Source organism: Arvicola amphibius, chromosome 8, assembly GCF_903992535.2.
Source record: "Arvicola amphibius chromosome 8, mArvAmp1.2, whole genome shotgun sequence".
Taxonomy (NCBI): Eukaryota; Metazoa; Chordata; class Mammalia; order Rodentia; family Cricetidae; genus Arvicola; species Arvicola amphibius.
Window position 1 is genome coordinate 84,143,064 of NC_052054.1, and position 127,528 is coordinate 84,270,591.

The following is a 127,528-nucleotide window of genomic DNA, read 5'->3' on the forward strand; positions in this document are numbered from 1 at the left end:
GATGTTAAAGGGCCCAGCGTGACCCACATGCAGCATGGATTACCTCATCCACGTATGACTCAGCTAAGCCCTCGCGTGCATGCGTGAGCCTTGTCATCTGTGTATGACATAGCCATGTCAACCCCTGTGTTAGGCAGCTTTTAAAAGCTGGACACGCCATCTTCATCTCTCTCTTTCTCTGCACACTGACTTCCCAGGCCTGTACATGACCCCTCTAATAAACTCCTAAGCGGGTTTGTTGAGTGTTCCATGTTTCCTTCTCACTGTGTCAGGTAATTTCACCCTCACCATAACCAATCAGGTTAAATTGACCTTAAGGATTTCTTGAAGGCCTACTGCCTCCCAGTACAGCCACTCTGGGGTGCCATGCCTTGACTACATGAAGCCACGTATACAGACCATCCAAACACAGCAAAAAGCATAGGGACCAGGGCAGCTTGGTCACACTGCCGCCATGACAAGCTTACTAAAAACCAGTTTACTAGCAGGCAGCACCCATGTGAGAGGGAGGGGGCATGCTTGTTCGTCCCGGGTGCCCGAGTAGCTTACCTCCGAAATAACCACACAAAAGCTGGATTAATTAAAACACTGCTTAGCCATTAGCTCTAACTTCTTATTGGCTAACTCTTACATTTCAGTTTAACCCATCTCTATTAATCTGTGTATCGCCACATGGCAGGGGCTTACCAGGAAAGATTCTAACCAGCGTCCATCTCAGGCAGAGGAGCCATGGCCTCTCTCTGACTCTCCTTTCTTCCTCCCAGAATTCAGTACTGTCTTCTTGCCTACCTAAGTTCTGCCCTATCAACTAAGCCAAGGCAGTTTCTTTATTAATTAACCAATGAAAGCAACACACAAACAGAAAGAACTCCTACACCACACCTAGATCCAGAAAATGCCATAAGCTGACACCACCCAGGGATGGGCTAGCATCTAAGGGGAATTACCTGGCATTCCAAACATTCCAACCATTAGATAAGATTAGATAAGATCTAAGGACACACACGCCTATTCCCTTACACCAACACACCCTTAGGTAAATGTCAGCCAATCAGGGGTCTTGAACCTTGGAAACCCCAATACCTACTATGATAAAAACCCCACCCCAACTGAGCTCAGTGTCTCTGTTCTCACCCCTGTGTTGGACAGATGGAGGGTCCAAGCTTGAGCTTGAATAAAGCCTCTTTGCTTTCACATATGAGTGCGAACTTGGGTTGTTTTGGGGGACACCGTGGTCTGGGCATAACAAAAGCACCTTCAAGAATTTGCTGGAGAGCCAAGTCTCAGCAGGTCTCAAATCCTTCTGTCACTTGACAATGAGGAACCTGCCTGACTCCATTTTGAAGGCAGAGGCTACTGTATTGTTAAAAATAAGTTTCCATTTACTGTTAGAACTGAGTTTCTATTTCCTGGAACCTGACCTGCCCCATGACCTTCACTTGTTTTCTTAGTGGCCCAGCTAGGAGCATCTCAGAGCCAGCCTTGGGAGCAGTGTGACCAGAGGCTGTGATCTCATTGAAAATGTAGGAAGCACATCATTAAGAGCAATGTGGTGTAACTGTAGGCTTCTCTCCTGCCCACCAGTTCCTGAATAAATACTCAGAGGCTTAATATTACTCAATGCTTGGCCCATGACAATGGCAATGGCTTATCACTAGCTCGTTCTTATATTTAAATTAACCCATTTCTATTAATCTATGTATTGCCATGTGGCCATGGTGTTACTGGCTTGCTGGCATCTTGCTTCTCCTGCTGCTGGCATCCCCTCAACTCAGAGCTCCTTCTCCCTGTACCTCCGTCTGGCTTTCCCTCCTAGGTATATTCTGCCTGGCTATAGGCCAATTAAGCTTTACTTATCAACCAATGAGAGCAACACATATTCACAGCATACAGGAAGATATCTCACATCAATATAGAGAGGTGTGTGACAGGGCATTCCTGTAATCCCAGCACTGAGGAGGGTAAGCATTATTATTTTACTGACCTTCCCTATCACCTGGGTACCCTGCCCCTTTAAGAGACATGCTCCACCCACTCCCATCCCCACCTCCTACACCCTCCACCTCTCCAGCCTGCTCTCACTTTTTCAGTCCCTCTTCCAAAGTGGTAACTACTGTCCCCCCTTCTTCTCCTTTCCCCTTCCCTCCTCCCTTTCCCCTCCATAACCCACCAGATAAACTATACCCAAACTCTCTCTCTCTGCATGGAGTATCTGTCTATCTCTCACCCACCGCCGGTCTCCCGCCTGCCAAGGGGACCCACTGAGGCCTGGGGGACCCGCCTCTGCCCATCTGAGGCCTTGGGTGTCCCACCGCTGCCCCTCCTGGGACTGCTGCCCCTCATAGGACTGGTCCCCCCACCACCATATCTTTATAAAGAATAACAGTAAGGCATGAAGATCAAGCGTTCAAGGCCTGCCTGGGCTGCACGGTGAGACCCTGACTCAGAACTCAGAACTCAGTGGACTCCAGAACCCGTGCTGGGGTGTAGCCCAGTGGCAGCCTGCTGCCTCACCTGTATAGACCCCTGGGATCATACCTGACACTTTTTAAAAAAGAAAAATGAATTAAAGCCGAAAAGAAACATGGACAAGCATGCGGTGCCTGGGCCGGTTTATTTCTCTTCCCTGTGTCACTCAGTGGCTTCCTCTGGCTTCCTCGCCACACGGGCTCTCCTGAGGAGAGGAGCCACCCACCGTGAGCTTGGGGTAAGTCCACCTCAGACAAGGAGGTCTAGGCCACAGACTCCCCCAGACTCTGGCGGGCAATGGTAGCAGCAGGCTGCACGTCACCGTAGCTGAAATCGTGGCCGATCAGCAGGTCTTCCTGAGCGATGCCACTGAAGCAAGCGTCCTCACGAGCTCTGGTGCGCTGTGGGCTGCCCCTCTCCAGCGTGGCCTGGAGAAGGCCTCGCATCCTTCTGTTTTCCTTGGCAGTGGACTCCAGAACCATTTCAAGCTCACCTTCCATTTCTCTGGAGAAGAAAAAAAGAAGGAAAAGGTGGGTTGAAAACAGCGCAACTGAGAAGGAAGTCGGGGGCTGGGAGTCGCCTCAGTCAGTCAAGGACCTGAGTGCGGATCCTTGGGATCCTTGGTCTTGCTGGTCCACCAGTCTAGCCAGATGGAGAGACTGGGTCTAGAGAAGAAAGAGGGGGGAGAGTGGCTGTGGAAGACTTTGATGTCAACTTCTAAGGTCTCCACGCACATATGTAAACACAGACAGACAGACAAACAGACGAACGGATGGACACACGCACATCTTTTGAAAAAGAAAAGAAATTCCAATAGCGCATCTGAGCCTTGAAGCAGTAAGACCTCCGGTGACAGATGCTTCCAGTCCAAGAGCCAGGGAGGATTTTGAAGGTTTCGCCACAAAGAAACAGCAGTGAATGCAGAACTAAGATAGGAAGGACCAATTCTTAGGTACTGATTTATTTAGTGATTTAACTAAAGCATTGGCTTGTTCTGTGTCAGGGACCATTTTCCTAAGGATAGATTTGACAGGGACCATTGTCCTTACAGGGATAGCAGAGGTCATTGTCCTAAGGATGTTTACAGAGAACCCACCCCTCATCCCATTATCTTGAGAGCTATCCGTTAACGGAACCCACCCCTTACTCCAATGCTAATGGATCACATCTGTTAAGGGAACCCACCCCTTACTCCAATGTTAATGAATCACATGCTTCGGCTTACTCCAGGTGCTGGCTGATGACCTTCAGTTACCCCGGCAGAGTTCCTGCCTGCCCCTACCTCCACCCCATTCAAGGGTATATAAGCTGTAACTTTCACCCCAATAAACGGAGACCTTGACAATAGAATCTTGCTTGGTCTCCTTCCTCTTTTACAGCTCATGTCTTGCAGGTTAGCGCCCCTTCAGAGGACCCTGAATAGCTGACCCTGCCAAGCGGGGGTTACAGTGGCGCCTGAACAGGGACCCTGAAGTACGGCCAACTAATCGGACGACGAGGCGCAGTCCCGGGACGAAGGAAAATAAGGTCCTGACCAGCTGTGATACTCAGACAGGTCTGCAGGACGGAGGTAGGCGCAGGTTCGTTGTCGTCTATAGGACATGGGACAATCGCTTTCAAAGGAAGAGAAATTCATATGGGAATTTCAACAGTCACTTAGGGAAAGAGGAGTAAGAGTTAAAAAGAGAGATTTAGCTGAATTCTTTTGTTTTATAGATGAAAAATGCCCTTGGTTAGTTTTAACAGGCCCAGAGATACATCCCAAAATTTGGGACAAGGTGGGCAAAGATCTTAGTAAGATGATTAGAGGAGGTGATTCTGTGCCAGAAATTGTTTTTAGTTACTGGTCCCTGATCAGGGACGTCATAAATAGTCCAGAAAAAGGAGGGGATGGTTCCCATCTCCTAACGATAGTCACTGAATTCTTAGAGGCATCCCGCCCGCCATCTTGTAAAAATGAAGAGGGTGGGTGTTCTTCCCCCTGTCCTTTGGTTGTTATTAGTATCCCCGAGGACTCCTCCCCAGGACCTATTAAATCTATAACAGCTCCCCAAAAAGAGACCGTGCCCGCTGAAGATGAGATCCAAAAGCCGCCTAAAAGCATTTATCCATCGCTGGTCGCTTTTAAAAATGAAATCAAACCCGGCCTGCAGGACTCGGATCGCTGGATTCAAAGTCCAGAGGAGCCTTTGGATTCAGGGTCCGAAAATGAGTTAGAGGTAGAAGCGGCTAGTTATGAGAAAGGAAGGTATGGTAGAGGGGATAAAGCCCCCCCCCGCGTCTTTCTTAGTCAGCCAAAAAGGACTCCGCGGCCACCGCCTTATGTTCTGACTGCCCCCGATAGCATGCCTTTGCCCACTCCCTTGATTCAGGAATTACTTAATACAAAAGCTGCCCTTAAGGCGCAAATAGGAGGTCTCAAACAAGTGCTTGCATTACAACATGAGCTCTCAGACCTTTCTGTTCAGATTCAGGATTTACAGTTTACTATGGGAAAGGGCACGACTTTAGACAAACGGGCAAACTCTAAACTTAATCGTAAAATGGCTTATCCAGTCCTGACCCGGTCACGAGCCAGACAAGTGGAAGAGGCTGCTGAGTCTCAGCCTGATACCACAGAAACCCCCCCAGGGCTAGAGCCAAGGCAAGAGGGCAATTATGAGCAAGATCAGATGGCCTCTGATTCGGAGGAAGAGCCTGAACAAAATGAATATGAAACTTTCCGGCCCATATATAAAAAATTAAAAATTAAACATATTAAAGATCTTCACTCTGCTGTTAAAAATTATGGGATGAATGCACCTTTTACTTTTTCTATATTGGAGGGATTGGCAGGAGAAGGATTTATGCTGCCCATAGAATGGAGCAGGGTGGTCCAGTCAGTATTGAATAGAGGACAATACCTGACTTGGAAGTCTGAGTTTCTCGATAGGGCTGAAGCCCTTGCAAACGAAAATAGAAGGAACCCATTAAGTCAGACTGCCTCCTGGACAGTTGATAAAATTGCTGGTAAAGGCAAGTTTGCAGATGAAGACAAGCAAAAAGGACTGTCCACTGGGATACTTTCCCAGACGGCACAGGCTGCTTTGGCAGCTTGGAGGGCAGTTCCCTCCACTGGCGCCACTACCACCCCGCTCACTAAAATCATCCAGGGACCTCAGGAACCATATGCTCAGTTTATGGGTCGGCTCCAAGAAACAGCAGAAAGAATCTTGGGGCCAGAGGAAATGGAAGGGACCCTGGTCAAACAGCTGGCCTTTGAGAATGCCAATACTGCATGTAAAGCTGCATTAAGGGGAAAAATGAGGAACATTGATGTTTCTGGTATGATTAAGGTGTGCAATGAGGTAGACAATTTTGGTCACCAGCTATCAAAGTCAATCAGCCTGGCCATCGGCGCAGTATTTCAGGGACAAAGGGGACACTCTCGCCCCGGAGGGAAGACATGTTTCACCTGTGGTCAACTGGGACACTTTGCGAGAGAATGCCCCTCTCGATCAATAGTTGAGAATAACCAAAATTGTCCTGAGGATAGAGGGGGTGGCCCTCCAGGACCCTGCCCCCGATGTAGGCGGGGCAAACATTGGGCAAGGTATTGCAAATCCAAGACTGATAATATGGGCAACTCCCTAACCCCTGTCTCAGCTACTGCGGTTCAGGGAAACAGGAGAGGGGCCCCGATCGGGGGCCCTTACTCACCAATTCTGTACCAGCCAGCTCATGCAAGGGAACCCCTTTACAGGGCCACCCCAGGGAGCGCAGGATTGGACTTGTGCCCCTCCTCCACCCGGATTATAACCCCTGAGGATGGGACCACAATTGTAGAGACTGGGCTGTATGGCCCTCCTCCTCCTGGCATGTTCTATCTTATTATAGGGCGAGCTTCATGCTCCCTAAAGGGGCTTTCTGTTACTCCCTCTGTGGTTGATGCTGATTATGAAGGAGAAATTAAATTGCTTGCCACTGCTACTGAAGGCCCCTTAACTCTTAGAGCTGGACATCGCATAGCACAAGCCCTGCCATTACCTATGATGGGACAATTCCCCTGCCAAGGAAACAAACGTGGTGCCTCGAGCCCCGGCTCTTCTGACATATATTGGGTACAACAGCTTTCTGATACCCGACCTATGATGACTTTATGGCTAGATAATAAACAATTCCAGGGTCTTTTAGACACAGGTGCGGATGCCACTGTACTATCATCCAGGTACTGGCCTAAAGCATGGCCTGTAGATTCCACTGCCACCCACTTACAAGGTATAGGACAAACCCAGAATACTTTAAAAAGTTCTAAGTTATTAACCTGGAAAGACAAAGAGGGTAATTCAGGCACCATTCAGCCTTTTATAGTCCCAGGCCTCCCAGTTAACCTCTGGGGAAGGGACATCTTAAAACAAATGGGAGTTATTATGCTTAGTCCTAATGAAATTGTCACTAAACAGATGCTTAAAATGGGATTCCTCCCTGGTAAAGGATTAGGAAAGAAAGAACAAGGACTTACAGACCCTATTGCTACTGGCCAACACCAAGGTAGGTTAGGCTTAGGCGTGGACCTTTTTTCCTAAGGGCCACTGATCCTCCTGCACTCCAGGCTGATAAGATATCTTGGAGGTCTAATGACCCAGTCTGGATAGACCAGTGGTCCATGCCTCAGGAAAAGGTTCAGGCTGCCCTGCAGTTGGTGCAGGAACAATTAGAGCAGGGACATCTTGAGCCCTCCACATCCCCATGGAACACCCCTATATTTGTCATTAAAAAGAAAAATGGGGACTGGAGACTGTTACAGGACTTAAGGGAAGTTAATAAGACCATGCTACCCATGGGAGCTTTACAGCCTGGCCTGCCATCACCAGTTGCTATTCCCAAAGATTTTCACAAGATTGTTATCGACATAAAAAACTGCTTTTTTTCTATACCCCTTCACCCGGCAGATTGTAAGCGATTTGCGTTTTCCATCCCAATTACTAATCATGTTGGCCCAAACCCTCAGTTTCAGTGGCGAGTCTTACCACAGGGCATGGCCAACTCGCCCACCCTATGCCAGCGTTTTGTGGCACAATCTGTGGATCCCATAAGGTTACTTTACCCCTCTGCGTACCTCATCCACTACATGGATGACTTGTTAATAGCTGCAGACAAGGCTGATATGGCACAAAAAATAGCTCAGGATTTAGTCTTGGCTTTACAATATAGGGGCTTTATTATATCCCCAGAAAAAATTCAGACTTGCTATCCCTTTTTGTTTTTGGGGTTTCAATTGGAACCAACCTTAATTCGCACCTCAAAAATCCATATAAAAAGAACGAGTTTACGTTGCCTGAATGATTTTCAAAAACTTTTAGGTGATATTAATTGGTTACGCCCTTATTTGCGACTCACAACAGGAGATTTAAAACCTTTATTTAATATATTACAAGGAGATCCTGACCCTAGTTCCCCTAGGAGCCTTACATTAGAGGCAGAAGCCGCACTTATAAGGGTAGAAGAAGCTATCTCCCAGCAAGGCTCAGGATATTTTGACCCTGAAAAAATCCTTTATCTATTGACATTTGCCACTGATTATATGCCATCAGGGCTCCTGTGGCAAGAGGAGCAGCCGCTTCTTTGGATACATGCGCCTGCTACCTCATCCAAGGTTTTGCCCTCCTATCCTTTTTTAGTGAATCAGGTTCTGTTCTCAGGTATCAAGACTGCAGTTCGATACTTTGGCCGTGACCCAGATGTTATTGTTACCCCATATTCGGGAGATCAGATAGCCTGGCTACAACAAAGACATGATGAATGGGCTGTGCTACTTGCTGGGTTTCGGGGAAAGTTTGATACCCACATGCCAGGAAACAGGCTTATCCAATTTCTTAATATTACACCTTTTACATTTTTAAAGAATACACGCTTGCAGCCCATTCCAAATGCCTTACTTGTGTTTATAGATGGCTCAAAAAATGGAAAAGCTTCATATGTTATTAATGATAAGGCCTACTCTATTGATACCCCATACAGATCTGCCCAGATGGTAGAATTATATGCAGCTTTAACCATATTCCAATTGATCCGCCACCAAGAATTTAATTTGTTCTCTGATAGCCAATATGTTGTGAGGGCTATTCAGGTTCTCGAAATGGTTCCTACCATTCAGCCTTCAACACCAACGTTTCAATTGTTCTCCAAAATTCAAAGATTAATTAGAGACCGTTCATATTTGTTTTTTGTGGGCCATATTCGAGCACATTCTGGTTTGCCTGGACCTTTGACACGAGGAAATGAATTGGCGGACAAGAGCACTCGTTTAGTTGCCTCGGTCTCTGTACAGGATCCTGTACAGGAGGCTCAGGCTGCTCACTTACTCCATCATCTTAATGCCTCAACCTTGCGTCTTAGATTTGGTATAACTAGAGAACAAGCCAGACAAATTGTTAAAAATTGCAAGAATTGTGTGACCTTTTTACCTGAACCTCATCTGGGAGTCAACCCTCGGGGCCTGATCCCAGGGGAACTATGGCAAATGGATGTTACTCATGTCCCCTCCTTTGGTAAACTTAAATATGTTCATGTTACTATTGATACTTATAGTGGCTTCCTGTATGCATCTGCTCAGACGGGGGAAGCAACTAAACAGGTCATTGCTCACTTATTTCTTGCATTTTCTGCTATGGGACATCCCCAAATGCTTAAGACTGACAATGGACCTGGCTATACTAGCCAAAAATTTAAACAATTCTGTGCCCAGTTAAATATAAAACATCGTACTGGTATTCCCTACAATCCACAAGGCCAGGGCATTGTTGAACGTGCCAATCAGACTCTTAAGCATACCATCTCTAAGTTAATGACACAAGAGACTCTTTACCCCATAAAAGGCAATGCCAAGACAATATTGGCTCATGCTCTCTTTGTGCTCAATTTTCTAACTTTGGACAATCAAGGGCAGTCCGCTGCGGACAGATTGTGGCACCCTTCTACCCAATCTACTTATGCACAAGCCCTATGGAAGGACCCCCTGTTGGGAGTCTGGGCTGGCCCTGACCCTGTGCTTATTTGGGGAAAAGGCCATGCATGTATTTATGATACCAAGGCTCAAAATGCCAGGTGGCTCCCTGAGCGTTTGATAAAATTGTATAATCCAACCAGGGAAAGTAAACCCTGAGAAAATTTCCTCTTGCTGGCAGAAATCTTGAAACCACCTTGTCTATGGCTCCTTCTAATTTGGACCAACCATATCGGAGTGACGACACTCCTGTATCAACTTTTCAATTTTACCTGGCAGGTCATAAATGAAGCAGGTGACACTGCTAACTCCTCCTCCACCATAGCCGCAACTCCTGATTGGGGCCCTCTAGAGGTAGATCTCTGCAAACTGGCTCTGGGAGGCCATACAGATTGGGGAGTGGCCGATAAGTTTCTCCCTTTAACTCAGGCTCCAGAAGATTCATGTCATACCACGGAGCCTGGCTGTGCCAACAAACTTAGTAGGACCTCCCTTGCCCTTACACCAATATATGTTTGCCCTGGGGCCTCCCACAGAAATCGCTCCCTGGCCTCCAAATGTGGATATAGCTCTGATTATTTCTGTGCCTCATGGGGCTGTGAAACTACTGGGGATACATATTGGAATCCCTCTTCTTCCTGGGATTATATTCAAGTAAAGAGAAAAGATCCAGCCCCAAAACTATCTGCTCAATGTGTATCTGACAGCCAATCTAGGGGCTGGTGTAACCCCTTGGTAATTTCCTTTACAGAAGCAGGAAAAAAATTTGACTGGGCCAGCTCTAGAGGGGTAGAATGGGGGCTCCGTCTCTATAAGGCCGGAAGGGATTTGGGGGTGACTTTTAAAATAAAGTTACTAAGAACAGTCCCCCAATCCTCCGTTACCGCAGTAGGCCCCAATAAGGCATTACATTCTCTGGCTAGTGGGCAACCTAGTCGTCCATCTCACAAACAACCCCCAACCAATGGTTCCTCTGTAACAGCCCCTCCTTTTCAACCCACCTTACCCCAAGGACTTCCCTCTTCTGCTGATCTTATTCTATCTATGGTCAATGCTTCTATAACTGCTTTACATGCCATTAATAATTCCCTATATGAGGAATGCTGGGTTTGCTTTTCACCAAAGCCCCCCTTTTATGAAGGTGTGGCTGCCTTTGGCTCCCCCCATCTAACTAATGATACAAAGCATTTAAGGTGGCATCCTGTCGACGGTGAAGGTATTACGATAGGCCAGGTCTCTGGCATAGGACTATGCCTTAGGGGACCAGCTTTACGCTTTCCCCAACCATTGCAGTATACCTGCAATCAGACATTTATTGTTAATATCTCTTTTTCTTATATTTCTGCACCTGAAGAATTTTATTTTGCTTGTGCCTCGGGCCTCACCACTTATATAATTACCAATAACTTTTTGATCAATAGAGATTATTGTGTGCTTGTGCGGCTGGTGCCTAGTCTGACGATACATGAGTCAGAGGATCTCCTCCACTTTTGGGAACAGGGCACTACTATGCCCCGAAACAAGAGAGAACCTATTACAGCCATCACTTTAGCTATTATTTTGGGATTAGGAGCCACAGGTGCAGGAACAGGGATAGCCTCTCTTATCACCTCCCAACAGCAATATGCCCAACTCAGTTTGGCGGTGGACAGAGACATCCAGGAATTACAAAAGGGCCTGGAGAACCTAAAGGACTCATTAGTCTCTCTGTCAGAGGTGGTTCTGCAGAATAGACGAGGCCTTGATCTTGTTTTTCTTAAAGAAGGGGGACTTTGTGTCGCCCTTAAAGAAGAATGTTGCTTTTATTCAGATAAAACAGGACTAGTACAGGATAGCATACAAAAGGTAAAAATCAGTTTAGAAGAAAGAAAAAGAAACAGAGAAAAACAGGAATCTTGGTATCAAAACTGGTTTTCTACCTCCCCCTGGCTATCCACACTCTTGCCCAGTTTGTTGGGCCCTCTTTTGGGACTATTATTGCTTTTATCCTTTGGCCCATGGGCCTTTTCAAAACTAACCCGCTTTATTAAGACCCAGGTTGACGAAATAACAAAAGATTCCGTTGCTGTTCATTATCATCGCCTAAATACTCGTGGCTCCACGGAGGACCTCAGAACTTCGGAGACAGAACGACCTGCAGCTGCTCTTCAATTTTCTACCCTTGTTACAGACCCCAAACCCGTTAGACCTTGGGATCCCTGGAAAAAATTTTTGGCAAGCAGCACTCGTAATCTTATATTGGAGTAGGCACTTAGGAAGGAGTTTATACCATAGGCCAGACTAAAAGGTGAATACTGGGTTTGGAAGGTACCCTTTCTTCTTGTCCAGAGATGGAGTCGTTAGTGTCCAAATTACATCTTTTATACCTTTTGGTTTAGAAGCTCCTCGCAGTCTTTTCATTAATATCCACGCAGAGGCCCAATGACGGGAATATTGTGGAGCCCTCCCCTGAACAGCACATCATACAGAGGCCGTACAGGCCGGCTCAACATGGCATGATGTCAGGGGATGAGGATTGCCCTCCACATAGCCTAAGACAGGGACCCTGCAGTCAAAGACCTGCTTACTTTGGTCTTGCTAGATACCTTTTTGAGGAGCTTCAAGGACGGGCATCTGATGGCGGGACCGCCCCCAACCTAAGACAGGGCCCTGGGAACCCTATGACGGGTAATGGGGAGAAAAACCTGGTCCCCACTCGACCTAAGATGAGCCCTCATCACAGGCCATCATTAAGGGCCAAAAAATAATTAATACTACCCATAAGACACCCCTCTGTTCCCAGGAGAGGATAGGAGACTCCACTCAAGAGAAGGGTCCTCCTTGCCCCAGTCCCTTCTCCTATAGGTCTGACAATGTGGTTAGATTCTGACCAGTGCTCTCCACTTATTAGCTGCCTTCCTTAATAAAAGGAAGGGGGATTTGTCAGGGACCATTTTCCTAAGGATAGATTTGACAGGGACCATTGTCCTTACAGGGATAGCAGAGGTCATTGTCCTAAGGATGTTTACAGAGAACCCACCCCTCATCCCATTATCTTGAGAGCTATCCGTTAACGGAACCCACCCCTTACTCCAATGCTAATGGATCACATCTGTTAAGGGAACCCGCCCCTTACTCCAATGTTAATGAATCACATGCTTCGGCTTACTCCAGGTGCTGGCTGATGACCTTCAGTTACCCCGGCAGAGTTCCTGCCTGCCCCTACCTCCACCCCATTCAAGGGTATATAAGCTGTAACTTTCACCCCAATAAACGGAGACCTTGACAATAGAATCTTGCTTGGTCTCCTTCCTCTTTTACAGCTCATGTCTTGCAGGTTAGCGCCCCTTCAGAGGACCCTGAATAGCTGACCCTGCCAAGCGGGGGTTACAGTTCTGCCTGTCGTCACGTAGGACTTCACTTGCTACCTGGAGCAGAAAGACCTGGGAAGTTCGCTGAGACAACTTAACAGCCTTAACAACCTGACTGCCCCGTATGCTCCTGTAAAATACTGCTTGTCTGCTGCACCTTGTGGTTCTAGAATATAGAATGAGAAGGCAGACTGGACCCAGGACCCGAGCCTTTCAGGAGCTGGCCTGGCTTTGGTCCCCTGGTGGCATCCCTTATTTGAGAAGGATTCCTACAATGGGTGCAGTGACAGATGCGCTGGCCACACTGAACCGAGCTCACAGCACGTGTACTCGAGTTAACACAGCCCCCTGCATCACCAGTTTGTACACCTAGGTAATGCACACTCCACTGGTCAGTTGCCGTGAGCTCTTAGGGCTCATGGAGACACTGGCTCTGGGTGGCTGCTTCCCCTTTCAGACCAACCACACTGTGTCCTCCAGCGTCTCCTGTCTGGGGTGGGCTGGCCCTTGACTATGGGAGGGAAGAGCCCAAGGTTCCTTGAGAACAGCTAGAAGGTGAGCCATTTCTAAGGGCTATGACTATGTCCACGCCATGATAGACAAGCCGTGGAGAGAGAGGTCATGAACTACAGCTAGCTCAACTTCCCTAGCTAGTTTCTACTGGATGGTGCAAACATGCAATCTGATGCTATTGTTTCTATCGTTGCTGTTTGTTCTTTTACTTGGAAGCCTCACGTGGGACTCTGCTCTGCCCGGGACTCCAGCTGGCTGCCTTACTCATTTCTGCGGTGCGTTATTTGCTGTCTGTCTATCTGGTATGCACCTACCTACCTACCTACCACGAGTAACTTGTTTGGCTTGCTATACGCTTAATTTACTCATTAATTCAAAACTGGAAGTATGGCTGTGGGACATCACTCCCTGGACCACACAGAACAAACACACAATTATGTTGATTAAAAACAACAACCAAAAGGCAATAAAGTAAAAAGAGATTCTATCCACATTCTTAGGACTGAACTATCATATGGAGAACATAAAACTAGGAATTGAATAGTAAGAGAAATAAAAAATGTATTTATTGGTATTTGCAAATACCAAGAACTTGCTTGAAATACGACGAGGCAGATTTACCAAGGCTCCAACATAACAACTGCAAATGTCATCTCCACCTCTGGCCGAGATGTGCTTGCCTCATGTGCCTGCCTCATATGCCTGCCTCACGTGCCTGCCTCACGTGCCTGCCTCACGTGCCTGCCTAGAGATGGTGGCAAAGCAAGTGGTGCTTATCTCCCCAAAATAACAGTCATGTCTCATGGCTCCTTAAAGATTACCTATGCATAGATTTTTAACTATCACGTCTCTGTTATGAGTTTTAAGTTAACTTTTTTCACAGATATTACAGATTACAGTCATGCTCAATAAACTTACAAATCTTGAGGCACAGAATGGCCACATAAATCAAACCTAACTTTTTGGCCGTTCTGCTTTCTTTTTTTGCCTGGTCACAGCATCGGGTAGCTCGACTGACACAGGATGCAGAGGAAACTCTGAAATATGCTTGGGACCAGAGAGTGGAGAGCGGTAGCCAGCTCTACAGCCAGCCTAAACAACTCCAGTGTCAACCACACCCAAAGACATCTCAACTCCTGCTAACCCAGATCCACTGACCAGAGAGCTCAAAAGCAGCCATGGCACGGTGGTGGCTGGCAGCAGCAGAGAGAGCAAACAGACCCATCCACACACTGAAAACGGGCAGACAAAACTTTCCAACCAACCAGAACCAGGCAGGTGAGCAACATCCCACAATTTGCCCTGGATGGGAGAATATTAAAGTCCAGTGGAACACACCCCCCCCATGTCCCAGACTGGGGTCCTACGGAATAGAGCAGACCATGACTGAGCGGAGGCTCTTGCTGTTTTTCTCAGCACAGCAGTTCACCCTGATAGTCCGAGCATCTGCCTCCTGAGGTGGCCCCTCAGCCCTGGAGTTTCAGAGTGAAGGTCCAGCGTTAGACTTAGGTGAGTGGTCTGAATCTCGCTGGGGGAGGGAGGGCCTCCAGAAATGTTAATCCCATCAGTCAAGAATAAGACCACTACCACAATTTAAAGCCAAATCTGAAGCAAGTTTTAATTAAATACAGGGCAGGTGGATGGACTCTGGCCAGGTCCATACCCGGGTTCCCAGGAAATGGACATGAGTCATGTTTCCCAGGGGTTTAAAAAGGCAAAACCCATAATTCACCACATCTCCCATCAGGTCCAATCAGGGACAGGCATATATCCTGAAATATGTCCTCTCCATGCACCTCCCAGCCACCTGTGATCAAGTGTATCTGTTGCTGATGGGTCAAATAAACATTGGACTGAAATGAAGACCAGCCTGGGCTACAGAGCATCTAAAAACAAGCAAACACTACACAAACCACACACACACACACACACACATATACACACCACACACACACCACACACACCACACACACATACACACCACACACACATACCCACACCATACATACTCACATACACACACCACAATACACACACACACACACACACAGAAAGAACAAAAATGGGAACAGGGGCTGGAGAGAGAGCTGGCTCAGTGATTCTGGGCTGTGGCATCACTTGCTGTGGAATCGTAAGGCCAGGTGTTTGGATCCCAGCCTCCAGTAAGAAGGCAGGCACCCAAAACGCACATGTAAGTCTAGCTCTCAGGGTGGCAAAGGACAGTGGATTATGGGGCTGGCTGGCTTCCAGTCTAGCTGAGAAAATGCAAGCACCAGGATCCCAGAGAGACCCTGCCTCAAAGGAGCAGTGCGAGAGGAGGGCACCCGAGGCGCCCTTCTGGCTGCTGCTTGCTCATGTGCACAGACTCACAACCTACCGTTTCTGCTGCAGTGCCTCATCCAGGACCTCTTGCTTTTCCCGCAGCATCTGCTGCAGGTGCCGCATCTCCTTCTGGTACTGAGCTGTTTTGCCGGCAAAGTCCTCCTGTTGTTCCATCAGGCGGTGATGGATGTCCCCCAGCTTCAGCGCAGCCTGTTTCTTGTACCCCTGCAGGGAAGGAATTCAGTGAGCAAGCCGGGCTGGGTGTGCCTCAGACAACACTGAGCTGGAAGGCAAGCCTAGATTTTAAAAGGACCGAATGACCATGCACAGCTGCAGCTTGGGTAGAGTGCCCGCCTGGCATTCACACAAAGCCCTAGACTCGGTCCCCAGCAATGTGTGAAACTGGGTAATCCCAGCACTCGGAGGCAGAGGCAGAAATGAGTCTGCGGTCACCTGGGTTACATAGTGAGACTCTGACTCCAGAAAACAAAATAAAAATGATACAAAAGAATTTCAGGTAAAGTCCTGAGAGATGGCTCGGTGGTTAAGAGTGCTTACATACTTACAGAGGAACCATGTTCAGTTCCCAGCATTCCTGTGGGCTGTTCAAAACCACCTGTAACTCCAGCCCCAGAGGATCCGACGCCCTCTTCTGGCTTCCAAGGGCACCTACACTCATGTGCTCACTTCCACATACAGGCACACACACAATTAAAAACAAAATAAAATCTAAGGAAAACCAAATTTCTAATCTGTATTATATCTGATTTTTGTGGGATTAATATATTAAAAAAGAAAATGAAACATAAAATATCTGTATCGCAGAACTAATTGGATGTTTTCACAAATTAATCTACTTCTGCAATTTTTTTTTAAAATATTTATTTATTATGCATACAGTATTCTGTCTGTGTGTATGTCTGCAGGCCAGAAGAGGGCACCAGACCTCATTACAGATGGTTGTGAGCCACCATGTGGTTGCTGGGAATTGAACTCAGGACCTTTGGAAGAGCAGGCAATGCTCTTAACCTCTGAGCCATCTCTCCAGCCCCCTACTTCTGCAATTTTTATTTGTTTGTTTTGTTTTTGAGGCAGGGCTTTGAGCAGCCCAGGCTGGCTTCAAATTCTATAAATAGTTGAAGGTGACCATGACCTCGGGATCCTTCTGGTTCCACCTCCAGACAGGCACCGTCCCATCCAGCTTTAGGCAGTGCTGAGGATCAAACTCAGGGACTCGTGCGTGCTGGGAAGCTCCACCCCGTGAGCTGCGTGCCTAGCGCCTACGCCTCCATTTTTCATGGACAAGCCTTCCATCACCTGTCAGCTTAAGAAAGGATGCCCATTAATGCTGTTCTGCTTTACCAAAGATGTCTCATACAGGAACTCAGCCAGGGTTGGGGTGCAGCTCAGTGGCATGGTGCTTGCCTGGCACACAAATGGTTCTGGGTACTAGCCCTACTAGAAACACAACAAAAGGATAAAAAGTTGGCTTGTCACCTCCCGTTCCATGTAACTCAGGTCCTCAAGCATCCCTTACGCCTTTTAAGTAATATTTATGGTTCTAACCACTGAGCCATCTCTCCAGTCCCTCCAGCCATCTCTTAAGGCAGCGTGAATATGAAAACTGACCATCAGGCGTATGTTAGGATAGCAGTGCTATGGGAGTCATGTATCTAAATCTCTGACACCAGTTTAAGAAGTGCTCAGAGGGGCTGGCGAGGCGACGCAGTGGGAAGGATGCTTGTTGCCTGACGACGCCTGAAGCCCTGAGTCTGATCCCAGCAAACCTGCCTAAAGCTGGAAGGAGAAAAATAACTCCACAAAGTTGTCTTACACCACCCATGCATGCTGCATGCAGCCAAGGCACACATGCATCACGCACAGACACTGAATACAAAAAAGTTTTAAAATTAAATCTTGGGGCTGGAGAGGTGGCTCAGCAGTTAAGAGCTCTGTCTGCCTTTGCAGAGGACCCGAGTTCAATTCCTACCACCCACAAGTGGTTAACAACCATTCTTAACTCCAGTTTCAGAGATAAGACACCCCCATACGCAGAAAAGATACACAAAACAAAAGTGAATAAATATTAAAAAAAATTAGCCAGAATGTGGTGGTGCATGGCTTTAATCTCAGCACTCAGGAGGCAGAGGCAGGTAGATCTCTGAGTTCAAGTCCAGCCTGGCCAAAGAGATAGTTCCAGGACAGCCAGGGCTACACAGAGAAGCCATGTCTCAAAACAAAAAAAAAAGAAACAACCAACAACAACAAAATAAAAATAATAAAAAATACATCTAGGAGGCTGGAGAGATGGCTCAGTACTAAGAGCATGGGTCCTGAGGACCCAGGTTTGGCTCACAACCCTCTCTAAACCCAGAGCTCGGAGATCTGCTGTCTTCTGACGTCTGCGGGCACCAGGATGCTCATGGTGTACATACACTCAAGCAAACCCTCACACACATAAAATAAAAGTAAAGTCTCCTTAAAAAAGAACTGGGGCTGGGTGGTGATGGCACATGCCTTTAAGCAGATCTCTGTGAGTTCAAGGCCAGCCTGGTCTACAAAGTGAGTTTCAGGACAACTAGGGCTGCAATACAGAGAAACCCTGTCTCGAAAAACAAAACAAAACAAAAAGAACTGTGTACAGCTTTTACATTTTCAGGTTTAAAGAAAACTTTTTTAAAAAACATAATTTTTAGGTTGGAGAGGTGGTTCAGCGGTTCAGAGTATTGGCTGCTCTTCCAGAGATCCCGTGTTCAATTCCCAGCAACCACATGGTGGCTCACAACCATCTATAAAGAGATCTGGTGCCCTCTTCTGGCCTGCAGTGCAGGCATACATGCCGACAGAACACTGTATACATAATAAACAAATCTTTAAAACAAAAATACTTTTGTAGTGATATCACTTAACCACAGAGTCAGCAGACTTCCCTGTATTTTTTTAAACAAATAATTGCATGGTGTTTCATTATGCAGCAAACCACAGCTTACCTGAGAAGGGACAAGGTGCTGTCTGCCAGCAAAGTCCAGCATAGTTTTTCTTCTTGTATGAGACACACAGACCCCCTCGGAAGCCCCTTTCCCACGGGGAGACACGCACTGACGGCTGCTTACCTTCACCCTCTCCTCCAGCTTCCCCAGGCGAATGTTGCCTTTCAGGATTTTGTTGAGGACTCCGTGCTTCTCGCTTTCTAAACACTGAGCCTGCGGAGAGGGTAGAAACAGAAGCATTACCTTAGCTTACACAGCAAGTCCTGTGAACTGCTCTGGGTCTTACCCCACTGGGATACCACCTGCCCAGCATCCGTGAGGCCCCAGGTCCAATCCCTAGCGCCCCCCTCCCCCTGCACACACTACAGAGAACATCGCCAATCACAAACAAGCTCACTACCTGAGAGAGGGCTGTGGGCAGAGCTGGGCGAGGACTAAGGACCAACAAGGATGGGGACCACACTGAGCATCTCTCCTCGGTACAAAAGGAGGAGCTGGGGTCCCTCAGACTAGGCCTTTAAGGGCTTCAGAACACATCGCTATGCTAGTGGCCACAGCATTCCTGTAGTGGTCTGAATGAGGTATGTCTCCCACAGGCCCTCAGTGGCTGGCCTTGTTTGGGAAGTATGGAACCTTGAGGAGGTGGAGCCTTGCTGGAGGAAGTCCATTACTGGGGGTGAGCCCTGAGAGTTGCTAGCCTCGCCCCACCTCCAGTGCATCCTCTGCTTCCTGTGTGTGGCTGAGATGGGACCTCCCAGCTTCCTGCCCTGGCTGCCTGCTGTTATGGACTCTTCCTCCGGAACCACAAGCCAGAAGAAACTCTCCCTTCCCTAAGCAGCTTCTGGCCGTGGTTCCTTCAGCAGTATTCAAGGAATAAGTGTTGGGGTCACTTGTCTCATGTAATCACAACAGAATATAAGGGAGTGACAGAAACAATACAAACACCTGACGCTCTTCTCAGACCAGCATGGCAGACAGCATATCCAAGAGGGACACCGTCTGAAGCCAAGCAGTTGGCACTGCTCCCCAGATGGGAGACAAGCTCCCACACACCACTAAGGGTCCCAGCTGCTAGAATGAAGGAGAAACATCTGTGGTACCTCCTCCTAAGGCATCTAGTGGTGGCTGCTGGCCTCCGAGGAGGAAGGAAAGAAAGCTAATGACGTGCGCCAGCCCACAGGAAGAAGTGTCCAGCGGCAGTTCCCATGACTACTCCCCAGACCACTGTGTTTCCCTCAGAAAGGTATATCAGAAGTAGGTGAAACCAAACGGGGCACTGCAAGTTCCATGTGACCCCTGGCCATCAGTAGACACTGCCCAGAACAGAGGAGGTCTTTCCTAAAGACTGCGGGGGGGGGTGGGGGGGGGAGGTGGTCAAGAGACACTGGAGTGCGGGAGGGATGTGACCAGTGGGGAAGCCAATGTAGCCCTGGTCTGGGTGATACAGGACTCCAAGTGCCCTGCCAGCTCCGCAAGTTGTCACAGGGCCTTGGTATATCAGATGTCCTGGTGATGAGTAGAACCAGGCGCAGGGCAGCACCTCTGCCCACATCCAGTTCTGATTCAGTGACCTGGCTTTCAGGCCATTTCAAGATCAAGTTAGCTAAATTTACAACTTCTAAATCTTTATATACAGAGTGTGTGGCTTCCACTATATTTCCACACCTGGTCCATAAGGCTGAGGTGTGGGTCTGAAGTGGCTACTTGAAGTTGGAAAGTATCTTGGGCTGTACCACAAAAGACTGTGCCACTCTATGGCCCACACAGGAGGTGAGTTCATTTGCTAGGGATGGGGGTCCCTGTGTGTCCTGCCATGGGATAAGATGGCTTTCTATTTACTGCGACACTGTAAGGCAGGCAGGTGCTCAGGAAGGTACTCCAGGTGAGCAGTTTTGCTTGGCACCTTCCAACAAGCTTTTGCTGGCCCTCTCAAGAGCCCAGTGGGCATGTGGCAGGAAGGGGCGCTAGGTGCTGTGACAGAAAACACCACACATTCAGCACTGTGGCCAGGAACTTTTCAGAAGAAGCCCCAGGCAGAAGATCTGATGGCTTCAAGGTTCCTACCATGCTGGATCAGAGCCAGGAAGGATTTATTCATTGCCGGTAAGGGGGCCTGAGAGATGACGCAGTGGACACGCAGTGGATGCCCAATGGAAGACAAGGCTGTCTTCTGTCATGCGCAGTGATGCTGTGACGCTCACTCCTCACAATAATAAACAATTATAGCTTGAAAATTGCCAGTAATGTACAATGAGACTTACTGGAGCCCTGCCAGCCACTGTCACATTGTGAGCAATGCCTTGTAACACTAAGTACAGAAAATACCAAGACACATCCAATTAGCATGTTTTTGTTTTGTTTTGTTTTGTTTTGTTTTGTTTTTATCAAAAATAAGTAGCAACATCCCCTCAAGCTCCCTGCTATTTCTACTTCTTCCTCTATAAGCAAGGGCTAAAGCCTCTGCCCACTGCCCTGGGGAGGACCTTCCTAACACCTGCGATAGCCCCACCCCTCTTCTCTGACACTCATGATGTCCCCTTGATCTCTCATCAAGACACTCATTAACATGACATGCTAGCAGCTATGATGTGGAAAAACCATGCACGCTTATATGCAGGGAAGTGCTATGTGTCCAAAACACACAGAAGAGAAAATTCAAGTAAGTAAGAAGGCTTATAAAACGTCACCTGGAAGTCCGCCCCTGGGAGGAGCTTGGGGAATCTATGAGAACTTTCTGAGTGCACATGGCTTGACACAGAGAGTAGCTGTCTTCTTCGACCACACAATCTGCTGCAGACATCTTTTTGAATCAGTGTGGGAATGTCTAGAACTGTGCCAGGTTCTTGCTGGCTGTGCGTTGCTCCAGCATCTAGGACACCAATAATTGACTTAATTCCCTTTCCTGTAGGGGACCTCTATCTGACTCCAGGAGTCCAGTTCTCGCTCCCTCCCTCAGAGCTGGGAGTCAAGCCCAGGGCCTTGCACACACGGGGCACGCACACAACTGCCGAGCTGCCCCTCCAGCCCTGTGCCTGTGATCTTCAGGACTCATCTGCTGGTGGGAGCTGTTCAGGCCATGGGTAAAGAGGTACACAGATGCACCCACTGCTGTGTGATGGGCACGGCACCACCATACCCGGCCCCACAGTTCACCTTCTAGAATAACATTTGCTGTTATTTAGAAGTTCTGGCTAATTTTCTTTAAAACCTATTTTGGTTGAAGGATAATCTCAGTCCTTGGGAAGCAGGAGAATCTCAAGTCTGAGGCTATGCAGCAATACCTTGTCTCAAAAAAAAGTTTTGCCCATGGTTAAAAGATAAAATTTTGGAGAATTTGGAAGTATGGTTAAAATACTAAAATAAGATTTTTATAGATTTGCTTAAAAATAGTATTAAAGTCACATTTACAATAAAACTTAAATTCACAGAACATAACTTTGAGAAGACTCACCAAATACTTAAGACTGTCTCGTTCTTTGGTGACATTCTCTGCCAAGCCCACCAGGTTTGCCAAGTACTGGTGGGCAGACATCTCCTTCCCCATGGCTTTTTCCACTTGCTTTCTGAGGCCATCGATTTTCTTTTGGTATCGCCTGCAGAGGTCCCCAGTGGTGGAAAATGAAAACAAGTGAGCCCGTGTGCAGCTTGGGTGGAGTGAATATATGTATACAGATATATATTTAAAAACCATTATGTCTCTCTCTCTCTCTCTCTCTCTCTCTCTCTCTCTCTCTCTCTCTCTCTCTGTGTGTGTGTGTGTGTGTGTGTGTATAGTTTTTTTGAGATAGTCTCCCTATATAGTCCTAGCTGTCCTGGAACTCACTGTGTAGACCATGTTGGTTTCAAACTCACAGAGATTGCCTGTTGGAATTAAAGGCATGTACCACCATACCATTTAATACCTAAATACTACACTCAGGGATGGGGCATGGATTAGTGACAGACTGCTTGGCTAGTATGTACAAGGCCCTGGGTCCCAACCCGTAACACAGCAAAATTAACTAATTAAGTGCTATTGTCCAGCAACATACATCTTCTTTTAAGTTTTGAGAAGTAAATGAATCTAGTTTGAAGTCAGGTGTCAGGGCTGAGTCACGATCCAGTTAACAAGACTCGAAAGCCAACAGTATGGGCATGCTATCATCTCAGCCAGCAGCGTGCGCATGCTACCATCTCAGCCAGAGGCGCAGTGCGGGCATGCTACCATCTCAGCCAGCGGTGCAGACATGTTACCATCTCAGCCTATGGTGCGGGCATGCTACCATCTCGGCCAGCAGCACGGGCATGATACCATCCCCACATTTGGGAGGCTGATCTGGGAAGACCGCTAGCGCTCCAGGCCAGCCTGCCCTACCATGTGGGCCCTATCACAACAAACAACTAAACAGCACTCACAGAATAGCAATGAATTAGCTAATTAAAAGTTAGGAGACTACTCCTAACTTTTGATTCATTTTAAAAGATATTTTTGAAAATGGGATCCCATATTAAGGTGGGAAGAGGATATACTGCTCTGTTGTATATGTGTGTGTGTGTGTGTGTGTGCATGTGTGTATGAGCACAGTGTGTGAGGTATATGTATGTGTGTGGTGTGTGGGTAGGTAGGTGTAGTGTGTGTGTGTGTGTGTGTGTGTAGGTGGGGAAGGGAGAGGTAGGGGGAGATGATCAAGATCCAAAATATACATACATGTATAATACAGTCAAAGAATAAAAGATATTTCAAAAACAATAAATAAATGTAAAAGTATTAAAAACAAAGAAAAAAGAAAGAAAACTGGGATGTAGTAGTGAAAAAACAGGCTTTGGGGAGGTGGTTAGGAGACCGTCTAGAGCCCAGGGTTGCCTTGTGGTTATCAATATCTGAAGCACATTCTTGAGAACTATAGAACCACAGAAAGGCTTTTGTTACACTCATACTCTGATATCCGTCCCTTTTGTTATTATTTTCCATTTTATTGTCCTTATCAGAGAAAGAAAAAAGGAATAAAGTGAAGATAAAAAGGAAATGAAATGCTTCTGCACATGCGTGAGCACACACACAAATGAAATGCTTCTGCACATGCGCGTGCACCACACACAGACACCCCAGGGTACCTGTTTGTCTTGCGCATGCGCTCCAGCTCAGCCTCTAGTGCTCTGTTTCTGCTGGTCCAGCTGTTCTTCTCCAGAAGCAGGCTCTTCTTCTGCACCTGGAGGGCTGTCAGCTTCCCCAGCAGCTCCTCCATCTCAGCGCTGTCTTTCTCTTCTTCCTTTTGCAACTGGCTGAAGGACAAGAAATGGCAGACACGTATGTACAGTGACACTCAGTACACAGTGTACAGTGCGCCGTCTGCACAGTGCATTGTGGGTAGGGCACACCCCGTGTACAGTGCGCCCTCTGCACAGTGCATTGTGGGTAGGGCACACCCTGTGTAAAGTGCATCCTCTGTACAGTACATTGTGGGTAGGGCACACCTGTGTACAGTGCGCCCTCTGCACAGTGCTTTGTGGGTAGGGCACACCCCGTGTACAGGGTCATAAAATCAAGTGAGGTTAAAAGGAAGCAGATGGCTGGGAGCCAGATTCCAGGCCCTAGTGAACACCCAAAAAACAAAAATGAAACAAAAACTGAGCAGCCTCTGTCTATTCTATGCTTCACAAAGGGCTCAGGCAACCTCTTTTGTTGAGGCGAGGCGCTCACCTTTTCAGCTCATTGACAATCGATGTATGAACGTCCATGGCGATCTTGCTGTCCAGCTGTGCTTTGAGTTCTTGGCATCTGGCCTGTAAGCTCCCCAGCTGCCCCTGGCTCTCCGCCAGCTGCTGTTCCTGCTCCTGGGTCTTTGCCTCCAGGAGCATGAGTTGTTTCGTCAGCTTAGAAACTGGAAGGGACAAGATCAAGCGGTGGCACAGAAGACTGACTAAGGCCTGCGTGTTAGCCAGGCATGGTGGTGCACGGGGCCTGAGGCAGGAAGATCCCGAGCTCTGGCTAGGCTAGGCCACATAGTGAGATCCTATCTCAAAAATTTATCTTCAAAAAAGTAGGGAGGTAGGTGGGCAGTGGCGGCGTGTGCCTTTAATCCTAGCATTCAAGAGGCAGAGGCAGGAAGATCTCTGTGAGTTCAAGGCCACCCGGGTCTACAAAGAGAGTTCCAGGATGGCCAGGGCTATATAGAGAAACCCTGTCTCAGAAAACAAACAAAAACGGCACCAGAGGGAGACAGGGACGTGGCTCAGTGGCATGCCGTTTGCGTAGCTTGCATCAGGTCTTAGGCTAATTCCTAAAAACCAGTTATCTTACAAAAATGACCTTTTAAGGCTTGGGGTGAGCTCAGCTGGTAAAGCGCTTGTTTTGCATGCATGGAGTCCTGGGTTCAATTCCCAGTACTGCATACAAGAGAAAACAAAGCAGACTTGGTGGAACTTGCCTGCTATCTCAGCGATTGGGAGGCAAAGGCAGGAGGATCAGAAGCTCAAGGTCATGCTTGACCTTGAGTGACCCTGAGGCCAGCCTGGACCCGAAGTTTGGTAGCTACAGCTGCAACACACGCTGGCAGTGAGCTCTTGGTGGCTTTCGTTGTCATTGTTTTGATTTTATTTAAGATTTATTTTTACTTTATGTGCATTGATGTTTTGCCTGCATGTATATCTGTGTGAGGGTGTCTGATCCCCTGGAACTGGAGTTACAGACAGTTGTGAGCTGTTATGTGGGTGCTGGGAATTGGACCCAGGTCCTCTGGTAGAGCAGCCAGTGTTCTTAACCGCTGAGCCATCTCTCCAGCCCTCTGAGGGAGTTGTAACATGAGCAGGGACAGAGCAAAGAGTGGCGCTCACTGTAATCAGGCGAGGCACGCTGTTTCAGACTCCTGGTCTGTGACCCCTCTCTTCAGGGAGCATAGGAGGAGGTGCCACTATTTGGGGGGCTCCTATTTGGATTTGGTCAAAGGGAAACAACTCTCAACTTGACTCCCTTTGAAGAGCACTGTCTTCAGCTATGGTGGCTCTAGGAACAGGGAGGACGCATGGGAGAAGGGGTACTCCTGGGAAGTCCTGGAGAACCAGACGTTTAACCTATGATGCCCTCAGCCCTGACAGAAGAAAGAATCAACCGTTCACCCACAAGTGGTGGCACACTCCTGTTCTCTTGCACTGGGATAGAGGTGGGAGGGCTGTGATTTCAAAGGCACCCTGGACTCTGGCAAATTCTGGGCCAACCTGGACTACACAGCAGACCCTGTCTCAAAACCTAGGGTTAGGGATGTGTGGTGATTTGAATACAAATGGCCCCCATTGGCTCACAGATTTGAATGCTTAGTCACCAGGAAGTGGCACCTTTTGAAAGGATTAGGATTAGCAGGTGTGGCCTTGTTGGAGGAGGTGTGTCACTGGGGGTGGGCTTTGAAGTTTCTAAATCCCATGCCAGGCCCAGTCTCAGGCTCTCTCTGTGCCCACGAAAGCCCTCAGCTTCTTCTCCAGCACCATGTGTGTGCCACCAAGCTCCCCACCATGATGGGGAGCTCTGAAACTGCAGACAAGCCTCCAGTGAGATGCTGTTTTTTATAGGGGTTGCCCTGATCGTGATGTCTCTCACAGCAATACAGCGCTTACTAAGATGGGCTGTAACTCAACGTGAACGTGCTACTTTGCATATATGGGGTGGGGAGAGAAGGGGAAGGGGGCACAGCAAAGTTCTACTTTTTGTCCACTCAATAAATATCTGAGAAAACGGTCTTGGGTTGTTTCAAGTGCTTCATTTTGTAACTTTTCCAATTTCCTAGATGCTATCCTTCCCACAGCCGTTTCAGCTGACCTTACTGGGGATCAGAAAACACACGGGCTGACTGCAGACCCAACACTGAGAATGTGCGGAGCATGACACCTTACAATTCTGGAAAGTGTGATTCCCCGCCCCGGCCCCGTCTTCTAGGACCCCCCCCTCCTCCCCGTCACTCACCTTCTTGGAGGTGCTCCTGGTGGGCGTCCCTGGCTTTGGTTTGCTGAATCTCCAACTGCTCTATCAACAGCTTGTTTTCATCTAGAACCAGCTCTGCGTGAGCCTGGAGCTGCCTCCTAGGATTGATTCAAGAGACCAAACACTGTGCTCAGGTGCTGACAGACCGCGGGAATGCGCCACAGTGCATGCTTTCACGTCGACCACGCCATTTTCCCAGCAAATGCCGTCATGTGCGGTGAGTGGGGGAAAGGGCAGCAGTCATGCCTGAGTGATGGCTGCGGCAGCAACAGCAAGAGGTAGTGACAAGTCCCGTCCGTGCAAAGGCAGAGGACAGAGGACTGCGCGTGCACGGCACTCAGGGGAGAGTCACAAACGGACAGCTGGGTCTCCTACACTGGAGCATCTAATCCTGCACCCATATAACTGACATTGTTGGATGCTGGAAGGTCCCATTTTACTCTGAAACCATCCACTCATAATCAGTAGCAGCTGCTCATGGCAGCCACACTTCCAAAGTCCCAAGCATTCCAGAGGCTGAAGCAGGGGGACTGCTTGAGTCCGGGACTTGAGGGCAGGCCTAGACAACAGGCAAGACTTTAATTTCCCAAACAGTAAAAATAAAACGCTAGCGAGAAGGCTCATAGGTCGAGAGAGAGCACTGGCTTCTCTTCCAGAAGACCTGGGCTTGATAACCAGCACCCACGTGGCAGCTCACCCACGTGGTAACTGTTATTCCTTTGGTCCCCGCCCCTTTCCACGCCCACGCCCAGCGACCTCTGGTCTCTTGGAGTCATCCTGAATCTTTTTCTCTTCCCCCTCTCTCTTTTCACTGCCCCCCCTTTGCGTGTGCACACGCGACCCCCCCCCTCTCTCTCTCTCTCTCTCTCTCTGTTTCTCTCTCTCTCCCTTTCTCCTTTAATAAAGCTTTATGTCTATTTTCTGTGTCTGTGCCGTTAACCCGCCGCTGCACCACCTGTTCACCCGCCGCCCTGGTCACACAGGTGTTCCGCAGGACTCCGCGCAGCTACGCGCAGCTGCCCAGCTACTAAGTCTTTAAGAATAAAAGTAACTCCAGTTCCAGAGCATCGGATGCCCTCTTGGGGCCTGCAAGGACACCAGGCACACCCACGGTTCATAGACAAGATACCCACACACATTTAAAATTTTTTTTTACTCTTTAAAAAACAAATAAAGAAACCCAGGTGTGTGTTACAAGCCTGGAACCTCAGCACTTGGGAAGCTGAGGCAGGAAGAGCTCTGTGGAGGCCTGATTGAACTGCCATGAAACTGCTAAACAAAAAAAGTTTGGTTGTTATCACTTAGAACCCTGCTTTTTTCTAATGAGAGATAGACAGAAAGGGAGTGGGTTAAAAACAAGAAAAATGTCAGTAATATTAAGAATAAATCAGGAAAAAAAACCAACTTATTAGATGGCTTTGAAATAGTGTCTTAAAACAATACAAATACACCCAGCCTTGATCTCCCCATTTATGCAATGCACTGTAAATCAATCCCATATCAGTTCAACTTTCATAACTGAAAATTCCAGCTAGAACGAGCTGAAGGACCTTAGTACCTTAAGAAAGGCAAGTGGAAGACAAGACAATGGTGGTGGACCCAGGCTAGGGCAACAGTGACTGAGCACGCTGCCATCCCCGAGGTCGCTGCCATCCCCGAGGTCGGCTGCCCAGGAGGCTCTGAGCCAGCCTCCTCACCCCACCTCACAGGGCTCCACCTCACACGGGTCTCTGTCATTCTTTCCTTTTACGTCTTTTCCCAGCTTCCTTCACCCTTTGTTGCTTCCTGCTTTCCTTCTGAGACAAGGTGTCACTCTAAGTTCAGGTTGTCCTGAAATTCATGATCCCCCTGCCTCATGCTCCCAAATACTTAGATGCCAGCAGGTGTCACCATGCCTGGCTCTCTTCCTTCTCTTTTTAAAGGGACCCTTTGTTCTGATTTTTAAAATCCTCCTGAGGAAGGTAACCTAAACCCAGGAAGACAAATATGTACTACTCACTTAGAAGTGGAGATTAGCTGTTAAGTCAATGAAAACCACACTACAATCCACGGACCCAGAGGGGGGGGGGGTGAAGAGGAGGCTCTGGAGGGGCGCTTGGAGCTCTCTGGGAAGGGGAGATGGGGTAAATTTTGAGGGTAGACTGGGGGAGGGTGGGGATGGGAGCAGGAAGGATGCGGGGTGGAGGAATCGGGGAGCACTTGGAGTGTGTGTAGAAACCCAGCGCAGGGGAAGCGTCCTGGGATCTGAGGGGGATTCTGGTGAGGACTCCTAGTAACGGAGGACACGGGGTCTAAACTGGCCATCTTTTACAGGCAGGCAAGGCTTGCAGTAGAGGGACTGGGTTACACTTGGTTGAGCTGTTAGTTGTTGGTCAAGGAGGTTCCGTGGAAATCCCTAAACAACCCAGGGCAATGCTTGGACAGAAGGTAACGTTCTGAAAACTGACAGCAGGGCCCCACTGCTGAGGACAACTTCCACACAGATCATGAACATAGAGGCCAAATCGGTGTGGGCTTGGAGCCTTCACCTGTACATTCTAGTCTCTTTGGCATGGGAAGGTACTCTGCAGGCTATGGAGAGAGAAACCTGGACACTAACCAGACACAAAACTTTTTACCTACAGTCTGTTCTGCCTGCAAGATATGCTGGGCAATGGTGGTGCAGAACTTACAGGAGCGGCCAACCAATGTTTGGTTTAACTGAGGCCCATGCCACAAGAGGTAGCCCATGCCTGATACTGACTGGATGGCCAGGAACCAGAGACTGACGAGCCCAGAGACCTGGGGTAGAACCAAATGACTGGAAAAAGAAAATCAACGAAATGATTCCTAACGATAGCCTGCTATATCTATAGACCAATGTCTGCTATATCTATAGACCATTGTCTGCTATATCTATAGACCAATGTCTTGACCAGTCATCATCACAGAGACTTCCTGCAGCAGAGGCGGAGAGTCTAAATTGGAGGTCTCCATCAGGGCCCTCCCCTCAGAGATCAGGGAACCCCACAGAAGAGGGGAAGGAAAGTTTACATGAGTCAGAGAGGATGGAGGACACCAGGAGAACACAGCCCACTTAATCAGCTAAGCAGGGCTCATTTGGGCTCATAGAGACAGAAGCCACAAGCACAGGGCCTGCATGGGCCTGCATGGGTCTGCACTGGGTTCTCTGCATATCTGTTATGGCTGTTAGCTTGATGCTTTTGTGAGATCCTAACAGTGGGAGCGGGTGTGTCTCCAAGTCTTTTGTCTGCTCTTGGGACTCTTTCCCTCCCTATTAGGTTGCCTTCTCCAGCCTCTCAATGAGAGATTTTGCCTTGTCTTATTCTATCTTGCTTTGTCCTTTTTGGCTGTCATCACTTGGAGGCCTGCTCTTTTCTGAGGAGAAATGGAGCAGGGCAACTAAGTGTGGGAACGGCCCTAAGGAAGGCGCTGCTTCAGAATATGAGCACAAACAGGCAGAGCAAATGAGCTTCTGGTTGAGACCCTATTTAGAAAATGTATTTCTTTATTTGCTTACTCATTTAGTTTTAGTTTTTTGCAGTGCTATGGACTGAACCCAAGGCCTGGGTTGAGAACAAGGAGCTCTACCACTGAGGTATAGGCCCAGGGTCCTGTTTAAATGTTTTTCCTTGTTTTGTTTGTTTGGAGACAGGGCCTCACTATGCAGCCTTGGCTGACCTGGAACTCCCTAAGTAGACCAGGCTGGCCTCCAGCTCACAGAAATCCTCCTGCCTCTGTTTGAGTACTGGTATTAAAGGTTGTACCATCACACACCTGGCCAAAGGAATAATAGTAGTAGTAATAATAATAACTATCACTAAAATACTAATTTAGAGCTAGGTGTGACTGCCAGCCAAGCACTTGGAAAGACTGCAGAGTTCAAGGCTATTCTGAGCTCCCTGTGTGACCTCTCTTCCGAAGCTGAAGGCCAGGGGTAAGACTCAGTGGTAGAACACCTACCTGCCCAACACAACCTGAGGCCCTGGGTTTCATCCTCAGCACTTCAAAAAATAAAAACAAAAATTTTAAAGTCCAACTTAGAAGAGTTTACTGGGGTTGTATCTTATGTCTAAGAAATTCTTCCTTTAAAAAAAATGTATAAACTTTATTATTTGAAAGCCTTGGGTGAGACCAAAGATTTAATTAAGCCTTAATTTTACAGGGATTCCATTTTCCCTAAAGGCCTCCTGGTATATAACTGAGCCTTGACCCTGGCTTCAGAAATGTGTTGCCATAGCATAAATCTGAACAGATACCCTGAAATTAGCCAGTTAAGAAGATAGGGAGCAGGGCCACAATGAGGTCGATGCTCCTAGGAGGCATCCTATCCTTGAAGATACCTTGTCAGTTATTAACGGCTCTTTGCTAGGGTTTTCGCGCCCCAAAACTGACCAATGATTTCAGAAACTTCCTTATCCTATGTACTCCTCACCCAATCCCAAGACAACAGGACTCAACTCCCCTGATTGCGGCGTTTCCCCTTCAAAAGTCTGCCCCTTCCCTGGGTTCGGGGCTGCACTTCCCTTACCCACTGCATTGGTGGAGCTGTGGTCCAAACTGAATACTATTAAATACCCTCATGTAATCTGCATCGGAAATCCAGCTCCATGAATTCATTTGGGGACCAGAAACTTGGGCATAACAGTTGTAAACAAATAAAAACATCACACACCATAACATAACACAACCTGACTGTGGATGCATGCAGTGGACATGAATTACCAAAGAGATTTTAAAGTCATGGTTTTTCTTGTTCTAATCCTGTCATGGACTTTCTGGCTTTGGAGGGTGGACACCTGCATAAAATACACTGGATCCGGAAAGGGTAAACCTGTAACTGTGTAGCTACAAGTGTCCATCCCGAATGTCTATTCTAACTGTACAGAGGCTCACTGAGTTGTATGGGCTTTGGGTAAAGCGCTTAATTTTTTAAAAACAAAGTGCATTTATACATTCAGTGACATCACAAAGCCTGTTCCTACTGTGTTGTAAGTTAGCAAATACCACTTGCCATTCCTCGCTGGTAACGGGGCTACTCTTATTTAACTGCTGATGCAATCCTTCATTTTCCTTCACCACTTCTTGGACTCGCATCCTAAAGGTTTTCATTTCCTCCTGAAATGAAACGCATGGAAACCGTCACCCACATGAACACATTCAGTACCGGCTGGGATGCTGCTGCTTGGGGAAATCAAATGTGACGGCCACTGCAATGGCCGAGTCCTGCTCTAGCACCAGGCTTAGCCTCCAGGTTCCAGAGCCCTCCGTGGGCTCAGGAGCACAGCCTACTGGGAGAACAGCTAAGTCACGGACGCACAGGGCAGAACTTGGGTGTTAAGGGTCGACCACTAACCTGATGCCACTTTGCTGTAACCGACAAACAACTGCAGACTTTAAAGGAAGGGGTCAGAAGAAAACAAAACAACCAGAGACTGAAAGGTTTTCTTTGTTTAGACTTTAGAGGGTAAGTTGGAGCTTTTGTTTTGGTTTGGTTTGGTTTTTGGTTTTTCGACACCGGGTTTCTCTATGTAGTCCTGGCTGTCCTAGAACTCACTCTGTAGGAAATTGAGTTTTTATACAAAAGGAACTTTCGGTCTTAGATGAAAGCCTGTGTAAGCAGGTAAGGGTGTTAGTGCAGAGGTTTCCTAACCTTGACCTGTCCAGAGCACAGACAGCCCCCAACTCAGAGGGAGCAGTTTGCTCAGCCTGACACCCCGACATAGGCAGCATGGGCAGATTTGGGTTCCTGACCTGGGACTCACTGTGGTGTCCCAGCTGACATGCGGTGTCTTGGGTGTTGGGGACCTTGGGTGTTGTGAAATAGTCTCTTGACCCTATGATACTGAAAGAACCCAGGGCTCTGTATAGGCAGGGGCTACAATGCTGCAATGCTCCCTCCTCTCACCTTCAGCCAGAACACACTCATCTGTGGCTGGCAGTCCACATGGCTTTTTTTAAAAAAAATATTTATTTATTTATTTATTTATTTATTTATTATGTATACAATACTCTGTCTGTGTGTATGTCTGCAGGCTGGAAGAGGACACCAGACCTCATTACAGATGGTTGTGAGCCACCATGTGGTTGCCAGGAATTGAACTCAGGACCTTTGGAAGAGCAGGCAATGCTCTTAACCACTGAGCCATCTCTCCAGCCCCTCCACACGGCTCTTTATGTATATGCTGTAGTGTCTTGTCAGACTGAAGCCATCAGGTCAGTTGTTAGTTTTTACTGAGTTTTATGAGAACACAGTCCCACCCGTCATTGGCATGTCATCCATGGCTGCTGTCATGCTACAAAAGCAGATTGAGCATATGTAGACAGAAATTGCATGGCCCACAAAGCCGGCAATATTTATGAATTGGGTCTTTATAGAAAATATGAGATGACCCCTTATTTAAAAAGAGCACCTAAATGGAAATTTTATGATTGATTCTTGGTTAGTGAACAAAAAAAAGATAATTAATGCTCTTAAAACTCCAACGTTCAATAGTATGTCATGGGTATTCATGGGATGGGGCGGGTAATGGCAGGCATGACTGAAGACCAGGCTGTTGGGCTCTTAAGGGACCTGTCCCATTTGGGACTCCTTAGAGACCAACTCTTCTCTCCCCGGATCCTTCCAATACTTGGCCTCATAGTGAAGACCTCAGAACTGTGAAGCACAGAAAGGTGATGATGCCCAGGCCTGGTTTCCTTACAGTTGGAATGGCTGCTATTCTCAGGAAATTGTGAGCAAACAGAAATAGACAAATTCTTGTTTTTAATACTGCCAGCAACTCGATCGCAATGCGCCTCTGGGGTTGGTGCTTCCTGTGACCCGGGAGTGTTAGGATTCCCTAAAACACCCTGAGTATGGTCTCCCTTTGCCCAGCATCTGCTTTGGCACTGGCGTCCATAAACTCAGAATCACGGGTGATGTACCACCTGCTCCTCCTCTGCCTCCTAGGATCTCCACGCGCAGGAGACTGCCTGTCCTCGGACCACAGCTTCCCAAAGCCACTGCATCCCGCCATCTTCCCCAGTGCCACCCACCCCTCACGCTCTGCCAAACACGCCTTCCTTCCTTCTCTGCCTCTTTCCTTCCAGACAGCCTACCACGCTCCTCCCATCAACAGACACCGGAGTACACACCACACTAGGCACGTTTACCTTCGAGCTGTTTCTGCAGTCTGGATGGTTCTACCGGAGACACCCCCCGACCTACCTCCAGGGTAGTGATGAGTTCATCCTTCTCTTTCATTCTGTCTTCATAAGCCAGCAACAGCGGTGAGAGGTACCTTATATCCAGCTGTGGACAGAGGAATGGAGTAAAGGGTGATTGGCATTATTTCTTACACTGCAATACACCATTTGGTTGTACTGTTTTGGTTCTTTTGTTTGTTATTTTGAGATAGGGTTTCTCTGTGTAGCCCTAGCTGTGCTGGATTTTTTTCCCTGTGATCCAGGCTGGCCTTGAACTCAGAAATACACCTGCCTCTGCCTCTCAAGTGTGCGACACTACCACCCGGCTCATCATGGATTTATTTTTTTTTTATTTTTTTATTTTTTTTTTTTTTGGTTTTTCAAGACAGGGCTTCACCGAAGCAATGGAGCCAGTCCTGGAATTCATTCTGCAGACCAGGCGGAACTTACAGAGATCTGCCTACCTTTGCCTCCCAAGTGCTGGGATGCAAGGCATGCGCCACCACCACCCGGCTTCATCATGTTTTTAGAATAGGAAGAAAACACTAACTCTGAAATGGTTCTTAGTAGAGCCAGAGACTATGGGCCTGAGAGTAAATAACTTTCACTTACCAACCAGGGGGGTGTGGGGCCCTTCGATGGGAGGCCTTCGATGCGGGAACTCTGAGAACAAAGCATACATGGAAGACATGGTCAAGCTGTTCCTGAAGTCACGTGGTAGATAGACATTCTTGGTCTAGAATAAACACCATCCATTTCTTCTTATGCGCATGTGTGTGCATACACACAGGAAGTGTTTGAGAGCAACACCCTCGTCCCCTAAATACAGCAACACGTTACCTAAGAACATAACATTCATTTAGTTAACAGTACTACATAAAAATTAGGAACTAACACAGACACACAATACTTTTTCAACATTCAGACTATCTCTAGATTTCAAGTTTCCACATGAAGAGAAAGAAAGGATAGGAAGAAGAAAGAAGGGAGGAAGGAAGGACAAAGGAAAAGAGGAGGGGGGAAAGGGAGGAAGGGAAGGAGGGGGAAGGGAGAAAGGGGGGAAGGAGGGAGAGAGGGGGGAGGGAGGGAGAGAAGAGGGAGGGAGGGAGGGGGAAGGGAGAGAGGGGGGAGGGAGGGAGAGAGGAGGGAGGGAGGGAGGGGGAAGGGAGAGAGGGGGCAGGGAAGGAAGGAGGGGGGAGGGAGGGAGGGTGGGAAAAGACACATTCTTCTTTGGCTTCTTCATGTGTACCCATGCATGAGTACCTACCTATAAACACACATGCACACGCGTGTGCACACACAGACACACACACACACACATGACTGTGCACATGTTCCCCTTTCCCATAATAAGCAAAAGGGAGCTCACATCTGGAGAGAGGGACTAGGAACAATGCCATAGAAAATGTGGCCTTTGCATAGGTCACACAGAAGTGTATGGAGTGGGGGATGCAAGGGGCAACAACAGGAGTGGCAACGAGCTGTCCCTGGGCCCACTGGCTCTGCCCCCACCCACAGCCTACAGAAGACATGGTAAGGCGATGTGTTTTGGATCATGTGAACTCCCCCAGCTTAACTTTGTTATTAAAATGGTCACACTTGGAGCTGGTGTGATGGCGCATGCCTGTAATCCCAGCACTTGGGAACTAAGGTAGGAGGCTCCTGCTGCAACTGAGGCTAACCTGAGCTACATAGTGAGTCCCTGCCTGGGCTGCAGCCTGAGACCCTTCCTTAGAAAGAAATAACACTGGAGTTAGTAGAGTGCCTGCCTAACACGCACAAGAACCAGGGTTCAATTACCAGCAGCACTAAAAAGGAGACATTAATATCATGCAAAATGAAAGAAATCAGTCACAACAAAAGGCTACGAATAATGCAATTTGCATCTCTGTGAACTGTTCAAAACAGGCAAATCCCCAGAATCAGGATGTAAACCAGTGAAGGAGAGGGAATGGCCTCGTGCTTTGGGTTCCTGCTGTCTGTGGTTTGAGTCTGGACTGCTGCCACAGCTCATGCCTGAGTACTTGGTTGCAACCTGACGAAGCTGTTTGTGGAGGCTGAAGAACTGTGGTTTCCTGATCTGCAGGGATGTAACAAGTCTCGCTGTGCTTCCGCAACAGCCTCCCCTGCCACGGGCTGCAGCCCCTGAACCATGAGACAGTATAGACCTGTGCCCCCTTGAGTTGTTCCTATCAGATACCCACTGTAGCCATGAGGGAGAAACTAATACTTTGTGGTGTTTTTGATGGAATAGCTAATTATGCCCCCAGCGGCAGGTGGATCTCTATGAGTTCAAAGCCAGCCTGGTCGATAGAACAAGTTCCAGGACAGCCAGGGCTACACAGAGAAAGCCTGTCTCAAACAAAAAAAAAAAAAAAACAAGCCAACGAAAATGTTTTTCTTTAAAGCTTACTTTTATTTTAAATTACGTGTGCCCATGTATATGTGCGCGTGAGTGTAGTGCTCTCAAGAGGCCCAAAGAGGCTGTCGAAACCTACAGCTGGAGTCACAGGCTGCTGTGAACTGCCCGAAGTGGGTGCTGGGAACTGAACCACAACGCCAGCAAGTGTTCTTAACTGTGAGCCATCTCTCCAGACCCCTCTTTTCTTTTTCTTTTTTTTAAATATTTATTTATTATGTATACAATATTCTGACTGCATGTGTGCCTGCAGGCCAGAAGAGGGCGCCAGACCTCATTACAGATGGTTGTTAGCCACCATGTAGTTGCTGGGAATTGAACTCAGGACCTTTGGAATAGCAGGCAATGCTTTTAACCACTGAGCCAACTCTCCAGCCCCCTCTTTTCTTTTTCTTAAAGGCAACATCTCAATGTGTAGTTCAGACAACCCTTGAACTCGGTATGTAGCCCCAGGGCTGGCCTCAAGCTCCAGAATCAATGGGTGACAAGCTGTGTTGTGTGTGTGTGCGCGTGTGTGTGTTTGTGTGTGTGTGTGTGTGTGTGTGTGAATGCACACGCGCGTGCATGTGTGCAGGCACTCTTAAATAAGTTTTCTTTTTTTCCAAGACAGAGTTTTTCTGTGTAGCCCTGGCTGTCCTGGAACTCTCTCTGTAGATCAGGCTGGCCTCAAACTCACTGACATCCACCGGCCTCTGTGTCCCATGTGCTGGAATTAAAGGCGTGATTCCCAAGAAGCTCTCAAGAACCAGAGATCCATTCAACAGTAAAGGCTAAAGTCAAACAAACATTACCTCCTCCTCAGACAAATGCCTGAATTTTGTTTGGTAGCGGCTGAGCTCTACGTTCAAACGATGAACGATCATCTTCAAGCCCTCATTTTCATCTGCCAGGTCTTGGCCTTGCTTCCTTAGGCAAAGTAATTCAGGTGTGACCACTGAAAAACATCAACTTCATATCACACTAGAGCCAATCATATCAAAGTCACCAAGACTTTATATAAACCACTAGTGGGCCTTTTTGTTCCCTGGTAATGAACTGTACATATATATATATATATATATATATATATATATATATATATATATATAAGCTACAGCAGATAAAATCAAAATTCAATAATCATAAGGGTACTAATGAAGGGTCTTAAATATTACAACATAAATATCCATGCATATCGATATACAACAGGAAGTAGATTCTCAGATTGCCGGTCCCCTAGCAAGGACGTCCCGGGCCGCACCTTCCTGAGAGGATGCCTTTTCTGCCTCTTTCAGCCTCCTGTTGTCTTTCTCCACCCTCTTCAGCCTCAGCTCTAGGTCCTTCATTGCTTGTCTCGTTGCACTCAGTTCGAGGCTGAGAGACTGGTTTGCGGCGTGTAGATGCATAGTTTCTTCTTTTAATTCCTCAAACTTTTCTTTGGTTAGTTCTGTGTATCTCTGATGTACTCTAGTGGCTACACCTGCAGGGTAAACAAACATAATGAAAGTGACCACTGCACATTAAAACACTTGACACTTTATTCCAAAGCCACGTAAGCAACTAGGTCACATTAGGCCTGGGGCCCTATCCCTGGTGTGGGAAAAGTCTGGGTGCCCAGGGGAAGGTACAGAGGGCAGCAGGAAGGGAGGAGGCGGGGCCGGAGGAGGCAGGGAGGAGCCTCTACCCTGCAGGCTTAGCATCCTTTGGACTATCAGGTAATCCTCTGGGCAGTGACTAGTGACGCACTGGCCTGCACCACTTCAAAGACCAATGGTGCTTTCAGACAGCATCTGGGCCAATGGCAGAGGTTTCCTGGCTCTGCCGCCAGCCCACCTGCTCAGAGCATCTGGTAAAGGCCTTGATTTATGGCAGCGCTCAGTGACGTTCATATAACTGCTTCCCTGCTGGAGAATGTCAACCCATGTTCTCAGGCCCAAGTCACTCATGACTCAGAATAAATTACCTCTTATCCCCTGTGAGAAGAGAGCTCAGTTTCCTTAGACCTGCAGGTCCTGTGTGTTGTGCATCAGTCAAAGGCCCACTACAAGAGATAGTTTCTGCTTGGTAGGGGAGGCGCCTGACGCTAAAGAGACCACGTGCCCCGAACTTTGGCTATTAGACCATGCAAGCAATGGACCCCAGTGCCTGGGAAATCCCAGCAGGAATCTCATGCTGGGGGAAGGACAAGGCTGAAGGGTAGTGCAGCCAGAGAAGGAGCCAGACTTTTCCCACGCAGCTGGAGATCACTAACTCTGGCCTCTACCTAAAACCCAGCTTTGCGTCAGGACCCTGAAGCTGGGCTTGTGTTTTGCAGGGTTGCCACTGGAATTCTTTGTCCCTTCCCCTAAAGTGGCCATACTGAATACGTCTTTTTCTTCATTTCCCTGAATTTGGCTCTTGTTAATTTTATAATTATGGCGTGTACATGATGCGTGTATGCTCAGTGTGAACACACAGTGCCAGTGTGCACGTGGAGGTTTGAGGATCCTACTCAGAACATCTCCCAAATCTGTGTGATAGACAGCCGAAATCCAGATGGCTGTGCAAAGGACCACTCGCAGTGGAGAAAGAGCCTATGAGCTGGAAGTCAGGGAGCCAGTATTGTCTCAGAACACAACCAAAGTCCCCAAGAAAGAGCAATAATGTAGTCAATCCAAGTAAGACAAAACAGTGCTTTTAGATGAGTGATGGGAGACAGAACAGCCCCAGACTAAAATCTACTCTGCAAGCAACTGCTTCCCCGACTGCACAGGAGGTCAGCCTCCCTCAAGCAGAACCCTTGTTTGTACATACCAACAGTCAGACCTCCAGCATACCCTACAGGTCACCCTCACCCCAGGTCCTGAGCTCTCCCCACAGGCCCACCCTGTGCCCAACTAATATTCAGTGACTAACATCTTCCTCGAACCTAACCACAGGGGATGCCAGAGCCCAGGGGAGTTGCAAACTTTCCTCAGATGAGACCATCCTGGGTACCCTGCAGACACTAAGCATGGCCCCTTGCAGTGAACTCCAAAAAGCCAGTACCTGGAGAGGGAGGAGGTTTTTCACGCAATGGCGCTTTCTCATCCTAAGGAAGAAAGGGCAGAGGATGAGACGGTGTGAGCATCTCCCACAGTGGACTGGCGCTGAGTGAGGCTGAACATTCAGGGGCAGCCTCTCCCAGTGGGCTGTCTTCTGTCTTGGTGCATGTACTCAATGACAGCTTCTTCACAGTCTGACGTGCTGTGAGTGTAGGGCCCTGGCGGGGAACCACTGACTACAGCACAGCCGAGCTCTGACTGCTGGGAAAACAGTCACACTTGCCTCTCAATCTGGAAACTTAGAAGCAAGAGAAGGCTGCCAGTAGCTTCCCCACTACATATGGAGGCAGTGCTGAGATTTTAGTTCCCGCTGGAAAGCAGGCAAGGTTGTAAGTCTGAGAATCGTAGCGTGGGCTTTTGTGTTGTTTTCTAAGACAGGAGCTGCGCTTTAGCTTGTGACCCATGAACTCATGATGCTCCTGCTGGGATGAAGCCCAGCTACTGGGGTTACAGTATGACCCACATCCGGTGAAAAAGGATGAACTTTTACGTCCCTAGATCTAGAGACTTCAGCGGGGACTTATTTCTATGCTTCCCACATGGTTATTAAATTGCCAACCATTGTAGAAATTACAGATGCGATTTCTTACTCTTCCTAAGTCATCTCCATTCCTAGACTTTGGAAGAGGGGCAGTCCCTCCTGTTTAAAGCGTATCAGGTAATGGCCAAGTGTCAGGTCCAAAGGAACCTCCACTTCCCCAAATTCTGGTGGTTAGACTAAAGCCAGCATTCCTCAGAACTCAGAGCATCCCCTCTACCGGGAGTCAGAGGGGACACGTGGCTATCTGTGGTGCCTATTAGCATACCAAAACGCATGCCTGGCTGCAAGCACCCTCAGTACCACAGGACCTAGCTCTTCTCACCTCCTCTTCTACCGTAAACTTCCTCCAGCTCAGGGGCTCCCCTCCCCCCAGCTGCTCACCTCTCCTTATTTCAGCTAGGCCTGTCTGGGTCTCATGCTCAGTCTCCCTCTCTCTCTTGCTCTTCTCTTTGTCTCTATCTCCTGTTCTCCCCCCACTTTTCTCTCCCTCACTTCTCTCATGGCCAAGTCCAGTCTGCTGGCCATGTTTAGTCCACCGCTTTCTCTCCTGGTCTGGACTCTTCCAGATGCCTCTGGCTATTTTTTCCCTCCTGTCTACGATAAAAGCTTTCCCCTTAGCCACGCCATGGGGCAGTCACGTCGAAGGTTTATCCACTAGGGATGTAGCTCACCCATAATACACTTGCCTACCAAGCACAGGGCACTCGGTTCAAGCTCAAGTACCTCAAAATATCAGTGTGCCCGAGTGTGTGTGTGTTTGCGCAAGATGTGATGTTAAAATCCAGGCTCCGCACAGCCAGCTCTCACGCATACTAACAGGCACCCTACAGAGACGCTGTCTACCCAAGTCCCTAGCAGCATCCTGGGGCCAGGATTTCTCACCTGGGAAGTGAGTTTACATCCAAGTGGGTATGACCACATATCCTGCTCCCTACTCCGTTCCCTGCCTCCTGCCTGGGGATGAGAGAGCCTGGCTGCAGGCTTGTGCCTTGGCCCCTCCCCCATCCTTAGACTGCCTTAAAAAGGAGACCCCACTTTTGCTGTCTCTCTCTCTTTTTTTTTTTAAATATTTATTTATTTATTATGTATACAATATTCTGAATATGTGTGTATGTATGCAGGCCAGAAGAGGGCACCATACCCCATTACAGATGGTTGTGAGCCACCATGTGGTTGCTGGGAATTGAACTCAGGACCTCCGGAAGAGCAGGCAATGCTCTTAACCTCTGAGCCATCTCTCCAGCCCGCTGTCTCTCTCTTGTGCTTAGGCCTGAGCCCTCCTTGGAGCTCCGTTATCCCTGTCTGTCTGTCCATGGCGTTAACGTTTCTAATCAGCCCCTTACTCTCCCCTACTCCATCTCAAGCGTCCCTCCTGAGCCAGTCCCCTCTGAAACCTCCCCACAGAGGGGTTAGCCAATGAAGCATGCAGCAGGAAAGAATTCTTACAAGATTTCACACAGCGTGTTATTATGACGAAATAAAAGATCATGCACCAGGATTAAGCTGGTTTCTATCCAAGGACATAAACGAAATTGAACATGTACAAATCAGGAAATAGAATCACAGCACAGAGTTAGGGACAGAAGTCACATAATTAAATATATTATATCTACATGACAAATGATAGTGCAAAGTCTAATTTTTTAAAGTAGGAATTCTTGAAAAATAAGCTTACCTCTAGGTTCAGAACAGAGTATTTACCATCTGATTTAAAAAGAAAAAATAGAAAGTTTTTTTTTAAAAAAAAAAAAAAGACATACTAGAAGAGTATACTCATAAATCTAGATACTCACCTTGTCCCCAAGCATAGAACAAGGTCCCCACAAGTTCATGGTGAGCAGGTCCCAGGACAAGGCAGGGGCCTGACCTTGACTGGGCTATCTCTCTGCCCTCTTCACTCCTGAGTTCCTGCAGTGGCTCCCAGGGTCTCAGAACCACAGTCAAACCCCTCAGGGAGTTCAAGACCCTAAGCCTCCCACAGTGACCTTCCCTACCTCCCCAGTCATGGTTTTCTCCTGCCAGCCAAAGACAGCCAACGCCTGACTCCACTCTGCTCCTCACAGCTACAGAAGCACACAAATTAAGTCGTAAAAACAGCAAACTACCTCAGCGATGCAGATGGAAACAGATCTGTCAGGACCTCCTCATTGGGTGGTAACTTGCTGACAATTTTCTCTAGGGGCAAGCTGGGAACCTAGGCTGCTTCTAACTTCCTGCCACTGATCTGAAGAGTATAAATAAGGTACTGAACCACGAACTCTGTCAAAAACAACAAACAACAAAACCAACCCCTTATGGGCTCAGAAAATCAGCTAAGAAGCTTAATGCACACGGCATTTTAAATCTACTTCCCAACGCAATAAAATTCCTGGCAGCTGGACCATCATCACTGACTTTAATAGCTCAGTTCTGTTATATTTAAGATCGGGTCTCACGTAGCCCAGGCTGGCTCTGAACACTCTACAGAACCAAAGGTGACCCTTGATTCCGGTCTTGCCTCCACTTCCCAGATGCTGGGGTTCCAGGTGCCACTGCACACAGCGCCAACTCAGGGCATCACACATCCTAGGCAGGCGTCTACCAACTGAGTTGCAGCCCCAGCTCCATCAGCAATGGTTGTGAACCAGTTGCTTTCAATCAAATGTCGCGGGACAGCCCAGACCACCTGCGTGCATCTGGCACATGGTGACATCCAGCCCTGTCTCTGAGTACAGCTTTGTCTCCCAGCAGCTTTCTCTACCTGGCAGGTGCCACTACCCTCCTTCTCCTGGTCTTTGTGTCACTGAGTTACCTGCCCTGGCACGCTGGCCACCTCCTTTACAGCTTAAACATGAGGGGATGAGCCCACGGATGCCATCTCTGCCACATGGACAGTGCTGAATTTTTTATTATTACATTTATTTATGTGTGTGTATGTGTGCTTATGTGTGTGTGTGTGTGTGTGTGTGTGTGTGTGTGTGTACACACTCTCAAATCCTCAAGTGCCTTTAACCACTGAGCCATCTTGCTGGCCCCTGAAGACATTTATGATGAGCAAATGGCTAAAGAACTGTAGCAAGGGGCTGGAGGGGTGACTCAGAGGTTAAGAGCACTGACTGCTCTTCCAGAAGTCCTGAGTTCAATTCCCAGCAACCATATAATGGCTCACAACCATCTGTACTGAGACATGGTGCCCTCTTCTGGCCTGCAAGTATACATGCAGGCAGCACACTGTATACATAATAAATAAAAAAATTTAAAAAAAAAAAGAAAGAAAAAAAAGAAGTGTAGCAAGAAAAAGGGCTGTCCTTGCCTGCTTGTTTGTTTGTTTGTTTGTTTCAGTGCATGGGATGGATCCCAGAGTCTGTGGGGACACTCCCAGCAACATCTATAGTTAGGGACAGTTTTCAGTTGGATTTTCAGCTGGTCAGGATTTGGTGTCTGACAATATTGCCTCAGATCTTTCTGCCCTTCCCAGTTAAAGCTGGAGATTAGAGATAAAAGGTTCTGGCTAGAGCTAGAAGCCCAGTGGTTCCAGATGCTGGGGAGGGGCGGGGGCTCATTTGCCTTCTGCTTTATTGCATGCCCAAAATGAGCACAGTGAGCTTACAGGGTAATTCCTGTACTTACTCAGAGAAAAAAAGGATCTCTACTTTTCCTTAGGCATAAATTTTTCCAAAAAAGAATGGAATAACAAATTAAAACCCAGAATTTCATTTATCTCAAGTTCACTTAGGTCTTACACAGGAGGTTCACCAGGCCCTGTGGATGGGTTTGTTTCCCATTTCCTTCTGTCTGTCTCAGAAGAACCCCAGCTGGATGCAGCTTTGGCTGTTCTGTCCGGGACAGGGCGACACTATGCAGCCAGGCTGAACTTGAACCCCAACCCCACCCCGGCCTCGCCTCCACACCTGACTGCTGTCTTCTAACTCAACTTCTCAGATCTCATTTCTCTTCTTTGCAGGGAGGAGGGGTGCCAACACTCAACAAAGTTCCTTAGCTTATGTCATGCTGTGCTTGGCTCCACCCCAATCTTCACAGAGAGGAAATTCACACATGAACACATCCTTGCTGTCAAAATTCCAAATAAGTCAAAACTCTCTGATTGTCACGACTCCTGAGCCTGTCCCTCAACACAGTGTGACAGCTAATACTGTCAACCCAACAGTGTCCAAAATCACCCAAACCTCTGGGTATGTGAGAGGGTTTCTAGACTGGGGTGGGGTGGGAAGATCCAGCCTAAATGTGGGTGGCACCATCGCATAGACTGGGGTCCTAGGCTGAATGAAAAAGAGGAAGCACACTGAGTACCAGTATTCATCTCTCTCTGCTTCCTGACTCAGCTGCACATCCCTATTGCCTCAGCTTCCCCACCGTGATGGAGCAGGCTGGTGGTGTCCCAGTTCCTACTGTAGTGGGCACTATGCTAAACTGCCAACAGAGAGCGCTGCAGAGGCACCGAAGGAGCTTTGCTTCCTGTCTCTTTATTTTTACTTTATTATTTATTTATTTATTTATTTATTGTTATGTATACAATATTCTGTTTGTATGTATGTCTGCAGGCCAGAAGAGGGCACCAGACCTCATTACAGATGGTTGTGAGCCACCATGTGGTTGCTGGGAATTGAATTCAGGACCTTTGGAAGAGCAGGCGATGCTCTTAACCACTGAGCCATCTCTCCAGCCCCTACTTTATTATTTATTGATGGCCAGCAACATATAGCACTCTCCAGGGTGGATTCTCCTGGTTCCATACCCCAGAAAGCAGGACTGGAGCAAACCTGGCCTCGAGCGGGCCACAGCTGCAGCCTATGCAGTGAGACCTGGGCCTCAGCTCTTCCAGGTTTGTTCCTTCCTTAGATACCCTGTGTCCACCCTAGAGATACTAACTATAACCTATTTACTATTCCTACATCTGGAACAGTCTCTTTACCTCTTAGTAGGCAATCCTCTTAAATTAATCACTCTTCAGTCTTTCCCTGTTTAAACGACTGTGTGTTTCTGTCTCCTGGTTAGATCCTCGTTGGTGTGTTCCATCGGCCACACAAGGCAGATTTTAATAAGAAGGAGAGATCAGAAAGCTGGGCCTGGTGAGACATGTCCATCATGGCGGCCACTGCGAGGCTGAGGCAGGAATACCTCAAGTTCTAAGGTAGCCGGGACTACAGTGAGAGAGTCTCCCAAGGGAAGAGGGGTCTTCTGGACCAGGCAGCACTGGGCTGGCCGTCTGCTTCCAAGCAGGAGCCTTGCAGACTGACTGCCATGAAAGTGTCCCCAGGGAGCCATGGAGGTTGTTCAGCAGGTAAAGGGGTTGCCTTGCGAGCACCAGGACCTGAGTCTAACTCCTTAGAACCTACATAAAAATGCATAGTGATGGCTGGCACATGCTTGGGATCCTGGTACTGGGGAGGTGGAGACACTGGGTCCCCAGGGACCCCCAGCCAGCCTCGCCAAATCAGCGAGTTCCCAGCTGTGCTGGCTGGCTTTGAGTCAACTTGACACAAGCTAGAGCCATCAGAGGAAGGAGCCTCAGCTGAGCAAAGGCCTCCTTGTAAGGCATCTTCTCATTTAGTGACCAATGGGGAAGGGCCCAGCCTATGGTGGGTGATGTCATACCTGGGCTGGTGGTCCTGGGTTCTATAAGAAAGCAGGCTGAGCAAGCCGTGATGAGTAAGTCAGTAAGCAGCACCCCTCCATGGCCTCTGCATCAGCTCTGCCCCCAGAATCCTGTCCTGCTTGAGTTCCTGTCCTGACTTCCTTCAGTGATGAGCAGCAATGCTGAAGTGTGAGCCTAATAAACCCTTCCCTCCCCAGCTTTCATTTTGGTCACAGGGTTTCACTGCAGCAATAGAAGCCCTAACTACGACACCAGCCAATAACGACTTTGACTCAAAACACCAAGTGCAGTCCAGTCGGGCCTCTTCACAGGGCACACCTTCACACACACACGCATCCATGTGAACACATACCCTGGCTGTGTCCCAAGGCACAAGCAGCCCAGGGGCCCTGACAAAGCTGTCATTGGCTGCCCACCGCTTGACAGGCTCTGAATCCCTGTCCCCTTGGGGATCTCGAACTTGCTTATCTTTGCCTTAATGAGCTGAATTCTCATTGGGTCAAATAAAATATATCAAAAAGGCTGATGTGCATCTCCAGAATTATGCCAGAAACATCTATACATTCATGCATCCAGCAAGCACTTCACCAATGGCCCACTGTGGCCAGGCCCTGCAGCTCTCACGGTGACAAGGGGCAGAGGGAAAGGCACACATAGACAGCCAGGGCCTGAGCTGGGCATCCTCTGCTCCAGAAAAAGCAGACAACAAGGCTCTAAGTGGGCATCTGATATGGTCAAGGCGACCTTGCACCCAGGCAATCACTCATTCAGAGCAAAAATAAACTGCAAGGACTTTTCTGGTCAGAAACAGAGCCACAGTATGGAGGTGTGACGACACTGGTACTGGTAACCGAAACTGCCCTCACATATAATTCTGTCCTTACCTTTGTGTTGAGGGTGCTGTGGAGAGGAGGCGGAGGAGGAGGAGGAGTCTGAGAGCCCATCCTGCTCAGAAGCAGCATTGTCTCTCGCCATCTTTTGTGGCGACAGCACCTTTCGGTTACGAGAGAGGAACAAGCACAAGGTGTATGTCAGCTGTATCCATCCTCCTAACGATTCACCTGTCCCACGCTATACACCCTCCCAGCTGCCACACCAGGGCTGCCACACTGAACAGGGCTGCACATGCCGGTGCAGGAAGAAACCACAGACCCTTGGGAAAAGCCTGGCAAAAAGTTGATGGCACGGAAGATATATTTAGGCTGTTGGGACCTTCATATCCCGAACTTCCTAAGTGGCTTCCTTCCACATTCCTGCAGGGACCAGCTCAGGAAAGGGACAGCACCCAGTGGGTTGGCACCCAGCCCAGGTGCTGTGTTATAAAAGCCTACGTGTGACAAGAAGTGCTGGGCATCCTGGGAGAAACTTCACCTGGGCCACTGTCTAGGGCTGGGCCCATAAGGATCACTGTGTGACGCCACAGTCGGTGTCATTTCCTGAAGAAATGGGATTGCCGCTCCACTGTCTGATGACCTCTCATACAGAACCGCACATGGTGGCGGGTGACAAAGCATCCCTTAGAGGCATTCCCACTGGCGGGCTGTGGAGGGCAGTGCCACAGGGCAGCTGGCCAAGAGGAGGAGCAGTAAAGCCCACCCTGTGGGTACACTAGGACCCAGCCCTTCGGGTGCACTCAAATGCTTGCTTGGGATCAGTGTGGCCCACTATGCTGTGCTGGAGGCCATGGGAAGGATGCCCCTGTGGCTGGGGATGCTGGGAGGAGCCACCAGCAAGGTGATCATAGGAATGGATCTCAGAGCCCAGAGCTAAAGTCACTGGAGCTACAGGCTCTGGGCACATGGCTTCTAAGGTGGCCTGGTTCAGAGGGAGCGGTCAACAGAGCTCCTAACATACTGATTAGCTCAGAGAAGGAGAAACAAAGGGACCTGCTGCTTATCATTCCCCAGGAGCAAACCGCCTTGGCCACCCCGTGAGGGACACATCAAACTACTCGCTGTTACTGGAGTGTGGAATTGATAAGAAAATGCCGACGGCATCAATTATGACACCTTACATGGGAGACTGTCCGGCAGTATCTGCCAGTTCTACGACAGATCACATACACACCTCTGATGGCACACACATCATGCCCCACACACTCACAGGATGCAGACACACATGCACAGCAGAGAACACGTCAGCGCACGCTTCCTTCAGCACTATTCTTAGGGGAATAAACGTGAAAACCCCCAGCAGCAACAGGAATGAGAAGGGTGTGCCTATGGAGGGAAAGTTACGACAGTGCCCGGGGACCATGCACGGGGACCACCCACGGGGACCACCCACGGGGACCACCCACGGGGACCACCCACAGGGACTGGGGACCTCTGAACAGAGATGGGGAGAGGCTGAAACTGAAAAAACGGAAAGAGAAGCTGGGGGAGATGACTCAGCAGTTGAGAGCACTGGTTGCTCCTCCTGAGGACCCAGATTTGATTCTCAGCACCCACATGGTGGCTCACGGCCATCTGTAACCTGTGATGGGGATCCAAAGAACTCATCCTTTTTAGGCACAGCCTGTGTATGGTGCACAGACATATATGTAGGCCAACCACCACATACAGAAGTGGAAGTAAGTCTTTATTTTAAAAAGGAAGGAAAATGTAATATATAATCATTGTTTTCCCAAAAAGTAGTATGAACTCCTTGAAAGAAAGAAAGAAAGAAAGAAAGAAAGAAAGAAAGAAAGGAAGGAAGGAAGGAAGGAAGGAAGGAAGGAAGGAAGGAAGAAGAGAAAGAAAGAAAGAAAGAAAGAAAGAAAGAAAGAAAGAAAGAAAGAAAAATGGACAATGGCAAGCCTGGGGGAAGACTGGGAAATGGCACAGTGGGTAAAGGCATTTGTGGCAAGCCTGGTGACCTGAGCTCAATCCCTGGGACTCTCCTAAAGGTGGAAGGAGAATTGACTCCACACAGGTGTCTGGCTTACACACACACACACACAAACACACACATATGCACAGACACACACACATGCACAGACACATACACAAGCATGACATAGGCACACACACATATGTACATAATAATAAAATTTAAAAATTTTACTGGAAAGAAATTGGTCACAAAGATATCCCCCCAAAAAAGGGAGGATGAGGACTGTCAGTCAAAAAGATACTGGGGAGGTCTGCAAAGGTGGCTTAGCGGGTAAGAGCACTTGCTGCTCTTGCAGAGGACCTGGGTTAAGTTCCCAGCACCCACATTATGTCTGACCACCATCTGTAACTCTAGTTCCAGAAGATCTGATGCCCTCTTCTGACCTCCCTAGGCATCAGGCCTGCATGTGGTGAACACATAGGCCAAAGATTGAGACACATAAGATGATTAATCTAAAAGAGTTATTAGGGAAAAATGCATATTTAGATGATTTCAAAATCATATAGATTAGCAATAGTTATTCAAAGGAATATGTTCTACGACATGGAATATGTTCCATGCACATTGAGTTGGAAAAGTTAGAAATGAATGTGTAACGTCAGAAGTCCTACACCCAGGAAAGAAAGCAAGAGCAGAAAGCCTGAGGAAACTAAAGAAAGCTTGGGACTAAGCGACCATAATAAATACATGCAAATCTCCCAACAGCTCTTATCATGTCAGTCACGTGAACACAAGCCTCCCCAAATACAGCATGCAGTCATGTGTGCAACGCCATCACGGGGAGTCACCTTGGGCAAAATCTGGACAAGAAAATGTAAGAGGCCGGGGGCTGGAGAGATGGCTCAGTGGTTAAGAGCACTGGCTGTTCTTCCCGAGGTCCTGAGTTCAATTCCCAGCAACCACATGGTGGCTCACAACCATCTGTAATGAGATCTGGCACCCTCTTCTAGCGTGCAGGCAAAACATAGAGGCAGAATGTTGTATACATAATAAATAAATAAAAAAAAAAAAAAGAAAATGTAAGAGGCCAATTGAAGTGGCGCACGCCTTTAATCCCAGCACTTGGGAGGCTGAGGCAGGTGGATCTCTGTGAGTTTGAGGTCAGCCTGGTCTACAGAACGAGTTTCAAACAAACCAGCTCAAGGATATACGGTTAGATCCAATCTTAAAAACAAAACAAAACAAAACAAAAAAAACCTCAATAAAAGATATAAACAACAGGGGCTGGAGAGATGGCTCAGTGGTTAAGAGCATTGCCTGCTCTTCCAAAGGTCCTGAGTTCAATTCCCAGCAACCACATGGTGGCTCACAACCATCTGTAATGGGGTCTGGTGCCCTCTTCTGGCCTGCAGGCAGACACACAGGCAGAATATTGTATACATAATAAATAAATTAAAAAAAAGAAATAAACAACAAAAGTACACACATACAAGCACACACACACATAAGCACACCACACACACACACATACTCAAACACACTATACATGTATACATAGGCAAGCATACTATACACACACATATACATATACACACAAGTATACCACACATTCATATATAGCAAAAAAGAATCCCACAAAGCCCCACAAAGATATTTGCCTTTGAAGCACTTGACTTCAAGGATAAACCAAAAAAGGTTTAAATTTCCTCCATACAGATAGGCGCAAGGCTGAGCACTTAGAACAAAGGGGCAGGACATTGGAAACAATGGGAAGCAGCACAGAACACGCTGGCACGCTGGCACGTAGGTAACGGGGGATGCAGCTTGGGAAGGTGATGTCACCTGATTCTTGTGAGGCACAGCATATGCGGCAACTCTGCCATCTCCCACATCCTTCCAAGTGCTGGACTCTGACTCCCTGAAGCTGGTTGACATGTGTGTTTCGGCATCGCCATCCTCCCCGTGGTCTACAGTCTCCAAGGACGGCAAGGAGGTTCTTTCTGGAGCATTCTGCCAGCTTTGCCTGTGTTAGGTCATTAACAAATAAAATAAGTAAAGAAGCAGTTTAGCACCTGACGCTGATATTGAATCAATTTTTTTTTTCTTTTTCGAGGCAGGGTTTCTCTGTAACTTTGGAGCCTGCCCTGGAACTAGCTCTTGTAGACCAGGCTGACCTAGAACTCACAGAGATCCGCCTGCCTCTGCCTCCCAGTGCTGGGATTAAAGGCGTGTGCTACCACTACCTGGCTTCACATTTATTTTTATTTATTTATTTTGTAAACAAGATCTCACTACACAGCCCAAACTGGCCCAAACCCCTAATCCTCCTGCCTCAGTCTCCCAAGTGCTGGGATTAAAGGCGTGTGCTACCACTACCCGGCTTCACATTTATTTTTATTTATTTATTTTGTAAACAAGATCTCACTACACAGCCCAAACTGGCCCAAACCCCTAATCCTCCTGCCTCAGTCTCCCAAGTGCTGGGATTACTGGCACACACCACCCCACCAAGCTGTTACACACATCTTAAATGCATTGTCTCCAAGTCCACACCAAAGAAGTATTTAAACTGTAAAAAACAAGGAAGCTGAATGATCACAGCGTCTGCTCTCCCTGCTCTGTCCCTTTAAGTATTTATTTTCTTTTTCTCAAGACAGGGTTTCTCTGGGTGACAGCCCTGGCTGTCCTGAAACTCACTCTGTAGACCAGGCTGGCCTCGAACTCACAGACATCCGCCTACCTCTACCTCCCAAGTGCTGGGATTAAAGGCGTGCTCCACCACTGCCTGGCTTCCCTCTAATTCTCACTGTTATGAACACAATCCTGTGATGCAGCAAGGATTGGTCCTAGAAAGCAAACCATGGTGTGGTATGTTGCTGTGCCTGGCGTGAACAAATAATGCGACAAATCACTTCCTGAACCCCGAACCACAAAGAAGCGGTTTTGGGGCTGGAGAGATGGCTCAGAGGTTAAGAGCATTGCCTGCTCTTCCAAAGGTCCTGAGTTCAATTCCCAGCAACCACATGATGGCTCACAACCATCTGTACTGGGGTATGGTGCCCTCTTCTGACCTGCAGGCATACACACATATACAGAATATTGTATACATAATAAATAATTTTAAAAAAAAAAAGAAGCAGTTTTCTTATCCACATGGTTTAAATAGCTCAACCTGTGCATGTGTCCTGTGTGTGTCTGTGCGACGGTGATATGTACTTATGTGTGCGTGTGTGTGTGTGTCTGTGCGCCAGTGAGTATGTACTTGTGTGCGCGTGTGCGTATGTGTGTGTGTGCGTGTGTGTCTGTGCGCCAGTGAGTATGTACTTGTGTGTGCGTGTGCGTGTGTGAGCGTGTGTGTGCGCGTGTGTGTCTGTGTGCCGGTGAGTATGTACTTGTGTGCGTGTGCGCATGTGTGCATGTGTGTGTGTGTGTGTGTGTGTGTGTGTGTGTGCGTGTGTTTCTTACTGAAGTTGAACAACTTTCCGTGTTTACTGAGCCACCATTCCTCTGCTGTCAATTGTCCCTTTGTGATCTGTTTGTTCTAGTGTGTCCAATTTGAAACAAGCTTTATCTACTAAAATTAAAACCCTGTTTTCAGCCAGGCTGTGGTGGTGCAGGCCTTTAATCCCAGCACTCGGGAGGCAGAGGCAGGTGGATCTCTGTGAGTTTAGCCTGGTCTACAGAGTGAGTTCCAGGACAGTCAGGGCCACACAGAGAATTCCCTGTCTTGAAAACAAAAACAAAACAAACTTGCTTTCATGTTTACTATAAGTATTTACCCTGTTCTAATAATTTTGTTTTGAGTATGTACACTTTTTAACATATGTATGATTAAAAGAAAGAGACTTTGGGCTGGGGGCACAGCTCAGTGGTGCAGATTTTGCCTAGCATGTAGAAAGACGTAGGACTGATCCCCTAGAACTGGAAAATAATGACTTTAAACAGGATCTCACATGTCTAAGCTGGCCTGAAATTTACTATACAGCCAAGGATGGCCCTGAACTTCCATCTCCCAAATGCTAAGATTACAGATGTGGACCACAGTTTCCAGGTCCCTCGCCCCCACCCCACCTTTATTTCGCCTTCTAAATTCCTACTTTAGAAGTGCATGGCAGCAGACGGGCACTCAAGTTCACGGTCTTAACACAGATGACCATCTGGAACAATCCTTTCATCCCCAAGGGACTGACCGGGGTGTGGCTTGTGCTGATTGGTTTTCAAACCACGCTAGTGGAGGTACTGAAGTCCTTCTCCTGGACCTGTCAGGGCAGCTTCTCACCTCTGCTCTGACCTGAGTGACCCTAGGCTACTCTTGCTACTTCAGCACCTGCTTTAAGATACTGCAGGGCTAACCCAGTTCTCTCCTTTGATAATTTTATATCCTTTCTCTTTCTGGTGAACTTTATGATCACGTCCATATTTTTAGTTCAGTCTAGCCAAAGTGTAATTCTTAGAAGAAAAACTAGCTGTTTTCAAAATGGAGCCAGGATTTCATTTTGATACTGGTCCAGCTACGTTGTCCGGGTCAGGCTCCCCGCCCCAGCTTCTAGAGCCACTGGGACTGGCTAGGGTCAAGATGGAAATGTAAAATCCCATGGTACCCTGCTGTAATCCTGTAATCCTGCCTGCCTGGGAAGCAAAAGCATGAGGAATACAGTCTGAGGCCATCCTAGTCCACACAGGAAGACCTTGTCTCGAAAAAACAAAACAATCAAAGCACAATTAATGTCCCTGTCAGTGCCTCCTGACACTGTAACGAAAGCCTGGTGACCATGATCAATCACCACAAGGCCCCGCACAGAGTGGCCTTCTGAGCTGCCCTCTGCTACCACGAGAGGACACACAGCTATACCATGTCCCTACCGAAGCCTCAGCTCTGAGGTGGTGGCATAGGGCTCGATGATGCTGTCCTTTTCAACGTAGGAGGCGTCGCTCTCAGACAGGGACCTCTGGCGAGGCTGGGGAATGGCAACCGTCTGTCCAGTCAATGTGGTCGTCAGGATGACCGCAGCCAGAGCAGACCTGTGAACAGAAACAGCCCAGAGGCACTGAGGAACAGACGGACATTCAAGCTGCAGGCTGAACTGACAAGGTTAGCCCACTGCAGCGACTGATTAGCTGCTGACAGCTCACTCACAGTCCAGGATAGCCCACCTCATTGACAACCCATGATAGCCTATCGGTATCCCCATTTAATTCTCACAGTGACCGCAGGGATCAAATTTATGCTGTCCATTCTTAGAGCAATTAACTGATGTGTAAAGACTTTCTCTAGTCTGTAAGATGTGACCACACCAGACTGTCAATCCACATACTCAGACATGCAAAGCCTATATTCAAATAGTTTTCTAATTAAAAATGAAAGAACAGAATGAAATAAAAGAATGAGATAAAGGAAGACGTACGCCAGGTGTGGTGACACACATCTTTGATTTCAGAACTTGGGAGGCAGAGGCAAGTGGATCTTTGTGAGTTGGGGGCCAGCCTGGTTTACATGGCGAGTTCCTGATAAGCCTGGGTTATATAGTAAGATCCTGACTTTAAGTATACATACATACATACATACATATATATATACATATATATATGTAAATAAACACACACATGACTTGTAATGATGAAAAGACCCCATCCATTAAAACACACATCTGTATTTCCAGTGCTAGCTGGCCGGCCAGCCAGCAAAAAGACAAGCTTCTGATTCCATGAGAGACCTGTCTCAGACCAATATCGCGCTCACAACTTGCTTACAATGAAGCAATATCTCTTTGCTTTGCTGACAATGGAATGGGAAGCTAACCCTCTAGCTCCTGCCCAGGCTGCATAAACCCTTAAGTCTCAATGACACAGCACAAACACTGATGAGCTGGACAGACCACCTTTGTAGTGGGTGGGCCTACTGCCCTGACATTTTAAGCCAGTGATCAACACCCAAACCTCACAGCTGACCCCAAATAGAGAGGAGCACAGGGCCCCCCTCTCACAGCATTACCCAGAAAATGACAGAGGCACAGAGTGCTCACTAATAACGGCTATCCCTGTTATGTGCTGCAGGAAATATCAAACACCAGAACGCGGCAGAGGTTTTTCCTACTCCAGTGTTAGGGCCAGAATCCAGGAACTAGCTCGTGTGTGCTGGGTAAATGCTGACTCACCAAGTCCTGTCCCCAGGCCTTCAGAGTTTATGTTCTAGTCAAAGGCACAGAATATACCAGGACCAAAGAAGACCAAATAGACAGTGGCACCCTGGAGTGGAATTATTTCTTACTAACAGTTAATAACTCGATCATTGTATTCTATGGCTTAAAAACAGACTACATGTGCACTCAGAGGTTAAAGAGGATGCACTGCTCTTGCAGAGGACCTGAGTTTGGTTCCCAGCACCCACGCTGGGTGGTTCACAACCACCCGCAGCACCAGCTGCAAGAGACTGGATCCAAGAGTACCCACATCCAAGTACACACACACATAAAGGCACAGGTATATACACATAATTTAAATTTTGTTTTGTTTGTTTTGTTTTTCAAAACAGGGTTTCTCTGTGGCTTTGGAGCCTGTCCTGGAACTTGCTCTGTAACAGACCAGGCTGGCCTCGAACTCACAGAGAACCCCTTGTCTCTGCCTCCTGAGTGCTAGGATTAAAGGCGTGCGGCACCACTGCCTGGTTAAATTTAAAAATTTTAAAGAACAGCAAAAATTAAAAAAAAAAATCAGACTAGCTAGGCATGGTGGCTCACACTTATAAACTCAGCTCTTAGGAGGCTGAGGTGTGAGGACCACTTTTAATGCAAAGTCAACCTGGGCTACAAGACCCTATAAAAAACAAACAAAACAAGTCTAAAGTTTTCTAGTGTCTAAAATCTTGACAGATACATGCAGTGGTCCCAGGAATGGAAAGGGAGTTGGCTGTCTGGTACACCGAGCACAAGGAGATGAGGAACACCAGTTCCTGGCAGGAAACATGTTCCTTCTTTTAACACAAAGTGGTTCTTTTAAGAGGCGAAATTGCAGCCAGAGGTGGTGGCACACGCCTTTAATCCCAGCACTCTGAAGGCAGACCCAGGTAGATCTCTGAGTTTGAGGCCAGCCTGTACCAGAGCGTGTACCAGAGCAGCCAGGGCTACAAAGACAAACACCTTCTTGAAAAACAAAAAACAAACACAAGGCAGAACTGTATTTAGAAAGAAATAAATTTTTGTGTAGTTCTCCTGAAAGCACTATTAACCTGATGAACACATGGCTGAGATACAGAGCACAGGCAAGGCCCTGGCTTCCGTCCCCTGGAGAAAGAAAGAAGGGCGAGAAGGAGGAAGGAAGGATTAACTTAAACTCAGTGCTCTCTGTTTAATAAGCACCAACTGCATCCAATCATAAAGTCTGAGATCCTCCATTGAAGGACACAGACCCCCAGTAAATCCATCATTCCTTGGAGAAGCTGGATTACGTGCCATGGAACAGCGGTAAATACTGCCAAGGGTATGGTTCTAGCCCCTCTACTTGTGACCTATTGGCCAGGGTTCAGTACTTATGGTCTTGAGACCTACCTGGGTCTCTCTGGAGATGGCTTGGGGCTTCGGGGAGGAGGTGTGCGTGGCACAGCTGGCTTTGGAGCAATGCTGGCAGCTGGGAGGAAGCCATGGATGATGTGGTTCTGCACAAACGAAGCCCAAGGCAGATCACTTGGAGGCGGAAATCAACTGGGTCCCGCCCCACCCCCACCTCCCAAGCTGAGGCCACACCAGGGATCCAGTCCTGTCTCCTGTCGTTCCCAACTGCCATTCGTCAAAGCAGTGCATGCAGCCGGGCACACCACCACGCGGCCCACCGAGGCAGCCCTCTCGTTCTCCCCGTCACGGCAGCTTTCCTGACTGACTTCAAGGGCCGGCATGGCTGGGTTAGTCAACACCGGGTGCAGGACAAGGCACACCCTTGGGGATCTCTGTTTAACAGACAGCACTAACAGAGCTGGGATAACCTACCCTAGGTATGAAGAGAACCAACTCATGGGACAGCGGGCTCAGACGGAAGAAAGGGGACATAAGCTGAGCAACAGCATTGGTCTTTCTTCACTTCCTCGTCTGCCGAGATGTGAGGCAGCACCCACTACATGCTCCTGCCACCACGGAGCCACCCACTGCCACACCTTCCCCACTACGACAGACCATAACCCCTCAAAACCAGGAACCAAAATAAACCTCTGCTCCCACAGGTTACTTCTCATAAGGTCACAGCCAACACGAAAAGTCATTAACACACTGACCGTTCCCTTCCAGGCTTCCAATGCACAGGACGGTCCCCAGTGAAGTCACCCAGGCCTTCCCACCCCTGAGCAACAGGTGCCTTCCCTTAGCAGCTCTAGAAGGGAGCATACTGACTCGGGTCTGATAAGAGCTTGACTCCAGGTGGCTCATCTCGAAGATGCACAGTAAGTCAGAGGGAACCCCACTCGGCTTTAGGAACCTGGGGGCGGGGGTGTCTTCTGAGCATCTGAGCCCTGCCCATGTTTTCTGAGCACCAGTCGCTCACACGCACCTGCTAGAGGCAGGTTGCCATGAGAACAGTGAAGATGCTCTGCCTTCATTCTCAGGGGCACAGAGTGGGAAATACCCACACGGGTGTTACAGAACACAGAATATGAGAAATGGCAAGGGGCAAGGGAAATCAAGGCCCAAGGAGAGAAAGGTTCATTCAGGGTTTGTTTGTTTGTTTGTCTTTTTTAAAAAAAGATTTATTTATTTATGTGTATGAATGTTTGTCTACTCATATGTATGCACATTGTATGCATGTCTGGGCCTGTGGAGGTCAGAAGCAGACATTTCGGAGGGTTGTGAGCCACCATATGGAGGCTGGAAGTGGAAACCAAGTCCTCTGCCAAAGCAACAAGTGCTGTTAAGCACCGAGTGATCTCTCCGGCCCTTCAGGAGACTCAAGTGTTTCCCTGGGGGGGGGGGCCGGGATCACAGTTATGACGAATGGGTCATCACTGCCTCTACACTGGAAAGGGGACAACATGAACAAGAGAACTGACAGAACCATAGTGGCAGGTGACTGACGCCAGGAAAGAGGTCAGGAGGAATGGGTGCATCGTTTACAGTTATTTGGTGGGGGGGGGGGCTGGAGAAATAGCCCGGCAGTTAAGAGCATACGCCACTCTTCCAGAGGACCCGAGTCCAGTTCCCGAAACCAACATCACATAACTGCAGTTCCAGGGCATCCGGTGCCTCTGGTTTCCACAGGCACTCACGCGCAAGTGCACAAACTCACACTTAAGACACACAAAGCCGGGCGGTGGTGGTGGTGGCGCACGCCTTTAATCCCAGCACTCACAGGTGGATCTCTGTGAGTTCAAGGCCAGCCTGGTCTACAGAGTGAGTTCCAGGACAGCCAGGGCTACAGAGAGAAACCCTTCCTCGAAGAAAAAAAAAAGACACACATAATTACAACTACATCTTTTTAAAAGGTTATTGCAATAATGATGTAGCTCTGTGACAGAATATTTGCCTAAGTGTCCCAAAAGGGCCTGAAGTAGTTACATTTTTTCCTCTCCCTTGAGACAGGGTCTCACTGTGTAGCTTTGATTGATTAGTCTGGAACTCACTATACAGACCAGGCTGGCCTTGAACTCACAGAGGTCTGTCTACCCCTGGCTTCAGAGTGCTGGGATTAAAGATTTGTGTTATGCTTACTATTCCTGGCCTAAAAGGAAAAGGATCCCGAACACCATGAAATCAAGTTGGCATGATTAAGAGATTGTAGTGGGAGGGAAGGGTGTGTGTGCCCATGGACTGCTGGAGTCAAAATCCTAGGAAAATGAGTGAAAGCCACGTGTGATGGCGTAAAACCGAAATCTCAGCACTCGGGGGCAGAGGCAAAAGGATTGTGGGGAGTTTCCTGAGCTATACACACAGTTAAGACCCTGTTTCAAAACCAAACAGAAGAAGAAAACTAACACAGCAAGGGATCAGAGAATGAGTCTAGGAAGACAACACATGGCACACGGTGGCACAGGGGTCTTAAGAAGATCAGGAAGGACACAACCAGACACAGGAACAGAAAATGCCAGTGTGTCTGGAGAGTGAGGGTGTGGTGGGGCGGGGAACAGAGGGTTCTACTAACGGCAGTGGCAGGATCAGATCTGCCGGTTTAAAAGTCCCGGTCATTGCTCTGCAGACAGCAAATCTCAGAAACCTCTGAGGTGAAAAGAGAGAACCTAGGGAAGAGCTGATTACGAAGCAGTCCAGATGGACAGAGGCTGAGGTTGGGGTGGGCATGACCTAAGGACGGGCAAATGCGGGCGATCTGCTAAGGCGAGTACGTGGTGTGGGGAGGAAGTAAGAATGACTTCCCTGCGGGGATATCCGACCACGGAGCAGTTTTAAGTAAGACGGGAGTTAACTCTCGACCAAGGAGAGAATCCTGACGGGGAGACAGTGATTCCTGGACGTGGCGGACTCTGGAGATGAAGGATTCTTTGGAACACGAAGTCAGGGCTTCTGGAACTGAATGCTCTCGGGCAGTGCCACCGCCTCGCTCCCACATCAGACCTGAAAAAGCATGCCCTACTCACGAACTGGCTCTGGCGGTTCCTGCGGAAGCTGAGGAGCATCCTGACTGTGGGATGTGGGCTTCGGTACCCGGCCCGGGACTAGCTGGAGGATAGCCCAGCTCCCGCGGACCCAGAGACTTCACAACAAGCATGCCTCCCATTGGCTCTGTTTTGAGTCTCGACCAATCAAAGTCAATTTTACTCTCACCCGTTGCTCTTGACAACGTAACAAGGCGTCATTCAAATTCCAGCCAATGAGAAGGCAAGCTGAGTTTTCCGTTCTATTAGTGGTTAAACTAGAAGTCAATCTTGTAAAATTAGCCAATCCGACATTGAAGAAGGGCAGAAATAAATATGGGGAGGACCGGACTGTGGGAACACGGAAGTGGCATGGCCTCAGGTGCTGTGCGCGGAGATCGCAGATCCCGGCACCTTGAGCTTACCTGCTGGTTCAGTCTCTCATAGGGACTGGACAGAGGAGCTACCCTCAGCGCCCTGTTAGGACACCAAATCTCAGGAAGGTGCTTAAAAAGAGGAACGGAGTGACTAAGACCGGATTCTCCTGGTTTTACTCCGGCGTGGTGGCGCGCAGCTGTCATTCCAGCCCTTGGGAAGTTAAATTCGAGTCCAGCCTGTGCTACCAGCCAGCTGTCAGTAGAGAGCCAACCTTCATACTAAGACCTAGTATTATTTTCTTAAAAGAAGAAATTTCTGGAATTTTGATTTCGGTTGATAGAATTCATTGACTGAAAAGCCACTCCGCAGATCCTCCCAGAGAAGCCGGGACTTAGTGTAGAACCGTGTGCAACAGCCCGCTCTAGTGGGGTCTTGTGTTTTTGTCATTAGACCAAAACCGCGGATGGAAAGGAACTCTCCGGGTGGTACAGGTCCCGTGCACGTGCCACTGGGGCATATTGTGGCTAATGAGAAATGGCGCGGGTCCCAACTGGCTCAGGAACTGCAAGGTTAGTGAGTGGGTGCCTTCTGTCATGCTCCTTTCTTCCCATCAGATTAAAGGGGAAGGAGGAACGCTGGGTATGGTGATGTTCCTTCCTCCAGAGACTGAGGCAGGGATTGAGTCGGAGACCAACCTGGGCTACATAGCAAGTTCGAGGCCAGCTAGGACTATGGCAGCCTGTCCCTGAATAAATAAATAAAATGAGACTGGAGAGATAGCTCAGCGGTTAAGAATACGGATTGCTCTTGCAGAGGACCCTGGTTTGATTCCCAGCACTCACGTGGTGGCTCAGACTCCTCCTCCCTCTTCTGAGCTTTGGGGCACTAGACACAAATGTGTGCACAGACATAAATGCAAGTAAAATATATACATCTTTTTTTTTAAATTAAAAAGTGGCCCTAGAGATGGCTCCATCCCCAGGACCCACATTGGACTGCTCATTGCTGCTTTTAATTCTGCTCCAGATGATTTGATGATTTGATGCCCTCTTCTGGCCTCTCCGGGTACCTGCACACATGTCCACACACACACACACACACACACTTTAAAAATGAGTCTTCATACAAGCACATTCTCACTGTAGCAACAGATAACTCCTTATTATCTGGAATTCCTAATCACTTTTCTTGTCTGTGTTTTAAGGAAAAGTTAAACTCATGTTTGAGGAGGGTCTGCCATGGGCAGATTTTTACCTGTCCAGCAGATCTTGCATTCTCTATGTCACTGAAGCGGATTTGGTGGCTGGACATGGCTACAGAAAGAGACTTGTTCGTGTTAGAAATGTAAGTACCAAATCAGAGGTGCCGAACTCCAACATCTCCATCACCCCTCTCAACCTTCCCAAGCCCTAAGGGATGAGTTTCTGAACTTTAAAAGGAGTGTGCTACCAAATCACTTGCTGTCTTTTCTCTTGAAGTCTGGACATCTTCAAGGGATCGTAATAGTTGAAAAAACACAGATAAGTGAACAGTACTTCTCAGCAGTCCAGAAGTTTACAGTGCTCGACCTTGGGATGGTGTTGCTCCCAGTGGCCAACCAGTTGGAAGCATCCTGCCTCATTACCCAGTTGGTAAGTACCAGGTTCTTCCTTTCCAACATCCCACCCAGGAGATTCTCCATTTGCCTCTGACCCTTACCAAAGCTGCCTTTATTATAGTGGTATTGGTTTCTCTAAGTATTTTTTTTAAGATTTATTTTTATTTTATGTGCGTTAGTGTTTTTAACCTACCTGTATGTCTGTGTGAGGGCGCCAGATCTCCTAGAACTGAGTTGCAAGCTGCCATGTGGGTGCTGGGAATTGAACCCTGGTCCTCTGGAAAAGTAACCAGTACTCTTAACTGCTGAACAATCTCTCCAGCCCTAAACATTTTTTGTTTTGTTTCTGCTTGTTTGTTTTTTCAAGACAGGTTTTCTCTGTTGTAGCCCTGGCTGTCCTGGAACTCATACTGTAGACCAGGTTGGTCTCGAACTCAGAGACCCACCTGCCTCTGCCTCCCAAGTGCTGGGATTAAAGGTGTGCGCCACCTGTCCTTCTCAAGATAAATGACATCAGGTCTCTTGTAGCTGAGTTCACAGGCATGTATCACCACACTACTGGGTTTTAGGCAGTGCTGGAGATTGAACCCAGGACTTACCGCATGCAAGGCAAACACTCTGCCAACCAAGTGACACCTCTCTCTAATTTCGTGAAACCTTTGCAGTGATGATGGTTACAAAGGGAACAAGTTGGGGCTCTGATTTTGGCCTCCGGGCTGCACTGGCGCTATTTATCCTGCATTTGTACTACTAAAGACTGGCAGCGCCGGGCGGTGGTGGTGCACGCCTTTAATCCCAGCACTCGGGAGGCAGAGGCAGGCGGATCTCTGTGAGTTCGAGACCAGCCTGGTCTACAAGAGCTAGTTCCAGGACAGGCTCTAAAGCTGCAGAGAAACCCTGTCTCGAAAAATCAAAAAAAAAAAAAAAAAAAAAAAAAAAAGACTAGCAGCCCCTTTATCTCTTTCTAGCATGCCATTGTTTAAGAATCACACTTTCTTGGTTTGTTCTTTGTGGGGTGTCCCCCTCCCCCATAGCACCTCCTGTAGCCCAGGCTGGCCTTGAGCTCCTGATTCTACTTCCCTAGTTTTTCGAATCACAAATATTTACCACCATAGTGTATACTTATTGCATTTCTTTCTTTTTTTAATATTTTCATTTTATTTGCATGGGTGCTTTGTCTGCACGTATGCTGCACACCGCGCCCCCAGTGTCTGCGTTTGGTGCGCTATTACCCAGTTTGCAAGCTTTGGGCAAGGGGCTAGAGGTTAAAATACACAGACACACACAGACAGAGAGACAGCGACACGGTCATCCTTGAATTCCTAGAATGCCCCCTTTATTGTGTTCAGGGGCAGATTATATAGAGATAGCCAAGCCCACCAGAAACCACTCTCCTGCCATCAGGAACTCCTGAAGGTCTCGTGCTCAGAGCAGCTATAGGCACTCAGATCAGGGGATTACAAGAAATTCAGGATCTGGGGTCTCACTGCTCCCAATACATGTATGTGTGAGGGTGTGAGATCTTAGAGTTACGGTTGTTAGCTGCCACGTGGATGCTGGGAATTGAACCCGGGTCCTCTGGAAGAGCAGTCAGTGCTCTTAACTGCTGAGCCATCTCTCCAGCCCCGCATTTATTTCTTAAATAATCCTGAGCCTGGGGGATGGCTCAGTGGTTAGAACACTTGCTACACAAGCATGAGGACCTAAGTCTGACCTCTCCCAAACCCCTGTGAAAATGCTGGGCCTGGTGACACCCATGTACTCCTAGCCCTGGGCAGAGAGACAGGCAGATGCCTGTGGCTTGCCGGCCAGCCAGCCTAGACCTTGCTTCAAACCACAGGCGGATGAGGCCTGAAGAACAACATTCGAGGTTGACCTCTGGTCTTTGCATGCATGCAAACGTGCATGCCCTGCGCAAATACACACACACAACAAAAGTAAATGTCTCTGGTTTCTTGATTGCTCTGCTCCTGAGTGTTCAGTTCCTCTGCTTGTCATACTTTCCTGGGAGCTTGTTTGCTTTTGGATACCAGGTCTAACTATGGAGCCCGGGTTGGCTTGCAGCTTTCATGAAGTCCAGGCTGACTTTACACTTGCAATCCACTTACCTGAGCTTCCTGTCATGGGAGTTTGGCATTATGCCATACCTGGTTCTCCTAGGGAACCTTTGCAAAAGTGTCACAGGCTGGCCAGTTATTCAGTGGGGCTCACTTTGAAGTGAACCCCCTGAAGCTCATGCGTTCCATCCCTAGAGAGCATATGGTGAAAGAAGAGATTCTGCTCCCACAAATTGTATTTGACCTCTGCATGCACGCGCTGGCACATGCATGCCTCCCCCAAATAATGTAAGATAGCATTTCCCACCTACGACAAGCCCCAATAACAATTCAAGAAAGTCAAACAAATAAATATATTAATAGAAATGATGTCGGGAGGCAGGTTCATGGAGCAGGCATACAATCCCAGCTTTTGAGGCTAATCTGGGCTACACAGTAAGGCTCTGTCTCAAAAAAAAAAAAAAAGTGACAGGATTAGAATATATCTAACTCTGATGTAGACCACTTGAGACCGAGTTCAATTCCTGGCTGTGGGGGGAATTGATTATGCGGTTTACCTCTGACCAGGATAGGGCCTGAGTGTGTTTTGGTACGTGAGTTATTGTGTTACTGAGGTTTATTTTTTAAAATCATGATTGTGCGTGCACTGTATGTATATAGACACACATGTCACGGCATGCCTGTAGAGGTCAGAGGACAACTTTGTGGGGTCCACCTTTGCCTGGATTCCAGGGATCAAAATCAGCTCAGCAGATGTGTGCAGCCACCTTGGCCAGCTGAGCCCTCACAGGCCCCTGGGTTACTGCTGTCAAGTGGATGAGCACCTAGGGTTGGGAAGGAAATTGGAAATGCAGGCAGGCCCATGGCGTCCTGACTTCTCTCTACCACCTCCAGTATTCCGCCTGTAGGAGAATGCTCACATCAGCCTGGGTGGAAGGTATGACCACCACTAGCTGAAGGGTCTGTTTCTCCTTTGAGAGCTTGTAGAAGTCCTAGCAGGGACACACAGCTGCTCTCGCTCTTGACTGAAGAATGTCGGCGACCTTTGTCCTCCTCAGTCAAATGTGCTTTGTTAGCAGAGTGGCAGGTGCCATAGTCAGATTGTCGTCACACCCCTGGTACCTCCTAATTTGTTCTCGGAGACAGGGTCTCACTGTGTAGACCTGGCTAGCCTAGAGCTCACAACTAAACCAGGCTGGTCCCAGATTCACAGAGCTACATCTGGCTTAGCCTTCCCAGTGCTGAGATTGCAGGCATACACTACCTCATGTGACTCAGGCTTCTCTTCCGTTAGGCAAGCTGCTGCAGGTCCTGTTTTAAACAGGTCTCTGAATTATTTTTTTTTTTACCTTGTTTTATCTATTTAAATAATCTCATCAGTATCTAAGAATTTGTATTTCTGGCATGTGAAAACCCATAAGGTGAACTAAATGGAAAAGCTGTGTAAAGGGGGGGCTGAGGAAATGCACAGTCGGTATAGCAGCTGCCACAGATATGAGGGCCAAGTCCCTGAGAGTCCAGGACTCATGTAAAAAGCCAGTGGTGGCCACGCCAAGAGCCCTGGTGCTGGGAAGGTGAAGACTGGAAGGTCCTTGGAGCTCACGGGCCATTCTAGCCAAGTTAGTGAGTCCTGGCTTAACAGGAGACCCTGCCTCCGAAAATAAGGTGAAGAGCAATAGAGGAAGCCGCCCAGCGTCAGTCTCTGGCTCCCACACCCAGGCATGGACATGAGTACGGCGATGCATACACACACACACACACCCCCACAGGCACACATTTCTTACAGAAACTATCTCCACCAGAGGGCGCCCATGTGCTTTAATTTTCCCTTCCAGGTTCAGGAGCAAACCAGGGAGCCCAGCAGGAACCCTTTCCTCAGGAGGAAGCGATGTGTGCTCTCTGAGCTGTCCCTTGTTCAGACGGTGCAGCAGATCCCAGGGGTGGGAAAAGTTAAGGCTCCTCTTCTGCTCCAGAAGTTTCCGACCATCCAGCAACTGAGTAATGCTTCCATCCAAGAGCTCCAGGAGGTTGTCGGACAGGCGGTAGCACAGCAAATCCACACCTTCTTCACCCAGCCGCGGTGATAGCAGCCCCGCAGCTAACCTTTCCTCCTTTAGAAACTACAGCGTCTGGTTTCGTATTTAAAAAGGAAGAAAAATGTCCTCCTCTCAGGGGCAACAAGCGAAAGACAAAGCGAGGACCGATGGCCTGCCTTGTTGTCTGTCCAGGAGCAACCTTATGGGCCTCGGGGGCCATGGGTGGCACTACCCGCTCTCTGCTAAGATGAAAAGGATCCCTAGGGGATATCCAGAGAGAGCCAGAGAGTCACTGCAGCAGCAGCAGCCAGCTCGAGCAGGTTTCTGTGGGCACCTTCCCTTGCAGCTGCCATTGAGAGGTCCTGTGAGGTTCCAGGCGCTGGCTGTGAGGACCGGGCACTGTGTAGGGAGTGCCCGGGGTCCCATGTCAGGGTCACAGCTCAGGTCTTCTCCGCACAGGGCAGGTACACGTGTTCTGGAGTCCCTGCCAATGTAAACAAATGCCTCTCTTCCTTCATTCCTGCTTCCTCCCCTCTCAACACAATAAAAACACTGTGTGCCTTAGACGAATAACAGTTCAGAAGAAATAATCCAAACGAAATAAAAGCAAAGAAAAATACTAACTCAAACAATGAACACGACTATTTATTTAAATATGTGTACAAACAGCCCCGGGGACAGTGGCCACACTCTCCTAAAGGCATTTGCTTTCTTAAGATATTGCACAATAGAAAAATAACGAAATCCTTGTGACTTCTCCAACTAAGATGCACGGGCTACGTCTTTAAGCATATCACTTAAACTATGTCGACCATGACCATGGAAAAGAGTCACAGCGTCATCCAACCTATAGCCCCAAAGTCAAGTTAGTAGGTAGATACAGCTTAAAAAGTCAGGCCGAGGTTTCGGCTTGAGGAAGCTTACGTCGTCTTCACCTTGTAAACTGCAGAGCTACTTCTTAACCCAAGACTCTTCAAAGACAGCTACATACCTCCTACTTTAAGTGAAAAGAGAAACGTTTTGAGTATCAAACAACATATTATCTACCCTGTAGACAGTATCTCCCAGCACCGCTGTGTTAGTGACTGGTCAGCGGCATCCGGCTGGAGGGAAAGCTGATCCTGGAAAAAGCCAAGAAAAAAAAAAAAAAAAAAAAAAAGGCACTTGGACTCTAGCTGGGAAATAACATTCAAATTGTGGAGGAATGACATAAAATGTTGCCATTTTCAGCTCATGAATTCCCAAGGAGTTAAAGCAGCCTGTTTTGTTTGTTTGAGACAGGGTCTCTATGTAGCCCTAGTAGTCCTGGAACTCACCACGTAGACCAGACTGACCTTGAACTCACAGAGATCTGCCAAGCAGCCTAGCTTCAGTAATCACCTCTAACCTGCCCCCCTTTTAAGGGTCATTTGAACTTGAGGTTAAGAAATCACTATTGACTTCCAAATCTCGACACTCAAACATACACCAAGGTAGGTGGCTCCAATTCATTTCTTACAGTGCCTGAACGTCATAACCCTGGCCATCAAGAAGAGCCACGTCACCCGGGCGCTTCTGTGCCCTACTTTGTAGAATAAATAACCACAGCACGGTGCGAAAATCCCCACGCAGCTGGGTTTCCCACCCATCTCTAGAGGCATCTTCTCTCACTCATAAGCCCATCAAATGCAAGTTCCCACTCGGAGAAGATGGGGCTGGAGAACGTTCCCGTCGTGGCTCAGGTGTTTAAACAGCCTCGTCGGCCGCGGAGTGAACTATGGTGCACCCCCCCCCCCTCCCCTCTTCAGTACAGAGAGCTGTCGGAGTTGAGCAGGCTGAAGGGCGTGGGGAGTTTCTTCTTGGCTTGAGGCCTTGCCAGGCCAACCTCCGGGAGGCAAAGGGTGCTGAGCGACTTCTGCCTGTTCTTGCTGGTACCCCAGCTCAGAAAGGAGAGCTTCTTTGAGATCTTCCTGGCTCTGTCAGTCTTGTCTTCACCATCCACGGACAGGCAGGCCATGGAGTACGTCTTCTGCATCCCCACGGAGTAAGTGGCACACTTATTATGCTGCCCGTGGGGAAGGAAGAAGAAAAGTGTTAGCTGTGACGAGACGGTTAGGAAGGATTGACAAGTCCGGGGTTCAAGCCTCCCGGAACCCCCGGCACTCGGGAGGTAGAAGCAGGGGGATTAGAAACCCCCAGCCAGGCTTGGCTACACAGTGGGTTGGAGGCCAGCCTGAGTCACAGCAGATGCCGTATGTGAGAACTGAGGCTCACACTGTGCACTGAAAGCACCCTCTCTGGAGTCAGGGCGATGGGAGGTTGGTGAGACAGCTCAGTGGGTGAAGGTGCTTGCTACCAAGCCCAACAACCTGACTTCAACCTCTGAACCTGTCTGAGGGAAAGGGAAAAGGCTCCTCAAGCTGTCCTGTGGCCTCCGCACGCACACTGTGGTGTGCTCTTACAAATAAAGAAGCGTTAAAAAAAATCAGGTTGACATAAATCTAAAACGTGGGTGGCTGATGCTTTTATAGAATTAGGCTCTAAAAAGCTCGGACAGAGGGGCTTCGAGATGGTTCAGCAGGTAAAAGGCACCCATGTGTGGAAGGAGAGAACTAACCGATGCCTGCAAGTTTGCTCTATGGAACACACAGACACACACACACACTAAATAAACAGAACTTAATATGTAAGTCAAGGACAAAGGCCGCATAGTGGGAGACACATTGTAACTGTTGCACTCTGGGAAGCCAGGGCGGGTGGGGGGGACGGGGGAGCGGGTGGGGTAGGAGTGGGGGGCGGGTGGGCAGGGTGGGCAGGTCTGGAGTTTACTGTTTGATTTTTTTTTTTTTAATACAGCGGAAACTATGGGAAGGATATTTATGGTGAGTCCTCTTGTGTGCTAGTTAGTTTTTTCAACTTGACCCAGGATAGAGTCATTGGAAAAGAAGAAACTGAACTGAGAAAATGCCTTTGTAAGACTGGGTTGTTGGGCATTTTCTTTCTTTCTTTTTTCTTTTATTTATTTATTTATTTATTTAATATGTATACAGTGTTCTGCCTGCATATATGCCTGCAGGCCAGACGAGGGCACCAAATCTCATTACAGATGGTTGCGAGCCACTATGTGGGTGCTGGGAACTGAACTCACGATCTCTGGAAGAGCAGCCAGTGCTCTTAACCACTGAGCCATCTCTCCAGCCCTGTAAGGCATTTTCCTAATTAGTGATTGGTGGGGAAGGGCCCATCCCATTCATGGGCTGGTGGTCCTAGGTTCTATAAGAAAGCAGGCTGAGCAAGCCAGGGGAACAAGCCATGTAAGCAGCACCCTCCATGGCCTCTGCATCAGCTCCTGCCTACAGGTTCCTGCCCTGCTTAATTTCCGTGCTCTTTGCCCTCACTGCTTCTGATGGTGAACCATTGTATGGAACCATGAGTGAAACAAACCCTTTTCCGGGGCTGGAGAGATGGCTCAGCAGTTAAGAATACTGCCTGCTCTTCCAAAAGTCCTGAGTTCAATTCCCAGCAACCACATGGTGGTTCACAACCATCTGTAATGAGATCTGGCACCCTTTTCTGGCCTGCAGGCATACATGCAGGCAAAACACTATATACATAATAAATAAATAATAATCTTAATAAATAATAAATGAATCTTAAAAACAAAAAACGCTTTTTTCCCCAAGTTGCTTTTGGTCATGGTGTTTCAGCACAGCAATAGTGACCCTAACTAGTACACCTTAGACTCTGGTGATTTTCAATCAAGATCCTCCCTTTCCTAGACTCCAACAGGCACACACTCTGTCATTAAAGACAATGGAACTAAATCTTGGAGGCAGATTGCAGGGCTTTTAGTATTCCCCAACCTTCCCCTGCTCTGCACTGGCCACCTTATATCATAAGGCCTTTCTCCCAATCCTCAGTTCTCTTCCTTACTCCTTTGGCAGGATGTCAGCTCCAGTTAAATTCCACCTTGGCCTTCCTGCCTCCCCCACCACCATCCTTCAAAAGCTGCAAACAGCCTGAGGATTTTCCCCCCAACTGACTGATTTCCCTGACTCTGTGTCTCCCAATAACGACCCCTGACCTGGCACTCCCTGTCTTGCTCTGGTCCCACCAGCCCTCTGCTCCTAGCTGCCTGTTAGCACCCTCTCTGCTCACCTCTAACCTCTTAGCACAGCACAGATACCCTCCAGCGAGCCTGGCACTACACACAATTGCACTGGCCTCAGAGAGCAGGGCCCTCCCTCCCACCTGCTGCCCGGATTCCACTCCCTCTCCTCCAGGTACCAGGCCACACCCTGCATTCCTGCCTCACAGACACAGGCTCGCTCTGCTATCCATGTCTGTCTGCATGCACATCCCCCACATTCTTGGAGACCTGTCACTGACCTCCCCCGCCTCCACCTTGCCAGGATCACTCAAGGGTCAGCTCCCATCCCAGGTCCTCTCTTCCTTTCACGGGCCTCTTTTTCTGTTGCTCCTACACAGCAAGCCCCCTGCTACTGACCCTCCAAGCCTTTCTGGACCTTGTCTGTTAGGGCTTAATGGAACACTTCTGAAAACACTGCCTGGTCAGACTCCTAAAACCTACCGCCAAAACCCTGAAAGCCCAGAGAGGGTATTAACCAGCTCAAGTCACACAGCTTGACAATCAGGGCCCCGCTCCAGCTGTTCTTTCCAAAGCATGGATTCTTTCCGCTGTGTCTGTCAGTTGTTCCCAAACTGTGCTCTAGGGAGGAGCCCGGATCCCACCAGTCAAAACAAAGCATGGCAGGTGGCTGATGTGGGCGGGCACAGCCCTTTGTTCTCCCTGCATTGGCAAGGACCCCAGGGCATGCTAAGCAAGCGCTAGGTGACTGAGCCACATCCCAGTCCTCACCATTTGATTTTGAAGGAAAGTTGTCATAAGCAGTGTTCAGAGGCCAAGAGATGGCTCAGAGGTTAAGAGCACCTGCTGCTCTCCCATGGGACCTGAGTTCAGTTCCCAGCACTGTGTCAGAAGGCACACAACTATCTGTAACTCCAGCTCCAAGGGACCTGACGCTCTGACACCTGTTGCAGGAAGGGTCACTTGTTCATTCCCGGCGCCCAGAACCAAAATAATCACACAGAAACCATGGTATTCAAATCACTGCTTGGCCCATTAGCTCTAGCTTCTTACTGGCTAACTCCTACATCTTAATTTAGCCCATCTCCACTAATCTGTACATCACCACGAGGTCGTGGCCTACCAGCAAAGTTTCAGCACGTCTATCTCCTGTGGGGGCTCCATGGCTTCTTCTCCAACTCTGCCCTCTTTTCTCCCAGCATACAGCCTAGCTTTCCCCACCTCGTTCTGTTCTGCCCTTGCCATAGGCTCAGAGCAGTTTCTTTATTCATTAACCAATAAAAGCAACAGACAGAAGGACCTCCCACACTAGGCACCTGCACTCACAACCCACACACAGACACATACCTACACGTAATTAAGGCTAATCAACCAGAACTCTTCTTTTAAAAGCAAACAGTGCTCAAGTGTCTATCTGGAGTCTCATTTGGCTACAAAGAACAACCATAGCAGTGCTGGGCATCAATATCACACCTAGTATATAAACAAGTGGATCTCGTGCCTGCCATAAGGGGCCTTGCCTACACGAACTCACAGCGGCCATAAGGGGCCTTGCCTACACGAACTCACAGCGGGCCCTGTTAGGACCCCAAGGATACAAACACTCCCCCCCCCCCCCCCACTGTATTGAGCTTCAGAGCTATTCGTGGACTTGCCCGAGGCACCTGGCTAGTTAAAGCCAAATTCAAATTCAGCCAGGCTGTGTGTGTGTGTTGAATGACTGTTCCCCTACACACACTCGAGACAGAGTTTCTCTGTGTAACAGTCATGGCTGCCCTGGAACTCACTCTGTAGACCAGGCTGGCCTCAGACTCACTGAGATCTGCCTCTCTCTGTCTCCCAAGTGCTGGGATTAAAGGCGTGCACCACCATCGCCCAGCCAAACAACTGTTTTAACCACCATGTCTGGTTCCTTGTCACCTGGTTCAAAGGCAGGGCAGCAACAGAAATAAATTTCTGATCGATCATGGAAGCAGAGCAAGCTCTGTGGAGTCCAGATTCCTAGCAATGGTCAAGACCATGCATGGCTGCCTGTTTAACCTCTTCTCAGACAAACTTCTGTTCCTGGGAGTGGGGGGGGCGGAGGTGATTGCCTGTTCAGAAACACCTTGAAGGTGATATCTGCTGATCCTCCAAGATGTGAGGACAAACAGACCCACTCCTGCCACCACGCCCTCCCTACCGTGACGAACCGTGTCATTTGAAGACATGAGTCACTATAAACCTCTCCCAAGTTGCTTACTTCAGTCACGGCAACATGAAGTTAACGAATACAGCTGCCAAATGCTACACATGAACATCTCGCATACACACACGCACGCGTGCACACACACATGTGCGCACGTAAAGTCTACACCACTTGGCCAGATACCCATGGCCTGCCTCTAGGCAGCAGTTCTCCTTCTAAAACAAACACCAGACTACGTCAGCACCCTTCTGTAAAGACAGAATGGTTTCCAACCTCCGCCCCTGTAAACAAGCCCTCTGCTCCACTTCCTGTAGTCCCCTCTGGTCACAGCACACTTGTTTAAAGGTCTTACAGGTCTTCTCTCCCTCTAGAACACTCTGTGCCCCTGTTGGTGCTGTGCTCAGCACACCCTTATTTTCTTTCTTTTTAAAAATTTGTTTTATGTGTACAAGTGTCTGCAATGTCCAAGGCTGCCAGAAGAGGGCGCCAGATACAGCTGTGTGCTGCCATGTGGGTGTTGGAGACTGAACCCAGGTCCTCTGCAGGAACAGCAAGAGGTCTCAGCTGTTGAGCCATTCCTCCCTCATACACTCTTCTTACGTCTCTTCCATGACTTTTTCCTTCTCGTCACTTACACGAGTTCAAGCTCTGTCAGCCTTGTTCCCATTGCTGGACACTAGACCACATTAATATTCTTTTCAAAATCACACCCAAGCTTTGCTTTCTTCTTGCAAGCCTCCCAGAGGTCCTTGGGTCAACTGGGGAGAGACCTGAGACCCTGGTAGCTTTGGCTTCCTCTTCTCTACCATGAGCCCTCCCTTCTACATTATCCCACCATGATGCCGTCTATCTTACCACGTAACCAGAAGAATGGGGCCACTAGATCTGAACTTTCAACCTCCCAATTTGTGAGCTGAATAAACCTCATTGTTTCATAAGGAGTTTGCCTCAGGTCTCTTGTTATAGTAATGGAACACTTGACTACCATAGACACAAGCTTAGGCTCAAAGTACTGTGAATAAAAGCTGTGATAATGTGCACAGTCTAGGGTACACTGTAAAGTGTGGCAACGAGCAGAAGAGAACCTGACACCTTAGTATACACCTCCTCTCTCTGGGTAAACAGTCAAAGGCCCTAACTTCACACCTGAGCTTACAGAAGCGGCAAACACTTCCCAAGATCTCGCGGGAAATGACTGTCATGGTCTCTAAGCCCTTCTGCATAACTCCACCATATGTTTAATCCATCCATCCACCCATCCATCCATCCATCCTTCTATCCATCCATCCACCCATCCATCCATCCATCCATCCTTCTATCCATCCATCCATCCACCCTTCTATCCATCCATCCATCCACCCACCCACCCATCCATCCTTCTATCCATCCACCCACCCATCCATCCACCCACCCACCCATCCATCCATCCATCCATCCTTCTATCCATCCATCCATCCATCCATCCATCCATCCACACATCCATCCATCCACCCACCCACCCACCCACCCACCCATCCATCCACCTACCCATCCATCTTTCTATCCATCCATCCATCCATTCATCCATCCAGCACAGGAGCTCACAGTATATCCCAGGCTGGCCTGAAACCTTCTACCTCACCTGGATTCCAGGTCTCCACTGTGCTCGGTTCTAACTGAGCATTTTTATCCCATTACTCCTGTGATAGAAGTCCGTTTTCAAGTTCTCTGACCCAGGGCAAGCTCATGCTGGGATGATGAGCAGAGAGAAATGGGAATGGCCTCAGATGCTCCTGCCATGTTGTGCAGGTGGGAGACAGGGGGCCTGACAATGAACGCCAAGGCCAAACTCTCACTGACCTCCCCCCACCCATTCTTCACCACCAGGGTTGTTTGCGCTCACCATGGATGATGTGGAGTCCAGTAGGCTCACGACCTTCATCTCAACTTCCTCCCCCCCAAAGCTCTTCAACAACTTCATAACTTCACTGATGGTCAGCCATTTACAATCCAGGCCTTGTATGGAAACAATGTAATCTCCTTCCTTGGCTCCTGCCAGCTAAAAAGAATTGCTTGGATGAATGTCAGGGATTCTCATTAAACCCCGGACTGTGTCCCAGGATTCATGATCTAAGTAGCCATTGGTGTAAGTCTGTCTTTTGATTTTGTGTGTGTGTGTGTGTGTGTGTGTGTGTATGTGTGTGTGTCATATGCTAATGAGGTGCCCCAGCACTGAGCTACACCCCAGCCCGACATTTGCATAAAAATTTACTAGAAGAAGCAAAAATTCATTTGAGGGGTAGTGGTGGCAGGTACGCCTTTTACTTGGACTCAAACCTTTGGCATGGCCAAACCCAAAACTCCATCCCCAGCTACTTGGGTCCAGGCCACTGACTCTGACTCCTCCCCAATCCCCATGGGCCCTCCCACTTACCGAAGCAGAACAGTGAGGATCCAGGAAGTGCACCTGGACAGGGGCGTTCCCTCGCAAGGTGAAACCCAAGTCCCCTTCCTCCACCTTGAAGTGGATGCCTCGAGGAGGTGTCCATCGCTTGTTGGCCGAAAACACAGACAGGGGGCCCTTGGGAAGAGAGGGTCATGTGGTGAAGGGTTTATAGGTGGAACTGCCACATGACCCAGGCTGGTCTCGAACACATGGAGTCAAGGGATGCCCCTGACTTTGTTTCTCAACCAGCTCCATCGTGCCTACTGTCATATCAGAGGCAATGTGTGCCGGTGCCATCATATAAGAACAGTACTTACACTGTCTCTAATGTATTCAGTATATTTAAAATAAAATGATCTTTTAGAAATTCATTTATAATCTCTCTTATTCTACTAGGGTTCGAACCCAGGGCTTTATGCATGCTAGGGGAGCGCATTGTGACTAAGCTATACCCCTAAACCTACTAATTGTCTTAATAAGACCAGGTATGGTGGTGCATGCCTTTAATCCCATCACTTAGGAGACAGAAACAGGTGGAACTCCATGAATTTGAGACCAACCTGGTTTACAGAGTCAGCTTCTAGGATAGCAGGGCTACACAGAGAAACCTTGTCTCAAAACAAAATATAATAATAATAATAATAATAATAATAATAATAATAATAATAATAAGTAAATAAATAAAAAGTTCAAAGGGTCAACAAAAGTCTTCAGGTAATTTATGAAATAAGTGGTTGACATACCAGCTTCTGGAAGAAGTCTGTGACTGTCACCTTGGAGAACTGGGGGGCAGTTATTTCAACCTCTCGTTCAGTTTTTGCTAAAGAAGAAGACTATGGATTAGGGTAAATAGACGTGTCACAGAAAGTAGTGCTTGAAAACTCAGATCTCAAGACCTCCCTCCAAAGACACTAACCATGTCTCCTTAAACACCTTGCAGCGTAGATGGAAAACCCCTCAGACCTGGCCTAGGTGACCATGCTTTTCACTGGGGCACTTCCTATGGACCTTAAACCATTCAGGGCTGGGACAGAGACAACCAGACAACCCCATCTTCCCTAACCCATGACCCTTTACTACAGTTCCTCCTACTACAGTTCCTCCTGCTGTGGTGACCCCAACCATAAAACTATGTCGTAGCTACTTCATGACTGCAATTTTGCTACTGTTATGAATCATTACGTAAAGATCTGTGTTTTCTGATGGTCTTAGACAATCCCTGTACAAGAGTCATTTGACCCCCCACCCCCGCAAAGGGGTCTCGACCCAGAGGTTGAGAACTGCTGTCAGAAAGCCATGGTCACCCAGGCAGAGTCCCTCTAGTAACATAACGACCCCGCCGGTTCTTAGGAGCATTAACAGGACGCTGGGTTCCTGTGGGCTCCGGTCTGCTCTGGAGCATGGAGTCTAGTGTCTAGCTCCTGGGCTGAGGGGAATACAGCATCTGAGTGGATCCTTGACAGGCATTCCCACCTTCACCTGATATAAGGGCACCTGGGATAAAAACTTGAATTCCCTCTTTGTCTGAATTTTGGTTGCATTTGAAATCAAATCCAGGGCCTTATACAAACTAGGAAGTGCACTGAACCAGTCCCTCCCTGGGGGATTCTAGGCAGGGGCTCTACCGCTGAGCCACGCCCCCAGCCCCTCCCTGGGGGATTAGAGGCAGGGGCTCTACCACTGAACCACACCAGCAGGAATCTAAAGCACCTAGCCACTGAGCTACAGCCCCATCTACTTCCTCATCTTCAATGCACTATGGTGGCTGGCAGACAGCAAATGCTAAGACCGATAGAGAAGAGCCCAGTATTCCAGCTTGACGAGGTCCTATCTCTAAGGACGGAACTCTAGAGACCAAGATCAAAGTAACTAGAAACAGAGAGGGTAAGATACTATAATACATATATATATATTATATTATATATATTATTATATATATATATATATATATATTTACTCTCATCCACAGTTCATAACTCCCTCCCCCCAAGCAGGCCATAGGAACTAAAGCTCCTGTCCCGCGGGCAATCAGCAAAGCTCTAATCTGTCTGTCTAGGATCTGACCACAGAGACATTCTCTGACAGATGCCGGTCTGGTAGCAGGTCACGAGACCTCTCCATTCCAAAGGGACCTGACCCATGCCCTGCAGGAGGAATGCTGCGAGGCTCCAGGGTGCCCAGCTTGAACTGGTTTTTCCTCTGCATCCTCAGAGGGTCCTGACTCAACTGGGTTACCCTCCAATCAATTTCTCATCTCTAATTTTAAAAAATCCTAATCATCCCTCCCTGGTAATGTGACCTTTTGAGTGAAGTCCTGCAGAGACATGACTTGCATTCCCCGGCAGGCAGAGCAATAACTGTCCCGGCCACCTCAACACTGCTGCGAGTGGCGTCTAGGACAGTTAGAAATGTTGGGGCCACAAAAGGGAGAAAGCAAGTCCAGGAGTAGAAACAAGAGTGCATTTGGCTTCCAAGCTAGGGAGGTAGGTGGGAAAGAAGACAGCCAGAGTAGTCCTTGGCGGAAGCTGCAGGGCTGACCAAGAAGCCCCAGGCATCTCTGGATGAGAGAGATCACTGAAGCCCAGGGTAGGCCTGGGACAGCATGAGGAGGGGTATACCCAAACCAAATCAGAGAAAGCAGAGCTCAGGGAAAGGTTGGGAGTTTGGGCTGGTCAAGAAGACTCAGCAGAGGGAGTAGCGAAGCCCATTCAGGAGCACAGAATTAAGACCAGGAGAGCCCGAACCACCAAGCCAAGGAAAGCACAGGAGAGGAGGCGGAGACTGAGAAGGGTGGGGACTGAGAAGAGGCTGGGCCTGAGAGGGGCGGGGACTGTGAGGAGGCGGGGACTGAGGGGAGGTGGCAACTGAGAAGGGGCGGGGACTGAGAGGAGGCTGGGCCTGAGAGGAGGCGGGGACTGAGGAGGTGGAAATTAAGAGGGGGTGGGGACTGTGAGGAGGCGGGGACAGAGAGGGGGTGGGAACTGAGAGGAGGCAGGGACAGAGAGGAGTGGGGACTGAGAGGAGGTGGGGACTGAGAAGGGGTGGGGACAGAGAGGAGGTGGGGACTGAGAGGAGGCGGGGACTGAGGCTGAGATGAGGAGGTGAAGGTGAAAAGGACAGGGTGGAAAGGCCAAGGTAAGAGCAGCACCTCCCACCTCCACCCTGGTAGAAACAAGGGTTTTACTATGTAGTCAAGGTGAAGGCTAACTAACCTTGAACTTACAGCATCCTCCTGTCTCACCTCCTCAATACTAGAATTACAGTCACTATATCCAACAGGATTGGTACTAGGTCCCTCTCCAATTCAGTCCTGGAAGGCCAATTGATACAGGCTTGTGTATCTGTAGCCACAAGCACCCCTATGCCACAGGTGCCACATAACCAGCTGGCAGTTCCCATCACTCACAAAGGACATCTGGCGCGTCAACCAAGTTCAGAAGATCGTCATCCTCTCGGTGCTGGTTGTACTTGAGCTGAGTGCGCTGGTGGGCAGCGGACAGCACATCCCGGAGCACTTGAATGTCACGTAGCTTCTTGCACAGGTTGGCCTCCCTCAGAGACTCCTCGTGGTAGCCAATGGCCCGGTGCAGATGTCCTTTACCTGCGATAGAAACATCTCTTAGACCAAGAAAGGCTTTTCTGATTGAGTGACTTTAAAAAGGAAAAAAAAAAAAATTCCTGTTTTGTGTGTTTACATGCATGTGTATTTGATGAGGTCACTTTTTATGTATACAGTGTTCTATCTGCGTGTATATCTGCTCGCCAGAAGAGGGCACCAGATCTCACTATAGATGGTTGTGAGCAATCATGTGGGTGCTGGGAATTGAACTCAGGACCTCTGGAAGAGCAGCCAGTGCTCTTATCCTCTGAGCCATCTCTCCAGCCCCCAAAGTAACTTTTCTTTTTTACCTTTTTCTTTTTCTTTCCTTTTCTTTCCTTTCTTTCTTTTTTTTTGTGCTTGTGGGTAGAGATGGTGGATGGTTCTCAAATATCCCAGGCTAGCCTCAAACTTACTATGGTAGCCAATGTTGACCTTAAACTTTTGATCCTCCTGCCTCCACCTCCCCAGTCCTGGGATCATAGGCATGTCCTCCCACACCTGTCTGGTCCTCGGGATCCAACCCAGGGCTGCAGGCTGGGCAAGGGTCTACCAAGTAGACAGCTAGGTTTACTATGGAGCACAGCTCTGAAGTCAAACAGCAGCCATGGCGATGCCCGGGAGGAGGGTGCCCCTAAGAGAAGAAACAGGTGCAACCGCCCTGGGGCAGGAACGTAACCAGGTCTTCTAGGAAAGGAGGTTATGATGGAGGGAGGACGGGGAAAAGGGCAGAGTGAGTCACAGCAAGGACCAGCTCACTCCTGACCTTACAAGTGCCCGAAGGGACACACTAGGATGTGAGCAGATAACTAAGGTGGCCAAGGTCTGTGGGAACAGGAAAATGGGGGGTGCAGATGTGATAATGTGTGTGTGGAGGGGTCCTACCAGGCCTATCTCACAGAGCTGTGTGGGATTCAACAGAGTCAGCATGAGTTAGGTAAGCTCTGTTGACGTGACTTCAGCCAGGGTGGTGGGATAAGAGGAGGTGAGACCTCAGCCATGTTTTCTAGCTAAAGTTCGTATAATTTGCTGACCAAATGTGGAGAGAGGGAGGCAGGCAGGAATGCCAGGCATGGCCAAGGCACCCCAGAGGCAGAACATCACCAAAATGGGGAGACGTTCATGCTGACGACCAAACCAGGATACCCCATTTCCAGCCCTCACTCGCCGTTGGTGAAGCATCAAAAACAACAATGGGAACCAGTGCCTTCCAGCACTTGGGTGTGGGATAATCTTTCTGTACACTACAAAATATGTATTCCTTTCATTGGTTAATAATAAAGCTGAATTGGCCCACAGTCAGGCAGAATAAGGCTAGGCAGGAAAGCCAACCAGCGATACAGGGAGAAAGAAGGATGGAGTCTGAGGAAGATGCAAGCCAGCCTCTGGGGAACCAGAATGTCCTAGAGGACAGGTGAAGCCACGAAGCCACGTGGCAAAATGAAGATGAATAGAACTGGGTTGTCAGAGCTAGTTAATAATAAGCCTGAGCTATAGGTCAAGCATTCTGTAATTAATAGAAGCTTTTGTGTGATTATTTGGGACCAGGCAGTCGGGACAAAAGAAAAGCTCCACCTCTGTTTACACTTGGGAAGCTGAGGCAAGAGGATAGCAAGTTCAAGGTTGGCCTGGGCTACAGAGCTGGGCATTTTACCAAGAACTTGTTCCCAAAAGAAAAATATAAAAAAAGGCAGGGGTGTAGTTTAGTGATAATGTGTTTGCCCAGCATTCATGAGGCCCTTTATTCAATTCCCAATTCTGAGAAAGGAGAGAGGGGAGGGGAGGGGAGGAGACGGAAGGAGAAGGTAAGGGAGAGGAGCAACAACAGGGCCATCCACAAACAGCTACAATGTTAGGAGACAGTCAAAAGCCTGGCTGTGGTCGGAAGCTTGGGCACTCAAGGAGCCATGAGGACACAGCTCTGGAAAGCCCTCTGTGACGAGGGCAGGCCCACACAATGTCTCAAGGTAGGGTGGTCCCTTTCCCAAGCCCTCCCTCGCAGCCCCGTTTGGGGGCTGTGCAGCTAGCAGAGCCCAGCCCCAGGACAGGAGCACGCACCTAGTTGCATGCGCTGCCAGTCATTCTTCAGCGTGGCCAGAGGCGCCATCCCTTCCGGCATGTGGTCGTAGAGCTGGGACAGGCACTTCTCCTGGTGGTCCATGTCTGTGCCTGGCTTTACTACAAAGACAGCCCCAGGTTACATCTCTCTGGAGACAGTGCCCAGTCAAACAATGCCACCAAACTCCTTTTAGCCCCAAGGTATAACGCAGGCTGCCAGGCCTTAAGCCCTGCTCCCAAGGGGACAGCCACACACTAGAGGTTCAGGATTTGACCCTGGATCCAACTCTTTTACCTCCTCCTCCAAGTAGATCATTATATGGAGCCTTCTTGCAAAATTGTGACCCTTTGGCTGCCACCTCTGCATTCCTCCCAGGGGCTGCCATATCCCCGTAAGTCTCCTTCCTTCCCGTCTTCCCTGGAAGAGGTCTTTCTTATTAATTTGGGAGATAGGGTCTCTAGTAGCTCAGGCTGGCCCAGCACTTACTATGTAGCTGAGGATAACCTTAAAGTCCTGACGCTTCTTCCTGTCTCCACCTTCCAAGTGTGAGGGTTATAGGTGAGTATCACCACGCCCAGCTTTCTCAGTGGTACAGATTGAACCCAGGGCTTCCTACATACCAGGCAAGCAGTCTGACGACTAAGCTGCGTGCCCAACTGTGTGATATGTAGCGGTAATTGTGTGTATGCAGTGAGTGGAATGGAAATATTCTCCAGTCCCATAATTTGTAAAACCATCTGGATGAAGGGATAGTGTGGTGGCTCACACACAATGCTGAGGGGCTGAGGCAGAGACCATGAGCCTGAAGCCAGGCTGAGTATGTGGCGGAATCTTATTCAAATAGAGGACTCACAGTGAGCATAGCACCAATCCTTTTCAAACTGGGCTGCAGAAACCTGGATACAGGGTTTCTCTGTGTAGCCCTGGCTGTCCTGGAACTCTGTAGACCAGGCTGGCCTCTAACTCACAGAAATCCACCTGTCTCTGACTCTGGAATGCTGGGATTTAAGGCATGTATCACCATGCCCAATCTTTTTATTTAAAATTTTAATCACAATTTTTTGCCACTAATTTTGATTCATTTAAAATACCAGCCATCAGCCAAGATGCTCAGCGGCACATTTAAATTCATTCATTAAAATAAAAAATATATCACCTTAGCTAGACACAGTGGCACGAACCTATAAGCCTAGCACTTAAGAGTAAGACAGAAAGAATAGGAGTTTAAGGCCAGCTTGGGCTACATGGCATCCTTTTCAACAAAACAAAGCAAAATTACTATCTGAGGATGTGTGTGGTGTCACACACCTATAATCTTAGCATTTGAAAGGCGAATGCAGGAGGATCTTGAGTTCAAGACCAGCCTAGGCTACATAGGGAGACCTCCTTCTCTAAGTAGATATACAATAATTAAATGAATTAAAATAAACGCTACCGAGTAAGGCACTGCATTTCAACCCCAAAACTTCCAAAATTAGAAATAAGCTGGGCGGTGGGGGTACATGCCTTTAATCCCAGCACTCGGGAGGCAGAGGCAGGTGGATCGCTGTGAGTTGAGGACAGTCTGGTCTAGAGAGTGAGTTCCAGGATGGCCAGGGGTGTTACACAGAGAAATGCTGTCTTGAAATAATAATAAAAAATAAAAATAAAAAAAAAATAATTCGGGCTTTAAGAGTGCAAAAGGACCCTAGTACAGTTCTCAGTATTAACATCAAGAAGCTTGCAACTCCGTTATCTCCAGCTCTGGGGCAGCTAGCACCCTCTTCTGGCCACTATGGGCACTACACTCACACACACAATCCCACATACATAGCCCGCATCTGCTTATATATTTGCAGGGTTAGTCCCCAGTTGATGAACTGTTTGTAAAGGATTAGGAGGTGTAGCCTTGGTGGAGGATGTGTGTCACTGAGTGTGGGGTTTGAGGTTTCCAAAGTCCACACTAGACCCAGTGACTTTCTTTCTCTCCCTGCCAGCTGCCAATGGACAAAGGATGCAGCTCTTAGCTGCTTCTCCAGCACCATGCCTGCCTCCTGCCATGTTCTCTGCCATGCTGGTCATGAACTAACCCCTCTGAAACTGTAAGCAAGTTAAATGCCTTAGTCACGGTGACTCTTTGCGACAATACATGAGAAGCTAAGACAACATAAATAAAATTTAAAATAAATATTAAAAATATAATTTTAGGATGGGCGTGGTGGTGCATATCTTTAATCCCATCACTTGAGAGGCAGAGGCAGGTGGATTTCTATGATTTGGAGGCCAGTCTGGTCTACAAAATGAGTTCTAGGACAGCCAGGCCTACACAGAGAAACCCTGTCTCAAAAACAAAATGAAGCTATTTATCTCCCTGACTCCCATTAGAGAGGCTGACCCTGAATTCCACAGACCTGTGTAATAGCCACTTAGGTCAGAATATCTTTTCCACCTGGCGCCCTGTGGTGGGCCTAAATCCAAGACAGGAAGGCAGTTCCCTCTCAGCTCAGCACGCCCCAAAGGGAGCAAGCCCACAGCCCTGAGCCCAAGCCTTACGCTGGTGATCGATGAGGAGAGTGGCAGCAAAGTAGTGAGCTAGAGCCCCATAGTGGTGGACCTTCACGTAGGCCACGCTGGCCCACGAGTATGGGATGTTCTCTTTCACTGGTTCCTGGCTCATGGCTGCATGCAGCTGCCGGTAGACCTCTGCCACCTGAAACAGAGGGGATGTGGGCAAGGGAAGCCTGGCACAGGGGCCCCTCCCAAGCCCGGCTGCAGAGAAAGAGTCCTTTCTTCTAAGCCGAATCAATCCCCTGCTGGAGAATGCTCCAGAATGTAGGCAGAAAGCCAAGCTAGTCCACCTGCTGTCAGCCCCGGCATTAACAGAGGATCAAGCAACTGTCATTAGGCTGCTCTGTCGGCTAAGTCACAGATGGGCACGATGAGCCGTATCTGAAACACCGCTACCTGCCAAGCAAATGCAGGCCAGCCACCTTGGAGGCGCTGGTGCATGGCTCGGGTTGTGGATGACCAACCCCACCCTCCACCTCGGCACTGCTCCTAGGCACCCATACCAGCAGATCCTGCCCACCCAAAAGTCACAGGGACACAGAAGCCTTTACCTTGGCAGCCTCCTGAGCCACCTTTACGAGCATGAAGAACTCATTCTGGATCCCTGGAAGGCAGACTTTCTCAAACACGCTTTCTTGGGCTTGGGCGAGCATCATTTTGACCAGAACAGTGAGCATGGCGGGGCTCATGTCGTAGCTTGGAGTGTGTGTGAATGTCTCTTTCAGGTAGTTTAAAACCCCTAGAATCAGAATTTGTTGCTCTTTAGTAGGAAATCACACTTGTTTTATCACGCTAATGTAGAGAAAAAAGAAAATACAACTGGATTGGGGGGGGGGGGGGTCACTCATCAATGAGTGCTTGCATAGATAGCACCCTGGGTGCCTGAGCACAAGTCACTAACAATGCAAAGAAAAATTATCTATCTAACATCTACCTAATGTGTATATACAACTTATATACATATTTCTACTATATATGCACACATACACACAGATATACATGGTAGACATCTATAATTTCTATATTATATATACATATAAAAGTGGCACACACCTATAATCCGAAAGCATCTTGAAAAATATGTATTTTGCCAGGTGTGTGCCTTTAATCCTAGCACTAGGGAAGCTGAAGTAGGAGGATGGAGAGTTCAAAGACATTCTGGACTACACACATGCGCGCGCACACACACACACACACACACACAAAATCTATGTGACTCTCAGTTGCCACACTATCTAGCCATTCCACCTCTTTGTGCAGAGCTAAATAATGCACAAAAGATCTGACTGCTGCCGGGGAGGTGGTGGCGCACGCCTTTAATCCCAGCACTCGGGAGACGGAGGCAGGCAGATTGAATTTGAGGCCAGAGCTAGTTCCAGGACAGGCTCCAAAGCTACAGAGAAACTCTGCCTTGAAAAAACAAACAAACAAAAACCAAACAAACTGAGGGGCTGGAGGTAAAGCTGTGGCAGAGAGCTGTGCTCACAGTGTGAGCAGCCCCAGGTTTATTCCCCAGTCAAATGAGGAATGATCTGGGTGTGGTGGCCTTTAATGTCAGCACTGGGGAAGTGAAGGAGGAGGATCCCCGTGAGTTCCAAGCCAGTCCGGTTTACACAGTGGATTTCAGGCCTGCCAGGACTGCATAGTGACACCTTGTCTCAAAAGACGGGACTGCGACTCGAATGTGTGGCCAGCATGAATGAAGACCAAGCTGACTATGATAAACCAGCCCCGGAAGGACAGACAGTATGAGATTTCGTTTGGTAAGGTTCCTGGAATAGTCAAACTCAGAAGAGTAAAGTAGAACAGAGGTCACTGGTCACTAGGAGCTACAGAAACAAGGAAAGGGACATTGCAGTCTGCTAGTTAGAGATGCCAGGCGTGGTGGCACACCCCTGTAATACCGGCACTTGGAAGAATGAAGCAGAAAGGTGGCCCGGTGACCCTGTCTCAACGAGCGAATCACACGTCTAAATAGGGCCACTGCAGTGCGCGTGATGAGGCCACCCTGGAGCTGGGGGTGCTGATGGCTGCACGGGGTGCTGATGGCCACACACTTAAAAACAACGGTCAACAAGACGATTGTGTCTCACGCGTATTTACTACAGTAAGAAATGGTCGAAACTGTAATTTATGACATCTGTCCCTCACCACGGTCTTTTACATAGGATTCTCTTCTGGGACACTTATATCTGCATAAAGCCAGGGAGCCATCTGAGCACCTTTGTCTCTGTCCCACGACTGAGCATGTGATGGAGAAAACAGAAAGCCAGTAGGGTGAGTGAGAGGTGCCAGGGCTTTCCCCTGGGGAATCTTCCACTGGACACGCCCACGCTGCCACCCTTGACTACTGAGAAAGGTTAACCGAGTCATGCAGTGACAGAGGGACAGTTAACCTGGAGCTGAAGGGGCCTGGACTGCAGGCCTCCCATCCAACTGGTTCCGCTGGTTTTGCCGCCCCAGAGAAGGATGGTGTCTGTTTGTCGTTCCCCCCCCACCCCCACCCCAGCCTGTCTTGTCACTGAGTTTCTTTGTTTGTATTTCTGAAGCCTCCGAGGCAGGTCAAAAAGTGTGACTCCCTAGGACTCTCCTCAGAGGCCAGCCACAATTAGACAAGCCTGCCATCCCAGCACGCCAGAGACCAAGAGCTTATGGTCAGCCCGAGCTAAATATTAACAAGACCTTGCCTCCATGAGTCAAAATGGCAAAGCTGTGGGACTTGGTGGGTTTTAGAATGAGGTTTCCAGGCAGGCTGACGCAGGGAGAGGGCTAAAGGATGCAAGGCTGGAGGAGTGCTTGGTGGCACACACTTGTAATCATGGCACTAGGGAGGCCGAAGCATGAGGATCAAAATCCAAAATCAGCCTAGCTCACATAGTGAGTTAAAGGCCATGCTGGTGGCATAGTGGCCTGCCTCAAAGGATAAAAAAAAAAAAGCCATCAAACTTATCCAACTGGCCACTTGGAGGTCATCCTGTGGTCTGCATCACGACGGCCATTATTACCCTCCATTATGTAGACAGAGGCCTGCTAGACTGGAGCAACATGGAGCCCTGTGACACCGCCATCAGCGCCAGGCTGACCCACTGCACCAACTCCCACCACCCGGCACTTACAGCTTGGTGCTAAGCTAGTTTTCTTTATTGGTCCTGACTCTAGTTCATAACAGGCTGAGCTGCTGTAGGGGCAACGAAGTTAAAACGTGGGTGGGGGCGGAGGGGGAACAAACCACCGATTGTGGAGGCTCAGCTGTCACCCTAGCACTTGGGCTGAGGCAGGAGGACCCCATGGTCAAGGCCAACCTGAACCACCAGCAGCGACTGGGAGTGTTCGGCAATCTCTGAGAGGGACAGAAGCAGCAGGCTCCCGGTGCACAGTATCCAACAGTGCTAAAATCAGCAACCGCAGGCTTTGCAAACCTGGCTGGTTAAACATAATCCGAAAAGTACCAATAGTAACAGTAATTCCCTTTATCTGAGGTTCAGCTTTGTTCCGGCTCAGTTACCTTCAGCCAACTGTAATATGATAATGTTGCACGGAAAATTCCAGAAACAATACAATTTATCACATTGTATTGTTATCATTTTATTGTTAGTTGTTATTCTTGGACTGTACCCAATCTATCACAGATATGGGCATATGTGGGAATTCTTTCTCCATTCCCTTCATTTGTCTGTAGCACTGGGGGTCAAACCTAGAGCCTCACACACGCTAGGCAAACGTCCTATCCCTGAGCTCCACCTCCAGGCCTCAAATGGGCTCCAGAACTGTTAGTAACACGTCCCCTTATACATAGATCACTGTATTGACCTATATAGTAACATACAGTGAGTATTATTTGTGTTTTAATAAATAAAGCTTGCCTAAAGATCAGAGTGCACTAGACAGCCATACAGGCCGGGCAGTGGTGGCACACACCTTTAATCCCAGCAGCCACACTAGTCAGCCACAGAGGCCGGATGGTGGTGGTGCATATCTTTAATCCCAGCACTAGCGAGGAATATAAAATGGGAGGAAACAGGAGCTCAGAGTCTCGGTCTGCAGTCTGAGGTCTGGTGGAGAGCATTGCAGTCTGGTCACACTGAGGACAGAGGTAAGAACTCTCTGGTAGCTTGGCTGCTTTGCTATTCTGGTCTTCAGGCAAGCTTTATTTGTTAAAACACAAAATATCCCTAGAGTAACAACTAAGAGAAAACTCTAAAGGCTACATCTTCACTAGCGAGGGCAAGTTACTGTATTCCCATTATTGAGAAATAGTCCCAGCCGACACCGAAGCCACTCACCTGGAAAAAATTAATCATTAACCCAAGCCTCTCACTATGCATATGAGCCTTACTGTACTGAGATCACATGATGCCAACCACCGAGTAAGTCTCCTGACCAAGAAGTTACACAGCCATCCCCCCCCTTCCTCCTTTCTGTGTGACATTATAGATTGACCCTAGAGTCTCCCTCAAGCCGGTCAAGCCTCCTCCTCCTGCCTCTGAACCACACCCCCCAGCCCCTCACTAGGAGCTTTTAGGCAAGCAGTCATGCCCGGGCCCTTATCAGACTTGGAAGGCATTAGTACTTGATGGGTCTGCAGAGGACCCAAGCAAGACTCTTTTCAGCTGGGGTCAGAGAATCAGCACAATTGGTGCCACCCAGCAGGTTCAAGACTGTAGCATGGTTGCCCTGGAGGACACACACCTGCAGCTCTCTGGAAGGCGTCCACTGCACTCTCCAGCCCGGTCTGTGTCTGCCGGTTACAGCGGGTCCCAATCTGGGTGTACAGTGCCCCGATATTGAAGAGGATGCTGGCCTTCTCCAGTAGCAAGTTCTGCTGACTGACCGGAACTCCGGTGAGGGAGTCATACCTATGCAAAACAAATAGGTTCTGATCAATGCCACTTCTGGGCACATCAAAACAAAACTCACTTCTCATGTGAAATTCAAAGATGCACAGGCAAGCAGGCTTTTGTATCCAAGCAAGACGACAAGTCGGACACCTACCATCCCAGCCTCAAGAGGCTGAGGCAGGAGGAACATGAATCGGAAACCACCCTATCTCCAAAGAAAAAGAAAGAAAAATATCCCCACAAGCCAGAGCTGGTGGCCCACGCCTAGGAGGATTGTGACTTTGACAGTCTGGACCACCTAGCAAGAACCTTTCTCAAGGAACCATAATAGTCTTTAAATTATCATGGGGAAGAATCAAATGTTTTGTTTCAAGTTTTAAAACCTCCTTCCAGTGGTACACATCTATAACCACAGCACTTGGGTTGCAGAGACAGGAGGATCACAACCAGTTTGAGGTCAGTTTAAAGGAATCTTGGGACTACATAGTGAAATCCTGTCTTAAAAACAAGCCAGGCGGCGGCGGTGGTGGCGCACGCCTTTAATCCCACCACACGGTAGGCAGAGGCAGGCAGATCTCTGTGAGTTCGAGGTCAGCCTGGTCTACAGAGTGAGTTCCAGAAGAGCCAGGATTGTTAGACAGAGAAACCCTATCTCGAAAAATCAAACGAAACAAAACAAAAACTCTCTTTTTGCTGCCCTTGTCATTGGGATCAAACTCAGGTCCAGCTCGCACCCACAGCCTGCCCCATGAAAGAAAAGAATCTTCTCAAAAACAAGACAAGACAAATATTCTGTCTTGCTTCTCATTAGTGCCACCTGAGAGCTCTGGTTCTCCCTCAATGACAAAATGAACACACACAGAAAAACCGGCCCCCTTCACGAGGCTCCTTTGTTTTGATAAGAAAGAAGCCCTGGGGGGCAGGCTTTCTGTCTCTGGTCTCTGGTTCTTACACAAATTACACAAACATCCATTCACCAACAGTCCCTGCCCCTAGCACCACAGTCCCCCCCCACACACACACCTGCTAGGCAAGCACCACAGTCAGAATGAGGTGCCCAGCAGAGGGGACCCCAGAGAGTACCTACCAGGTAAACAAGAGCCCCATGTGGCGGGTGGGCGGGAAAAACCTGCTCTCCACAAAGCCCAGCTGGAGGAAATAGGACATAAGCAGCTCAACCCCCGCCTCATCCCTGCTGGGTGTTCGACAAGCCTGAAAAGGAAGCCGTGGAGGGGTGAGAAAGCTGAGGGTCGTGGACCTGTACAGGGACACTCAAACAGACACCATGCTGTGGGTATCATGAACTCCGGGAGAGGTAGTGGAGGGGGCGGAGACAAAGTGAGGAATCTGGGACCCCAGCCCTGGCCCCATCATGGGCAGGTCACCCCTTCTATGGTTTTCAGGTACAGCAAGTGCCACGGATGATCCTGACAGCCACTCCCCATGCCCAGCGTCCTGGACTCTCGGAGGCTATTGTCAGCCGCAGGATGTCCCAAAGCCGAGGCACGCAGAGCTGACTCACCTGTCGCAGGTCCATAAGGTCTGCGATGTCATCTTCGTACAAATAGCTGTCTTCACTGTAATGCTCCAAGATAAAATCCTGCCAGAAAAAGACACGGCGTGAGTCAGCAGCTGACGCGGCACCTCAGGGGCGGGGGTACCCTGCACATACAAGACAGGGGCGGGGGAGTGGAGGTGTTCTGTCCCTGAAGGGACACTAGCCCACTACAGCATGTGGCTCTTGCCCTTCTCCCCCATTCCCTCTGCCTTGGGAAAAACAAAAAACAAAAACAAAAACAAAACACCTTAGGTTACATTCCTAAAGTTAACCACCAAAGTCTATTCCATTATTTGGCACTTCTTCCTCCTGCAACGGACTACCAAGATCCATCACTCAAAGTCCCCTTGAGCTCTCCTAATTAACACACCCAATTAAAATTAAACACCTCATGGTAACAAGGTAAAACCACCATTTGCCTTTGTGCCATGTCTGTCTCCTCTCTACCCAGAGGCAGTCCTTTGTCCCTCCGAGACAAATAGCCCTGCACACCCTTGTCCCCCATCCTCCATCTTCTTTACAATAGCATCCTAGCTCATTCTAACACAGACCTCTCCGTTTTTTCTTCTTCAGAACAAATGGCCAGGCAATGGTGGTGCCCGCCTTTAATCCCACACTCGGGAGGCAGAGGCAGGTGGATCTCTGTGAGTTTTGGTTTTTCAAGACAGGGTCTCTCTGTGTAGCCCGGCTGTTCTAGAACTCGCTCTAGATCAGTAGATCAGGCTGGGAAAATAATATTTTTTTTAATGCAAAGAAAAACATTGGAAGAAGGGAACAATGTCTCTGTAATGGTTAAATGACGATATACTTTAACCACTTCTGACAGACCCGCAAGCGCCCAGACCTTCCACCGTTATGCTGACTCAGTACCTGGACACTTGGCCTTTGGAGCCAATGTGACCTGGGCCTAGGGATGGTATCTGGATGGGATGGGGACCTTTGTGTGAACGGCCCTGATGGTTAGGCTTAGAAGATACCCCAGTACGACTCTCTAACTGAGAGCACAGTAACCCACTGTTTGACAACTGCTCTGAGTGCAGGTGGTCCTTCAATCGACAGTGATGGGCACTTGCCATCTGCCAGGCGTTATTTGAAGCTCCTTCCCCTTCACCCAACTCACACTGACCCAGGGAAGGTGACCCATGACAGGCTCCATAGCATAGACAAGTTAGACAAGTAGCCCTTAACCAAAACCCCTGGGACTGTTGATGCTTCTGGCTGTAGACGTTTTCAGATTAGTTGTATACACACAGTATATTCTGGGATACAAACCTAAACTTGAAGCTTACCTATTTTATTTTTCTTCCTTTTTAAAGACATTTTTAGATAGGTGGTGGTGGCACACACCTTTAATCCCAGCACTGGGATGCAGAGCCAAGTGGATCTCTCTGAGTTTGAGGCCAGCCTGGGCCTGGTCTACAAGAGTGACTTCCTGGACAGCCAGGGCTACACAAAGAAACCTTGTCTCAAAAAAAAAAAAAAAAAAAAAAAAAAAAAAAAAAAAAAAAAAAAAACAACAACTTGCTAAATTAAAAAAAAAAAAAAAACTTGCTAAATTAAAAAAAAATCCTAAAAGTTAATATATAAAAGTTGGAAGAGGGGGTTTCAAGAGATTACTAGCAATTAAGAAACATGACTATTCTTTCAAAAGGACCTGGGTTCCATTCCCAGACACATGGTGGCTTACAACTATCTGTAACTCCAATTCTAGATAATTGGATGCCCTCTTTTAACCCCCAGGGGCATCAGGCATGTGCATGGGGGCACAGATATATATATTGAAAATAACAAAAATCTTAAAAAATAAATCAAGGAGCCGGGCGGTGGTGGCGCACGCCTTTACTCCCAGCACTCGGGAGGCAGAGGCAGGCGGATCTCTGTGAGTTTGACGCCAGCCTGGTCTACAAGAGCTAGTTCCAGGACAAGCTCCAAAGCTACAGAGAAACCCTGTCTCGAAAAACCCAAACCAAACCAAACCAAAACAAAAATAAATAAATAAATAAATAAAGGGGGTGAGAAGGTGGCGTGGTAGACAAAGTGCTTGCTTCACAAGCGTCAGGACTTGGGATTTCATCCTCGGCATCCATGTTTGAAGCTGGGTCTATGGTGCATGCTCGGAACCCCAATGTCTCGGAAAGAGGGCAAGATAACCAGATATTAGGAATTCACTGACCCGATACTCAAAAAACAAAAGGTTGAATGAGCTCCAGGTTCAATGAGAGATCCTGCCTCAGACCAGTGAGGTGGTTCAGGGAAGACCCGTGCCCTCGTGAACCCACCGAGGCTGTGGCTGCTTTCGTAAGACCTGTACTAGACCCACCCAGTCAATGCTCCAGCCGAGCAGGGGGAGCTCATAAACTCCCACCATAACTGAGAAGCTATTGACAGCTGGTGGCTTCCAATTGAAGGAGAGCTGGTTCTCTTTAAGGGTGTGGCCCGCAGTAGATCCACAATGATGCCATGGGTGGACCCATGTCCTCTAGGATGTGGGCAGCTCAAATAGGATTTGGCGGGTTATAGAAATAAAAAGGCGTAAAGTTGGGAAGTGGTGGGGGAGATGGGGGAGTGGAAGACCAAATATGACCAAAGTACCTGACATGAATATATGAAATACTCCAAGAGTTAACGAAGTAGTATATTAAAAAAAAAAAAAAATAAGGTGCAGCCAGGCAGTGGTGGGGCGTGCATTTAACCCCAGTGCTCGGAGGCGGAGGCAGGCGGATCTCTGTAGTTCAAGGCCACCTGGTCTATAGAGCCAGTTCCAGGGCAGCCAGGAGAAACCGCGTCCCAGAAAACAAACAACTAAATCAGGTGACGCTTGACAGAACACACCCAACTTTAACCTCTGGTCTCCACACGCACACAGGTGAGCACACCTGTGAAAGTACATACAGATGCATGCAAACACAGAAAATAAACATTAAACTAAAAGGCACTAATGAAAAAATAAATCCAACATTTTGGGGGAAGCTTGCCAAACCATAGAAGCAGTATGTGTGGCAGCCAGGTGCGGTAAGGTACTCCTGGAAACCTGGCAGCTAGAAGGCTGAGGCAGGGAGATGGGATGGCTACATAGATACCCTGTCTCAAAAGAAAAAAGCAAAAATGGGTGCTAGGAATGTAGTTCAGGGCACCTGCCTAGCTATCTGTGCAGCTTTGGGTCCAAACTCCAGAACTGCTAACACATAAAGTTAGATGTGGTGTCGTACTTGAGAAGTAGAGGCAGGAGTGCCAGGAGTTCAAGGCCAGCCTGAGCCACGCGCGACCTTACTGCCTGGAAAAGGAATTTATTTTAATGGCATTTCTCCCCACATCTCCTAAAGCTGGGAATAGAGCCCAGGGCCTTCCCACCCCAGACAGGTTTTCTCTGTGTAGCCCTGGCTGTCCTCAGACTTACTCTCTAGACCAGGCTGGCCTTGAACTTAAAAGATCCACCTGCCTCTGCTTCCCAAGTGCTGGGATTAAAGGTGTGTGCCTCCCGTGTTCAGCTGAGCCCAGGGTCTTAGAGCTAGGCAAGCGCTCTTTACTGAAGCACAACCCTCCAGCCCCGGTGGTGCTTGCTAATGAGGACGGCTACTTGGGAGTTTCTGTCTTTCAATAGAGCGAATTGCTGAATCGCGTCATGAGACTTGCCTGACCTAACATTCCAAGGAAACACAGGTCAGGCCTGAAAGGGAATTGCCCGCCTGCCTGGATCAAGTTCACGGGCCACTCCTCCGGTGTCTGAGTTTCTTTCAAGCATAAATGTGGACTGGAGAAAATTGAAAGTCTGCTAACTGGTCTCATTTGCGCATGACTGACATCGGCAGGCCCCCTTTTAGGCTAAAATGACACGGTTGGAAACCTCAGCTGAACAGTGGTTGGCCATGTGCACAACATGGCTTTTTTTTTTTTTTTCACTCGCTTTAATGTGGAATTTGGCACATGACCTATTTGGATCTCTACAAAAGTCATAAAATCCCCAGGTTTCTATGACACAAGTCGCCTTTAAAAATGCCTGCATTCTTGTAACTCTGGCATTAAGCTAGATCTTAAACAACGCCACAAACACGACTGAAGACATTCCTTCAAACACTGCCTAGAGCCACAGAGGACTGGTGGGTCCCGGCCGGAAGGTCACACACCTGTGAGAGGGTGGCAGAAGATGGCCAGATGCCCCCCCCCCCCCCCCCAGAAATCAATTTTCTGATAACCTTGAGTTCTGAATTGCTATTACCTACCCTTCTCCAACTGGAGTACCATTGCTCCCCCAAACACACACAGGGATGTGGTCTGGATTTCACAAGAGTGGAAGTTAAAAAAAATTTTAAAAAGGAGCCAGATAAGGTGGTCCACACATTTAATCCTAGCACTTGGGAGGCAGAGGCAGGTAGATCTTTTGAGTTCAAGGCCAGCCTGGTCTACAGAATAAGGACAACCAGGGCTACTAGAGAAACCCTATCGTGAAAAGCAAACAAACAAAGAAGACCCTGGAGGGGCTGGAGAGATGGCTCAGAGGTTAAGAGCACTGGCTGCTCTTCGGGAGGTCCTGAGTTCAATTCCCAGCAACCACATGGTGGCTCACAACCATCTGTACTGAGATCTGGCGCCCTCCTCTGGCGTGCAGGCAGAATGTTGTATACATAATAAATAAATCTTAAAAAAAAAAAAAAAAGACCCTGGAGAGCTTGGAAAGCTGGCTTCTGCTCTTGCAGAAGAGCTTCCTTCATTTCCCAGCACCCACACAGCGGCTTAGAACAATCTCTAACCCCAGGGGATCCGGCACCCTTTTTTGGGCACTGCCAGTACTGCATGCACAGGGTGCACATACATCCATGTAGGCAAATACCCGTATCTATCATAACAATATCAATAACGATTTTAAATGCTCCTGGTAACGGTTTATTTATACCAAGAGATAAACAGTCTCTGCTTGAGAACAGAGGTCAAAGATGTTTTCAAAGTATGAACCAACTGTTCTTTAAAGATACATTTTGAGCAGCTAGAGAGGTGGCTCCAAGATTGAGAGCACTTTCAGCTCTTGCAGAGGATCTGGGTTAGGGTCCTAGCACCCACATTAGGTGACTTGCTGCTGTCCCTCACCCCAGATCCCGGGGGAGCCTATGACCTCTGGCCTCCAAAGGCATCTCATGCATATGAGTTCCAGCGTGGGCTACATAGTAAGACTGTCTCAAAGAAAAGGAACAGCAAGATGGCACAGAGGGTAAAGGCACTTGCTGCCAAGTTTAATGACCTGAGTTCCATTCCTGGGACCCAGCTGATGGAAGAAAAGAACCAGCTGCAAATTCTCCTCTGACCTCCATACATCCATAAAGGTTTGCAAGTCCACCTGTCTGCAAGTAAACACACACACAGAGGACATACACATACAGATGAATATACACACATACACATACATACGCACACATACACACACAAAGAACACACTAATAAAACTATATATACATAAATAAATGTAAATTTTAAAAAATTCTTTGAGAATAAAAACAGAGTATAATCTGCCTTTTGTCAGGCACACAAAAGGAGCTACAGAATCACCAAGAACAGACTAAGAACACAGCTCACTGCAGAGTACTTGCCTGCAGGCACAGCATCCTGGGGTCCAGTCCCAGACCATAGCAGGGACGGACAGCGTGTCTGAATGATGACAGCAAGAGTTTCAGAGGAATCAATATTCAAAATTCTCCTTGTAAGCAGCCAAGTGAGGTCTTGGGGTCACCTCACAGACATCACCCGACACTTAAATCATGGCGCCTAAATAATTTCCACCCTAAGCCCAGAACCTGCTGTTTGAGATTTACCTTGAGGACGACTGAAAAGTCAACTTCTTTGGTTTCCTTCAGGCCAAGAGGAATCAGAGGGATGGTGAAGGCCTCCCTATAAGAACACAAGAGATACATGAACAACCTACCCCAGCCTAGCCCCTTCGCACCCATGGCCTTGCCTCCAACAGCCAGCTCAGATCCCTGACTCCCATCCTCTAGGTCAACCCAGCACAAACATAAGCATCCTAAGATGCTGCACATGGAGCCTAACTCACCAGACCCCTACTGTCTTGATTGGATTCATCTCTGTCTTAGCCCCCCATCGACAGTTGCGCTAGGGTTATATACAGGGCTGCCCAAATGCACGAGGCTCACGTCTGGGGTTCTCACCATTCCCCACATGCATTTTGCAACACTGGACCTCCCTCTAGGCTACAACTACTGTCACCTCCCTTGTCTACTCGTCACCACAGTGCCACAGTGTGTGTGTGTACATGCGCACACTCGCACGCGTGTGTGTCCCGCCCCCAACATCTCCCTGATAGAACCTCTCAACGCTCTCCTCTTTTAGGGGCATGTCACACCATGTATCTTACTGTGCATCCCCCCCAGCGGCCACTTTGTCACCCCACAGATTGACCTATGAATGCTCCCTGGACCTACATTCCTAAGGGCAGGGCCAGAAGGAAGTGTTGTGCTTTGCAAATAAGGAATTAGCTCTTTGACCTGTAACAAGAGACCTCCATGGGTTGCTGAGCCTGGCTCAGGGAGAAGACCAGGAATGCCGGGCAGGGTTGAGTGGACCGCGCCTGAAAGCTGAAACGGCCTCTGTGGCACAATGGTGCTGAAGGCACATGAGACCCAACCCGGGCCTGTGGCCTCCCCAGAAGACAGAACACTGGGGGAAGCAGGTATGTCTGGGTCTTACTGTTGGAGACCCCAGTCCTCCTGTGCTGGCCTCTGCAGGGCAGCTACTGCCCCAGTGAGAGAGGAACCACAGAGAAGATGACACTGGGGGACCTCCAGGGTGGCACCAACATGACTTTCTTGTCTCTGAGTTTTTCTCATGACTTCTGTGCCTACCTCACAGAAGAGCTGAGAAACCTAAGGAACTAAGAAAGAGACAATTCACTTGGAAAACGTGAAAGGTGTCCCTTGGAATCCTCAGGTCCCTCTACTTTTCCAGGTGATACGGGAGATTAACTGAAACCACCGCGAGGAGTGGCCACACAAAGCTGCAAGCATCCACCTTTGTAGGAAGAACAGCCCTGCTTTTCTTCAACAGCGAACAGGAACCTAGGCTACTACCCTGCCCAGAATGTCTGAGCCTCTTAGCCTTTATGGATGAAACTAGAATCTAACACCAGAGCACAGGCTAAGAGAATCTTGCCGAGGAGGTGGGGTTGGGGTGGGTGAGGTTTGTTGTTGTTTGTTCTCCCTGGGTTTTTGAAACTGCACTGGGAGCCCACAGGTAAGCCAGACAAACACAGGTGTCGCAAGCCAAATAAGCCAGCAGGGTTCCGGCATGAATGCTTGTCTCTCCTTTCGAGAAATGCCCCAGGTGACACACGAGGATTAGTATTAAGAAATGCACATTCCGAAGCGACACAAAATGCTCTAGCATCTTCTTTCTGCTGGTCCAGGAAACTATCTCTTGTTTCCACCCAGGCTCACCAACTTACTTCTTCTGAAGGCACAGCTTCCCCATACAAAAGACATGGGAACTACTTCCTTGGGGGCATTTTGGTTATTTTGCTTTGTTGTGTCGTTTAGGATTAGGCCTTGGGCAAACTAAGCAAACACTGCATCACTGAGCCACCTGGTACTTCTCCAGGAATTAGAGGCAGGGGCTCTACCACTGAGCTCCACCCCCAGCCCCTCACTGGGGGATTCTAGGCAGGAGCTCTACCACTGAGCCCCACCCCCAGCTCCCCAATGGGGGATTCTAGGCAGGGGCTTTACTACTGAGCCCCACCCCCAGCCCCTCAATGGGGGATTCTAGGTAGGGGATCTACCATTGATCCCCACCCCAGCCCCTCACTGGGGGATTCTAGGCAGGGGCTCTACCACTGAGCCACACTCCCAGCCCCTCACTGGGGGATTCTAGGCAGGGGCTTTACCACTGAGCTACATCTCCTGACCATTTTATTTTTACTCTGACACAGTATCTTGCTATGAAGCTTGAGCTGGCTTCAAACTCATAATCCTCCTGTCTCAGCTCATTGAATAGCTAGGATTATTGCCCCAAGCTACCAGACTACATAGGTTATTTCTTCTTAAACATGGGCATTTCTCCACGCCACACTCCGTGACTCACCTACAGGGAGCAGAGAATCAATCCTTGAGCTCTCCTGAGGGCCTTACCTCAAACACTCCCTGGGGAATGGGTTTGAATCTCAGTCTTCATTTCTCAAGTATTTATCAGGGTCCATTTCTAAAGGATCCCATTATCCCATCTTCCTGTGAGCATCTAGATGGGTTCCCCACTTTTCAGAGTAAAATACATACATCAAAGCAGTTTATACTTTTTGGCATTCAATCTGCATTCCAGTTCTTTCCCTACAAACCCCGTCACAGGTTCATCCCTTTTACTCCAGTTGCGCTGCCCGGTCCACTACACCAGTGTGGTGCAGCATCCTGGATATGGACACACTATGCGGCCCAGAGAGCTTCTGGAAAACACTGCTCACTCACTCGCTGCCCTGGTACACTCCCACGGAGATGTTGAGACCCTCTAGCTCCTCCTTCAGCATCTGCAGGTCTGAGTTGACAAAGCTCAGCTCCAGGCGAACCTGCTCCCGCACCTTCTGGTTTGTGGCCACTCTGTTGAGAGAGAGAGAGACTTTCAGCTGGTGTCCTTGTTGAGCCATTCCTGCAAGGAATCTCAGCGGATGACTATTAGATGCGATCAGATGGGCCACCTCAGAGACCCTGGGCTATCCAGACCACACCAGCCAACAAATGGACCTGAGATGTGTCTAGCAACACCGCACACTGCTGGGCGTGAATCCTCAGAAATCCTTGAAAGGAGATAACCTTGAAAAGACCAAAACCAGACCAGACAGTGGGGGCTCATGCCTTTAATCCCAGCACTTGGGAGGCAGAGGCAGGTGGATCTCTGTGAATTTGAGGCCAGCATGGTCTACAAAGCAAGTTCCAGGACAGCTAGGGCTGTTACACAGGGAAAGCCTGTCGTGAAAAACCAAAAAAAAAAAAAAAAAAAAAAAAAAAAGAAAGAAAGAAAGAAAAAAAATCAAAACCAAACAGACAACCTTCTCTTGTTATCCACGAATAGGTCACAAATTATCTCCTTAACACTTGCATATACAAGGCCCTGGGTTCATTCCCAGCACTGCAAAAAGGAAGAGAAAAAGAGCATAAGAGTGATTTTATTGCTTTGTTCAGAAGAGGAAAGCAGTTAGTCTTTGATGGATACAAATGGGCTAATTTAAGTTAGAAGAGCTAGTGGGGGAATGGAGAGATGGCTCAGCGGTTAAGAGCACTGGCTGCAATTCCAGAGGTCCCAAGTTCAATTCCCAGCAACCACATGGTGGCTCACAACCATCTGTAATGAGATCTGGTGTCCTCTTCTGGCATGCAAGAATACATGCAGGCAGAATACTGTATATATAATAAATAAATACATCTTTAAAAAAAAAGAGCTAGTTGGACAAACCCAGGCTGTAGGTTGAGCTTTCATAATAAGCCCTGGTGTCATTATTTGGGAGCTGGCGGGACAGAGAAAGACTCGTTACAGCTCCCTTCCCTCCTTCCCTTCATTTCGCTCTCTCTTCCTTTCTCATTGTCCCACGTAATGAGATGACAGGATGAGCCCCGCTTAGTTAACAACCTCAGTGGTAGAGCCCTCCAGCATGAGAAAGGCACTCAGCCATAGCAGAGAAAGTGGGGGGGGGGGTGTAGAAGGGGAGAGGGAGAGAGGGAAATTAGCTGAGTAGGGGATGCTAAAATTTATATGGAGCTACAGAGAACCAAAAAGAGCCAACATGATTTTGAAAAAGTAAAGCAGATTTGGAGGGTGTGTGCTATTGATGTAAAAAGTCACTACAGCCAGGCAGTGTTGGCACAGGCCTTTAATCCCAGCACTTGGGAGGCAGAGGCAGGCGGATCTCTGTGAGTTCGAGGCCAGCCTGGTCAGGTCACTACAAAGTCAGAGCAATTGGCTTTGGGTACAAAGATGACTCAGAAATCGATCCTGAGGTTTGAGCTGTTTCTAGAACAGGTGAGGTCTTTCCATCCACTCATTGGTGGAAGAAGCATTCTCAAACACAGAACACCTTGGCAAGATGGCGGGTGTTACCAGCTATCTCGGGGCCAGGCTATAGGATAGACAAATCTGGAACCATCTGGTCCTGGTCAGGGAGCAAGGATGGAGCGTCGGGTTCGTTGGTTACTGTGCTCCGTCCCCAGGATGCTTTTCTGAATGAAAAAAAAAATGGCTTCCACGGACCTTCTCAGAGTGAGGTGACCTTTTTACAGTTGTGCGTCTCTCTCTGAGGCTGTAGCCTGGCAACTGAACCCAAGGCATGAGGCAAAGAATGTTCTGGCCCGTGCCTGTCCAGAAAAAGCACACCACCACAACTCTGACCTGTGTCAACAAGGGAAGAATCGGCTCACTCAGTTTTCACAAAAGAGCATGTATGTGCTATAAAAACCATTTGGGAAGACAAGATCCCACAGTTAGTCCCCCGTGAAGTCAAGCCACAACCGACTTCTTCCTTCCACTACCAAACACACGCCACATGATTTCCGTCAACCTGGAGCCTCTGGGGTCTTTTCTTTCATTTGAGACAAGGTCTCATGCATCCCAGCCTAGTCTTACACGTGACCTGTCTACCATACAAAGTTCCCACGTGACAATGGCTCCCTGAACCTCAAGTTCAAAAGGATAAGAAGTGTCCGCCCAAAGTTGATGTGTTGCAGGCTTGTTTTTCAAGCCATGCTCAGATATGGGGAGCTGAAGAAGTGGCTGGATGATGAGGGTCTCTGACATCATCAATATTAACCTACAGATGGGGTCAGGATGTGATGGCAACATGGGGCAGTGGTGGGAACATTAGGAGGTGGGGCCTGGTTAGAGAAAGGCCATTAGGTGCATGTTCTTGAAAGACATTATCTTGTCCCCTGTCCTGCCAGCCACACGCACCTGATACAGGATAGTCTTCCTTTCCTTAGGCCCAGAGTCAACGGATCCAGCTGACCATGGACTGAAACTTCAATTAGCTAACTAAATCCAGCCTCTCATTTTGCTGTTGTTTTTTGGTTTTGTTTTGTTTTTGAGACAGGGTCTCTCTGTGTAACTGCTCTGGCTGTTCTGGAACTCACTTTGTGGACCAGGCTGACCTGGAACTCACAATGATCCACTTGCCTCTGCCTCCCAAGTGCTAGGATTAAAGGCACATGCTACCACCACCTGGCTTTGTTTTGACTTTTTTTTCAATTGCTTTATTTATTATGTATACATTGTTCTGCCTGCCTGTATGCCTACAGGCCAGAAGAGGGCACCAGTTCTTATTACAGATGGTTATGAGCCACCATGTGGTTGCTGGGAATTGAACTCAGGGCCTCTGGAAGAGCAGTCAGTGCTCTTAACGACTGAGCCATCCCTCCAGCCCTTTGTGTTGGTTTTTTGAGACAAGATTTCTCCATGTAGCCCTGGCTTTCCTGAAAATCTCACTATAGACCAAGCTGGCCTTGAATTCACAGAGCTTTGTCTGTCTCTGCCTCCCAGTGATGGTTAAAGTCCTGCACTGCCACCACTCGGCTACATCCAGTCTCTTTGAGTTGGTTCCCTCACTCAAATATTTGTCACAGCCATGAAATGTCCAATGCAAAACTAAATGGGAATTTCACATTCTGATCCATGTGTCCCTGTTTGTTTTTGTGTGGTCCTGGGATGACACACCCAGTGCTCTATAATTGAATCACATTCAGCTCTTCATTTTTGGTTTAGAGTAATTTCATTTTCCTCCAAACCTTTTAGTAAAACTGTCCCTCTGAGAACAGGCTCCACCCTGACTCCGTGTCTCCCACATGTTTTGGAGACCATATTGGGACTGCTTAACCAACTCTGGCAAGTTGTCTTTACTCTGCCAGTTTGCTCTGCCAGACTGTGCCCACATCCCACTCTGCCAGGGACTTAAGCATGGTTGTAGAATGGAGCGGCCTCCATCACATGGTGGCAGTAGGGTGGGGGTGAAGGGTGTTTCCACCATGTGCCCCATATAGAACCTTGGCTAAGGCATCAGATATGCCCCCAGTGTGGGAAGAAGGCAGGTCCAGGATCAGGCATCAGTCTGGAGGTCAAGGGAGCTCAGGCATCCCACTGAACAGCCATGCTCAAGCCCCCAGGAACTGACCTCTCTATAGCCATGGCCACCCCAGCAGGACCCTTGGGCCTAGCCATTGCAGATTGAACTGAAGGCCTGCAACTTACTCACTTGGCTGTCAGTGTGTTGCCTTTTCACCCCTTAACTGGTTGTCAATATTTCCAAGTTCAGGGATCCTAAGATTTTAAAACCCTGGCATGGTGGGACAGGCCTAAAATACTGCATCTGGGAGAGGCAAAGGCAGGGGGACCTTGAATTTCAGGCCAGCCAGGGCTACAAAGTGAGGCTCTTTTCTCAACAAAAACAAAACAACAAAACAAAAAACAGGACTGGGGGGGGCTGGAGAGATGGCTCAGTGGTTAAGAGCACTGCCTGCTCTTCCAAAGGTCCTGAGTTCAATTCCCAGCAACCACATGGTGGCTCATAACCATCTGTAATGAGATCTGATGCACTCTTCTGGCCTGCAGACATACACACAGACAGAATATTGTATACATAATAAATAAATATTAAAAAAAACAGGACTAGGACTATATCTCGGTTACCCATATATGAAATTCAGGTGTGGTAGCAAACACCTGCAATCTCAGCCTGCAGGAGGTAGACGCAGGAGGATCATTACAACTTCAAGGTCCAGCCTAGGCTACATAGTGATTTCCAGGCCAACCAAGGCTACATAGTGAGACCCTGTCTTAAAAAAGAAAGAAAAGAAGGAAGAAAGAAAGAAGAAGGTGGGAGGGAGCAAGAGAGGGAGGGAGGGAGGGAGGGAGGGAGGGAGAGAGAGAGAGAGAGAGGAGGCAAGGCCTGGGTATTGTGATACATGTCTGTTAGCAGCACTAAGGAGGCTGAAACAGAAGATCCCCCAGCTTCTGGGCCAGCCTGGGCTATAGGCTGCATACTCTCCCATCCCCACCATTCCCAGACCTTCCAGCATGGAGCCCAGCCCCTTCCCTCTCCAGCATGTATACTGACTGACACTCAGAAGACCCAGAGCGAGGCTCTCCTGGTTGAGTCTATCTAGCAGTGGAAGGCCATCTGGAGGTCCACCCAGAATGGTTACCCAGCCTGTTCTCTGCCCAAAGAACTAGTTCATTAAAACCAAACAACCTGGTAGCTTGCTCTAATCTCTGTCTCATAAATACTATTTGGTTTCTGCCTCAGCTTTCTCAAGGGAGGGACAGGAAGTGGGAGGATAGAGGACAGCCAGTGCCCAGCCTGGAGTGGCACTTCAAAGTGCCGGTCATCTCCCCCAACAGCTCTAGGACACTCACAGACTCCTGGATGACACAGGGAAGGGGAGGACCTTCAGGGACGTTAAACCTGGCCACTCACAGCACCTGCCCAGTCACGGTGGCCTGGGCGGTTCAAGGCTGAGACCCTCGTTTGCAAGCCTGCCTTGATCGGGATGTTGTCCCAAAGGCCCTCTTGCCCACATTGTGAGTATCCTCACCTAGGAACCTTGGTGGGACACCTCGCAATCTGAGGCCAGGCTAGCCAGGCCCAAAGCATGGCTGCTAGTAGCGGCAGCCGGGGACACAGGGGACATGGTGGGTCCAGAGTGAGGCTTGGCCTGATGCCCTCATGATTTCAGGAAGGTTTCGCGTCAGTTGAGTCAGATTAATAAATACCTCAGGGTTCCTCCAAACAGGGGTGTTTAACTTATCAGTCTCCGGGAGAATCATTTACAACCCTGCCCCACCCTCAGCCTATCAGCTACACCACTGCCAACCTGACCACTGGATTGAGCCTGGGCCTCAGAGGGGCTGTTCTGTTCACAGAGCAAGGCAGACATTACAGCCCTATTATCTGCTATAAAAACTTCAAATCAGGGCTAGTCAGGTGGCTCAATAGATAAAGGCGTTCACTGCCAGGCTGACAGGGTGAGTTCGGTCCCCAGGATTTCACACGTTTGAAGGGAACAGACTCCACAGAGTGATACACCCACGTGGACGCACGCCCACACACGCACAAAGAGAATCAGGAGTTCAGGGTCATCCTTAACTACATGGCAAGTTTTAAGATAGCCTGGGCTACAAGAGACCCTGACTCATAAAACCAAAGAACTGTCCTGTAAGCCTCCGCGGATTAGGGGCTGAGAGACAGGTTGGCAGGGGAAAGCACCTGCCTCAAAATACTAATGACTTGGGTTTGCTGTGTGCTCCAGACCCGGCTTCAAAAAGATGGAAGGCGAGAACCAATACCCAAAGGTTATCCTCTGAGGGAGGAAACCGTACTCTAGGAGACAAAAGCAAGTTGGCACACTGTACTTAAGGGTGTGGGGAGGATTTCCAGCTGTCTAGACGAGGGCACAGCTTTCCTGAGCTGCACTTGATAAGTAATTATTTTATCCCCACGGCACAGCAGTGAGTACCCAGCAGAACCCGCTCTGCCTCTCATTAACTCGCTCCTTCTTCTTCTAGACAGAGTTTTGTTATGTTGCCCAGGTGTTTCAAACTCCAGGGTTTCAAGCAATCCTCCTGCCTCGGCCCTTAAGTAGCTGAAACCACAGGTATATGCCACCATATCCTACTTATGAGTCCTCTCATTGGAAAGGTAGACGCTAGTAATACAAATGTCCCATTCTCTTCTTTCTGCTCCCCCATCCTTATCCAGGCAACACGCATTGACCAAGCCCCGATTCTCTCTACCAGGTGTAACTCTGGGCAATGGAGAAGGCGGGCGTGTCCAGAGCAAATGCTAAGGCAGTACTAGACTTCCGAACAAGATGGCTATGATGGGGGGGGGGGGGGCTGGAAAGATGCTCAGCAGTTAAGAGCACTGGCCGCTCTTGCAGAGGACCCAAGTTCCATTCCCAGCACCACCATGGCGGCTCACAACCACCTGCAATTCCAGTTCCAGGGGATCTGCAATACTGTCTTCTGGCCTTCATGAGCACCAGGGATCACAAGGTGTACACACACACATGCAGGCACCCATACACATAAAATTAAACAAATCTCTCTCTCTCTCTCTCTCTCTCTCTCTCTCTCTCTCTCTCCTCTCTCTCTCTCTCTCTCTTTCTCTCTCTCTCTCACACACACACACACACACGGGCTGTGGTCCCACTGTCTGTCATGATTCTCCACAAACACAGGGAGTCTGTCTTTAACATGACAAAGCTCTAGGAAGAAAAGGACCTGTTCAGACGCCCCCAGATGAGCAGGAATCTCAAAGCTGAAAAGCAAGAGCCCAGCCGAGGGTGTGGGCTCTGTATGTCCATCACACAGACAGGCCCTCAGGAGAGCCAGGGCTCCTGACTGAGGTGGCGAAGCCAGAGGTACCCACTTCAGAAGGTTCTCCGCTCCTGTCCGCATCCGCACAGCCTTCAGGATCTGCTGGTTCAGGACAGCCCTTTGGTTCTGCAGCTTGCTCCGGCCAGTTTGTGCAAGGGGATTACAGCCCTGATTGGAAAATAAGAGACAGCCCTTCAGAGATCAGTCACACCAAAAATGATGACATTCTATAGAAGAGGGGGAAAACATGCTTAACCGATCCATAAAGTCTCATCAACATAGCCGACTGCTCAAACATGAGCTGAACAAGGAAGACACCAATGGACACGCTGAAGAGGCCAGGGAAATACCCACAAGGTCTCAACCCTACACAAGGAACCACAGGCAACTGAGGAAAGCTGGGAGTGGGGCGGCGGATCTCCCCAGGGAAGGGCATTTAATAAATACGTTTGTATTTAGCGTACCAAAGGGTCAGCCCTGAAAACATATATACTAGTGACATTATACGAACTGGTAATATTTAAGTATGTATATGTGTACACATCTATAGCATGCTATAGCAATTAGTGAGCAAGTGGCCATGAACTTTGAAGGAGAGAAGGAAGGGGCCTATGGGAGGGCTTAGAGAAAGGAAAGGGAAGGGAGAAATGTGGCAATTATAATCTCAAAATAAATTTTTAATGACACTGTAAAAAACATATAAAACAAGAAAAGGTATAAAAATGCAAAAATCATAATAATGCAGCCCTCAAACCGACACTGTGAGGCCGGACATGGTGGCGCACACCTTTATTACCAGTGCTCAGGAGGCAGAGGCAGGCAAATCTCTGTGAGTTCGAGGCCAGCCTGGTCTACAAGAGCTAGTTCCAGAACAGGCTCTAAAAAAGCTGCAGAGAAACCCTGTCTCGAAAAACCAAAAAAAAGAAAAAAAATTCAAAACAAGCCGGGCAGTGGTAGCATACCCCCTTAATCCCAGCAGGCAGAATTAGGCAGATATCTGTGGGTTCAAGGACAGCCTAGTCTACAGAGCGAGTTCCAGGACATCTAGGACTGTCACACAGAGAAACCCTGTCTCAAAACACCAAAATAATAATAGTAATATAAAAATAAAATTTTAAGAAATGGTCTAACGATGCTAAGGTATGAATTGGGCAGTGCTAGCGCACGCCTTTAATCCCAGGACTTGGGAGGCAGAGGCAGGCTGATCTCTGAGTTCGAGGCCAGCCTGGTCTACCATAGCCAGTGCTACACAGGGAAATCCTGTATCAAAATACGAAAAACAAAACCCAAACAAACAAACAAACAAACAAACTGACTAGGATGCTAAGGCATAGCAAAGGCAGGAAAGATTACCCTGTATCTGAGATTCCTGAGAAATGAGATTTTAGTTGCTCTTACCTCATAAAAGAAAACAAATAGTATCTGTACAGAGTTACATGTGTGTAAGTATTTCCCTATCTGATAGCATTAAGTTACAGAACTGAAGCGCACACAATGTGATTGTTTTAGAAGTCTACCCATTTGACCAGTCATGGCGTAACACACGTGTAATCTTAGCACAGCTGAGCCAGGAGGGTCATGAGTACAGAAGCTGGGTGTCACAGTGAAAACCGGTCAGTAAAACCAAAGCACCACCACCGAACCATTTAAAGCCTCCAGGCCCCAGAGACGCTCAGCCCTCTAACAAGCAGTGCGGCTTGGCTTGCTCAAGGCCCAGTTCCTTATTCCCCAACCGAATAAATAAAGGAGCACCCAAGTCTGTTTTTGTTTGTTTGTTAACATCTTCACAGCAACACACAGTCAAAGTTGCCTACTTCTGATTTTAGAATATTTTAGTATCTCAAAAAAGAAACTGAGTATCCACTAGGACTATCCCTCATCCCTGAGCCCTACCAGACTTGCTCATCCTGGATATTTCACACAAATATAACTATTCAACACAACACATTTCTCTCTCTCTCTCTCTCTCTCTCTCTCTCTCTCTCTCTCTCTCTCTGTGTGTGTGTGTGTGTGTGTGTGTGCGTGTGTGCTAGTGGAGGCCAGTGGACAACCCCGGGTGTCATTCTCCAGGAGCCATCCACCTGTGTGTTGATACAGTCTCTCACTGTCTGGTCAGAGGCTGGGGCTCCTCCATTTCTGCCTCAGCGATGTTCACAAGTGTGCATCCTGTCTGGCTTCTTTTCCTTTGCATGGGTTCTGGAGATGAACTCAAGTCCTCCAAGCGCCAAGCTTTCTCTTCTCCCCCCTCCCCCACCCTCCGCCAACCCCATTATTATTTTGTTTCATTGTTATTTGAAAGGGTCTTATTAAGCCCAGGGTAGCCTTAATCTGTTGTCCCCCTGCCTCAGTTTCCTACATTCTTACAGCCAAGTCCACCACACCTGGCTAGCATGTTGTTTTCAACGTTCACCCAGATCGCAGCCTGCACCAGTCCGCCCTTTCGTTGTTAGATAAGCGTACAGCATTTGTTCTGTTTAACCATTCACCAGTCGCTAGACACATGAAGGGTTCTCATTGTTTGCTGTCACAAATAAGCTAGAGGCCCAGCTTGCTGTCCCACACCTACAATCTCAGCATTTCGGGACTGCAAACAGAAGATCAGGAAGTCAAGGGCAGTCTTTGCAACAAGTTCAAGATCATTCTGGGCTACAAGAGACCCTGAACCAAAAAAAAAAAAAAGTTTTTTTTTTAAATTTAAAAAATTAAATAAAATAAGAGGAGAAAGGGGAGGAGAAACCTTGAGAAAGGAAAATAACTCATTTCTGACCCTTTAGCCCAAAGCCCACTGATCAGGGGGCCCCTGAGCAGGTTGGAGGGTACATAACCTGCTTTTCTCTCCCTAGGAGTCATACAGTGTGTGTGTGTGTGTGTGTGTGTGTGTGTGTGTGTGTGTGTGTGTGTATGCACTCCTGGGGAGACAGAGGCAAGCAGACCTCTGTGAGTTCAAGGCCAGCCTCCTGCTCTCTCCAGCTCTATAGGACAGCCAGGGCGGTTACACAGAGAAACTCTGTCTGGAAAACAAAGACAAAACAAAAAGAACAGCTATAGTCTCATTTCCCACACAAGTTGTTCTTTGAACAAGCATTGCTGACTTTATTTTCCATGTACCTAAAGGTCATGTGGCTAAGTCTGTTTAACCATTTGAGAAACTATCAGATAATTTGCCAGTTTCTATTTTATATTCCCATTAGCAAATATTCCATGTGCTCGGTTCCTCACTGGTAGATCCCAGCAAGTTCTCCATCACTGAGCCCCACCCCGGTTTTTCTCCGACAGATCCAGGCAAGTACCTTTTATTACTGAGCTACAGCCCTCGACCTGCTGTTTTTTTTTTTTTTTTTTTTTTTTTTTTTTTTTTATTTCTTTAATGACAGCCATCTGTCTTAGTTAGGTTTCTATGGCTGTGATAAAACACCATGACCAAAGCCAGCCTGGGAGGAAAATGTTTCATTTCATCTTACAACTCTCTGGTCACACTCCGTCATCACTTCCTGAGTCAGGGCAAAAACCCAAAGCAAGAACCTGGGAGCAGAAACTGTAGCAGAAGCCAGACGGCTGCTTACTGGCTTGCTCCCCATGCTCAGTCTTCCTTCCTATACCATCATCCCCACTGCCCTGCCCATAAGTCAGTCTTGTGTTGGCATTTTCTCTTCCCAGGTATGCCTGGGTTTATGTCAAGCTGACATCAAGGTTAGCCAGCGCACCGTCGGGGTGTGTGTGGCATGTCACCGTGAGTCAACTTTTTCACTGGCTTGGGTTAGGGGATATGACTCAACAACAGAGGGCTTGCCTAGCATGTGCAAGGCCTTGGGTTTCATTTCTAGTATTGCCCACCCCCTCCTACAAAAAGTAAAATAAAATCACGCTGGTCATTGCAGAGACTATTGCTAAGAGGCTTGGACCCTGACTAAGTCAGTAAGAATTGTTGCCCTATGTCATTTCCTTGGCTGGTCCTTAGACATAGAAATCTGGCCCAGAGAGTGTCGAATCTTTTTCATGGGTTTGTAGTCATTCGGATGTCTTTTCTGAGGAATTACTGACTCAAACCCTTTGCCAATTTTAAAACTGGGTTATCTTATTTGCCGAGTTCAAAGAGCTCTTTTTCTTTTGTTTTTTTTTTTTTTTTTTTATTAATGTGTTTTTGGTTTGTGTAAGGCAGGGTCTCTCTGTGCAGCCCAGATCAGCTTTCAATTTACAGTGATCCTCCTGCCTCAGCTTTCTGAACACTGAGCTTATAAATGGACACTGTCACACCTGTTTTCCAAAAGTATCATTTCTTATTATCATGAGCGGGTTATTATGTACACACTTTGTCAAGGCATTTGTGTGTAAGATCAGAGAAAACTTGCGGGAGTCAGTTCTCTCTTCCTGCCAAGTACCTGTATGGGTCTTGGGATTCAATCTCAGGTTGTCAACCTTGACAACAATCACCTTACCTGTTGGACCACCTCATCTGCCCCCGAAATATTATTTTTCATCTTTGCAAAACTAGAAACTCGGTCTCCCAGAACTCAAGTCTTCTTAGGTAAACACTCTCATAGGCTGATCACTTAGACTTCTTTATCAACATCTGCCTGTGATTTCCCAAGGTATCTGTCTGTTTCCTTTTTCTTTCTACAGTGCTGGCAGTTGAACTCACTAGACAAGTGCTCTCCCCCTGGGGTACATCCCTAACCTCCTCCCACCCCCAGGGTCTTTGGATTATCATGTATCAACTTCCAGATCATTTAAACCCAAAGGTGCCCTCCCTAGCTCAGACAGGCGGGGCCTGAGAGAGGACCACATTCCTTGGTGAGGCTTATCTGTAGGGCCAGTGGCTACTCCCTGGGAGTGTCCTGGTAGGAAATGTTCTCAGACAGAGCTGCCCCTGCCAACTCAGGAACCTCACACCTTACAACCTCAACCACCTCCTCTCTTACCCCCACCCTCTAAACTCATAGCCTGGACCCCTAGGAGGGAGAGGCAGGTTATCTACAGCTCAACCCACTCAGGGGCCCCACAATCTGGCCTTTGGACTAGAGAGAAATGAGGTACCTTCCTTCCTCAGGAATTTCTCATATTCTCTTCCCAGAAGGGGACCATCATCCCTCCAGCACAAAATTCCACCCTTGCACCCCACCCAGTTTTCAGTCCCGTGACCACACTTTCCTCCCTATTCCAATTGCTTACGTTACATTTGCGTTGGTGGTAGAGCGGTGAGCATGGCTGCCTTCTAAATTGCACAGATACTCAGAACCTGAGCTGGAAGGAATCTTAAAGCAAGTGTCTTTCAATTTAGATCACTAATCCCTGATTTTTAAACTTGAAATGAGAACACTGTTTCCAGCACTTCAGGTCTGAAGCAGGGAGGACTGGGTGTTCAAGGCCAGCCTGGACTATATTATATAGTGAGTTTGAACCCAGCCTTTGCCAGATAGGGAGGGAGTCCATGGTGGGGGGGGGGCAAAGAGAGACGGCTCAACAGTTAAGACCTTGTACCTCTCCTGTAGAGGACCAGCACCCAATCAGATGGCTCACAAGTGCTCCAAGAGATCCAACACCTCTGGCCATATGGGCACCACTGGTGTACACACACACACACACACACAAAACACACATACACGCACACACACACTGTTTTTAAATCTGGGGGCTGGGTGGGATAGATCTTGGTGTCGTGCTTCTCTGGCATGCATGAAGCCCTGTGTGTGCATGCCTGCAATCCCAGCAATCTGAAGGGAAAGCAGGTATGGGAATGTCTGGGCCAGCCTGGGCTGCATGAGATTCCCTTTAAGGAGCATGGGATGCCTTCCCTTTTCCCCAGAAACTATTACATTTTTTTTCAGATTTTACTTATTTTGATTTTGTGTGTGCGAACGTTTGCTTGCATTTGTGTGTATGCACAAGTGTGCGATGCCTGCGAAGGATAGATGGGGGTGTCAGATCCCCTAGAACTGGGGTTCCAGGCAGTCATACATAGGCTGCCTGCCCCCCCGGGAATGCAGGGACTGGGTCTGCGGCCAGAGAGAGCCGCAAGTGCTCCTAACTGTTAAGCCATTAAAAATGGTTTTACTGTTAAGTTGATTTAAGAGTAATGGGCTGAACACTACTATGAAGGGCTGGTCCCGCTTGCCTCAAAATGCTACGGCTCACCAGGTCTGTTTTACAGATACTTTTATAGTGAAGTCCTTCTTGAAGCTCAGCTAAGCATCCATCCCAGTTTATGAATAAGAACTTTCTCCTGCTTCTATACCTTCCCTACCTCCTGGAATCCCTGCCTACGCAGCCCACAGACTTAGGGTCCAGTTTCTAGATAAAGCTCAGGAATGCAGGGGATTAAACTGCACTGAGTCACTGGACCCAGAACTAACTCCATTACTTCTTACTGACAGGTAGGAATGCTGGACGCTGCTGCAACTGACAAAAACCACCCATCCAGCCGCCTGCAAAGTTCCCAGACAGGTAAATGGAGGCAAGACCCCCAGAAAGAAACCCTGGTACCAAAAGGGGCTGAGTCACCCAGGAGTCCCTGCTGAGTGTTGATGAGTCCTTTTCTGAGAGAACCCACCACATTTCTCACCCTGGTCTTATCTTGTGTGCGCACACGCCTGCATGCGTACATGTGTGCGTATGTGCGTGCATGTGGTAGTGGTGGTGATGGGATTTGAACCCAGGGCCTTGCACATGCCAGACAAGTAGTCTGCCACTGAGCGACACCTAGCCCTAAAATTTGGTCATGTTAGCAAGTTTCTTGATTTTTGTCACGTTATAGATGTAACCTGGGGCCTCATGCATGTTAGGTAAGCAAGTGTTCTACCACAGAGCTCCAGTGCCAGCCCTTTGACCTTGTCTGATAGTGAGCCTCTCTCTCACCCTAAATAAACAGCTTCCAACTAGGTTCGGTGCCTCTTCCATATTACCAGAAGAAGAGCAGCTCCCATACCATCGTGGCCCAGAGCTCAGGCACAACTGAGTTAACCCGTCTGTTAGCTTTAAGAGCCACTATTGACAGAGTCCTACAGAAGTTGAGCACCAGGCAGGCAGTGCAAGCCTGTTATCCCAGCATTTGGATGGCTGAGGAAAGAGGATGTGTTCAAGGCCAGCCTGAGCTTCAGAACAGGACTTTCTTTAAAAGATAAAATAAAAGTAAATAAATAAATAAACCCCAAACTGACTTTCAAAGAAAGAAGTGTACTACACAGGTTCATTTGATTCCCTCAAAAGATTAGATTGGGCCGGCGAGCCTTTAATCCCAGCACAGGCTGGCCTGGAACTCACAGAGATCCACTTGCCTCTGCCTCCCAAGTGCTGGGATTAAAGGTGTGCGCCATCACGCCCAACCCAGTCACTCTTAAAACAGGAAAGGGGGTATTGGAGAAATTGCTCAGTGGTTAAGAGGGTTTGTTGCTCTTACAAAAAACCAAGTTTTGTTCCAGCACACACATACATGCATGCACATACATGCACAGGCACATGCACACACACATGCACACACACACACACGCGCACACACACAGACACACACACAGTCAAGTAGCTCAAGCTACTTGAGGATCCAACGTTCTTTTCTGGCCTCCACTGGCACCTCCACTCATGGACCCAAACCTACACCCAAGCAAGCACACACACATAGAAGCTTTGGGGCCACTTCCCAGGTGTCAAACCACTACGTGAAGGCTGGCATAGCATCCTGGACCCTATGCTAGAAGGCAAGGAGAGTGGGCAGCTGGAGGCCCTGGCAGCAGGCTGAATGGACTTCAGCTGGTTCTTCCCACCCCTGACCTGGAAGGCGGCTACAGCTGCGCAGCTGTGGAGGCTGCTCAGGCAGCTCACTTGCCAGCCGTGTGCTTCCTGGCTGAGGGCTGCCGGTTTCCCTCACACTGCTAGGGGGAACACCCCTCCCCAGAGCCTGGGACAGTTAGGGAGCTACACCTCTGTTCTCCCACCCCCTTCCCAAGAGGAAGAATGTGGACTCGTGCCCGATACTTGGAAAATCAAATCCCTGGAAATAAGATTGAATCAGGGAAAAGTATAGGGGTGGGGAATGTCACCCCGAGCTTATCGACAGGAGGCCCTTGCTGGTTGTGACAGTGCAGAGCTATAATTCCAGCACTTCAGAGACAGGAGGATCACCATGCATTACATACTGAGACTGCACCTCAAGAGGGGTTGGGGGATTAAGCTGCAGTAGGAGAGAGTGTGTTTCCCTGGAAATGGAATCTGCCAGAGGGAACAGACTAGAAAAAAGTGACAGGTTTCTCTGCTTGTAGCCCTGGCTGCCCTAGAGCTCACTCAGGAGACCAAAATGGCCTTGAACTCACAGATGCCTGCCCACAGTCTGGGATTAAAGAGGTCATGTGTCACCACTTTAGTGGCAGCATCTGGACTCTTGATCAAGCTAGAGCTGAAGCCATTGCTCTGGATTTCTCAGTTACAGGATCCAATTTGTTACCTTCTTTGCCTAGGCTACTTTTAAGTCAAAGTTTAACTTCCACATCTTAAGTGCAGAATTTAATGCATGTGGACAACATATATGCCTATAGAATCTCCACACCATTCAAAATCTGAAAAGTTTCTATCATTCCAAGCAATCAATACCAGGCTTTCTTTTCAAACTTATTACATTTAATATATGCGTGTGTGTGTGTGTCTGTGCTCATATGCGTGTGAGATCACATGAATGTGTGCATTCATAGACATACTTACATACACATGTATGGTGCACATGTGTCATAGCGCTTGTGTGGCAGTCAGAGGAGAACTCTCAGGAGTCACTTTCTCCTTCCATCTTGTGGACTCTGCAGAGTAAATGCAACTCCCCAGACTCGGCCTGCTTTGACAGCTGGAGCATCTCATAGGCCTCTCGCTTTGATTTTTACCACCTTATATTTCTGTGTGTCCTCACACTGCATAAACAGAACCAATGTCCACCTTTAGTTTTCCCCAACAACATGTCTTGAGATTTGCCCATGGTGCAACATCCCGTGTTTGTTCCTTTCTTATTGCTGAGTAAACGTCCATCACAGGATGCCTCGTGTGATGGTACACATCCGGGGTCCCAGCACTCAGGAGGTGAGGCGGGAGTATTGGGAGTTCAAAACTAGGCTGGACTACATAGCAAGAACAGTCTTTTAAAATAAAGAAATAAGTAAATATTAAGATGTATTCATCCTTTGGGATGACTGTAACAGGTTTGTTCGTCTGTGAAAACACTATTTCACAGCAATGCCTAGGGAAAAGCTGGAGACGTTTAATCTGGAGGACGCGAGTGACTCCAGAGAAAGCCCACACATATGTGCAAGTCTGAGATATAGCAGTCAAGAGAAACAGACAGGGTGGCTCTGGAACAGCCCTAGACCAGAGACCCCAGTACCGGGTCACACAAGGCAGGTGTGTTTCTCCAGCAAGGAGATTTCTCTCTCCTTTCTGTTTGCACAATCCCTCATTCAGCCACCAGAATCTGGAAAACAAGAATTGTTTGTTGCTGATTTTGCCAGAGCTGTCAGCCAGAAAGTACGGAAATAGCAAGCCATACCCTGCAATACACACGCAGCTCATTTCACTCCTCGCCACGCTGGAGACTGAAGGGAGGGAGCCGAGATTTCCACGCCTAAAATAAACAAATGAACCAATGGTGCAGGCCTGTGATCTCCCATTTGGAAGGAAGGCCAGACTATCTGGAGTTTGAGGCCAGCCTGGGCTACACAGCAAGATCTTGATCATAAGAAATTAAAGCATGGATTTGATTTTACAAATAGACTCTTGAGAGGCTGGCGAGATGACGCACTGGTTGCTCTCCCAGAAGACCAGGGTTTGATTCCCAGCAGCCACACAGAGGCTCACACAGTCTACAATTCCAGTCCCAGGAGATCTAGCGCCCCCTTCTGGCCTCTGAAGCCACTACATGCACATGATGCACAAGCATATATGCAGGCAAAACACCCATACACATAAATAAAAGTAAAGGTTAGAAATATTAAAAACACAAAAAACAAATAGCCCTCTTACCCTTCTAGAATATCCATGAGGTGGAGGCCCCGTTACCTTCCTTCCAACATCCCGATCCATTCTCAGGGGAGTCATTCCCAAAACAATGGAAGGAGGCACCAGAAGAATGGAGATCTTATTAAACCATAGGCTACTTCCAGTGAGATCTATAACCCACATCAGCATCTACTGCATGTCAATCACAAGCACCAAAATGTCCACAAGTAGACTGCATTTCCAGAAGCACCCTATGACCCACTTATTCTAGCCAATAGGATTGTCACACCATTGGAAAACAGTCCTTATCTAGACAGCAAGGCAGTGGGGTGGGAGCAGGGGCTGATATTTGGGTTTAACCTTGAATCTGTACATTGCTGTGATTGCCATCTTTATGACAACTTCTGGTTCCAGGAATTGCAAAGAGTACCAAAGAAAAATAAAGCACCTCTGAAGTTGTTTGGGTCCCTCTATTCTCTTAGAAGCAAATGGAAACCGGGAAGTTTTCCAAAATCTTAGGGGCCACATGAACTCCCAGCTCTCCCTGAAAAAGCCAGAACTCACATGGTTCACCGCCTTCCCTGTCCCCGGCACTCTGCCGTCAGCCCTGCTGCCCACGCTGGCCACCGGCTCCTGCGGCTCGGACGCACCTGCACCGCCTGGTCTTTGTGGCCACCTCCAATGCAGCCTTTGTGTCAGGAGGAAGTGTTGGTCCAGAGAAAGCTGATGCCCAGCAGCGTCAGGTGGTGTCTTGGCAACTGTCCAAACAGCCCCAGGAAACAAGGGACATTTACAGTGTCACAGCTCAACACACTGACTCTCCTCTGAGTCACCTGAAAACTCTGCTCCTGCCAGGGGACTCCTCCTGGCCACAGTCCCACAGAAAGAGGAAAGCCAGGAGGCCCTCTGGACTGTTGATGTGCACCTCTGCAAAATGCGACCCTCATGAAGGCCATGGTCAGCTTGCATTCAGTCTGGCCTTTAGGCCCATATTAACAGTGGGGAACCATGGAGCTGGAGAGATGGCTCAATGGTTAGGAACACTGACCACCCTTCCAGAGGACCTGGGTTCAATTCCCAGCACCCACATGGCAGCTCACACGTTTTGTAACTCCAGTTCCAGGGGACTCAACACCCTCACCCAGACATACACACAGGCAAAACACCAAAGCGCATAAAATAAGAATAAAGTAATTTAAAAAGAAAGAGTGGGGGACTCTTGGCTGTTACTGGGTTTGTATCCTTTGTGAGTGTTGGAATGATGGAAAATTTTTAGATTTTGAATAGTGTGGCGAATCCATAGGCATATATGTTGTCCAAATGCATTGAATTCTGCACTTAAGATTTGTATGTTTTATAATGTGGAAATTAAACTTTGGTTTAAAAGTAGCCTAGGCAAAGAAGGTAATAAATTGGAGCCTGTAACTGAGAAATCCAGAGCAATGGCTTCAGTTCTAGCTTGATCAAGAGTCCAGCCTGGGAAACTTTGGGAGACCCTGCCTCAAAATGAGAAGTAAACAGAGGACAGAGCGGCAGAGCGATTGTTTATACTACCAGAAGCCCTGGGCTCGATCCCCAGCCTTACACCATCAACAAATAAAACAAGACTTCCCCACAGACCACACGTGACACTCACGACACACAGCCTCTCGTATGGGAAGTAGATGCACTGGTGCAGAGGAAGAAAAGACTCTGGACTTAAAAAGGAAAGAGCCCAGCCTGGTGGTGCATGCCTTTCATCCCGGCACTCTGGAGACAGAAGCAGGAGGATCTCTGTGAGTTCGAGGTCAGCCTGGTCTCCATAGTGAGTTCCATGATAGCTAGGGCAACATAATGAGATGCTGTCTCAGTTTTTTTTTTTTTTTCTTCAAAAAGTTAGAAGACAAAGAAGGATTTCTCCTCCTTCCTTCCCATTGGAGCCTCCAGGACAGCCAGAGAGTCAACAGGGGCCATAAACCAGGACACAGTGGACCTTGGGGCCCTGTCCAGCAGGCAGGTTTAGAGAACAAACAATCAAGGGCTCTACAGCTCTTGAGTAAAAACAATGGAGCTAAATTCACTGTTCCCTGGGGAAGAGGAGGCAGAGAGACAGCAAGCGACAAAGCCTCAGTGTCTGCAACCTCCTTTGCAGGGCCGACACCTCTCACTTTGAGCCTCCCTGAAGTACTGGGGACAGGTTTTCTCTATCTTTCTTTCTCTCTCCCAGCTGAAACAGGTTTTCTGAGGGATTTTAGGATTACAGCCCCTGGTGGGGGGAGGGGAGGCCCCCCTGAGGAGGGGTCTGCAGTGAACAGCAGGTCTGAGCACACTTGTTTTGAAGACTTTCTGAATGAAAATAAAAAAACCTAGGGGGAGAAGGGCAGCAGCAAATTGAACTGACCCTTAAGAAAGAACTTTAAATATATAAACAGAAACAACCCAGGCAAGGCATTTATAGTAATCTTATATAGAATCATGGTTTAATGTAAGCATCCTACAATTTAGTGAGAAAGAAAAAGAAAAGTGTCCAGTGAGAAGCCAGAGAAAAAGACACTGTGACAGCCTAGAAAGTTCTCTCATCTTTTCTTCTTAGAAATGCCTCTAGCCGGGCGGTGGTGGCGCACGCCTTTAATCCCAGCACTCGGGAGGCAGAGGCAGGCGGATCTCTGTGAGTTCGAGACCAGCCTGGTCTACAAGAGCTAGTTCCAGGACAGGCTCTAAAAAAGCTGCAGAGAAACCCTGTCTCGAAAAACCAAAAAAAAAAAAGAAATGCCTCTCTGAGGTATCCGCGAGACCCAGAGGACAGAGTTTGTCCTGAGATGTCCTACCCTGGGGATAGCCTGTGTTCTCAAGCTATGTACAACCAGGTCCCCGCATGATCCCAAAGAACCCACCACCCCGATTTACCAGGGAGACCCCTCTCTGTCATTCGACATCCTTTGGATCCAGGACCAACTTGCAGAGGGACTTGTGGGCAATTAGGTTCCCTTTTGTGTGCGGGTCACACAAAACACAGCTGACTAGGCGGGTGAGCCACCCCACTGCTCACTCCTAACACCACTAAAAAGCTTCATTCCTTTTCATGCACAGCCTGAGCGTTGCAGACATACAGACAAAGCCTCAGCTCCCAGCCAGGCTAGGCACCCCAGGAAATGAAGCCCGACTGAAACAGCCCAGGAGCTGGGGATGTTAGAGAGGCAGAGCGCTGGCCCAACTCTCTCAAGACTCTAGGTTTATTCCCCAGGGGGCAAGAGAGATGGGGAATCTGGGTTCAACAGTCTGGTCCTGATCTAGGGCTTTTCATAGCAAAGAGAGAAGACCAGCCTTTGAAAGCCAAGAGGAAGGGATGACAGAGAACTGATAAGAAATAGTTTGTCTTGGGTGAATAAGGATCCAATCCTGCAAGTACAGGGGCGGAAGAGTCTGACCTGAGGGCTATTGTAGAAGCTCTGGACTATATTTCTAATTTTGGGGCGCCTATTCCCTCCCCTTAGTCGGATCACCCTCCCAATACTTTCAAACCTCACCTCCCTCCCACCAGCCAGAACGTTTCCTCAGTTTACCCTTTTCCTGGCCTCAAAGCATTCCCACACCTGACTTCTTCACTTTTACCTTTTGGTTAGTTTGTATTTGAGACAGAGCTGGCCTGGAACTCCCTGCACCCAGCAACCAGCCTGTCAGTGTCCTGATTCCTGAGTCCTCAGGTGTGTGCTATCTATCACAGCCTCCAGAGGCTGTCTGGTTTTTGTCAGGTGAGCGAGTAATCAAGGTTTAGCCTAGAAAACAAAACTCAGTCTGCCCACCAGAAGTAAGGGACTGTGAGGCCTAGGGGCAACAAATTTGGTGAGGGGACTTCAGCCTCACCTCTGGTAGTGCTTTAGGAGGCTGCAAAAGAATAATAACCCAGCAGACACAAGCCCTGGGGCTGTAAACACAAAAACAAATTCTTAAGAAGACTCTAACAGGGTGGGGAAGGCCAGACCTGTGACCAAGTCCTTGGGAGGCAAAGACAGGAAGATAGAGAATTCAAACTCTCTCTCCAAAAATAAATAAATAAATAAATAAATAAATAAATAAATGAAAAATAAAAAGCAAAACAAAAAAAAATAGGAAAAAGAGAAGAAAAACAAAAAACAAGTCTGTAGACTTGCTTGTTCTAAAAAGATTTGGGAATGACAATTGTAGCTCAGTAGTAAAATATTTGTGAGGTATACAAGAGGTCCCAGGTTCAATCCCCAGCACCATAAATTTTTTAAAAACTATACATTGAGAGTTGAGCAGTGGTGGTGTGCATCTTTAATCCCAGCACTCCAGAGGCAGAGACTGGTGGATCTCTGTGAATTCAAGGCCAGCCTGGTCTACAGCGTTCCAGGTTAGCTAGGACTGTGTAAAGAGACCTTCCCTGGAAGAAACAAATATATACACACACACACACACGAGAGTGCACTTGCCTTCTGTCTTCTTTACTTTGCCTCCCTCCAGCATCTTCTCCAGCAACCCAGCCACCCTTCTCTTTTTCCTGGGTTTTGTTTGTCCCCACTCGGCAATGACTGACTTTCTGCTCTGCCCCGGAAGAGATAATCAAGGCCTCTCCGGCACTCTTCAGGCTAGTCAACCTTGGCTGTCTGCTAAAAAGACCTAACCTCTCTCGGCTTCCTCCACACTCCCACCCCTTCCCAAGTGACTCCCAAAGTGGCATCCCCAGTCCGCAGCTGGCAGGTCGCCAGGTCCCACTCGTTATCCCAACCTCTCCAGCTGGCATCCCTGCTAGCCCAACTTTCAGTCGGGATGCACGGCAGGGGTAGAAACTGGTGGGAAGGATAGGTGAGTGAGAGGATGCTGACAGTCTGCTTTATTCACCTGTTTGTTTCCACAGTGCTGGGGACAGAACCCAGGATCAGGTGCATGTTAGGTAAGCACTCCACTGAGCTACCTCAGACTTTCACACTGGCTAAAGCCATCAGCAATGTGTATAAGAGTAAGGAAGGAAGATAAAGACAATGGGATCACCGGGTCTAAAGCAGCAGCTTCTCAATCTGTGGGTCGCGTGTATTAGAGAAGAGCTAGAGAGATGGTTCAGTGGGTAGGAGTGCTCGCCGCTCTTGCAGAGGACCTGAGTTTGCTTCCTAGCATTCATGTCAAGGGGATGCTCACAACGACCTGTAATTCCAGTCCTAGGATATTCAGTGCTTTCTTCTGGCCTCCAAGGCCTTGTGGTGCATATAGACATATATTCAAGGTGCAGGCGCCCCCCCCCCCCCCCGCGCTCTCTCTCTCTCTCTCTCTCTCTCTCTCTCTCTCTCTTAAAACTTTAAAAAACACCCAGACTCTGATCCTTTCTCTTCCCCTCCCGTGTCCTCCTCTAAGACTCCCTGGAAGTTTCTACAGGGAGAACCTGTTCTGAAAGGCTTGGCACCCTCCAGGGTATGCGTTATTCACCCGACTGTCACAAGTCCGCCAAACCATCTGTTCAAATGATAAACAATCTAGCAAGAACTGAAGTCCCAGAAAGAGGCGGCAACTTTCTGGAGGCTGTAAAGCAATTTTGTGGGGGTGGCAGTCAGGCCTTAGGGCCTTACGTTGGACATCTTGAGATTCCCAGGCCAAGCAAGCTCCTACAACGCTGGCCTGTGATCCTCTGGCCCAAATGCCACACATAATTAGAAGTTATAATCCTGTAATTCCATGATGACATCTTTCAACTTAAATATACTTTAAAACTTTTTTAAATGCCAAAAGCAACTTAAAAAAAAACTTCCCACTGTCCCCACCTGTCTCCATATTTCCCCTCTGTTCAACTACTTCAGTCGTGAGCAAAAACTCTAAGTCGGCAGTGTCCCGCGGGAGAAGGAAGCTGCCAAGCCCATTTATGAAGTGGCGAAGTGGCGCTGAACAATTAAGAATTGATTGCTCTGTGGGAAGCAGTTTCACTTCCCTATTCATGGTTACTGGCTGTGCCTTCGATCGTATCAGTTAGAAAAATATCCACGACAATCTCTCAACCCACCAGGTGAACCTTGGCCAAACTCCAAAAGCTATTTTTAGACTCACTAGGGACCTGAAAGGAAGGTGAGAATCCTGTCACTGTGATTCGAACCTCCAAAGTGTTTCCGTAAGCCAGTTCCTGCAGCTGTTGGGCATGCCAGCTCCAGTGTGGGCGTCTGCTGGGGTCGCTTTTGAGGAACCGAGCTCCCGGGCGAAAGGCAGTCGGGTAAATTGCCGAGGAGCGTCAGGACGTGCCAAGAGCGCAGAGCTCAGTCTTTCGACTGCTCGGTCTCTCGGACAACCAAATACAGATAAATCCGCTTTGAAGAAGGAGTGAGACTGCCATTCTCGGGCCCTCTTGGGCGACGCAGGACAAACGAGGGAGGCGCGCTCGAGGTCCCCTCGCAACAGCCACCCTCCCCTTACCTACTAAGAAGTCGAAGGGAGAGAACGCTGAAAGCATTTGGGAGGCAAAAGATCAAAACTCTCAGTCCACACTAAGTACTCGGGTGGAAGCTGGGCTACGGTCGGTCGCAGTGCGGAGGGACCGAGCTCGCCAGCGTGGCCAGGGGCTGGTCCTTACCCCACGGGCGCGGGAAGGCTGACAGGGCCACCCGAATCACCTCTCCAGGCTCCTACCTGCGCGCGGCTCGCCCGTGCACCTGTGCGCCGGAGCCTGGCTGCCATCTGCTCCGGGCGCCCAGCCTCACGCAGTCCCTTTCGCCCTCCCTTCCCGCATCAGCCCCGCGTGTCCCCTCCCGTCCCCTCCCCCTCCGGGCCAGGCCGACCCCTGCTGCAAGCCCCACAGCGCGCTCCACAGTTTGAGCAGACAGAGAGGGTCTGAGAGCTCGCCGCCCACCTTCCGAAAGTAGTCATCGTTCTCTTTCTCCAGTGGCTGGGGGGCCGCGGGTAGCAGTGCATCGGTCATGCTGACGGCGCGGGAGCCGAGGGTGAACTGAGGTGCAGTGGCCACCAAGGGCCCCAGAAGGCGCCGGGACCCGCCCCCGCCCCTGTCCCGTCCCCGCCCCGCCCCGCCCCGCCCCGCCCCGCTCCGCTGGACTAGCGGCTGCAGGCCCGCCCCTCCCGAGCCCCAGAGCGCCAGATATCTGGAGCCCCGCCCCTCCCAGAAAGGCAGAGTCGTAGGCGGATCCCGAGCCTGCAACTCTGCTCTATCCAGCGTCCCTGAAAGTGAGCCACACCCCCTAATCTCTGTAGCCACGCCCCATCTCATCTAGGCCCAGCCCCCTCTTATGGGAGACCTATACCTCTCTCTGGAGCCACACCCCACTCGTCTCAGGCCCCGCCCACAGCACACGAGTCCCTCCTCCAGCCCCGCCCGAGGACGTAGTTCTGAAGCCTCCGCCCTCATTTGCATAGGCCACGCCTTGCCCTTTCCGCGCCTGTGTTCAGAGCCGGAGTGTGAAGCCTAGAGCACCGCTTTCCTGCTGAGCCTACGGTCTTATTCTGAGCGTGGAAAATAGCTCTCCCTTGTGAGCGCCAAGGTGGTGCAGCGGATTGGACAGGTGTTTCAACGACCGCAGTGAAATCCAAACTGGGATTCACTCTTTTCTCGGGACCCTTGGGAGGAGTAGCTGTAGAGAGCGTGCGTGGGCAATTCACGCTTGTTTTCCCACCCAGGGGCTTGTACACGCGGGGAGGATTCAGGACCAGTTCCATCTCCGCTAGGGAGTTCTTGGCGCTGGCCAAGGGAAGTCAGGAAAGCTTCTTGCAGGAGGAAAGGTCAGCGACTGCTTTGGCTGGTTTTAGACATTGTAGGTGGATGGCAGAAGTCCCCGGGAGAGGGGGCCACCTACTGAGCTGGAGGGGCTTTGTGCGCGAAAACTCTGAGGATGTTTTTATGGATCTTAGAGAAAACAAACCTCGGTTTTCTCACTGCAGAATGGAGGCCAGGTGATTCTTTCTCCGGCTGGCCCAGGGTTTCTGAATCAGATGTGGTTAGTACAGGATCAGGGGTCCCCTAAGCTCCGGCTTCGCGCTACCTCTTACTGAAGAGTAAACAGACTCTACAGTCGGATATTGGTGGCACAGAAGGCTATGATCAAGCTGCAGGAGCCTAGAGTCCCCAACCGGTAGAGCCATGTTCCTCCTCGCATTGCCTCCCCTCCCCCCATTACCACCACCAAGGGACACCTTTGTCTGCTGCTTCTGTCTTTGGCGGTCCGTAGGTCGCAATGTAAATCTCAGGTAAAGACAATCAGCTTTCAAAACTAACCAACCGTTTCGGTACTCCTTAAAAAGGGTATTGGAGTGACTGGAAAGATGGCTCAGCGGATAAGGTTGCTTGCCGCCGGGCCTGACAACCTGAATTTCATCCCGGAGACCCATAGGATAGAAGGGGCGAGAACCAACTTCCACACTCTGATCCCCACACGTGCGCTGTGGCACGTACATGCTCCCCTCCCCCAATGCACACACAATAAATAAATGTAAAAAATATTTAAAGTGTATCGAGGATGTTTTGAGAGTTTTAAAATGAGTGCTTAATTAAACAATGACAACAGCTTAGCAAATGTTATAATTTTAAATCCATCTGGTCATGAGAAAAGGGTTACTTCAGTTTAAGAAAGATCCTGTCGCCAGCCTGGTCTACTGAGTTAGTTTCAGGACAGGCTCCAAAGCTCTGTCTCGAAAAAGAAAAAAAAAAAGAAAGGAAGGAAGAAAGAAAGAAAGAAAGAAAGGAAGAAAGACCCTGTCAAAGGATGGGACTGTATACACCTGTGATCTCAGTGCCTTTCAGGAAGCTGAAACAGCAGTATTATTGGGCTCAAAGCTAACCTAATATCTCAGTTTGCTTTACATTACTGTGATAAACAGCCTGACCCAAAGAATCTGGGGGAGGAAAGGGTTTGTTTGAGCGAAACCAGTTCAGAAACTCAAGGCAGAAACCCCAAGGCAGGACATGAAGGAGAGACAGTGAAGAATACCTGCTTACTGGCTTGCTACCCATGGCTTGCACAGCCTGCTTTTTCTTTCTTTTTTTTTTTCTTTCTTAAATTATTACTTTATGTGTATGGTAGTTGTATCAGTTAGGGTTTCCATTGCTGTGAAGAGACACCATGACCACAGCAATTCTTATAAAGGAGAACATTTAATTGAGATTGGCTTACTGTTTGGGGGTTTTAGTCCATTATCTTGGCAGGAAGGATGGCAGCATGCAGGCAGACATGCAGACAGGTGCTGGAGAGGTAGCTGAGAGTTCTATATCTGGATCTGCAGGCAACAGGAGGTGACGGTGACACACTAGACAGGCTTGAGTTTATGAGACCTCAAAGTCCACCCATTAGTGATACACCTCCTCCAACAAAGCCACCCCTACTCTGACAAAGCCACACCTCCTAACAGTGCCACTCTCTGTGGGTCTATGGGGCCCATTTTTATTCAAAGCACCACAGTTATTTTGCTTACATGTTTGTCTGTGCACTATTAAAACGTGCATGCCTGGTACACATGGAGAACCTATAAGGGTGCCCAATCCCCTGGAACTGGAGTTACAGATGATTTGAGCCTTCATGTGGTTGCTGGGAATTGAACCCAGGCACTCTGAAGGGCAGATTCCATCCTCCAGGATGACTCTAGCTAGTGTCAAGCTAACAAAAAATTAACCCACCACACTTGGGCTCAGTGGAAAAACACTGTCTCCATATTCCAAGGAAGAAAGAAAAGAAAGGAAAAGAAAAGAAAAGAAAAAAGAAAAGAAAAGAAAGAAACCTAGAGTCCTAAGCAGCTGAACTCTGGGGCAGGTGTTTTGAAAACAGATAATTTAAAACAAACAAACAAAAAACTTCCCCATGTTGGAAAGATAGCTCAACAATTAAGAGCTCTGCTGTGCTTCCAGAGGTCCTGAGTTCAATTCCCAGCACCCACATGGTGGCTCACAATCATCTGTAGTGGGATCTAATGCTGTCTTCTGGCATGTAGGTGTGCATGCAGATAAAGTACACACAGATTACACTGCCTGTATGTATGTCTGCGCATGTCTCCACATGTCTGTGGAGGCCACAAGAGGATGTTGGTTCCCCAAGAACTGGAGTTACAGACAGTTGTGAGCTGCCATATGGGTACCGGGAATTGAACTCAGGACCTCTGAAAGAGTAGCCAGTACCCTTAACCACTGAGCCATCTCTCCAACACCACCTTTATAATCTTTATTTTTTAAAAAAAATGTTTTAATGCCAGGCAGAGGTGGCACATGCATTTAATCCCAGCACTCAAGAGATGTAGGCAGGTAGATTTCTGTGAGTTCGAGGCCAGCCTGGTCTATAGATTGAGTACCAGGACAGTTAGGGCTGTTACACAGAGAAACCCTTTCTCAAAACACAAAACAAAACAAACAATCTATATATACACACCACATTTCTTGAGCCACATTCTCATTCTATTGTTCAGGCTGTCGCTGAACAAAAACTCACTGTGTGAGATTTTGAACCCTTCTGTCTCAGCCCTCCAAGTGCTGGAATTATAGTCGTGAGCCACCACAGATGACTCAACTTTTATTTTTAAAGGCAACTATGTCATCACCCTAAGAGAAGATCCAACTGTACTTTGCCCTATAGAGAGAGACTTGTTAAAAGCAAATACAATAAAAACCAAGGTCGATTGTTTAATCTAGTCTGACATCATTGCCTTTTTCCCAGCTGCCACCTTTGTTGAGGAAGAAAAGTGAGGGGGATGTAGCTCAGTGGTTGAGTGCTTGCCTAGCGTGTATGAGGTGCTGTGTACGACACCTAGCATAATACAGGCAGAAAAGAAAAAGAAAAGGAAGCATGTCGTGAAAGACATACCAGCTGACCTAAAGCTCCCTTCTGTGGGTCTTCAGAGGTCCAGTGGGCATCCGTCTCCAGGATACATGAGCCATTTGAACTTTAATCCTCAGGTGTACCCAACATCAGGTACCTTCAGACAGCCTCATGACTCACTGCAGGGCACCCCACAGTCTCCTACCATAACTCTGACTTCATTGTGACAAGGAAATGAGACCTGTTACTGCTGAAACTAAAAACTGGCGTTGCACTGTGTATACCGGCACAGGTCTGTAATGGCCCCCACCAGGGGGACTGAAGCAAGAGTATCAAGAGTTCAAATCCCCACTTGGGAAGTAGAAACAGGAAGATGAGAAGGTTGAGGTAAGGGTGGAGAGATGGCTCGGTTCACAAAGAGAATGCTGTGCAAACACAAGGGCATGTTTTATAGCTCTAAAACCCTTGTTATAAAAACGCCGAGAATGGTGGCACACACTTGTAATCTCACCACTGGGGAGACAGAGACAGGATATCCCTGGGGCTCACTGGCTACCTAGCTTAGCCTCAGGACCTAGTGAGAGACTCTGTCTCAAAAACCTTGTGGCAGAGGGCTTATCCAATGTGCAGGAGGCCGTGTGTTCCATGTCCAGTCCAACATAAAACCGGGCACAGCAGCACAACACCTGAAATCTTTTTTAAAAACATTTTTTTTGTTTCATTTTTAGTTTTGTTTGTTTATTTTATTTTTTGTTTTGTGTTCTGAGACAGGGTTTCTTTGTAGCTTTTGGAACTAGTTCTGTAGATCAGACTGGCCATAAACTCACAGAGATCCACCTGCCTCTGCCTCCTGAGTGCTGGGATTAAAGGTGTGCGCCACCACTACCTGGCAGTGTGTTTTGGGATTTAAAAAAAAAAATTTATTTAACTTTATTTTATATGCATTGGTATGAAGATGTCAGATCCTCTGGAACTGGAGTTACAGACAGTTGTGAGCTGCCATGTGGGTGCCGGGAATTGAACTCAGGACTTCTAGAAGAGCAGCCTGTGCTCTTAACTGCTGAGCTGTCTCTCCAGCCCCTGTACCTGAAATCTTGGAATGCGTGGAATTGGAAGCAGAGGATAAGAAGTTCAAGATCATCCTTGGTTATATAGTGAGTTCAAGACCAATCCAGGCTTCATGAGACCCTCTCACAAAAAAAAAAAAAAAAAAAAAAAAAAAAATTTACAGGGTGGGCAGTCTTTCTAAAGAACATGTAAGCTTAGCCTCAGGCCTACACACACCACACACACACACACACACACACACACACACACACACACTTGTTCATATTCCACACACATACATATGCTCTCTTCCTAATTGTACTATTTGAGAGAGAAGTTGTCTAGTTCCCTAACGAGAAATCACCTAACAGCCTGTGCACTTCTAAGACAGATGCTGGGGGTGAGGTGAGGCACAGCAGGGTCACAAAATGGAAAATCACAAACAATAAAAAAGAACATCCTGCTTTTACGTACAGAATCACAAGGAATCTCATACCGGTGTTGCTGAGCAGAGGAAGCCAGACAAAAAATACTACATGAGGGCAGGTCAAAGGCGCTCGCCACCAAAGCCTGGCAACCGGAAGTCAGTTCCTAGAACCTACATGGAGGCGCAAGGAGAGAACCGACTCCATGAAATTGTTCCGATGTGGCAAGCCCTACTCCAGCAAGCAAACCAATGTTTACAATCTAAAACTGTATGATGCGGCAACTCCACTCCTGAGTACAGAAGCAGGGGAAGTGAAGAGGATGTCAGGAACACTTGTCTCCTGTGTTGTCTCATTGCTGCACTGTTCGCACTGGGCATGAACTGAAAGCCACAGGCGTGTTCATCCACAGATTCAAGGATAAAAAGAAAATATGGTACAGAAACAGACGCTATCCAGACATGGAAGAGAATGAAATCCCTCCAGCCATGTTGGCACAGGCCTTTGATCCCAGCCCTCTGGATGAAGAGGCAGTCAGGTCTCTGTGAGAGGTTGAGGCCAGCCTGGTTTACAGAGTGAGGTCCAGGCCAGCCAGGGACATAGATGTATCAGTCACTTTCTGTTGCTGTGATAAAACACCATGCCACCTCCGGGAGGTGGTGGCATACACCTTTAATCCCAGCACTTGAGAGGCAGAGGCAGGTGGATCTCTGTGAGTTCGAGGCTGGCCTGGTCTACAGAGAAACCCTGCCTCAAAAAGCCAAAACCAAACAAACCAAACAAACAAAAATACAAAACAAAACATCATGCCACAAAGGCAACCTACAGAAAAAAGAGTTTACTGGGATTTAGGATTCCAGAGGGATAGGAATCTGCGATGATAGTCCAGAGCTAAGAACTTACACCTTTTACACTCTATTTTATTTTATGTGTGTGAATGTTTTGCCTGCCTGTATGCATGCCTGTTTACTGCAGGCATGCATATGTCCCGTCCCAAGAGCCTTCATCATTTTTCTGTTTTGTTTCTGTTTTTTGAGACAGAGTTTTTCTGTATAGTTCCGACTGTCCTGGAACTTGCTCTGTGGACTAGGTTGGCCTCAGTGATCCTCTGGCCACTGCCTCTTGAGTGCTGACGTTAGAGATGTAAAACACCACACTTGGCTAAGAGCTGGACCGGCAAACAGGTAGCAGAGAGAGCAAACTGGGAATTGCACAGGAAGCAGAGAGAGCAAACTGGGAATTGCACATGGCTTTGAAGCCTAAAAGTGATATACTTTCCCTAGCAAGGCCACCTCTCGTGAACCTCCCTCAAACAGTACCACCAACTGGGCACCAAGTATTCAAACATCTGCGCCTATGGGGAATATTCTCATTCAGACCACATAGAAGACTGAAAACCTGCTGAGCAGTTTGGAGGTGGAGGCAGGAGGATCAGGCATTCAGGGGCATCCTTAGCTACAAAGTGAGTTCAAGGACAGCCTGGGCTATATGAGGCTTTATCTCAAAGATGATAGATAGATAGATAGATAGATAGATAGATAGATAGATAGATAGATAGATAGATGAATAAAAAATCCTTTCAATTTCAACAGTGTGGATGGAGCCAGAGAGCATTCATTATGTTGAATAAAACAAGCCAGATATATGTTGTAGGAGCCGCTTGTTTGTCCCCAGCTTCTCAGCCCCGAAATAACCACACAGAAACTGTATTAATTAAATCACTGCTTGGCCTATTAGCTCTAGCTTCTTATTAGCTAGCTATTACATCTTAATTTAACCCATTTGTATTAATCTGTGTATTGCCACGTGGCTGTGGCTTACCTGCAAGATTCCATCTGGTGTCTGTTTTTGGCAGGGCTATATGATTTCTCCTGACTTCACCTTCTTTCTCCTAG

The 127,528-nt window shown here is 48.4% G+C and overlaps 3 protein-coding genes across 3 annotated transcripts; 1 reads left to right on the top strand and 2 right to left on the bottom strand.

Annotated features, from left to right (window-relative positions):
* Window positions 1-2,595: 2,595 nt before the first annotated feature.
* On the bottom strand, window positions 2,596-58,871 carry Cep89 (centrosomal protein 89). Its single transcript, XM_038340415.1, has 19 exons — window positions 58,768-58,871; window positions 55,745-55,851; window positions 53,064-53,222; window positions 50,043-50,223; window positions 46,271-46,379; window positions 41,466-41,494; window positions 39,194-39,236; window positions 37,428-37,646; window positions 36,979-37,121; window positions 34,381-34,431; window positions 33,791-33,874; window positions 31,595-31,698; window positions 26,563-26,678; window positions 24,310-24,490; window positions 23,724-23,891; window positions 22,081-22,222; window positions 18,753-18,842; window positions 15,695-15,864; window positions 2,596-2,973 (listed from the first exon to the last, which is right to left on the bottom strand). Exons 1-19 carry the CDS (start codon window positions 58,804-58,806, stop codon window positions 2,733-2,735), a joined length of 2,376 nt encoding a protein of 791 aa, XP_038196343.1. The 5' UTR covers window positions 58,807-58,871; the 3' UTR covers window positions 2,596-2,732.
* Window positions 58,872-59,420: 549 nt separating this feature from the next.
* On the top strand, window positions 59,421-65,461 carry Faap24 (FA core complex associated protein 24). The gene is made up of 4 exons (XM_038339921.1): window positions 59,421-59,711; window positions 60,347-60,486; window positions 60,621-60,773; window positions 64,632-65,461. Exons 1-4 carry the CDS (start codon window positions 59,606-59,608, stop codon window positions 64,878-64,880), a joined length of 648 nt encoding a protein of 215 aa, XP_038195849.1. The 5' UTR covers window positions 59,421-59,605; the 3' UTR covers window positions 64,881-65,461.
* Window positions 65,460-120,392, bottom strand: Rhpn2 (rhophilin Rho GTPase binding protein 2). Its single transcript, XM_038339920.2, has 15 exons — window positions 120,264-120,392; window positions 103,530-103,645; window positions 96,592-96,720; window positions 93,934-94,009; window positions 88,097-88,174; window positions 87,662-87,786; window positions 86,426-86,592; window positions 82,288-82,475; window positions 81,722-81,878; window positions 79,189-79,308; window positions 76,939-77,133; window positions 74,276-74,352; window positions 73,521-73,667; window positions 72,990-73,145; window positions 65,460-66,876 (listed from the first exon to the last, which is right to left on the bottom strand). Exons 1-15 carry the CDS (start codon window positions 120,330-120,332, stop codon window positions 66,616-66,618), a joined length of 2,061 nt encoding a protein of 686 aa, XP_038195848.1. The 5' UTR covers window positions 120,333-120,392; the 3' UTR covers window positions 65,460-66,615.
* Window positions 120,393-127,528: the final 7,136 nt, after the last annotated feature.

Coding starts and splice junctions, on each gene's coding strand:
- Cep89 (XM_038340415.1), bottom strand. CDS start 58,806: ATGCTCCTCAGCTTCCGCAGGAACCGCCAGAGCCAGTTC. Junction 37,647..39,193: donor AAAACCTCCTCCCTCTCCAG/GTACTGGCTTTT, acceptor TTTACCCTGCAG/GTGTAGCCACTAGAGTACAT. Junction 23,892..24,309: donor ATTGTCAATGAGCTGAAAAG/GTGAGCGCCTCG, acceptor CTTGTCCTTCAG/CCAGTTGCAAAAGGAAGAAG.
- Faap24 (XM_038339921.1), top strand. CDS start 59,606: ATGGAAAGGAACTCTCCGGGTGGTACAGGTCCCGTGCACGTGCCACTG. Junction 60,487..60,620: donor GACTTGTTCGTGTTAGAAAT/GTAAGTACCAAA, acceptor TTTCTCTTGAAG/TCTGGACATCTTCAAGGGAT. Junction 60,774..64,631: donor CCTGCCTCATTACCCAGTTG/GTAAGTACCAGG, acceptor TTTCCCTTCCAG/GTTCAGGAGCAAACCAGGGA.
- Rhpn2 (XM_038339920.2), bottom strand. CDS start 120,332: ATGACCGATGCACTGCTACCCGCGGCCCCCCAGCCACTGGAGAAAGAG. Junction 103,646..120,263: donor ACGATGACTACTTTCGGAAG/GTGGGCGGCGAG, acceptor TTTTCCAATCAG/GGCTGTAATCCCCTTGCACA. Junction 73,146..73,520: donor ATCCTCACTGTTCTGCTTCG/GTAAGTGGGAGG, acceptor AATTCTTTTTAG/CTGGCAGGAGCCAAGGAAGG.